Source organism: Trichosurus vulpecula, chromosome 1 (genome assembly GCF_011100635.1).
Source record: "Trichosurus vulpecula isolate mTriVul1 chromosome 1, mTriVul1.pri, whole genome shotgun sequence".
In the NCBI taxonomy this organism is placed as follows: Eukaryota; Metazoa; Chordata; class Mammalia; order Diprotodontia; family Phalangeridae; genus Trichosurus; species Trichosurus vulpecula.
Genome location: NC_050573.1, coordinates 152,557,232 through 152,701,410, shown reverse-complemented (window position 1 = coordinate 152,701,410; position 144,179 = coordinate 152,557,232). Strand labels below are relative to the sequence as shown.

Sequence of the window (144,179 nt, the reverse complement as noted above, 5' to 3'; positions counted from 1 at the left end):
GCAAACCATTCCAGTATCTCTGCCAAGAAAACCCCAAATGAGGTCATGGGGAGTCAGACACAATTCAACAGCAGTCTTTCTTTATATTAAAAAGTGGGGGGAGGGCACTGGAGGTTCCTGATCTAGACTTACAGAATGTTAGAACTGACAAGGACATAGAGATCATCTTGTCCAGTCTTCCATGGCTTCCCTGCAGAAGAGGACAATGAGGAGCATCCATTTCACCAGTCATATATAGAATAGAGATCACTGGCTCTGGAGTTAGAGGAACTGGGTTCAAATCTTACCTCTGCCATTTACTGCCTATGTCATCTTGGGCAAGACATTTAAACTCCATGGGCCTCAGTTTCCTTATCTGTAAAACGAGGAGGCTGGACTAGATGGCTGTTGAGGTCATTTTTAGCTCTAGATCTTATCATCCTATGACTATTCTTCATACTTCTCTGCTCCCACTCTCTAAATTAGTCATTTTTCATCTTGGTGAGCTGTGCTGATCTCAGTACAACCTGGAGGAGGTGGAGGAGGTTGTTCCCAGTGGTTATGGCCAGAGTGGGAGCTTGGGGATGGTTGTGGGCAGAAAGAGTGGTACGTATGCCTTTCATTGGCCGATGGGAAGATAAGGGATCAATATGGCAGCCTTGTACAAAACACTACCTCTGTGAGCCTCTGCTTGCTCATCTGTAACATGAGTGGGTGCCTGAAATGATCTCCGAGGCCCCTCCCAGCTCTGGCCTCTGTCATTCTGTGATAACTTGGAAAGATTAGATTCGGTGTGATTGTAGATAAGGGTGTACCAACCTCACAGCTCACTGTCGAAAGCAACAGCCAGAGCAGTTCATGTTATTTCCATTTTCAGGGTCCTGGATCCCACACTCTGTCCCTTGGCTTGACTCAGAGAAACCTTTGGGTTGAAGCTGACAGGATGAACTGAACTTACCACGATCATCCTTCTTCTGGAAGGAGAATTCTCCTGACCTGTGGAGTTTGGGGAAGGAGGGGGAGGAGATTTGGTGATTTAAAAAAAAAAATACTTGGCCATTACTCTAACTTGCTTCTACTGGAGATAGTGGGAAATATCTGTCCTCTCAGAAAATAGTCCTGGGAGATTTAAGGAGCTAGGAGGGCCAAGTTGGTTACTTTAGATGGTCCAGATTCCTCAAATAATCACTTCAAACTCTGCTTTGCTTTGGCTGTATAGATATGACCTCATGGAGGGATTTCTGCCTCTTTTAGAAATCTTAGATAAAGTGAAGGGCAGTTAGGTGGCACAGAGAATAGAGTTCAGGGCCTGGAGTCAGGAAGACTCATCTTCTTGAGTTCAAATCTGATCTTAGACACGTACTAGCTGTGTGACCCTGGGCAAGTCACTGAAGCCTGTTTGCCTCGGTTTCCTCATCTCCAAAGTGGACTGGAGAAGGAAATGGCAAACCCCTCCAGTCTCTTTACCAAGAAAACTTCAAATGGGATCACGAAGAATCACACACGACTGAAAATGACTCGACAACAGCAGATAACGTCAGGAGCTGACATAGGGTAGCCCATAATTCCAGTCCCTTCTGACTGTATCTTATTGTTAATCTTGCACAGAAATCCAGCCTGGGCCTCTAGCTGGAGCCTCTAGTCTCCACTTTCACTGTGGGGAACAAGGTCTTTTTAGCCATGCAGGGCCACATTCTTTATGGCGGCCTCAGAAATAGCAACTTTCCTGGATGAATAGCTATTTAGGTTGGGAGAGAAGGAATCATTTCATGTATTTACCTATCTGTGGACAACACCTCTACGGGAAAGGCAGAGAAAGGAGAGTGAAAAAAAAAATGTGAGTGGCTATCCCATGAAGCATGCATGGGGATAGGCCCCACTCTCTGGTCACTTTTGGATTGATGTGTGCATAGTCTAGATAGATAGATAGGTAGATAGATAGATAGATAGATAGATAGATAGATAGATGGATGGATGGTTGGATGGATGGATGGATGGTTGGATGGATAGTTAGAGACTTGGGTTCAAATCTAGTTTTGGCCACTTAAGAGTTATATGACTTAACCTGTCCGAGCTTGGGCTTCCTCTCAGATAGAAGAGTTATATAATAATGCCTTCCCAGCCTAACTCCCAGCATGGAATGAAATGATGGACATGAAAGCACTTTGTAAACTATAAAACCCTGAACAGATGTGAGTGATGTGTTATGAATACGGAAGGAGGGTGCTAAAGTAGGCCAATTTCATCTATTTCTTAGTCTGGAAAGGGTGAGGCTGGAGAGGAGTGAGTGGCTTGTGCATAGAGGGACTGGGGTGAGGATGGGGTTGCAGAAGTAAGGAGGAGGGGAAAAATCTCTGTTGGCATGTGCTGGGCCACAAGGACATGAGTTCTTAACAACACAAATAAATGGTGATGGAAAGAAATTTCTCTCTATATTGCTAATTCTGGTATGATTTCTCCTAGTTCTCCTTGTGGCCATATTGCTAACAGTGGGTATTTGGGTGGTGGTCTTGGAATCAGAAAACCTGTGTTTAAGTCAAGTCTTAGACGCTTTGGACTTAGTCATTTCATAACACAGTTACCGTACCTTAAGATTTGCTAAGCACTTCTCATTTAACTCTCACAAATGTCTCAGTGAAGTAGGGTTAGTGTGAGGACATTGAAGAAGAAATGGTTAAGTGACTTGTTTAGGGCTGCGCAGCAATTAAATATCTAAGTCAAGATTGAAACTCAAGTCTTCCTGACTTTAAGTCACCCCATCCATATCCACTATAGGGCACTAGCTGTGCCTCAGTCTTCTCATCTACAAAAAGGGGATAATCATAGTACAGAGGAAAGAACACTGACCCTAGAGTCAGAGCAACTGGGTTCAAATGTGAGGATTACTACTTATGCGAGCTTGGGCAAATAACTTAACCTCTCCGGGCCTCAGCTTCCTCACCTGTAAAATAAGGGGGTTGGACCTAAGAGGGCTCCAAGGTCCTTTCTACCCCTTGATCTATGATCCTAATACTTATATTGCATGCCTTCCTTGTGAATAAAGTGCCCTGTAAACCCTAAAGCTCTATAGAAATGACAAATTATTTACTACATTCAGTTTGTGGACAATAAGGGGTGAGAAGAGAGCTGTCCCATGCCTCTTTCTACTTCTTCCTTTCTTTCACGTACTCTGTTTGCCGTCAGGCCTGACTTCCTAATAGGGCTGGACAGCCCAGGCTGGCTTTACCTGTGGATTCCAAGGGGCAAAGGTGATGCCATAGGGACAGTTACATTCAGTGACAAGCTCAGCTTTAATGGATTATTCCAGGATTTTGGTTGGAAACAAGACGAAGATGGGATCTGTAACACTTATAGAGTCAGAAAAAGGAGGAACGGGCTTTTGAGATCATTTTGGCCAGGGGTTCCCAAAATTTTTTGTGCCCTGATCGGTATAAGGCCCACTAGATTTCAGTAAACCTTTCTGTACTCCCTATTCAATGCGGAATAAAAAAAATTCCAGTGTTTATCATGCATATGCATGTAGGAAATAAAATAAAGGCATTATTAGGATCATGGATGTAGAACTTAAATAGATTTTCAGGGAAGGAAACATTTATCAGATTCCTAGTATGTACCTGGCACCGTGCTAATTGCTTTGCAAATATTAACTAAACTTGCCCTCTGTATGCTAATAACAATAACTCACATCTACATAGCACTTCCTATGCACCAGGTACTTTACAGATATTATTTCATTTGATCCTCACTATGACCTTGGGAGGCAGGTGCTAATTACTATTTTATTTTATAGTTGAGGAAATTGAGGCAGAGATTAAGTGACTTGCCCCAGGTCGCATAGCTAGCCAATGTCTGAGGCTGGATTTGAACTCATGGTGGTGATGAGTCATTTTAGTCATGTCTGACTCTTGCCCCATTTGAGGTTTTCTTGGCAAAGGTAATGAAGTTGGTTGGCCATTTCCTTCTCTAACTCATTTTACAAGTGAGGAAGCTGAGGCAAACAGGGTTAAGTAACTTGTCCAGGGTCACACAGCTCGTGTCTGAGGCTAGATTTTAACTCAGGAAGGTGAATCTTCCTGACTCCAGGCCCAGCACCCCATCCACTTTGCCCTGTAGTCATCTCTAGAGGCCAAGTCTAATCCTTTCTTTTTATAGAAGAAAGAAAGGCTCAACGAGATTAAATGAACCAGCTCAGAAGTATGCGAAGTAGGATTTGAGTTCATACCTTCCTGATGCTATTGGTGCTGTGAATAGTGTACTGGCACCACACACAGCACCACATAGCTGCCTCAATTAATTTCAGTGGGATAATACAATTATTCACCAGATATTCCCCATAGCCACTTCACAAGCTTCTCATACCCCTCGATGGGTACTTGTATCCCAGACTGAGAACCCTTGATCCAAGCCAGCCATCTTCATTTGACAGATGGGGAAACTGAGGCTCCAGTTCACACAGTCAGTGACAATCAGGACCAGAGCCCTCAGCCCAAGGCCCTGTTCAAGTGGAAGATCCCATTTTTTGTCCACGCCTCCCCTCACCGACTAGAGTGTACTTGAAAATTACCCAAGTAGGTGGGGAGCAATTTCATCATCTTGAACTCTGGGTGAATAACGCCTCTCCGGGGCAGCCGGCAGGTGTGTCTGCTAGAGACCCAGAAGCCTGCACCATTGACATTCCATTGCTGTCAGCTGTCCAGGGGTTGGGACAGGCGGGGCCCTTCCTTCTCCAGGTAGAGGTAATGATGAGTGTCCTTCCTTATTTGCTCTACCTCACTGCTCTCTGATTCCTGACTGAATGGTGATAATTTATCTGTAAAATGGCTGTTGTGAAGAAAGAGCTTTTTGAAAACCTCAGCAGGCTATGTCAATGTGAGTAGATATTATTATTATTTTTTTTTGTTGTTAAGCCTCTTTAGGTAGCGCAGTGGTTAGAGCACAGGGCCTGGAGTCAGGAAGACTTATCTTTGTGAGTTCAGATCTGGCCCCAGACACTTACTAGCTGTGTGACCCTGGGCAGGTCACTTAACCCTGTTTGCCTCAGTTTCCTCATCTGTAAAATGAGCTGGAGAAGGAAATGGCAAACCACTCTAGTATCTCTGCCAAGAAAATCCCAGATGGGGTCACAGATAATAGGACATGACTGAACAACAACTATTATTAGCTTATTCTAGACGTAGCAAAACAACTAATCTTGTGATTTCATTGGTATAGGGAACTGTTAGCATAAAAACTCCCCTTATCCATGGGAGTCTGCAACTTAGAATTTTAGAATTCTCTTGGGGAATGGAGAGTATAAGTGACTTATCCAGAGACATACAGCTGGTATGGGTCAGTGGTAGAAAGTAAACTTGGTCTTTTGGCCTCCCTTACCCTTGATAGGGGTTTGCCACCGACAAAATATTTTGTAGACATTATGTCACTTGATCCTCATAGCTGCCCAGGGAGGGTCATGTTTGGGGACATTTCCACTTCAGAGGGAGTAAACCAAAGGGAGAGTGTGGCTTGGAACCTTGCCCGACCTGAAGCTACTGCCTGGAGGAAGTTCATGAGGTGAAAACACAGCTTGGGCCTGGCCCATGTGAAAGACCTCACGGTGGTGTCCCTATTGCTCTGAGGGCAGGAGAGAGCTGTGAAAAGTCCAATGTGAGGCCTTGAAATCCAGCTTAGCGAGACTGCAGGGCCCAGCAGCAGGGAGCTGGGTGATGAGGTGAAAATGTGAGTGGTTGAATAGAGCAGCTCTGTCTGCACATTTACACCCCTGGGAGGGGCCAAGTAGTACCTTCCCCCTAAGATAACTCCAATTTATCCTGTTTATAGCTTGTTTGTACACAGTTGTTTTTATGTTGACTCTTCCATTATAACTGAGTTCCTCAAAAGCAGGGACTGTGGGTTGTTTTTTGTTTTTGTTTTTTTGTTTTTAAAACCTTTCTTTTTATCCACAGTGCTTAGCTCAGTGCCTGGCACATAGTAGGTGCTTAATAAGTGCTTGGTAAGTGACTATTCTGCTTTTTTGGCTTAGTGGAGAAGAACTTTCTAGTTGTCCCAGAAGCCTAGAGGAATGGGCTTACCACCTATGAAGAAGGCCTTAGAGCCCAAGCTGAACCTGAACTGGATGAGAATCAGAAGATTGGACTCTCATTCCACCCTTGGTTGGGGAGCGAGACGACTTTGGATTTGTGACTTCTCTGTACTCCGGGTCTCTGGGGTGAATCTCTTTGCAATCTGAGAATGACATGGAGTTCTGGTTTACACACAGTCCCTAGAGGCATGGCCAGGGGATGGGGAGTGCTGGGGGAGGGGGCAGCTTTTATAAAGTACTCCAGTGTGAGATGATAAAATGCTAAACCTGCCTCTTTATCAGAAGGTCAGGAGATGCAGCAGTGTGGTCTAATGAGTAGGGCATGGGATGTGGAGCCAGGAAGACCTTAGTTCAAATTCCAACTCAGATGCTTATGAGTTACTTTAGCTTTTCTCTGCCCCTGTTAAAAAAGGGGAGTGCGGGGGAAGGGCATTGATCTCTAAGGGGCTTCCAATTCTAAATCCATGATCCCATGAATTTCCTAGCAGCCTGTTGAAAAATCAGGCAGAGGACTCTGGGAGAGAGCATCAGTATATAATAAAGGAAACTAGGTCTCTTGCTCTTCCTTGAAGGAGGCTTTCTCAGAGTAGAAAATGGCTGTCACATTAATTTTTCCCAAGAGATCTCTTGGTCTGGCCAACCTAGACAAATATGGCACCTTCTGCCATGCTTGTCTCTCTCATACACACTCTGGAAGTCTAGCTTTATTTCAGGAAAAGGGAGTTTCTCAAAGGAAGCACCTGTTGCGTTCTGACAATCATGTATTCATGTATTCAGTCTCTCTCCTTCTCTTCCTATTTCTGTCTCAGTCTTTGTCTCTCTGTCTCTCTGTTTCATCTCGTTCTCTTCCCCTCCACCCTTGTTGGGGCTGGGGCTGGCTGCAGCTGTTGAGGAGGGATGGCCAAGAAACAGGCCTCACTTGGCAGCCATTGAACGGCTTTTCTTACTTAGTTAACAAGAGAAACGTGGATTGATGGGGGAGGAGAGTCGGAATGGACTCATGTGGGAAATAGATGCTCCGAATGTTTCTGATGTTTATTTCATTCTTTTTCCCTTTTTTTGTTTCAATAAAATGCTTTCTATTAATTGTTGTTTGCCCAGTTTTTTTTTTTTGCTAGCACGGCAATAACTGAATAGCTGGACCCCTATTGACTTCAGAGGTCTCCATTTATATGCTAGGGCCTGAGACACTATTGCGATATACCCCCTTCCTTCTAGAATACTCCACATTAAACCCATCCATCCATGTGAATGCTGAAGTTGAATGGGAAATGGTATACATACTCACAAGTGCTGCGTACGGCAGACTCTGTATTTACTATTCTGCATACCTGTTGTATCCCCAATACAAGCTGCTCGAGGGGAGGGATTGTTTCATTTCCTTTGTATTCCTATTGCTCAGCACAGTGCCTGGCACATAGTAGGTATTTTGTAAAGCTGCAGGGCTCTTTCTGCACTGAGAGGGAGGCTACAAAGTCCCACTGAAGTTCAGGGATAAGAATACCCATCCGGAGTCTGCCCAAGTCTGGGTGACCCCTGGCTAGTCCTCAGTGATTTGGGATTTAACTAATAGGTTATATACAGGATTAATTACCCCTAAGAGTATTACCTTGGCACCTTATTGGGGCAGTCTCTATGACTTACAGTTTTCCAGGTTGGAGGATGGGGAGCATCTTCTTCCCTTTGCTTCTTTTCCCCCTACATTCACAAAACACATTCCAGAGTCATAGCATCCTGAGATCATGGCCTCCTCCAGCTAGGAGACTCCAGCCCCACCCAAGTAGGTGTCATCACCTAGTACTGAGAACAGGAGGTTATCTCCCTGCCTTATAAGAGGAGGTGAGAACACATGAAAAATAAGTGTCTGAGCAAAGGTTGTTTTAATACTTCATATTTCCCAATTCTGTTCATCCTTTCTTGAATAATTTATGGAATCACGGGATTCAGAGCTGAGATTTGAGGAGTATAAGATCGTAGACCTAAAGCTCCAAGGGACCTTAGGGGTCATCTAATTCCACCCCCCTCATTTTACAGATGAAAAAAATGAATCCCCTGACAAGTGGCAGAGCTAAGGCTAGGACTCAGGTCTCCTGATCTCTTAGCCCAGTTCTCTCCCCGTTTACCTTGTTGTTGTTGTTTCATGACCCCATTTAGGGTTTTCTTGGGAAAGATACTGGACTGTTTGCCATTTGCTTCTCCAGCTAATTTTACAGAAGAGGAAACTGAGGCAAACAGGGCTAAGTGACTTGTAATGGTAATGTAAATTTGAAGATCTTCTCCATCCATTAATAGGTCCACGTGACCTACTTATGTCATGGGAAGTCTAAATCACATGTGGTAGGAAGAGCTTGCTGAACTAGAGGGACTGGAAGGGAGGAACAGGATATGCTCAGAGCAGTTAGAGCTGAGGGAGAGAGTAGATGCAGGCAAGGAGTCAGCTAGGATTTGTGAGTGTTTGTGGGAAGGCCCCAGCAGGGGAGAGACTGTGGAATGGAGTGGCTCTCTGTTGTGATAATGTATATTGACCTCCATGCTGCTTGGATGGATTGGACTTACTGGTTTTGGGATTTGGTTCTCTGGTGTCTGAATAAATGTTTTGCTTCTTCTGTCTTCTATATGGAGAGTCTGTTATATTTTGCGATACAGAACCAAGTCAGCACATTCATAGTAATAGCAACTACTGTGAATATTGCCTTGGTGATACGCTTGTCCAGGGTCACACAGCTACTTAGTGTCCCATTTGCCTACATTGTCATATTTTGGAAGAATGGGTGTTTCCAGATTAGTATATCAGGTCTCTTTCTTCTCAGTTCTGTTCTTTATATTTTCTGCTAAAATGTACTCCATTTTGGTTTGTCCATTGATGGTTGTATTTTAATTCTCAAAGGAGAACACTCATTGGACATTTGCCAGATACTATATGTAAGGCACTGTTAGTTGTCTTATAACAAGAATGTTTAAAACTTAGTCCCTGCCTTGGAGAAACTTGTGCACTATTCAGGGAGATAAGACAGGGACACCCAAAACTGTCACTCAAACAGGACGTGATGAGTCCAGAGGAGTGCTACAAATGAGGAGCTATACATAAGAATTCAGAGAAGGGAGAGACCCCTTTGGGCATCACAGCAGGGAATAGTAGATGAAAAGACCACAGAGCTGTTCAACTCATTTTCTTTCTGTTTTCTCTGTCAAGGATGAGAATCTCTGGATTTGAAAGGACAGCGAGAAACTACTCATAGAGAATTCATGTCCCAGATAACTAGTAGGGAGACAGGACGTCACCAAGTTCAAGATCACCAGGACTGGATGAGATGGAAAGCTGGAAAGAATTGGTTGATGTGATTGTTAAGTCCTGGTCTGTGGGAGAGCAGGAGGAGAGCCACAGGACTGGAGAAAGACAAATGGTGAAAAAATGGAAGCCAATCAGGGTACTACAGACCTGTGAACGTGTCGTTGATTTAGTAGCAATGGCTACTGAAGACCAGGAAAAGGAAATTCTTGCCACCAATGTCTTTGGTGTTGTCAAAAGATTCAATATCAGAAACCTATGGTCTAATCGATGGAGGGGACATTAAGGAATATACATTACCTTATGCTTTGCCAATAGAGCATTCTAGTTGACTTGTAGTTAAAATCTCATACAGTCTTCCTTTATTAGAATGTGAGCTGCTTGAGAGTAGGGACTGTCTTATTTTTCCTCTTCATAATTTTAGCATTTAGTGTAGTACTTTAGATTAAATGCTTAATACAAGCCCCATTTTTCCCCTCAAAGACTGGATCTCCTCATCTTACCCAGGAGGGAATACAGGGGCTACTGAAGTTCTCAGTCCCAGTACAGATCAGCATGGGACCTTTGACCTGTTCTATTTCCAACTTGGATTGGTTGGCCTATTAATGGTCTCCTGCTCCCTGGGGCTTATCATTGATATCCACCTTAGAACAGACTATGGCAGCTCGGAACTTTTGAGCTCAAGAGATCCATCAAGCTTTGGCCTTCCAGGTAATGTGGGATCACAGATACAAGACACCACGCCCAGCAATAAATGCTTTTCTATCCATTCGTTTAGTTTAAGATTTGCAAAGCACTTTACCAAGGCATTCTGAAGGGGGTGGCATTTGAGCTGGGTCTGGATGGAGGGGTAGGATTTTGATAAGTGGACTTTGGGAATGAGTTGGGGCTTTCAAGGTAGAAGGAAAGATATGGGCAAATGTGGGAAGATGGATGCCACATTCAGGAAATGAAAGGCAAGTAGACTGATTTGACTAATGGGGAGAAGTTGTAAAGGAAGTTAGGAGAAAACTATACAGGAAGACTTGTACTTGATGGGAATCAGAGGGTGGGAGGAAGTTCTTGGAGAGTTTTTTCTCTTGTTCTGTGATCTCAGCTGTCCTTTTGCAAGACTTCCCAGTAGCCAAGAGCACGGAACTACCAATCTGATTACAAAAAACTGAAAGTAAATCTGGCCAGCAAATTATGAGTCATTTCTCTAGAATGAAATCTAACAACAAGAAAGACTTAATTCAATTCAACAAATAATTGCTTACTGTACTCAAAGCACTGCTGAGCTCGGAAGAATACAAAAATAACTTTGACATTGATTGTAAATTGAGGGTTGTCAATTACATACCTTATACTGTGATGGGGGAGAGAAAGGGCACATACATGTGATATTAAGGAGAGCAAAATAAGGGCAAAAGAGAGGTCCAGACCAAGTGTTATGAGAAATTTGCAAGGAGAATATAACTTTTCACATGGTTGGGGTAGGAGATGGATAGGAAGTCAAGGAGGCTTCATGGGAAAGATGGGACCTGGATTGGCTCTTGAAGCAAGGGAAGGACTTTAGCAGAAGATATAGAAGAGGCCATTCTAGGCAAAGGGATGGTGGGAGCACAGGTAAATGGGAGAGCTGAGGATGAAACTGGAGATGAAGAGAGTCTGGTTTGGCTGGAATAGAGAGTACACAAAGAAGAGCATGAGCCAAAGCCAGATTTTTTTTTGACGGGGAGAGGAGAGAAAACAAAGAAACAAGCATTTTTAAGTGCCTAAGATGTACCAAAGGGGCAGCCAGGTCATGAAGTGGGTAGAACACCAGACCTAGAGACAGGAAGACCTGAGTTCAAATCTAGTCTCAGAGATTTACTACCTGTGTGACCCTGGGCAAATCACTTAACCTTATTTGCCTCATCTGTAAAATGAGCTGGAGAAGGAAATGGCAAATCCCTTCAGTATCTTTGCCAAGAAAACCCCAAAAGGGGTCACAAAGAGTCTGACACGAATGATAAATGACTGAACAACAAAAATGTAGTACTTGGCGACATCCACCTCCACTCTTGGCATAGGTCTTCTTGAGGATGACTAACCCTGGTTCAAGGTATTCCGTGGATTCACAGTACCTGAAGATGTCACTCACAAGCTCTACCAACATGTATACCTATTAATAGTCAGCCAGAGCACAGTTATTTCAAAGAAAAGGACTTTAATGAAATGGCATTGGAAGAAAAATAACCATTTTTTTTTACTTTTAAAGCTGGGCCATGCTCTCCTACAAATACACACAGCATCAGTGGGAAGGGTGAATACTCATGGGGAAGTACATACTGTGTGAAAATGTGTGACTATATTGCCAATGTGATACCCACAGCAACTGCTATGAATATGCAGGCATATTTCCAGGTTTGAATCATAAAATATAACAGACCCTCTTCATTGAAGATGAAACCCAGACATTTATTCCAACACCAGAGAGCCAAATCCATCATTGTAATAAAGAAGTCTATAAACATTACCAATGCAGGGGGCACCATCATCCCCAAGCCTTCCCTCTGTCAGGCCTCCCCATAAACAAACTTCCTTAGGCAAAATACTTCGCTCTCACACTAGCTACTCTGCTTCAGCTTTGCCTCTCTCCCAGCTACACCCATTCTTGCTCCACCCTCCCCCTCCCCCATTCAGCAAGTTCCTCCCATCGTAGGCTCCATTTGACTCAGGCTCCAAGCAGGTTACATAGGCCTATTAATGGGCAAGAAAGATCTTCCCATTCCATTAACAGTACAGTGACCAAGGCACATTCGTGGAGGGGCAACACACTTCTCACAAGTCCATTGATGTCTTCTTTTGGAGGCAGTTGGGGCTAAATGACCTGCTCAGGGTCACACAGCTAGTAAGTGTCTGAGGCCGAATTTGAGCTCAGGTCCTCCTGATTCTAGGGTCTGTGCTCTATCTACTGTGCTGCCTGGCTGCCCTTGCACTGCTGTCTTCTCACGACTTTATTGTGCATCTCTTACAAGGGCTGCAAGTCTTGAGACCTCTCCCAGATGCTGCTGTTCCCATAGAGTGTTCATCTCTCTAGCTTTTGACTCACAGCAGTCTCTGGCTATCTCTGTCTCAAGGAGATTCTGCCATGCTCTCTTAAAGCCTATACATAGGACTTTTTCCAACTCTTTTAGAGTTGCCCTGGAACTAGAAGAAGCCTCCCCTGTCTTGTTCCTTCAGAGTTTCAGTTATTCCTGAGCCTTTCAGCTCCCAAAAAGATGTTCTTAGCCCCAGGTGCCAAGCTTTCTAGAACACAGAATTGGGCTACCTCAAATAGAAGATACCTTAGGCTCCCCTCCCTCCCCCTTTGGACCTTCCCTCCTTGTCCAGGGCTTGAGTCCCTTGGTCAGAGATTTCACTCTGGTTTCTGGTTAATATTCTATTTACTTCTTCCCATTTTCAAATTGTAAATGCTAGACTATAAGCTAGGTAATGCCTATTTGCTCAGGAAATACCAAACAAGGAAGGAAGGGGAAAGGGAATAGGAATGTATTAAGGCACTGTGCTGGGTGCCTTTACAAATATTATCTCACTTAGCCAAATGAGATATTTGTAAAAAAAAAAATTAAGTGCTTAGCATTGTGCCTGGCACATAGTAGGTGCTATATAAAAATGTTTGTTATCTTCCCATTTGATCCTCACAACAACCTGATGGATGAGGTAGGTGCTAAGGCAGACAAAGGTTAAGTGACTTGCCCAGGGTCACACAGCTAGTTAGTGTCTGAGACTAGATTTGAATTCAGGCTTTCTTGACTACAGGACTAGCACTCTATCCACAGAACCACCTAACTGCCAAACAGTTTTGGGGAGTTAGGGAGTTAGTCCCCAGTTTCAAAAATCCTCCAGTTCTTCTGTTTTCCTGCTTGGATGAATCAGTTGATGAAGGGCACAGACACAAGCTAAAGGCTGGGGATGGTTAAAGTCATTGTTTCTGCTACCTACCTAGCTACCCCGTCCCTGTCCCCCGCCCCCCATTCCTGGTTCCTTGGTAAGTAAATGCATACGGAGTCTTAAAGGTGGTGCAGTGGATAGAGCACCAGGCCTGGAGTCTGGGAGACTAATCCTCCTGAGTTCAAATCTAGCTGGATGACCCCGGACAAGTCATTTAACCTCTGCCTGACCCAGTTTCTTCAACTGTGAAATGAGAATAATAATAACACCTACTTCCTAGGGTTGTCATGAGGACAAAATGATACAATATTTGTAAAGCGCTTTGCAAACATTAAAGCGATATATAAATGCTAGCTATTGCCCATTTCCCTTACCTGTGAGAACAAATTGCAGTAATCTCTAGGGATCACAATCTCTAAATAATGAATAATAAAACTTTTTTGTAAAGTTTCATATCTTTATAAGAGATATGTTTTTTTTAAAAAAAAAAACCCATGTTCCTTTTTCCTGAACATCTGTTTTATTTTTAATCTTGCTTTTTGATATCTTTTGTTTTTATTTAACCTTTATTTCCAAATGCACCCCTTCACATTCCTCTACTCATCCATCCATTCCTTGTAACAAAGATTAAAAAAGAAAAAACCCCAACAGTTCTGAAAAACCAACCAACTCCTTGACCAAGTCTGACATTCTACCCCCACCTCGGTAAAGAGAGTAGGGAGGGACGTTTAGAACACCGAGTCAGACTGTCTCAGCTAGCTGGTGAAGAGTTCCAGATCTTCTTGGGAGCCAAGCTTGGTGATTATAATTCTATAAAACTTCATTTTGTTTTAAGGTTCCTTCTGTTGATATTTCTGAAGTCATTTTGTGCATTATTTTCCTGGGTCTTCTTTAAAGTCAGTATTCTGTAAACTGATCGACTAAAGTCCCAGATGCTCCAAATAAAGAAGGCAGGGACTTTTCTGACTCCAGTAGCTCTGCCTTTGCTTTTTTTCTCTTTTATGAATTCCCATTGTTACCTAAATGGGCCACTCCAGGGGCTGAAATATGCAGCTGAAGCTTAATGTAGACATCTCTGGATGATGTTGGCATTAGGTCTAGAAGAAGGCCCTCCATTCCGCAGGCCTCCCAAGGCATGTGTGGGGAATACTATGAGCATCACCAGGCTTTGGTTGCTGAGCCCATAGATTGGCCAGGACCCTGGATAACTAATGCTTGGTACTTCCCCCCTCTAGCCCAATAACAGCAGCTCTAATACAATCACTTCAAGTAATATTGGGGACCCGGTTTTTTTCCCTTCCTATTTCTTCTTTCTCTATTATGTCAAATTAGCCTTTGAAGAACAGGGCTGATGATGAAATTGGATCAACATTCTCCTCAATCTTGTTCAAGATCCCACCCAACTGGAGAAGTTTAGTTCTGATTAAAGAGTAAAAAGAATCTAATCTGGGAATCCCTAGACCCCTTATGGAGTTGAGACCTACTGTTTAAGAAGCACTGAAGGGGTGGACAGTAGAAAAAATTTAAGAAGCCCTGACCTAGGTAAAATCCAGCCTATTGTGTTCTATTGTGGCAAGCTTAGGTGGGGGTAGATCCTTTTGTCTAGATTGGGGGAGGGAGGAGGCTGGGTGTGATCTAAGTAGAGAGGAATAATAGAGATGCAATCAAAGTCATGCCCCCCACCCCCCACCAGCCTCTCATTCGAATAGGCCCATTTGTCATTACAATATTCATTATCTCATTGATTGTAAACTAATCAGAGTTGATTTCTACCTGTCTGCCACTCTTCCAAGGGCATTTGAGTGTTGAAAAGCTTCTATGATTCGGTCTTTGATTTATAAGAAAAAGTCAAATGACCATCCTTTTTATTAATTATTTGCTTACCATGATTAATTACCCAGAAACTAAGTCTTTCTAACTTTTCACTTGTCACACAGGTCAACTCCAAAGCATGAAGCCGAGTGATTTGTGGAATGGAGCCAACCTAATGATGAGCGATGAAGATAATGGATGGCAGAGTACTCTTCAAAGTTTGGAACACTCTACAAATGCTGGATACCACTAATTATCATCCTAGACACTGCACTTGAGAATTACAAAATTGAACCGGAGCTCTGTGTTTCCCAGTTTACCAGTTTTGACCCTTGGGTATGTCTAGAGAATGTGATGCCTTGTCTCAGAGCCTGGGAATTTACCCTGTGATAGTTTGGAGAATGGGCAGGATTCCCAAGCCAAAAATAGGATTTGTAGATAAGAAAAGTTTAGATGATAGGGCTTTGGCCCTGCACCAGAACCTGGTGGTAGGAGATTGAATGGATGGTTAGGAGAGAGAGAGAGAGAGAGAGAGAGAGAGAGAAAGAAAGAGCGAGAGAGTGAGAGAGAGCGAGAGAGCGAGAGAGAGAGAGAGAGAGCGAGAGAGAGAGAGAGAGAGAGAGAGAGAGAGAGGGAGAGAGCAAGAGAGAGAGCGAGAGAGAGGGAGAGAGCGAGAGAGAGGGAGAGAGCGAGAGAGAGAGAGAGAGAGAGAGAGAGAGAGAGAGAGAGAGGGAGGGAGGGAGAGGGAGAGAGAGAGAGAGAGGGAGAGGGAGATCCCTTTACGCAGACAAATCTTGTGGAATCCCCCCCGCCCTCCCCCCCCCCCTCCACACACACATACTCCTCCTCCAGGCTATCCGGTGGCTTCCTGGAGGGTCATTCTTTTTTGGGACACATTGAGTTAGTATAATTTGGAGTGAGTTAGGTGCTAGTATGGATAGAGTGCTGGACTTTGAGTTAGGATGATCTGAATTCAAATCCCGCCTCTTAATATTTATTAGCTATGTGATCCTTAATTTCTTCATCTTTAAAATGAGGATAATAACAACAGCCACCTCTTAGGGTGAGGGCGTGGCATCTCCTGTGGCTGAGGTCATTTGTGTCTTCTCTGTGTCTGTTTGGCTTCTGACTAAGCTTAGCTATTCATGGAAAAATCACTGACCTTGGGGTCAAAAGATCTGGTTTCAAATCTGATCTTGGATATTTACTTCTTGTGTGACCTTGGGCAAGGGGCCTCCCTGGATCTCTGTTTTTTTTCTGTAAAGGGACGAGTCTGGCCTAACTGGCCTGCCAGCTTCTTTCCAACTCTGGACGAATGATCCCCTCAGCTCCTGTTGACTTGCCAGGGCTTCCTTGTCCTGAGGGGAGGACTGCTCATTATAACCAGTGCTTTTCTTCTCCCCAGGGAAAGCAAGTCCTACTGACTTCCTTTCTGTTTAAAAATGTGCAGCCACTGAAAAATGGGTGAGATAACCAAGGGGTCTAGTGGTCTCCAGTAAAGATGAGCGCCGTGGCTTCTTTTTTCCTTCCTTCATGATTGCCCGAAAGCAGGGGTTCTGAACCTTTTTTTCTGGTATCATAGATGTCAGTGTGGCGAAGCCTACATACCCCTTCTTTGGGGCAGCTGGGTGGTGAAGTGGATAGAATGCTGGGTCTGCTCTGAGGAAGTACTGATTTCAAATTTAGCCTCAGACGGTGACCAGCTGGGTGACCCTGGGCAAGTCACTTACCATCTGTCCACCTCAGTTTCCTCAACTGTAAAATAGGGATAATAGCCCTACCTCCCAGGGTTGTTGTGAGCATCAAATGAGATCATATTTGTAAAGAGCTTAGCATACAGTAAATGCTTAACAAATACTTGTTCCTTTCTCTCTAACATAATGTTTTTAAATAAATAAAATATATGATATATAATAAAATAATATAAATAAATCATAGATAATATATTATATTTATATTATATATTTATATACAATATAATTATACAATTAATTTATTGTATATTTTATATGATATATAACGAAATATATATTTTGTTAAATTTTTATTGAAGCATCTCTGAACCAACTCCTCAACCAAGTCTGACAGTGTACATAATATTTCATATCTATTGACCCTCACCTCTGTAAGGAGAAGTACATTTTCCCAGTTATCAAAATATTTTTGAAAAATTCATAGATTCCAGGTTAAGAACCCCTACTAAAGGTACTAGATGAAAACTCATGACTAAATTGACTGATGTTTAATGAAAAATCTGAGTTTGAACTGGTACCTTTCCCTAGGGGCAGAAATTTCATTAACCTCTGTCCTGCCTGTGTTCATATGAGTTAATTACTCTGAAAGTAAAGGTCATTCTATTGCCGAGACTTCCCTGGGAAGCCTGGACCAGGTGATTTCGCTCTCAGAAAAGAATTGTATCACCAAATCATTTTTAAGTTGCAGTAGGTGGGCTCAACTAAACATACACTTTAAAGTCATTTTATTTTTGTTGGGAGGTGGGAGCAGTAGAATTTGATTGCTGCCAGGCAGGACTCGGATACAAGGGAAGGCTTTCTTAGAGAATGCTGGTCAGGAAGCCAGGAGTTTCCCCTCAGCCCTCAGACTGCTAAAAATGAAACACTCAATAAATACTTGTTGAATTGAATCAAATTGACTTCCTCACTAAAATCCTGGAGTTGGTTTTTTTTGGCCTCCTCTTCCCCTGCCTGACTGAAGAGAAATGGGAGGTAGAGAATGGAGTGGCTCTGACTTTACTTTTTGCCATGGGTGGCCTCTATTTTCCTGGTGGACTCTTTACAGAAACAAGAGAGCTCTAAAGTACTGCTTTTGAGCAGCCTCAAACTCAAATGGTGAAATTACCAGGAACCAGGCCACTGGAAGATGGCTAAAGTTTAAAGTTATTCAGCACCTTTCTCCCCATGGGCTCCCTGGTGAATGGAGTTAGCTTTATGGGAAGGCTCTTGAACACTTAAAATTCAGCAGTTGTAGTATGGCAGAGTATGGCACCTCTGATTCACTAAGATGCTAAAGACTTTCTGAAAGAAAGGAAAGTATTAAATGAAGAAGAATGAACAATTCTTGACAACCCCTTCCTTAACCTACCCTGTTTCTCCATGATACTGCTAACCTGTCTGACTACTCATTTTTGGCTTTTGCTGGTTCTGCTACTTCCTGTCTCATAAGGGTAGAATTCCTCCAAGGTTCCATCCTTCTCACTTCTCCATAGAGTCTTTTCTTCGATGGCCTCATCCACTCCTGTGGCTTCAATTATCGTCTCTCTGTGCTCGACTCCCATATTTCTGTCTCGAATCCTGAATTTCAGCCCTGCATGTTCAACTGTCTATTGGACATTTCCACCTGGATATCCCACTGGCAATTTAATTTCAACATATCCAAAACTTACCTCATCATCTTTCCCCCCAAATCTACCTCTCCTCCTAAATTTCCTGTTTCTGTTGATAATTATTAGCTTCCTCCCACATGCCCAGGTTTAAAACATTGGAGTAACTTTTTCCTCTTACCTCCTTCTCAGTCCCTGTGTCCAATTGACTGCCAAGTTTTATTATTACTACCTGTGAAATATCTCACCTTTCTCTTCTTTTCCACCTCCTTCACCACCAAGCTGGAGTCTATGGGGTGTTCAAGAGAACTAACACCTCTGGTGCAAAGGCTTGCCCAGCCCTTTTCAGAACTGCTCATCCACCTTTGGCATCTGTCACTTAAGTCTCAGCTGTGGCTCCAAGAAGCTGTGGCATGCACAACAACTACACCCTGATAAAACCATTGACATTTGCACATGATTGCAATAATCTAATAACTTTATACTCTCTCTTTTTTTTTTTGATGGGTGACTTGCCCAAGGTCACACAGCTAGTAAGTGTGTCAAGTGTCTGAGGCTACATTTGAACTCAGGTCCTCCTGACTCCAGGGCCTGTGCTCTACTCACTGTGCCACCTAGCTGCCTCACAACTTTGTACTCTCTCTGTCTCTAGTTTTTCCTCTTGTCAGTCCATTCTTCACATACTGCCAAAGGAACTTTGGCTTGGAAAAGGAGCCTTGGTGGGTGGGGATATAATAGATGTCCTTACTTATTTGAGGAACTGTCATTTGGAAGAGGGAGTAAACTTATTCTTCTTGAACCTGAGAGCAGAACTGGTAATAGTAGATAGAAGTTGCAGATTCAGTCAGTCAACAAGCAATTATTAAGTGCCTACTGTGTGCCAGACGTTGTGTTAAAAGCTGCAGATACAAAGGCAAAAGACACTCCCTGCTTTCAAAGAGCTTATAGAGACATATTTTGGTTTAATGAAAGAGAAAAAAATTCCTGATAATTAAAAGATGATCCAAAGTATGGAGGTAGCGAGTTCTCCCTCACTAGAGGTTTTCAAAAAGAGAGACGATAGCAACCTCTTGGAGATATTGTAGATGGCATTCTTCTTCAGGAATGGGTACTAAATGGACTTTGAGGTCTGTGGCGCAGTAGACAGAGCTCAGGGCTTGGAGTCAAGAAGAACTGAGTTCAAATCCAACCTCAGGCACTTACTAGTTGTGTGTCCCTGGGCAAATCACTTAACCCTGTTTGCCTCAGTTTCTTCACCTGTAAAATGAGCTGGAGAAGGAAATGGTAAACCACTGCAGTATCTCTGCCAAGAAAACCCCAAATGGGGTCATAAAGAGTCAGACATGACTGAAAAACAAACTCAATATCAACATTTGTTTCACTCCCTGCCCCCAAATCTGTAGTATCTCCCCATTGCCTACTTACTGAAGAAAATATAAACTTCTTAACTATCATTCAAGGCCTTCTACTATCAGGCTCCCCCTTGTCTTTCCAACCTTATCTTATACAACTCTTCTTCATATCCATTGCATTCATAGAAGGGTGAACTACTCAGTGTTTCCCAATCTTGTCCTGCCTTCTCTCCTTTCCACACATTATCCACATTATTCCTGGAACTCACTCTGCCCACATTTCCACTCATTGGAAATTCTTTTCTTTCTTCCTTAATCTCTCCTACTAGCAATGACTACTCTTTGCTGGACTTTCTTAGGCCATTCTCTGACAGCTCCTGTGCTTTTAATTGTGCTCTTAGATTAGATTTATTTCTATAGATGTCTCACTTCCTCAATTTATTAGTCCCTGTCCTCAGGATGTCATTTTAGCCACTATATTCCTAGCTCAGAACACAGGCACTTGTACATTGCATAGTAGTGAATAAGAGCTAACATTTATAAAGAGATTTAAGGTTTGCCAAGTGTTTAGATACATTATCTCATTCGATGCTCATAGCAACCATAGATTTCCTGAATGCTAGAGCTGGAAGATCATCTAGGATCATTTTACTTATTTTCCAGAGGTGTAATATAACCTTGAACATCACTGTCCCCTGCCTCAGGGAGTATACATTCTATGGACATCACTGGATTTGTCATCTCGATGCTGTAAGTTTAAAAGATATGAGTTTTAAGTAATTGAATGAATGAATAAAGATCCAGGTAGCTAGATAGTAGATAGAGTACTTGTCCTGGAGTCAGGAAGACTGGAGTTCAAATTCAGTTTCAGACACTTACTAGCCATGTGACCTTGGGCAAATCACTTAACCCTGTTTGCCTCAGTTTCCTTATCTATAAAATGAACTGGAGAAGGAAATGGCAAACCACTCCAGTATCTTTGCCAAGAAAATCCCAAATTGGGTCATGAAGAGCAGGACACAACTAAAACAACCAAACAACAACAACAAGACTGTATCTGTTGAAAGAAAGCAATGGGGTGATTTCTGATGTCCCTTTGAAAGTTTGAGTTTGTGAGTTTATTTGTCCTGAAGCACTATGTCTGTAATTTGAATAGCTGCTATTGATAAGCGGTGCTACTCATGGCATTTAAACTCCTTGAGACAAGGATTGTTTTGTTGTTTTTCTAGCTCTTAAGATTGCATGTTTTCCTCCCTCCCTCCCTCCATCCTTATTTCCTGTCTTCCTTCCTCCCCTCCTCCCTCTCTCTCCTTTCTTTGCCCTCCTTTTCTTTCTTTTTCCTTCTTTCTTTCTCTGTATCTATCTCTCTACTTACAAAGAAAAATATGCGGTTCATTAGTTTGTGACACTCTTTTGTGGCTCTTTCCCAAGAAGTGTTTGTGTACTTCATTTTCCTCCATATTCCCACCCCTCTCTAGTCTATTCTGAAGTCTGTCCTTTCATTTATTAACCCGATGCTTTTATATGCCTCATGAGAAGTAGAACTTCTAAAGGACCAGATTTGAGCTCCTTTCAGTGTGTCATTTCTGTGTTTGCACATTTGTAGTTCTCATTCCATCCCTCCTTAGCTTTATTTTCAAATTTGGATTTTGAATGTGCATAGAGTGGTGGTGGTAGCAGGGAAACATTTCCTCTTAGAAATATCAATTCACATGGGAAACAGTGAAATGTGTTAAGAATCACTATGGGGAGTCATGAAGACCCGGACCTATTCCTTGCTTTTACTGTGATGCCTTACCCTTCCTAAGGCTGGGATCTCCTACCTCTAGACCTTACTCTGCTACTGCTGTGAGAGTCCTATCCCTCCCTACTCTTGATGTGAGATGAAATGCTGAGACATACAACTCTTTCTCAGAGAAGATGATCTCTTATTATACCCATTCCCTCCACACAAAGTCCACGACAGACAAACCCTCCCCTTGCTTTACTTGCTTTAATGGTCTCTTCTTAATTGTCTTCTTGGGTGAGACCAGGCTGTCATTTCCCCTATCCCAGGCCTTTCCCTCCACTGTTCTTTCCCTATTTTCACTTCCCTCTCCTCCACCCCCTCAACCTCCCAACCTTGTTGAGAGATAGAAGAAATTATTATCCTTTCTCTGCTCAAGCCCTGGCCAAGTGGAGGTACATCTCCAGATTTCCTCTACTCTTGGCTCCTATCTTTCCACATGAGAGACATACTGCTATACCATCTCTACTACAAAATATATTAATTTATTCATAAGAGAGCACGGGGTTTTGTCCATGGAACATGAATTCAATTCTTCTTTCTCCGTTTCTCCTGACTCTTTAGGACCCCTTTAAATCTTATGCCTTTGAGGGCAGCTAGATAGCACAGAAGGTAGAGCGCTGGGCCTGGAGTCAGGTTAGACCTGAGTTCAAATGTGGCCTTTGACACTTTCTAACTGTGTGATCCTAGGCGAGTCACTTAATCCTGTTTTCTTCAGTTTCCTCATCTATAAAGTGAATTAGAGAAGTAAATGGCAAACCACTCTAATGTCATGCTATTTATCTATGCCATGATAGCTGCCTCTAGGTTGCTGGGTGGTACAGTAAATACAGAGCCAGGCCTGAAGTCAGGAAAACCTGAGTTTGAATCCAGCCTCAGATACTTATTTACTGTATGACTCTGGGCAAGTCACTTAACATCTATCTGTCTTAGTTTCCTCAATTATGGAACAGGGATAACAAATAATAGCACCTACTTCCCAGGGTTGTTATAAGGATCAAATGTGATAATATTTATAAAATACTTAGCATAGTGTCTGGCATATTAAAATAGATCTTAATAGATTTTTTTTGGCTTCTTTTTGTCCCTTGATTATCTCTTTTGGTTCTTCTCTTTTTTACTTCTATGTCTAATTTCATTTAAGAAAACCCACACAAAACATAGCCTAGAAACACAAGAATTGACGTCATTGCTCAGTCTTTTCTGGATGATCATTTATCTTTCTTGGGTTTCTTTTGTTTAGAGTTTTGGCAAGTCAAATATGCTGCTTATCTCTTATTCCTCTAGGAATGGTGAACCTTTATTATTAGCGATTTGGAATAACCTTTCGTATAGTTGTTAATAGTTTGCAGTTCTGTAGAACTTTGTTCATTTCCTTTGTGTTATGTAAAAAATTCAAGAGACAATTTCTGAGTATTTAATCATTTTATTAATTATTACTAATGAATAATTAATAAAAGGATGGGTCATTTGGCTGTCTCACGTAAATCAAAGATGAATCATGGAGGCTTCTTGACACTTGTATGCCTTTGGAAGAGTAGGTGTTCCTGAAAGGTGGCAATCAACTCTGATTGGTTAATGGTAAATGAGAAGAATGAATATTCTAATGAAAGGTGGATCTATTCTAATGAGGAGCTGATTCTGATCGCTCAGACCTGTCTGACTAGAACACAATGGGCCAGATTTCACCTAGACTAAAGTCTCTTTTCCTTTTGATTAGATCTACTCTTTCCGGGGTTGGATGGGGTCTAAACAAGATTGAGGAGAATGTTAAATTCTATCTCATTATCAGCCGTATTCTTCAGGAGCTGATTTGACCTATAGAAAATGAGGAAATAGGAAGGGAAAAATGCTGGATATCCCCAATAGTAAATGGTTATTAATATGAGAGAGAAGTAATAATTTCCCTCACCTTTGACCATAAATCCATTTGAGAATGGTTCTTAGTCTTTCTGCACACATTTCCATACATATCTTTCAAAATCTAAGTTCTTTGCTATATTCTTTTCTTTTTGTTGCATTATTTCTTTTTGTCTCTTCAGAATTTCAGTTTTTGAGAGTTTCTTATTCCCATCCCTCCTGGGTTGACTTCTACTACAGAACTGTAGTCCATTGGAGCCCACCAATCCTTCTTCTGAACTCTTTGAAATCTGCTTTCCCAAAATCTAAGTTGCACAACCGGTTTTCCTTTCCTCTATCATAATCTCTAGGAGAGAGTCCTTACTTCCCCACAGTATTCTCATCATTCCTAACCTAGCAACTGATCTCTCACTATTGGTAAGAATCAAATGCAGAATACAATTTTCCCCTCGCTGGTTCTTCCACCTTTCCAAGGATCACGTTATCGCTGTCAAATAACGAAGCTATTCTCTGATCTGCTTTTGGCAGCAAGAGAAAAAGTTCCAGCAGATGTCTGGTTAATTGGATTCTCTCATTACCACACTTTCATGCTTCTGTGGCAGGCTTATGATTGATTTCTTGCAGTCTTCACTTGTTTGCTCTCTCTGTCTAAGTGCGAGGTACTTCTGTAGTAGGTATTTTCCATGTTTTCCCACCAAGCTCTGACTGCAAAACTTGAAAGCATACCAAGTCCCAGCTGTACAGACAGAAAACATCTTAAGGGCTTCGGAACAGTAAAAATTTAACTATGTAGAGAATAAGAAGGGGCAAAGTCCCTAGGAAAAGTAAGTAACTTGCAAAGCTGGAACAACCTTTGAGACACATGGTCTGGTGCTTGCTTTTATGACTATGTTTGGACAACTGCCCAAGCAACCTCCTCTGTTTAGACCATTGCCAGGGATGTAGCACCCAGAATGCTGGAGTGAAGCATAAAAAGCAATAGCAGCCATGGAAATCATTGCTCTTCTGACCTCCTGCAGTTCTCATCATTATTGCTATTGGGGTCCAGGACAAGTCTCAGGAGGGATTAAGAGAGGCACAACCATGGGTCTGCCTTGCATCATGTACTTTTCATTTGCTAAGGTTCTCATATGTTTTGATGATCTTAATAAAGGGATAATTAGCATATTGAAGTCTGAGTGTTCATTAGAGCCAAATCCTAACCTGGAGCCCCTTAGGGTGGATTCGACTGTGCTGACATATTTTCATACTAAACATCTTTTAATAGTTGAATGCTTCCTTTGCGTCGCTTGGGACTTTTTGCTGTTGTTGCAGGATCAGCTGTGGAGAGGGATTGCAGTGGCTGCAAAGCAGCAGAGTTTGAAAGCTTCAACAGAGAGTCAAGGTGGGGTAGCAGTAGTAGAGTGGCAGGCCGAGTTTTTGGTTCCAAGCCAAGATCCTGGATTATGCCAAGAAATTGTTAGAGGTGAAGCTGAGCAGCAGAGATGTACAATCAATCAATGAACATTTTTAAAGCACCTACTATGTTCTAAACACTGTGCTAAATTCCAGTAATACAAAGACAAAAGGCAAACTGTTCCTGCCCTCAGGTAGTTTATATTCTAATTGCCACAGAGCCAATGTGGAGGGATGAATGTGGATTTTGCCCTTCACAAGGACTGAATCATTTGGACCGTATATGTCTTGAAGAAAGGTAGAAAGCTTGTACCTACCAGAGAGAAATGGTATTGCAAACATGGGTTCTTTCCCTGCTTGGAAGAGCCTCCACCCCAGAGTAACACTATTCATTTTTATTGAAGTCGTAGGGGAGGTCAAGAGGAAAGTTTTCCTGACTGGTCATGGTCATGGTCTTAGATATGAGTTGTTTTTTTTTTTTTTTGTATTCTCTTTCTGCATGTAATAAACCTGTTTTGTATATCAACCCTTCTTATCTTGGTGCTGGCAAGGGAACTGCCATAGATAGATAGATAGATAGATAGATAGATAGATAGATAAATAGATATAGATGTAAATATAGATATAGACATAGTAGAATCAGATGTTCCAAGAGGAATGCTGGGTGGGGGCAGAAATTCTAATGTTATTATTGATGTCTCCTAAGTTGACATCTGTCCTCTCTTGATGTTAGGGTTAAATCAACATTTAGTGAGCACCTACTATGTTGAGGACTCTGTGTAATACAGAGATATATGAGACAGAAGATACAGAAATGAAAAAATGATATAGTCCCTGACCACCAGGAGTTTGTAATATTACCTTTTTTACAGTTTATGCCTGTGATGACGTGTGAGTTAAGGGAGAGTTTAAAAGTGATCTTTGTTTTATGACCTTGTAGAACTATTCTGTAGAAGTCACATGAAAGCCTGGCCAAGTCAAGTATTAGAATTTAGTCTTGAAGAGGAACAATATGTTTTAAGAAAATTGCCCAATTCTTGGTAAGATTCTTGGAAATTTTTAGGCCACAGGAGCATTAAAGGTTTTAAGTATAGTTATTCAAGAAAAGAGCTGGAAATCCTAACTGATTTACTCCCTGAACTGATAAATGGTAGGATCTGAGTAGGCTTTCCCTTTCCTGAGAGGTCTGCGTTGGATTAATTTCAGAGCTACAGGCTCAGAGGTCTAGGTGGTAATAAGGCGATCAATTAATCAGTCAACAAGCATTTATTTGAAGCCAGGCACTGTGATAAGCACTGGGAATATAATGAGGAAAATGAGACAGTCCTTCAAAGAGCTTACATTCTGAGGCAATACATAGACACAAAATGAATCCAAAGTAATTTTTAGAGAGAGTGTGGAAGAAGCTAGTAGGCAGGGTCAGGAAAAGCTTAATGTACCATAGAGGACAATGCCTGAGCTGAGTTTTGAAGGAAACCAGGAATTCCCGTAGATGGGGGTGAGGAGGGAGAGCATTATTACATATAAAATGGGTGGTGTGTAGAGCATTGAGAAGACTGGTATGGCTAGATCAGAGTGTGAAAAGGAGAGTTTTGGGCAGAGTTGTGCTGGACCCAGTTTGGGAAGCTGATTGTTAAACCTTTAGTGTGAACATTACATCTTGGAAATGAGCAGACACTACAAATGATGGCTTGATTTGTTGATTGTCTAGACTTGGTTGGTTGTTGTCCTTCGTTCTTGAAGAGAACCAAAATGGCATCGCTGTGTTGGAGTCAAGTTACAGGGTGTCTGAGTGTGGCTGATCAGACCATTAGGAGATGGAATGCTCTACCACAGGTTGGCCACAAATATTCCGTATAAACATTTGGGGGGGAGATGCCTCTAAATTTGTGCATCATATGTTTCTTTTGGGCTACTGCAGTTCTGCTTTGCTCACAGAGCACAACACCTTCTTTGATGTAGACATCATGTTGGGCATTTCTTTGCCAGGGTCTTCCATGTTACACAATCAATTCCAAAGTTCTTTAGAGAGACCTTGAGAGTATCCTTGTATTGCTTTTTCTGACCACCATTCGAATGCCTTCCTGGTGTGAGTTCTCTGTAAAATAGTCTTTTAGGCAAACGTATATTTGACATTCAAACAACATGGCCAGCCCATTGGAGTCACACTCTCTGCAGTAGTATTTGAATGCTTGGCAATTTAGCTTGAGAAAGGACCTCAGTGTCGAGTACCTTATCTTGCCAGGTGACCTTCAGAATCTTCCTAAGACAATTCAAATTGTTTACACTTAAGAAAGTGATGGAGAACATATTAATAATGAAGATTAAACTTAAAAATGTGCTGTGAGTTTTTAGAGAGCTGATTGTTAAACATTTACGAGCATACCATGGCGTATATACAACAGCACTGAAAAGATAGGAAGGGATCAGATTGTGAAGATATCTAAACATCAGAGGAGTTTATATTTGATGATGGTGGTAATAGGGAGCTGCTGGATTTATTGGGTAGAGGAGTAACATGGTCATGTTTCAGGAAAATCACCTTGGTAGCTGTGTGAAAGACAGATTGGAATGGGGAGAGGCTTTTGGTAGGGGGACCAGTTAGAATATAGTACAGGTGAGAGATGATGAAGATCTGATCTGGGGGCATGGAATGTGTGAATGGAGAAGAGACCTATCCTAGAGATAGAAATGGTGAGATTTGTCTACTAATTAGATTTGTAGGGTGAGTGACAGTTAGAAGTTGATGATGAAATTGAGGATGACATTGAAGCTGTGTAACTGGCAGAAAGGTGATACCCTTGACAACAGTAGAGAAATTCTGAAGAGGGATGGATTTTTTGTTTTGGAAATGTAGAGTTTGAAATACCTATGGAAAGTCCAGTTTGAAATATCTAACAGGCATTTGATGATTCAAGACGAACCAGGGATGTGCTGGGGAATGTTTAACAACTGACTTTCTACTTTAAGTTTAGTGTAAATTACTTAAGTCTAGACCAGGGTTGTCCAAAATACCACCCACGGGCTGCGGGCAACCCACAGTGCGACTTTATGCGACTTGCCAGTGGGTTTTAATTTTCACGACTGAAAAAATAAAATAATAATTTGCATGGAATGTGTATTAGATTTTTTTAATTCCATCACTAATAAATATTCTCAATGATGTTAATTTTTGTTGGTGTTTTTAAGCAGTATTACAGACAGAACGTATCACATGGAATTTTCAATTGGTCTGTGGGTTGCGTTCCGTCTGTACGATGCAGACTGGTCAGTATGCACCTACTTTTATACTGTTGTGTTGTCACTTTGTTGTTTTGTATTTGCTTTTGTGCATTGCGCCTTGGCCTGTTGTATAGATGATGCGTGTTCCCCCACTTTCTATTAGTTTACTGTATTTTTTATTCTGGATGTGGCCCTCGAATAATTATTTTATTTTAATGCGGCCCTAAGATAACCTAAGGTTTGACAACCCGGGTCTAGACAATCAACAAAATGATAGATGAAGCTATGATTTATAGCATTTAGTGATTTCTGAGGTGTGAATGTTCATGCTAAAACTTTAATAATCAGCTTGCCTGAACCAATATTAGCTGATTCCAGCATACTCTTGACTGGCACTCGGTAGAGAAGCTAGGACTGGGCATATAGATCTGGGGGAGTAATTGAGTGGAGATGATAATTGAACTCATGGGAGCTCCTGAGATCATCAAATGAGAGAGAAGAGTGTGCAGGACAGAATCTTGGGGGAGCCCCCATGGTTAGTGGGTGTGGCATGAGTGACGAATGAGCAAAGGAGACTGAGAAGGTTGTAGCTAGACAGCTAGGAGGAGAACAAAGAGAGAAAACCCAGGAGGAGAGGGTTGTCAGTAGTGCCAAAAGCTGCAGAGAAGTCAAAGAGATTAAAAATGAGAAGAGGTTATTATGTTCGTGATTGAGAGATTATTGGAAACTCTAGAGAAAGAAGGATTGTGATGTCAAACTCTTTGAGGGCCCATTTGTCAGGCACTTCTCACAAAGTACAAAACTGAGACTGATTTTTATCTCTGATATCAGTTCCATGAGACCTTTAAGTGGAGCAGGGAAAGAGCCTGGGATCAGGAGTCAGGAAGACCTGATTTCTAGAGCTTTGTTTAAATCCCATCCCATCTCAGTTTCCCTTTCTGTTTGATGCAAAGATAGGATTAGATGCCCTCTATTCACTAGTTCTCTGTGTGGGCCTGGAGGAGGTGTCATTTTGTAACTTGGATTAAGCAAACGGAGATGAGGACAATCAGTTCACATAAACATGTTCAAAAGACTGTCGGGAGAGAGGACAGCATTTTATTCTGTCTTTAGCTTTCTGGATAGCAAAAGAAATGATTGGGATGGGCCTGGCTGTGCTATTAGCTACACACAGATGTCATTCTGCAGCTGTGGTTCCACTCACTCGGCTTTCAGAAGGAAATTGTACATTATGCATTAATGAGCAGCCGATTATACTAGAGGAAGCCTTTTGAAGTCGATAATCCATCACTTTAAGCTACATAAAATAGATGTAGATAAAGAAAATGCTGTCAAAGCATATGAAAGTCTGAAGTTGATATATACCAAACTCTTTTAACCCTGTGCTGACTGCACTGAGTTTTTTTTTTTTGTAAATCAGATTTGTGATTTCATTAGCATTGGGAGAACAAGGTGGTGGACTAGACATTTTCTTTTATCCGCACGACCTCTCAAAAAATGCCTACTATCAAGTGCACTGGCAACTGTTCCGAAGTTGTCTTGAGAGTCCCCTGGAGCAAGTAATTTTCCTATAGTCACACAGCTAGTATTTGTCAGAAGCTGGATTCCAACCTGGGGCTTCCTGAATCTGAGGGCAGCTCTCTAGCCATAATGCCAAGCAAGTCACTGCTCACACTGTGGTACACATGTACATATGCGTATATATTTATATATATGTGTGTGTATATGTGCGTACATGTATGAATATGTATGTGTAAATATATACATGTATGTATACATAGAGGCATGTGTATATATGTATATGTATACTTATAGGCCTATATACATATATTTGAAAAAATATTTATTTATTTTCAGTTTACAACATTCAGTTCCACAAACTTTTGAGTGTTAAATTTTCTGCCCCTCCTTCCTTTCCCCCTTCCCCAAGACAGTGTGCAATCTGATATAGGCTCTACATATACATTCATATTAAACATATTTTCACATTAGTCATGTTGTAAAGAAGAATTAGAACCAATGGAATGAACTATGAGAAATAAGAAACAAAACAAAACAAAATAAAAAAGAGAAAGAGAGCAAATAGTATGCTTTGATCTGCATTCATACTCTGTGATTCTTTCTCTGGATGTGGATAGCATTTTCCATCATGAGCCTTTTGGAGTATATATATATATATATATATATATATTGAAAAATAAGGTTTTTTTTGATGCCTTTTGCTTTTAAATCATAATGATTTCTTGAGATATTCCTATCTTACTTCCTCACAACCCCGCCCCCACCCAACTCCCACCCTGATCCTTCCCTTATGACACCTAAAAACAAATAAAAATTTCCAGAAGAGATAAAAGAAAGATTTGACAGCAATTGTATTATACCCAGAACTGAGTTTACGGACAATCTTGTTAAATGCCTTTGATATTACATTGCAGATTGTTTAATAATGACCCTGGGTGGAAAAATGTGACAGTTATTTTATCTGATACTAGTGCTTCTGGTGAAGAGGAACATAAAAATCATGGATTATATCAGAAGATAAAGAGTTCAACCTAACCATGACCCATCATTGTTTCTGTGGAGCGAATGCTGATCTCATTATGCTTGGACTTGTCACACGTAAGGCAAACTTGACAATTACATTAAGGAAGAATTCAGATCCAACAAGCCAAAGTCATGTGGTCTGTAATCAGCTTGGGCATGAGAACAAAGACTGCCAGGGTTTTCCAAGGGAAAAACATGGAGAACGTTACATGATCAGTTTGAAGACAGCCTTCTAGCTTCAGAAGGAGAGCTAATCCACGTTTGGCTAAATGCGCTTTGTGAGTATTTAGAAAGAGAATCAACTATGAACAGCCTGCCATTTGCCTTTTTTAAAAAATTAATTTATTTATTTTCAGTTTTCAATATTCACTTCCATAAGTTTTAAATTTTCTCCCTCTCCTTCCCCCTTCCCTCCCCAAGATGGCATGTAATCTGATATGGGCTCTACACATACATTCCTATTAAACACATTTTCACATTAGTCATGTTGCATAGAAGAATTATAACGAATGGGAGAAACCATGAGAAAGAAAACAAAACAAAACAAAAGAGAAAAGAGTCTGCTTAGCTCTGCATTCTGACTCCATAGTTCTTTCTCTGGATGTGGATGATATTTTCCATCATGAGTCCTTTGGAAAAGTTTTAGGTCCTTGCATTGCTGAAAAGGGCTAAGTCTATCAAAATCAGTCCTCCTGCCATTTGCTTTTGATACTGAAAAGAGCATTGATGACTGGGTTTTCATGTGTTTCTTTGTGGGAAATGACTTCCTTCCACATTTTCCATCTTTAGAGATTAAAGAAGGAGCAATTGACCATTTAGTTAAAATAAACAAAAAATGTTGTACGTGAAATGGAGGGTTACCATAAGGTATTGATTATGGTAGCCCTGTCTGACAGCATGAGCAATATTTTGCACCCATAGTTCCTTGCCTCTACAAGGAGAAGAGGGCAATGCATCTTATCTCTTCTCCGAGGCCAATTAGTCATTATAATTATAGAGCATACTGCTTTACGTGAGTGTTCTTTTTGTAACTGTATTATTGCAGTTATTGCATATGTTGTTTTCTTGGTTCTGCCCACTTCACTCTGCATCAATTCATATGACTCTTCACACAAGTCTCTGAATTCTTCATATTCCTTATTTATTACAGCACAATAATATTCTATTACATTTCTATACCACAGTTGTTCAGTTATTTCCCGGTTAATAGGCACCCACTTTGTTTCCAATTTTTTTTTCTGCTGCAAAATCCTGCCCCAGGTACTCAGACAGCTTTCGATGACCTCCTTTCTTGTTCGCCTGGCCACATTAACTAACTCTCCAGCTCCCTAGAAAGTGCATCCTCTCCAAACTTGACTTTTTTCTTCTTGCAGATGCTAAGGAAGGAGATATAACCATGGAGGGGTGCCCTGGCTCCTTCACAGCAGACTGGGTGTGTGATGACAGTTTGAAGGACGATGGGCTGCTCTGGCAAGATCAAAACTCTTGTTCTGTATTTATCCTTTAAGGTTCCCTTCATGTTGACCTAGAGAGACCCATGCATTGCTGCTTTCCTACAACATACCTTAATCTTGTTTTGTAAGCTGCTTTTCACTGTGGAGTTTAAAGATGGGCCAGAACTGACCAGAGTGACCTATGGTCCCCCAAAGTGAAGACTGTGGGCATGGCACAAGCTCTCCCCATCTCCTTGTGTCTTGCTTGTTAATCACTACCCCACTGTACTCTCCCAGGGTCAGGGAGGATCGTCAAACATCATACTTTATTTTATTTTAAAATATTTAGTGATACCTTTTGTTTTTATATTATCTTAATTTCCAAATATACAACTTTCCTTCCTTTCCTCAGAGTGGGAAGGAGAAGGGAATAAACATTTATTAAGCACCTACTGTGTGCCAGGCTCTGTGCTAAGCACCTTACAAAGATTATTTCATTTGATCCTCGAAATAGCCCTGGGAAGTAGTTGCTATTCTCATTCCCATTTTGCAGTTGAGGAAACTGAGGCAGATAACCAGGGTCACACAGCTATTAAGTGCCCGAGGCTGGATTTGAACTCAGGTCTTCCTGACTCCAGGCACTGCCCCACTTATTGCCTCTGGGGGAAAAAAACAGTTCAGTAAAACTGACCTTATGCCATGTTCAGTACCCTCTGCAAAGAGGATGGGGATTCATTTTCTTCTCTCTTCCTAGTGCCAAGTTTGATCATTACAATTGTGCTGTTCAGGGTGTGTGTGTGTATGTGTATGTGTATGTGTGTGTGTGTGTGTGTGTGTGTGATGTTTTCAGTTATACTGTTACAGTCATTGTTCCCCCGCCCTCCCATTCCACTTACTCCACTTTGCAAGAGTTCCATTAAGTCTTCTCATTTATTTGCATCTTTCTGGTGATACAGTATTATCCCCTTGTTACGTTCTTGAACCAGAGCTTGTTTAATCTTTTTTTTTTTTTGGAGGGGGGAGGTGAGGCAATCGGGTTTAAGTGACTTGCCCAAGGTCACACAGCTAGTAGGTGTCAAGTGTCTGAGACTGGCTTTGAAACCAGGTTCTCCTGACTCCAGGGCCGGTGCTCTACTCACTGTACCACCTACCACCCCCACCCCCTTCGTCCCTCCCCCCCCTCCCCCGCCCCAACCAAAGTTTGTTTAACCTTCTGCCATTAGAAGGCTAAAGAAGACTTTGTTTCTAATTCTTTGCCACTGTGAATATTGCTCCTATAAATATTTTGTTGTATATGGGGACCTTGTTTTTTCCTCCCCATTCTTTAATCTCCTTGAGATATACAACTAACACAGAGATCTCTGAATCACATGATCTGGGCAAGGCCAGAGGCATTAAGCACATGCAGCACTCAACACTCCTAAGTGCTTTGGAACGAGATTAAAATGTGATTGGGAAATATTTACCAAAATCAATAAAAATACAATAGAACATAGATGTTAATATGTTAATATTCTAAGTCAGTATGCAGTCAGCAGGGATCCTTATATAAGGTTTAGTGGCCTCAGTTCTAGTTAAGTATGATACCATTGTTCTAATCTAGGCAACACTCAAAGACTGTAACTTTCAGAGGAGGTACTCACCTGGGAGTTCCTGTGTCAGTGAAATCACAGGTCCAGGCCCTATCTCTTAAACTTTCTTAGCCTAATTCCAAAGTGCTTTCCAGAAGAGTTGGACTAATTCACTTCTCTACCAATAGTGTATTAGTGTGCAAGCATCCCATTTTAAAGGAAATTCTCTTTATCCTGTTTTCTAGCTTAGTACTGCTCACCATTTCCCTCCAATATTTTGTACCCATGTTCTCATTCCTCTGGTCTTTTTTTTTATGGTAGCTTCATGCCATTTATAAATAAATAAGCATAATATGTCCCCTCCCCACCAAAGCCCAGCTCAAGAGCACATATAGAAACTACTTACATATCATTGATACAAAATGGAAGACACAGGCATCAGCATATAGCAACATATGAAATGTTTCATACAAAGCATATGAAGTTATCCCTTCCACATTGCAGGGGCAATGGGAAGGGCTTGGTATCCCCATGATCTGGAAAATGAGTAAATTTTTTTGGTCCTCCCTTTGGACCAAGGAAGAAGTCTGAGTTATTATGGTATTAAAAGATAAAGTGTGTTATTATATAATAGTATACATATATTTTATGAATTTCTGAGTTTCCAAACTTTTTCTGTGTTGTCTGCTGGCTTTTGTGTGTCATCTGTGGCTTTTGCAAAACTCCCCCCAAATTTCCATTTAATTTCTTATGCCAACCCGCAATATATTGAAACCATGATGGAGAAAGTCGTGATGTGGAAGAGATGACTGTATTATACACACAAGCATTACTATTGTTTGGTGACAGGAGCAACTGCCTTTCCAATTTCTCTTGCAGATTCATTAATTAGTGCTTAGCATAGTTCCTGGAACACAGTAGGTGCTTACTAAATGTTTTATTGATTGATTGATGGTTCTAGCCAGTTCTGTATCCTCTGACCTTTCTCTACCTATACCTGAACTGGTTGATATTCTGGGACAATTGTCACCATCTTCAGACCTAATGTCCTCCATTCCCAGGCCTGAGCCTAGGATAGCCCAGAATGGCTGGCTACCAGTTATCTCAGACACTATGGATCATCTCTGGAGGTGGGGGGAGGGAGGATTTGTGGAGGAAGGGTAAGGGGAGTGCTTCACAGTTCAAGCATTAGGCAGGAAAGAGCCCACCTTTCTGTCTAGCCTTCTCCCATTTGGTCTGTGTCAGCCTCGGTGAAGAAACCTCTCTCCTGTTGTCCTTGACAGAGATATGATTAGAGAGAGGGGGACACAAAGTCTCTTAGGGGATCATGTCTTATGGAACCAGGCACCTGAGCCAAAGTTGGACAATGTTCTTTCTAATAACTGCTCTCTGCATGTCTCCTTTATGATGAGAAGAAAAAACCAAACAAACCTCAAACCCAGGCAGGAGACTTTCCTGTGTGCTTTAAATAGATTTTCAAACTCAGAAATGTTACCATTCTATGTCACAATGGCTCTAGGAGAAGAAAAAAAGAAATCTCAATTTGGGATGCTGGGAATGCAACTTGCTTCATGGCGGGTAGAGGTGTTAGTGGAGAGGTAGGGGCAGAGAGAAGTGTCACCCCGTCCAACCCCTGACCCCCATTTGCTGAGCAGTGAGAGCTGAGATTTCACTAGTTCTAAGAACCTGGGCTCCCAGCCAAGCAGCTGTAGGGACAGGATCTCCTGTGTGCTTGGGGACATTTCTTTCTTTCTCTTTCTGGGATAGGACCTCCGCCTATTTTTTCATCTCAGGAGGCCCAGGGATTAAACAGGCCTGTTTCCTTCTTCCCTGCAAGTGTTAAGAGGCTGGTTATGCCTTGTCCCACTTCCCTTCCTATTTAGATAGATCTTGTAACCCAGCAGCATGTGGGTGTTAGTAGGTTTACAAAGTTTTTAAATAAGATTCATAGGATCAAAGATCTGGAAGGGACTTAAGGGCATATGGTCATTCTCCCCCACCCCCTATTTTACAGATAGGGAAACTAAGGCCCAAAAAGGTTAAGTGATTTGCCCTAGATAGTGAGCAACAGAGTTGGAATTTGAGCCTAGGTCCTTTGACTTGAAATCCATGTGAAGCTATGAAATCTTTAAGGGAAGAGAAGATTTACATTATCCCTGACATCATTTTATTGCAGAGGATGCCTCTTCACAGGGATTTGGTGGGGTGAGAACTATATAATCTCTTTATCTATCTATCTATTTATTGATCTATCTAGTTCTAGAATCTATGTAAGATTTTATATGTCATATATATATATATATATATATATATATATATGCACACAAGAAACATATCTTACTTGTACATTGTTTGCATTCCATCTCTTCCATTAGACTGAGCTCCTTGAAGGCAGGGACTGTGTTTTTACCTATCTTTGTATCTCCAGCACACAGCTGGCATTTAATAAATGCTTGTTGTTGATGATGATGATGGTGTTGATGACAAATGTTGACTTCATAGACAGAGCATCATCTATAGTTTAGCTTGGCCTCGACCCTTTAAATTTTCCTTTCTTTTTCCTTCCCTTTTCTTCCCTCTTGAAGCCAAGTAGGAAGGATATTGAATCTAGGGGGAAAATTGCACCTCCTCTTATATTTTATTGTTTAGGTAGCAAGGGTTAGGTAAGGGCAACCGGGTTGTCACTTGGTTTCAAGATTACACCATAGGAGGATCAAAGGAACTGGAGATATTTAGCCAAGAGAAGAGGAGCCTAAACCCAGGGTTTGGTTTGTTTGGTTTGGGGCTCAGTAAGCATTTGTTACTGAATTATGGATTACATGGATTACTGAATGAGTGGCTTTACCTTGTCAAAACTTTCTGGAAAGCATTTGAACTATTCTAGATCATCAGGAGAGCTGACGTAGCCCCTGATGGTTTTCAAAGCCTATCGTGTGCGTTTTCTCATTCTGTCTTCACGATGGCCCTATGAGATAGGTGTTACCACTGTTATCATTAGCTTCCCATTTTACAGCAAAAAGAGAAGCTGAGGGCCTGTGGTGGCCCAGCTAGTGCCGGGGTCCACGTATTTGAAGTGCTATTGCCCGGAAAAGGGATTCTTAGGCTTGTTCTATGTGGCCCCAGGAGGCAGCTGAGGAACAATAGGTGGAAGTTACAAACAAACAAAAGTAGGCTTGCTGGGCTAGCCAAGTGTAGAGTGGACTGTTAGGAGGCAGGGAATTTCCCTAACTTTAATAAGCAAAGGCAAGATTGATATTTGAGGAATCTGGTGATCTAGTGGATAGAGCACTAGGCTTGCTGTCAAGAAGATCAGAGTTCAAATCCTGCATTGGATACTAGCTGTGTGACTCTGGTGAGTGACTTAATTTCAGCCATGGTTTCCTCAACTGTAAAACAAGAGGATTGGACTTGATGGCCTCCAAAGTGCTTTCAGCTCTAAATCTATGATCCTACAATCCTGAGAAGATATAGTGGGTTCAGGGAAGGGGAGAGATATTATTGATCAGGTGGAAACTGGACTAGATCAGGGGTGGGGAACTGGAGGCCTTGAGGCCGCATGTGGCCTTCTGGGTCCTTGGGTGCTGCCTTTTGACCAAGTTTTACAGAGCAAATCCTTTTATTAAGGGGGTTTGTTCTGTGAAGTTTGGATTCAGTCGAAGTGCCACACTTGAGGGCCTAGAACGCCACACGTGGCCTCAAGGACCCAGGTTCCCCACCCCTGGACTAAATGGATTCTGAAGTGCTTTCCAATCCTGAGATCCTGTGATTCTTGCTCTTGTCCTCCTAGAGGTCCTTCCAAAGAGGATCTACCCAGGATGCTGGAGGCCTTCCTTGGAACCTTTTACAATTTCCTGGGAACCATGGCAATTATCCTCCTTGTTTGTTTATATGTTTATTTAATGCCACTCCTTTTGCAGGGATCATATTGATAGTGTGCCTACTTACTCTCACCACAATTCTCTCCAGTGCTCTTTGAGTCACTGGCAGTTTTGACTGTAGTGTTCCATGATTCACAGCCATACATCACCACCATGACACCACAAGGTAGGTCCCCTATAGAAATAGATGAACACCAAGTTCCTTAATAGCTGCAGCTGATTCTCAGTATTAAATGAGACATTAAAAAAATATCATCAAAGACCATAGGGTCATAGACTTAGAGCTTCAAGGAACCTTAGAAAACATTGTATTCAATCCCCTTCATTTTACAGATGGGGAAACTGAGACCCAGGTTAGGTGAAATGCCTAGAGTTATGCAAGCATCTCCGATAAAAATTGAACTTAGGTCTTCCTGACTCTGCAAACAGAACTCTATCCATTACCCTACCTAGCTGCCTCTGATATGCTGGAGTATAAAAGCATAAACAAAGGCATTTGCTAACGGAAGACAAGGGGCCATTAGGTGATGCAGGGGGTAGAGTGCTGGGCCTGAGCTCTTCATTAATCTAAATCCAGCCTCTGACGCTTCCTAGCTGTGTGACTCTGAGCACATCGCTTAACCCTGTTTGCCTCGGTTTCCTCATCTATAAAATGAGAAGGAAATGGCAAATCACTCTGGCATCTATGCCAAGAAAACTCCAAATGGAGTCACAAAGAGTCAGACGCGACTGAACAACAACAATGGAAGAGCTCCTCCATATGCTCCTGTTTGCAAGTGACATTGGGTGGGAGTCAGTCAAACCCCAGAATACTCTAAGCCAGGTCTCCTCAGTTAGATCCACAGTCACTAAAAACTTATCACAAAATCATGCTGACTGAGTCCACTACAAATTTGTGCTAATTCCAGCTGGGCCTTCACTGCTTTACAGAGAACATGGCAGCTGGAGATGCGATGGCCTTGAACAAATGAAGAGGAAGGTCCATTCCAGGAACTGTGGTGTAATGTCAAGCAGGGTGGGACTTTTTTACTATTTTCTCTTTGAGAATGCTAAAACAATCAAGTGCCTTTGATTAAGTCTTACTAGGTGCAAAGCCCCAGGCCCACACCCTTTTGCTGATTAGGTGTGAAGTCTTAGGGTATATAAATTCAGAGGTTAGCATTTTGTTTGGGGCTCACTCATTGGAGGAGTGTTGGTGTGAAGACTCTGGGTAGGCGTTAAGGAGCACCCCCCCTTTGGAAAAAACCCAGATGTTGGTACTTCTCTGGTAACTATATATATTGTGATTTGGTTAGGCAGAAATGTTGATTTGTTTATATTGTCTCTGTTTGTAATTTCTTTGTAATTTCTGTTTGCTCTGAAGTTCAGGGTGCTGGCTCTCCCCCCTGAACTAAGTGAATGATATATGTATGCTTGATTAAAGTAAGATTGTTAATCTCTTAAAGTTGCTTTCCTTAGAAAAGCAGATCAAAGAACCTGTGTTGGCAGCCCTTCTGTGTGCTGGTGTTCTTGGTTTTTCACCCCCACAGCAGCTGCTAGATACATTGTGGACCGAAGGGGGAAAGGCACAGGGATAAAATGGGAGATAGAAAAAGGTCTCTCCATTTTGACTGGAATGAAGAGTACATGAAGGGGAATTGAATGAGATCCAACTCATTTGGGATTATATTAAGGAAAGCTTTGACTCTCAGAGTAGTCTGGAAGACAAGGGGAAGAGTATTCTAGCATACCAGCAACTTGAGGTCTGGGTTCCTTCTGAGGGCAGTCTAAACCATAGCATAGCGCTGAGTCTGGAAGAATTTAGGAATCCATGGGGAGCATGCTTAATCACACTATTCTCAGTAAAAAAAAAAAATTTAGCAAAAGCATAAAGATTTTTTTTTGGTACTATTACTAAATAAAATATTATAAAATTATTTATTTTACTTTTATCTCTGATATCTTTTTGTGTGTTTTATAATATAACACATTAGTAATACATACATATACTTTATAAATAAGCAATTTTTAAAAAGCAATAGTACAACAGTTTAAATAATTTGGAGAACATTGGCCTAGGACATCGAGAGTATAAGCCGCGTAGCTAGCCTGTGTCAGGGGCTCTCAACAGTTACTTTCATACTGAACTGAAATCTGCCTCGTTGCAGATTATAGTCACTATTTCTAGTTGTTGTCCTCTTCTCTCCTCGTCCTCCCTCCTCCCTTCACTGAAGCAAAAGAGAATGAAAAAGTGTGTTTCCAAATCCAACTGGACAATTTCTGAGATTTCAAACAGTGATTGAGATGTCTAGTCTAGGTTATGCAGTGGAGAGATTATTGGACCAGAATTTGAAAGTTGCCTTAGACGCTTAATGGCTATGTGACCCTAGGGAAGTCACTTAACTCGTTTTTATCCTTAGTTTCCTCCTCTGTAAAATGGGGATAATAACATAATAACATAATGCATTGCAAACCTTAAAGTGCTATGGAAATGCTTACTGTCATTGATGCTATTATGTCTCCACATGATCCCATCCCATGGAGTTTGGGGGTGAGAGAGAAAGAGGCACCTGCAGCATGAGCATGCCATTGGTAGGACATTCCTGTACTTTCCTACTTCATTCTGCTTCTGGAGGGAAGATTTGGGATGCCTTTACTTGAATTTTTTTGGTGGCAAATAGAGGACTTTGCAAATCCTGGGGAAGGCTACCTCCTGGGACGGGGCAATTCTAGCAGCCAAGGCAGCCCCCAGAAGTCTCAGAGGGCTTCTGAGAGGGCACCCAGACCTCAGCACATTGTCTGGCCCAGACTTGACCCCTTGTCTGGGTGCTGCACTGTGGACCATGCCCTGGTAGGGGAGTGGGGTGGGGCAGACACTCAATAACTAGCCCGAGTCCTGCCCAGTTTATCCTGAGGGTTCTCTAGAATTTCATTTCTTCTTCACTCTCCCTACCACCTCCTCGCCTCAAGCTTTGCTGGTGATGGTTTGGGGTGGGGTGGAGTGGGTGGGTTAATGGGGTGAATTAAACGCCCATGGACAAGCCTCAACTGCTCATCCTGACTAGGCTGAGAATGGAGACCTACCTGCCCCTGCTGAGTTGGGCTTGTAGAACTTCTCCACCTCATTACCTCCACCCCACAGAATCCAGGACCAGCTTAATTTAGTTTTTTTTCGGAATTTCCATATCCTGTACAATGCATTCCATACAAATCAGGCAACATTTCCTTGGTTGTACTGATCATTCATAATTATTTTGTTTTATCTTGTATATTTTATTTTTTATCTTAATAATTTTTTCTTGCCTATGATGAGCAGGGTCCTCCAAAGCTTGGCTCCCTCAAGTGATGTCTGGGTCTCAGGGAGGTGCTGTGGTCTGCTGAGGGGTTTGTTTGTTTGGATGTTGAAGTTTCTGAGAATGATGGCTAAGTGAGGAGGATGTGATGGGAAGCTTTTAGACCATTCAGAGTCACAGAGGTTGGTTAGTATTCCCTGAAGGTTATTAGATTACCAGTGCCAAGGAAAGAGAAAGAATGGTATGGTCAGATGGCATGAACTTCAAAGTACAGTTTGGTTTTGTCTAGCTCTAGCTCAAGAATTCTAGGATTTTAAGAATACGCTTTCTCTCTGCCTCTGTTCCAATACCAGGGTCAGAAAGAATTGTGGCTAATCAGGCAAACAAAAATCTCTCCTGCCAGAGCAAACCCTGTGCACTGAGATGTGTTTAAGAGCTGGTGTTTTCCCTTCTCTAATCTATTGAGCATATTCACAGTTTCTTCCTGTGTTGAACTATGGCTTGCTTATCAAGGTTAAGGATAAGGTCAGGGTATAAATGACCCGTGTGCAGCTGACGAATTTCCTGTTCTGTCTTGACCCTCCCTCTACTCTCTTCCCATCCCTCCTCCCCTCCAACTCCTTAGACTCCCGAAGTTTCTGCTAATTTGCTGGCCCAGCTATTTCATCTGACTACCTAGGGATAGGATCTCTCCTTTCGGAGTATTTCTGTCCACTCTGCTTTTTCTTTAGCAATACAATAGGACCTGTTTGTGTGTGTGACATTAGAGAGAAGTCACGGAGAATAACCCCAGGGGAGGGGACACTTGAAGATGAGGTGTCTCAGTGGAAAACCTGACCTTCGGCTGGCTTCAGGGATAGTGGAGATCTGCCCAAACCACCACAAAGGCCAGTGGGAGTCAAAGCATGTGCTATAGGATGAGAAGACAGCTCTGTGGTTTAGTAATATCGACCATCAGGAACATCTTTTCAAGAGTGAATGAACCTGGCAGAAATATTGCAGCACTGTTCAGTGCTAGCGGTGGGAATGGGGCCCAAGAGGAATAGTTATCTGGGATGTTAACCTATCAGGCAATTCATATAGCATTTGCAATGTTGAGGGAAGGGCACTGATCCTGAAAGTTCTTGGAGCAGTTAGGCACCGATGCGTGATTTCTCATTATTCCCCTTCTCCTTCCTGCCAGCTGCTGCCCCTGGCAACAGCCTCCCTGGTCACCTGTGCTTGGCCAGTGGCAAGGTGCCAATTGGCTGATTGGACAAAGGCATTTGAGCAGTGGAGGAAGGGGAAGGGGCAGGGCAAGGAATGGACCTGGTCTGTATATTCAATGACTAGCACTAGGTCTTCCTGTATTGTGACTGGAATCCGGGGGCCATGCCCCCCTGGGCACAGAAGGGCTCAAACTTTCCAGGTACAATGTTCAAATCCTGTGTATGTATTCTTGTTTGGAAAAGCATTCCTTTGTTCGGCATTCAGTGCCTACTGTGTGCAGAATATATTGTCTAGCAGGTAACAGCATTTCCCACACATTTTTCATCCTATGATAGGAAGGGAACAAACATTTATTAAGTGCCTACCGTATGTCAGGGACTGTGATCAGTGCTTTACATATATTATCTCATTTGATTCTGGGAGGTAGGTGGTATTGTTATCCCCATTTTACAGCGTGAGAAACTAAGGCAAAGGAAGGTTAAGTGACTTGCCCAGAGTCACACAGATATGAAGTGTCTGAAGCTGGATTTGAACTCAGGTCTTCCTGACCTCAGGCCTGTTATTCTATTCACTGCTCCCCATAGCTACCAATATACTTCCTTACCTCCTATTCAAGTAAAGGAGGGAGGGAGGGGAGACAGAAAAGCAGAGTGGGGATGGGTTGAAAGGGTGAGAGGGAGCAAGAGGTTCCAGAGAGCTTGATTGCTAAGGAGTGGGCTGATTTAATCCATGCTTGTTATTTCTGTTTTGTTGTCTGTGTTGCTGATAAAGGCCTCAGCTATTGTGATGGATTAAGTATACTGAAACTGAGATGCTAGATGCACTTCCTCGTTAGTACTGTCCTTCTACCTACCCCCACATTACTTTGTATTTGCATATATTTTGCCTCTTTTAATGTGTGTACATGTCTAGAATGTAATCATCTTGAGGGCAGGGATTGCTTCTTTTTTATCTTTCATTTCTGCCATTTAGGATATTATCTGGCACAAAGTAGGTGCCTAATAAACATTTAAATAATTGAATGAATCCAGTTCTATTTTTTTTTCCCCACTGGAGAGATTCTATAATTGCCAGTTTCATAACATGTAATCAGTGCCCATTGTGTGGAGAGGTACAAAAGGGATACAGATGAAAACAGATTTTTTTTCAAAGTGTTTTTAATCTCCCCTCCTATGGTGGGAGAAAAAAATACAACAAAATTCAAGTTTAACAAATAGAGTTTTCTCTTATTATTAAAAAAGTACTTTGGAGACTCTGGATATCTTTCCTGAATAACCTATTCAAACATGGAGATCTTGGTTTACTGGCCTCATAAATGTCAGCAGAAGATCATTCTCCCTTGAAATTTGTTTACTTGGCTATGCTAAACATTTACATTGGTTTTTAATCTCCACATGAGGGACGGAAAATCCTTTGCTTACGATCCACGTTTATGTCTTCCTACCAGAGCAATAACTAGCAATTTTGGTACCTGTGGCAACCAAAGTGGCAGGGGTGGGGAACAGCCCATGAAAGGAGGAAGCATGATCTTGGACACTGAAAGGTTTCTAAATTGCTAAAAGAGGAAGGGGATGAAGCCCTAAGGGCAACATGGAACAGAATCAGAAGTTTGATCTGGGATGATACTGCCTCATGCTCTATATCTGCCACCCTAGGGCAAAACTCCAAATACCTGGCCCTTGTTTGTAGGTGACACGAAGTTAGTAAGGAGAGGGAACATACTTTATGACAGAATCAGGAATCCAAAACGATCTTGATAGGCTAGAATGTTGGGTTGAATAAAATAAGATGAATTTTTAATTGAGATAAATATAAAGTTTTACATATTTTTTTCTTTCAAAAATCCATTTCACAAGTACAAGTTGGGGAATGATGACTAGAAAGTGGTTTGGCTGAAAATGGTCTGGAGACTTTAGCGCACTAGAAGCTTAACATGAATCAATTGTGTAATACAGTGGCCAACTCCCCCCACTCCCAAACAAGAACAACAACAAACCTAAGATGATATTAGGTTGATTTAAGAGAGTTTTGATGTTGGGTAGGTAACAGTCCCCCTGCAAGAATTCTTCTCCAGTCAGACCACACTTGAAATATTGTGTTCAGTTCTGGGTATCAAACCTTAGGAAGGATGTTGATGAGCTGGAGAGCATCTAAATTAAAGCAACAGCCTCCAGTCTGTATGATTAGGATTGGCTGAATGAAGGGAAGTCCTGATTTGTGGCATTTGCTGATTTCCAAGGTGTAAACGCTGCCACTGAAGACTGAACAATCAAGGCCTGCTAAGAGCTGGTTCCAGCACCCCCTGCAGTCTCAGAACCCAGATGTTGCCCCTTTACCTTGTTCCTGTATCCTCATACAGGTAAGCCATTCCTAAACCCTCCTCCCAACCCCCCTTTCAGGTCCCACTGATCGATTTTCTTCCTCTGCTGGAGTGTCAGCTTCTTAAGAGCAGGGACTTTCTCATTCATTTCTATTTGTATCTCCAGTCCTCAACACAATGCCTGGCACATCACAAGCAATTCATCATTTCTGTATTCAACGTCTAAGAAGTCAAATAGCTGTGCCTTCTCGTGTCTTCTGAAGGAGGCGAGGCATGCATATAGGCTTGGGTAGGCTGGACTAGATATGATTCGTTAGTACAATATTAGGTAAAGCCAGCTGTAGAGGACTGCAGATTGTCCTTTGGAAACAACAGCAGGCTTGTTCTGTATAGTGAAATTTATTTTTAAAATTTTATTTATTTTATTTTTAATTTATGGAATAAAACAAGCATTTCCATAACACAATATAATTTAAAAAAAGATGATTGCGCATGAAACTACAAATCTATTATGGACAAATTGCCATTCCTTTTAAACATACAACAAAGTTATCCTGTAAATTTCTTTTTCTCCCCCCTCTCTATGGCTATCATTAGACACAAATATATATATGTAAAATCATTCTATACATACTTCTATTTATCAGTTATTTCTCTGGGTGCAGATAGCAGCTTCCTACATATGTCCTTTGTAGTTAGTTTGGTTATTTATAATGGTCAAAATGACTTAGTTGTTCTTAAAACAATATTGCTGTTACTGTACACAACATTCTCTTGGTTCTGCTCATTTTGCTCTTTGTTATTTCATGCAATTTTTTTCTAAGGTCATCAAGCTTATTGTCTCTTACAGCACAGCAGTATTTCCAGCAATACCACTAGTAGGTATATTTCCAAAGATGATTATGGAAAAAGGAAAAAACAACCCTAGATGTTCTAAAATATTTATAGCAGCTTTCTTTGGGGAGGCAAAGAACTGGAAATTGCAGGGATGTATATTGAAATTAAAAAGAAATCCTGGAAAAGAGTTCAGAGAGGAAAAAAAGCCTAAAATGAAAAAGGACGCCTTTTATTCAATGCAGGTCTGCCCCCTATAGCTAAGATGATGAAATCAGCATTTTTCTCTCTAAGCAGGTGCGAAGCTCTATCATTTAAAATCCCAGGTTCCCAAATTCAATTCTGCAAAGTTTTTTTCCTTCTCTTATTTTGATTAGATTAGGTGACTCTAAGAAGCCTCTCCCAGGCACCCTAGTTTTTGCTAGCCTTTGGGGATCCCCTAGAGTGGCAGCTATGTCCGAGTTCAGATCTAATGACAGGCCACACTAGCTAGGGTGAGCTTTGGACCTGGAGTCAGCAGACTAGGGTTCAAAGTCTGGCACTGCCATTTCAGTCCCATTCGATAATCATTGGAGTGACTTTTATTCATGGGGAGCTCACTGGCTAGGTGATTCCTGAGGAGTAGCGGAACCTCTCAGAGCTTTTGGGTCCTTATCTGTGGAATGAGGAGGCTGGACTAGGTGACTTTTAAGGTCCCTCCCAACTCTAATCTATGATCGGTTGCTAAGTGCCCATTTAAAACTAGGCCAGTCTAGATCATTCTAAAAAGGAGTTGCCCAAGAAGGAAATTTATAAAGCTAATCACACATGCATTTCCTGTAATTCAGTCAGTTTCTTGCCCCAATGTATGAGGCAATATGGGGTTGGGCTAGGTGGCACAGTCAATAGAATGCAGGGCCTGAAGTCAGGAAGACCCATCTTCCTGAATTCAAATCTGGCCTCAGACACTCACTAGCTGTATGACCCTGGGCAAGTCACTTAACCTGTTTGCCTCAGTTTCTTCATCTGTAAAAAGAGCTGGAGAAGGAAATGACTAACCACTCTAGGATCTCCGCCAAGAAAAACTCACATGTGGTCACAGAGAATCAGACACGACTGAAAAATGATGCAACACTGTGAAATGAGTCTGTAATTCTGTGTGACTGGTGGTGCAATTCTGTGGTCTTGATTTTGTGACTAGTCTGCTGATTTGAAATTAGAGTCAGAATCTTACGGAGAATGGGGAAGCTTAGGCCAAAGGCTTTCCACTGGGTTTCATGTTACAGCATTTCTTTTTGGGAGCAGTGCTTATGTGTAGTATAGTTATTGATAAAAAGCTGAGTAATTTAATTTTGGTCACATTGGCATCAGTGATGATAGAAAGCGAGACATGGATGAATAAAATGCCTAGGACATCTGTTAGCTGCATAATCCTGGGAGAGTCACATATAATAATAGCTGGCATGTATAAAGTGCTTTACAGTTTGCAAAGGTCAAATCCCATTTGACCCTCACAACACTGGGAGGCAGGTAGTGTTACTAGCTTCATTTTACAGCTGAGGAAACTGAGGCAAACCGAGATTAGGTGACTTGCCCGGGGTCTAATGCCAGATTTGAACTCAGTTGGCCTCAGTTTCCTCGCCTGTAAAATGGAGGTAATCATAGCACCTCCCTTGCAGGGTTGCTGTTAGAATCAGATGAGACAAAAATTGTAAAGTGCTTTTACTTTTATTAATAATAATATACAAGTATGATTAAGGTGAGTTTTGCATGGGCCGATCTCCTTGGGAAAAACTCTTCTGCCTTTCTCCCTTGTATTGGGCTGGCTCAAGGTTAACCTCCAAGGAGCTTATTTTCTCCTTGTTCCAAGAGATTTTTTTATTTGCGTCAGTTGATTTGTTTCTCTGTTTATATTGTCTCCTGTAAATCATCTCCAACTTGGCTCATGTGAATTGTGTAGTGACGGACAAGGTTTTCGATCTCCCAGGAGAGCAGTAATTACACCTCTACCTTCCTGCAGGCCTCTTACTATAAGCTGGATGTTTTTTCAGATACCAATTTCCACAGCTTCTATAGGAGATACTAGTTTTGATTACTTGACAAGAGTCAGTGGGCACTAATTTCTTTTATGTAACAATGGGAATGTATAGTAGTGATAAAAGAAGGGACAGAAGATCAAAGGGAAGGGGAACAGTCACTGGGCCTGCAGAAGCTTCGAGGGATGCTGCCAACTGAGCCAGAATCTTGTCTCCTCTAAATTCCTTTTCACGAAGTAAAGTTGGGGCATCTGCTTCCTTCTCTGATTGGAAGTCAAGGGAGAACAATATATAATTTTTAAGAAGCAGCTGGGATAATTTCACCGAAAACTGGCCCAATCAGAATTCCGTGTACTAGTCACAATATTTCTTGGCCCATTTACTGACCAGATCATTAGACACAGCAGTAGCTTCAGCAGCATAAAAAAACAGAGCAGTGTGTGTCTGGAGCGCCTGCCCAAGTTCTAGAAAGTCCATATGGGGCCAAGATGGAAGGTGCCACACAGTCTCTGAACTTGCTTCCTCAACTCTGCTCTTTCTAGCAGATTTCTCCATGAAAGCTCTTCCAAGCGAGCCAGGTCCAACAGGTTGATGTTGGCTGATGGGAGCTGGGTGGCCACACAGGACTACAAATGGATGGATTTTTAATGTCAGATACTTCTGCCTTCCACGTCATGTATGTATCTATACTTTCACTTGGCAACAGCCCTCCTACTTGTTCTTTACTCAGTATTCAAAATCTTGCTTTTTTGCTTGTATCCAGTGCTTAGTGGGAAGGAAGGAATAAAAAAGATAAACACTTATTAAGCACCTACTATGCGCCTGGCACTATGCTAGACACTTTACAAATATCTCATCTGATGTTCACAACAACCCAGGGAAGTAGGTGCTATTGTTATCTTCATTTGACAGCTGAGGCCAACAGAGGTTAAGTGACTTGCCCAGGGTGACACAGCCACTAAGTGTCTGAGACTGGATTTGAACTTGGGTTGTCCTGACTCCAGGCCTATTGCTCTATTCTTTTCATCGCTTAGTTGCCTAGTATGGAGTAAGTGCTTAGTAAATGCTTTTTGATTCATTTGTATATCACACAAAGGGTACATTTTTATAATGTGGGCAGTGGGGGTGGGACCACATTTTTCAGACCTTGCCTAAAGTGCACGAATGCCTTGTCTGGGCCGTGGATACTGATTTTATTTCCTTTTTATTTTTTTTACAAGTCCTTAATCTCATCAGATCATGTGAGCCTTCTTATCAGAAACTTTCTGTGTTAATTCAATGTGAAGTTATACATGGTAGTTATATGAGATTCCATGCTGTCTTGGGGAGGGAGGGGGGAGGGAGGGGAGAAAATCTGGAACTCAAAATTATGTAGAACCGTGTGTGGTAAACTAAAAATAAATTTAAATTAAAAAAAATAAAAAAAAAGAAACTTACTGTGGTCTAGGAGTCCTAAATTTTTGCATATAACTGTTTTTATATTTTGGAAGTTTCCTTCAAGCATGTGGTTTGGTTAAGGGTTGATGGGAATATGGACTTTTTAATGTACTTCATGGCCTGCTATGGTACAGATAATGTGTTCTAAAAGTTCTGACGTGTCTGTTGTTTGGAAATCAGGAAGGCATTTTCCCCAGAGAAACAAACAATGGTGATTAACAGCTCACAATATTCAATTTTAACTCAGAAGCATTGTGCTACAGTATGATATGGTATGATACAACCTTACAAAAGCATCATTTTTTTATAATTTCTTTTTTTATGTTAACAATAACCTTTTTTTTACAGTATCTACATCTTTTATTTAATATTTTTAGTTTTCAGCATTGACATTATAAATTTTCTCCCCATTTCTACCCTCCCCCCCATTACAAGATGGCATATATTCTGATTGCCCCTTTCTCCAGTCAGCCCTCCCTTCTGTCACCCCACTCCCCCACCCATCCCCTTTTCCCTTACTTTCTTGTAGGGCAAGATAGATTTCTATGCCCCATTGCCTTTATATCTTATTTCCCAGTTCCATGCAAAAACACCTTTTTTTTTTTGAACATCTCCTTTTAAAACTTTGAGTTCCAAATTCTCTCCCCTCTTCCCTCCCCACCCACCCTCCCTAAGAAGGCAAGCAATTCAACATAGGCCACACATGTATCATTATGTAAAACCCTTCCAAAATACTCATGTTGTGAAAGACTAACTATATTTTGCTCTCTCCTATTCTGTCCCCCTTTATTCATTTTTTTCCCTTGACCCTGTCCCTTTTCAAAAGTGTTTGCTTTCGATTACCTCCTCCCCCTATCTGCCCTCCCTTCTATCATCCCCCCCTTTTTATCCCCTTCTTCCTTCTTTCCTGTGGGGGTAAGATACCCAATTGAGTGTGTATGTTATTCCCTCTTCAAGTCAAATCTGATGAGAACAAGATTCACTCATTCACTCTTCCTGTCTGACCAACTGCTTTTTCTTACCACTTTTATGTGAGATAATTTACCCCATTCTATCTCTTCCTTTCTCCCTCTCTCAATATATTCTTTTCTCATCCCTTAATTTGATTTTATCTTTTTAGATATCATCCCTTCATATTCAACTCACCCTGTGCCCTCTGTCTATATATGTGTGTGTGTACGTACACACACACACACACACACACACACACACACACATATACACACACACACACACACACACACACACATATATATATATGCATATTCCCTTCAGCTACCCTAATACTGAGGTCTCGTGAATTACACACATCATCTTCCCATGTAGGAATATAAACAAAACAGTTCAATTTTAGTGAGTCCCTTATGATTTCTCTTTCTTGTTTACCTTTTCATGCTTCCCTTGATTCTTGTGTTTGAAAGTCAAATTTTCTATTCAGCTCTGGTCTTTTCACTGAGAAAGCTTGAAAATCCTCTATTTTATTGAAAATCCATATTTTGCCTTGGAGCATGATACTCAGTTTTGCTGGGTAGGTGATTCCTGGTTTTAATCCTAGTTCCATTGACCTCTGGAATATCATATTCCAAGCCCTTTGATCCCTTAATGTAGAAGCTGCTAGATCTTGTGTTATCCTGACTGTGTTTCCACAATACTCAAATTGTTTCTTTCTGGCTGCTTGCAGTATTTTCTCCTTGATCTGGGAACTCTGGAATTTGGCGACAATATTCCTAGGAGTTTTCTTTTTGGGATCTTTTTCAAGAGGTGATCAGTGGATTCTTTCAATTTCTATTTTACCCTCTGGCTCTAGAATATCAGGACAGTTCTCCTTGACAATTTCTTGAAGGATGGTATCGAGGCTCTTTTTTTGATCATGGCTTTCAGGTAGTCTAATAATTTTTAAATTATCTCTCCTGGCTCTATTTTCCAGGTCAGTGGTTTTTCCAATGAGATATTTCACATTGTCTTCCATTTTTTCATACCTTTGGTTCTGTTTTATAATATCTTGATTTCTCATAAAGTCACTAGCTTCCATTTGCTCCAATCTAATTTTTAAGGTAGTATTTTCTTCAGTGGTCTTTTTGACCTCCTTTTCCATTTGACTAATTCTGCCTTTCAAGGCATTCTTCTCCTCATTGGCTTTTTGGAGCTCTTTTGCCATTTGAGTTAGTCAATTTTTTTAAGGTGTTATTTTCTTCAATATTTTTTTGGGTCTCCTTTAGCAAGTCATTGACTTGTTTTTCATGGTTTTCTCGCATCACTCTCATTTCTCTTCCCAATTTTTCCTCTACTTCTCTTACTTGCTTTTCCAAATCCTTTTTGAGCTCTTCCATGGCCTGAGAGCAATTCATATTTTTCTTGGAGGCTTTTGATGTAGGCTCTTTGACTTTGTTGACTTCTTCTGGCTGTATGTTTTGGTCTTCTTTGTTACCAAAGAAAGGTTCCAAGGTCTGAGTCTGAATCTGAGACTGTTTTTGCTGCCTGTTCATGTTCCCAGCCAACTACTTGACCCTTGAGTTTTTTGTGGGGGTAAGACGGCTTGTAGAGAGTACTTTGTCCCAGGTTTGAGGGGCTGCGCTGCTATTTTCAGAGCTACAGAAACACAGCAAGCTCTGCCACACCAGTGCTCCTTCTCCCCCAAGAGCCACCAACCAGGATTGCAGCCCAGATTCAGGCTGGGCAAAGCAGGTTTTGCACTCCCGCTATGATCTGCCACTTAATTCCTCCCACCAGGTGGGCCTGGGGCCAGAGGCAACTGCAGCTGTAACTCTGGAAGCAGCCTCAGAGCTTCACCACCTCTGCAGCCCCTGGGGCGGTGGCCAACTGTGCACTCCTTTCACTCTGTCCGAGCAGCTTTTCCCACTAACCTTCTCTGTTGTCTTTGGCGTTTGTGGGTTGAGAAGTCACAAAAGCATCATTCTTAACAATTTTGATATTGGTTTCACAGAAATACAACTTTAGCCACATTGGGAGTGTGGGTGTGGGTGTGGGTGATAGGGGTTGGAGAGCAGTTTCTTCCAGAGGAACAATATTAGGGACAGTTTGAAGGCTGTTTGTGGCTTACTCTTGGGCACAGCAGTTGGGATGGCCAAAAGTTGAGGGAAGCTCTGAGTCCAAGGCCAGTAGAGTTGGAAGGGACAATTCTGGGGACTCTGGCCTGGGCATGAGAGTAGGTGGAACTCCATAGGTCCTAGGGAAAGGGCAGGGTGCTCTGGTGTTGAAAAGAGAGGAGCAAGACCCAAGAAAATGTGAGTTAGCTCCGGAATCAGGGGTGGGAGTAGAAAATTCTAGGAATGTACCTCCAGAGGCAGGGATCCTTGGCTGGAATTTTTCTTTTAAGTTAACATTATATTCTATATTTTTTAATCAGCAAAAATCTGCATTCTCTCCCTCTCCCTTTGAGAATGAAAAGAAAAAGAAACTCCTTTTACAAATGTGTACAGTTAACAATCACAAAAAATTGTGTGTCTCATTTTGCACTCTGAGTCCTCCACTTCTCTATTGGGAGGTGGGTACCATGTCTCATTCCAATCCTCTGGAATTGTGGCTGGTCATTATGCTGGTCAGAAATCGCAAATCCTTCAAAATGGTTGGCTTTCCAATAGTGTTGTCACTTAAAAGATAACAAAAGGAAGCTTACTTAGCCATATCAAGGAAAGTTCATTCACGAGGATGCAATATTGATTTAGATGTATGTTTGCTTCTCTGCCTTTGTGATGGGTTATTCTGGTTAGCTGATCAGAAGACCTGAAGGAGAAGCCAGGTGACTCCTCCAGTCTTGACCTTCTTGGTACTTAGATCACCTGGAAGTGGTGTCGATAACCTGAGCCAATTAAATTTCTGGGATGATTTCACTGTCTTTTGAGGAAAAGCAATCCTAGTCTTCATGGGGGTTAGGGCCATAGGAAAAGCTGGCCAAGACCATAGGATGGAGTTGAAGGAGATATTGCTTCTACCACAACACTCCAAAGGACTTGTTCAGCACTATGTATATTTGGTATAGACAGCATGGCCTGATAATAAGCTGAGTCCAGAGCTGAAGATCTCAGTGTTGGCTGAATGGCTTCTGGGAAACTGCGAAGCTCTTTTACTTATTCTAGGCTACCTATGGAAACAAACCCATCTTTTCAATGCTAAGATTTTATCAGAGTTTCTTTCTCTTCTTTTCTTGTAAGCAGTTGGGGTTAACTGACTTGCCCAGGTTCACACAGCTAGTTAAGTGTCTGAGGCACAATTTGAATTCAGGTCCTCCTGATTCCAGGGCTGGTGCTCTCTCCATCAGTGTTTCTTTATGGAATGCCGCTGTCTCTGAAGAGCTAAAGATGAATTATCACTTAGGAATGGAGATGTACATGGTGGGTGATGGCAGTGACCAGTGAGGAGCCATGAAGAATATATGTGAAGGACATCATGGGGAGAGGGTTGAAGGGTGGCAATTTGACAACTGGAAGGGAAGGTGGGCTGGTTACGTGAGGGAGGACGTGGATAGATGTTTAGTGGGAAAGGTAGACATGAATGCAGACAGTAGAAGGAGATCCTGATCACAAGTCACAGATCCATTTGATATTGATTGAAAGTGGGTGATGAAAAGGGTTGGCTGCCAGATGAAATTCAGGGTTGGGTCTGGGAAATGAAGTGGGAGAATGGGGCCCCCTGGCATTTATTCTTCCTTCTGATTTCCTTGTAACTACCCTTCAGTCCCCACACCTCAGATTCCTGTGGGGGCAATGGAAAGGGCACTGGCTCTGGACTCAAAGGACCTGGGTTCGAATCTTGTCTCTGTCATAGTGTGACCTTGGGCCTTGGTTTCTCATTCATATAATGAGGGGGTTGGAGTAGATGGCTTCTGAGATGCTGGCTACATCTATGATCCTATGGTCTCTGTCCTGCCCTCTATCAACCCTGAGGCAAGGTGAGATGGGGAGAGACTTTTTAAGGGGCTTGAAGGTTAAGGAGAAAGGCAAGCCTCTAGCGACAGTTTTAGGTAAGAAAAGGAAGCTCTGTACCTCTTCTCTGTCCCCCTTCCCCTTCCCTAATTCTGAACTCAGAGTGAAACATAAGCATTTGAGAATGGTTGTCAAATCAAGGAATCTGATAAAGAACTTTAGAGCTAGAAATAAATCATCTAGGCCAATTCTTGGTTTACAGAAGAAACCGAGGACCAGAAAGAAAGCCTAATCTGATTCTGCCTCCTGGTGGCCAAAAGAGGGATCTTTCAGTTCATTGTCACAGGGATCATATACATACACTGTATTCCTCCCTTTTTAAAACTGTATTTTCATTTTTATACCTGATACAATTTCATATCTCTGCAATATTCATTTCCCTTTAGCCCTTTCCTCTTGCTTACAGCTATTATTTAGTTATTTTAGGAAAATCTCAACCCTTCATCTCCCCCATCTCCACCTTTTCATTTATGAGATTTTAAAAAATGACCTTAATCATGGCTGATAAGTGATAAATCTGTAGGAAGAAAAGGGAAATTTTAAAGGTTTTTTTTTCTTTGTATGAAACTAGGCCTGCTACAGAATCAGTATCATACATGTCCAAAGTCTTTGAAAAATCCTTGAAATCCTTTTGGAGACAGACCTCTCAACGATACTTTTGCTTCTTCAGAATCTGTGCAAAAGCTTTTCTGCTGTCTCCTCTTCCTCCAATTAAATTTGCTTTCCCTTGAACACCAGCATTTAACTTTAAAAAATCATTTAAAAATTTTTCATTTTTTTATTGTAACAGCATTACTTCTATTACTTTTCATGGCAAATGTACCCTATTTCAGCTGTGTGTACATTGGCTAAGTTCTGTGGGCTAATCTGGGAATTTAACCAGCCCTTACAACTTTATTTCTATAGGAAAATGTATTTTAAGCATTGGAAAGGGACTTCTCTGAGGTCACAGAGATAATTGATGGCAGAGCTGGCAATCCAAATATACTGATTACTAATCCAGCGATTACTCTTTCTATATAGTGTTTAGTGTCTTATAAATATTGGTGTAAAGGAAGAGTTCCTAAAATATCCTTATTTCTTTGATTCCTTAACTTTCATGTTGGCCTTGGACAAAACTGTGAAGTGGTCAGGGCTAGCTTTCCTCATAACCATAGATGCCTGTGCTCTCATGCTTTTGACTTTCCCTCCTGCCCTCCCACTTCCCTAATTTAAAAAAAAAATGTTGTTCCTTTGTTCCATCTCTGAACCCACATCAGTAGCTCTCCTTTCAGGTTTTCTGTTTACCCAAGTGACAGCTAAATTAATAAACTAATCCATGTTAATGTGGACTTATCAGAGTCCCCATGGCCTACGAGAGGGCTAAATACAAGTTTCCACTGTCCTCCTCCTTCTCCACTATGTATTTTTAAATGGCTTAATGAAGAAAATGTCATCATTTTGGTTGTCAAATCTTGTGGAATGACTGGATGAATTTTAGCCCAGATAGAAGAAAAAGGTAGAATAGAGAGGCAAGCCAATTGAGGATCAACTCTTGGGCAGGTGGGGTCTTATATTCAATATTATGTATTAATATTGAATAATAACAGAATAATACTATCTTCAACTTACATTCACCTCTGTATCTCTTACTGCCTAACACAGTTTACGTATCAAATGCTTATTCAATGTTTGTTAAAATGAACCCCCCCCCACCACCTCCTGTCCTTACATCTTGGGCTTTACTTCTCTGGTCAAGTTCTCCATTTGTAAAATGATGGGGCTGGATTTGGTCTCTCAGGGATCTTTTTTTTTTTGACTCTTTTTTGACTCCAAGGTCAACATTAAAGTGGACTCTTGTATTTGCAATTTTCCAAATCAATGAAGTAGGTACCATGCAAACCTTCTTATAAAGTATCTCACTAACTCTGTACTCAAGGAGATATAAAGTTACTAGACATTTTCTCTTTAATTTTTGCAGTTCCCAAAATATGAACCTGGATTTCTTGGGAAAGTTGCAAAGGAGTCCCTTCTGCTTGAAGTAGTGAAAAGCTGAGAAAATAGAGGTTTTTGATTTGTTTTTTCCCTTTAATCTAGAAACAGAATGAATAAAGGTTGGCTAAATGGTCAAGGTGCCAAGACTTTTGGACCCCAAGGGAGGTGGCCTCTTGGTCTGGGGTGTGAATCCTGTCCAACACTAGGAAGTCTGGGCAAACAAGGAAGAGCCATGGAGATACTGAGTGATGAGGAGGGGTTACAGGAGGGCCAGGACAAGGGATGATGGATGGGAAGCACTGGGTGCTGGCTTGGCAGTTCAGAAGCAGCCAAAAGCTGGTGCCCTGATAAATCTTCAGGTTGTCTCCAATTATTTCAAGGGATGCTGGGAAGTTCTTACAATTTAATTCACTTTAATTAAACATGCATGTTTATGCACCCTTTTTATAAAGGATGCTGAAGGACCAGACAGTTGTAAGTACACCAAAGAAATCATGACGGGGTGATGTCACTACTTGCATAATTTAAATCATAACACTTGGAAGCAAGGATTCTTATTTAAGAAGTGCCAGCTAATAAGTCAGCATTTGAAAGGTATTGCTAAGTGTTATGATGAGTTTCCTGACTAGAAATAACATGCAGACAACCTTTCCCCCCTTACTTTATAGATATCAAGGATTCTGTCATCCAGGCCACTAAAGAAGGGAAATGAATCTAAATTCATACTCTCTGTTACCTCTGGGTGAGGTCCACTGGAATCTGTGTTCAGAGCCTAGCCAATACTATCATTACAAGAGCTCCTTCTTTCATTAGTACTTGCCTCCTTTGTATAATTGAGTGCTTTGGTATACACATAAACGTGTTATGTACATGTATGTCTGTATGGCATGTGCATAGCCATGACTCCTTACTAGTGATTTTCCTAACCTGCTCTTGCTTAGGCCAGCAAACCAATGTGGCAGAGCCCACCAGACGCTTGAATAAGAAGCCCTGCAGTGGAGGTCCTGGCTTTGCCATTATTCTGTGACCAGTTCCTTGATTTCTCTGGGCTTCAGTTATCTCATTTGCAAAAAAGGGGAGCTGGAAGCTTTTTTTTTTAAAAGAACTTTTTTCTAAAAGAACTGATAAATACTTGAAATTTTCTAAGCCATTTAAGTAGATATTATTGTACACACTGCACACTCCTTCCCCATGCAAACAAACAAAAGGTGCAATTCAAATTAACTCTTACAGTACTCTCTTTATTGAATAATGTAGAAAATGTGCACAAACACAAACAATGAAATTTTTGATGTCTTATCGAGGCAGGATGAAGGTCTGAGTGCACAAATGAGGTGACTGGCTACTTTTTTTTTGGACAAGATACATATTGGGCAAAGATAGAAAAAATTCTAAAATTCAGTAAGCATTTTGGCAGGACATCTGGAAACAGTTTAAAATCTATTAGGTTTTTTTTCCTAAGACCTGGAGAAATTGTAATTTTCTTTTATACTGATACTAAAAGTCATACTTTAATTAGATTACAACCTATAATAAAATATCCATTTATACATAAACATAATACTTTATCCACACTTTAGATACAAAATAGTGCAGTACTAAAAAGCTTATAAATGAAAACTCAATTTTACTGACATTGGGATATTATTAATTCATTTGCTAAATGTCAATAATATGTTGGGTGCTAAAGGCACAGGGCAGGCATACTGGACTAGTGGAAACAGAAAAAAACCATAATGGCATCTATATACCATTACTGCATTTATGTATTACATGTATATGTTTTTGATGAATATAGTTTTGGTTTCCCGAAAATCCTCACACTGAAACAAGCATGTACAAGTAAAATGGCCCATCAAAAGATGTTTTTCTGATATATATGGACAGTGAGAAGGTGACCAGGATGAGGACAGTTGTGGCAAAAATGAGTAAACCTATTTGAGAATTCTGTAAAATGCCTCCAGAGGTGACGAGAGAACATCAACTGGATGAGAGATCACAGTCGATCTGTGGTTTCTGCTACATCTTCTTATGGTCTTTGGCAACACTAGATTGGACAGATGTGGAAGATACCAATACATATATGGCTTAGAATGTGTGTAATGGTCAGCATTTCAACAGTATTTACATTAGATGCCACTTCTTTATATTACTATGGAACTCAAAGCTTAAAAAAACCCAAATGTTAAAAATTGTTTTAACATGTAATTGGGGGAAATATTTATGTGTATGTATGTATGTATATATTATGTATGTGTGTATAGGTATACACATATATACACATACACACACATATATATGTATATGACTTTATAATACTCAATGGTGGAAGAAGAACATCATGTGGCCTAAAAAGAGACAGAGAGGAGGGCAAACATCAGAGGTTTGAGAAATAGGGAGAGTTTGACTTGTGACTTTGCTTATAATAGGCAATATTCACACATCTTAGTAAGGAGAAAAGAATGATTCTGAAGTATTAAAGCCTGATTATCTTTCCTAGCCCATTGGACTTTGGAAATTTGTAAAATTTACTCAAATAATTCCACCCTCTTTGGCTAAGAGGCACAAATGATAACAGTTGTCTTCCTTGCTTAATCCTAAAATCATCCCAGAGTAAGCTCCCATAGAAGCTGGCCTTTCCACGATAACTGGTTGGAAGGTGAGAAAACTTCACTCATTATGTTTACCACAAACCCATCGAAGTTGCTGATCAGTCCGGAGGTCAGTGAGTTCTTCTACATCTCTCCAACTACACTGGCAAGCATAGGCTCGTATACCTTTCTGCTTTGTCATCTTTGCTTTCAACTTGTTGAATTCAGGCATGTTGTTCCTATAAGTGGTAAAGTAAAATAGGCAGCTTTTAACATTATGGTCCTGTTTGGCACTTTCTATATTGGTAAAAATTAATGATTATTTAAAAATTAAAATGATTTAAAAAAAAAAGAAATTTTCACACTTGTAATTCTCCAACTTTAAAGGTGACTTAAGGAAAAACAAGACAAAACAAAGAAAAAGAAAAATTGCCCAAATGAAAGCTTCATTCCTGTTTCCAACAAAAGCAGATACAGTCTGTTGTTCTGCTTCCTGCTCTACACCTTCAATGGTCTTGAGAATGTGAGGCGGATCCTCTAGTTCTCTTTCCTACTCAAAGGCTGGATATTTTGACACAATGGACACATGAATAACTGATTTCGTTATCAGCGGGATCATAGGATGCAGAAGAGGGTGCCAATGCATCTCTGCCTCTAGAATGTGCGGATGTGCAGAAGGACCAATGTTGGTGCTGATGGATACTGGGGAGAAGTGTGGGTCCACAGACCTTCCTTTGGATGAACTCATCATGGGATTATTTCACAAGACAGGGCAGGTCTGGGGGTAACTTAGGGGAAGCAGATACTTCTACATATTAAGTTGTTATAGTATTTTTTCATGTGCATCAGGCATCTGCCTACTCCTTCTGCTTACACATACACGTACACGCGCGCACGCGCGCACACACACAGCATCCGTGATTTCAGCAGAATGGGGAACTTCTGGTGTAGAAATTCCCTCTACTAATGTAAACCCACAACTTCTCTGTAATTCAGTCTCAGAAAGTTGTCTGGTACACGGGAACATTAAGTGCTTGGCTTAATCACAAAGCTACAACGTATCAGAAGGTGGACTTTTAATATAGGTCTTCCCGACTCCAATACTGGCCTTCAATCCTTTCTGCCACAATGATTTTTATGTGACAACCTAACTGCAAGTTCTAGAATGCTTTTAATTAGGTTAAAATAATTAAATCAACAATAGTGACCACCCTAGAAAGTTACCACATGACCAACAGCATTAAAAAAGTTATTTTGTTTTAATCTAAACTCATCAATGATGATTTTCATAATAAACTGGAGATAATTACATAAATATCCTATGACAGAAAAAGTTAAGTTCCCAGTGATATCAAAAGGAAAAGTAAAACAGAACAAAACTATAAAAGGACATATAACATCATACACATCATTCACTACTTACATTGTAGCACACAAATATAATGTGCTCTCTGGTGGCCAAATGGTAACAATAATTAACAAATGTGTTTTTGCATAGCAAATGGCATTTTAAATCAGACTGAAGAAAAAGAAATTGGCTAATTTAAAGATAATATCCTCTAGTCAATTTACTATATACATGAATTAACATTTTTATAAGCATTAATATTTTAATATGTATTTGAAATAGTAGGGAGCTAAGAAATAGAAAGAATGAATATAAAGGCAATCCAAAAAAAATTTAAAAACACAAAATTTGCCAGTCTTCACTAAAAAGATTACCCAAATATTTCTTCCCAGGGAAACATCCTTTAGTTGAGCCTTTTTTAGGTGGGGTGGGGTGGGGTGGGGTGGAAGGTCTAGGTCTATGATTTCATCATCTGTTCTTCAGATTAAACACCCAATTTCTTCAACCAATCTGTACTGATTTCCCTGTACTGATACAAACTGGCAATGTCTATAACCGATAGTCTGCAAAGAGTTGCCTGGGACACTGAGAGGATGAGCAGTTTACTCATGGTCTTACAGCTAGAAGGTGTCAGAGACAGGACTCAAACCGAGGTGTTCTTGATCCCTGAGATGAACTCTAGGTACTAGGACATGAGGACTAGTACGTGGCCCCTTGCTTTGTCAAGTGTCGGTGTAGACAAGCACACAATTTAAAAACAAGCTGGGTGTCATTTATATGTTCCGTTCTTTCATGCCTTTTCATGAGGCAAACAAAATTAATTTCACAGTGCTTTAATGTAGCTGAAAACGAATGGTTACCAAGCATCTTGTCATGTATAAACGCCAATATGCCTGGAAACATGAAAAACATTTCTAAATTCTGTACACTAACCATACTAATTCTTTAGTTGCCTTGTGTATAGATATGTCAAATGAGTTACACACCTGGAGCACAAGAGTAGTATCTATTTCTTTTCAATACCCCCAAGGTGTCCAGCACAATGCTAGGTACATAGGAGGTGCTCAGTGGTAATGTAGCTATAATAAATCCTGTATCACTCAGCATTCTGTTAACCAGAACACCATATGGACCAGCCCTTCCACATGCCTGTGACAGTACAACACCTGATGTTCATCATGACTCTGGGGCACTACATGCCCTTTAAGTGCCCAATGGATCATCAAAAAAGATCAAATGACATTTACTTTTAGTCTTGGCAGTAAGTATATTTTATTGGATTTTAGGTTTTTAAAAAATAACTTATAATTACTAAAAATTGTATATGTTGCTTCTTATGTCAATACTTCAAAAGATTTCAGTGAGACTGCTACTCCCTCTGCTGGTATAGGTCACGTCCTTTCCTAACTTAGTAGATAGTATAAAGGCTTAAAAAAATTTAATGACTAGTTGCCAACTTGCTGGTAATAAGCCTCTCTGAGATGCATTTTGTGGCTGGACCTGTAGACTCTGATAGAGCTTACTCTTAACTGGCAGAGTTTTCAAGAACTTAGGTGACCTCCATGTCAAGTGGAGAGGTACAATTTACAAATACAGCTGAATATAGCTGACATATATGTGGCATTTTATACTTTGTAAAATACTTTCTCATATGTGTGTATGTATGTACATATAAATAAAAATATCATGTAAATATTAATATAAGATGCTGGATGAAAGAGTTTGGTATAGTAAGAAAGGTAAAAATGAACATAAAGCTTAACAAAAATCTCCATGAGCCAGGTTTCCTAACCTCTGGGTTGTGGGGTGAGCTTGTGTAAACCACAGTATCATAGGACTTTAAGGGCTGGAAGGGACCTCAGCATAAGATCTCTACCTAAATTATGAATCCCATCTATAACGTCTCCAGTAAGTGGCCATCCACCCTCTTGCTAAAGACTTTCTGTGATGGGGCACTTAGTACTCACACCAAGGCAGCTCATTCCACTTTTAGATAGTTCTAATAGTGCGAAAGTTTTTTCTTATGTTGAGCTGAAACCTGTTTCCCTATACTGTCTATCCATTGCTCTTACTTCTCTTCTCCAGAAGCAAGGACATGACATGTCTTTCTTCCAGATAACAATTCTTCAAATATCTGAACACCTCCCCCTCACTCTTGTTTGAAAATCAAGACAGTTGGCTATTTCCAGTCCTATTAACTTTCTCTTCTTTAGATTAAACATTCCCAGTTTCTTCTACTGATCTGCGTACGGCATGGATTCAAGTCTCCTTACCATTTTGATTACCTCACTTGGAATACACTTCAGTTTGTTTATATCCCTTCTAAAATATAGTGTCCAGAACTGGAAGCAATCCTTCACATGCACTCTGACCAGGGCAGAAATACTACCTCCTTTGCTGTATTCTATTAATGAAGCATCAGTTCTTTGGGCTACCGTATCACACAGGCGACTACTAAGACTGAAGTTTGTTAGAAGCTCCCATCTTTTTCATGTGAACTAATTTCTAGTCACATTCTGCAACTTGTGCAACTGATTAAGGTGAAGGACTTCAGATTTACCCTTATTAAATTTTTTTACTATTTTTTTTGATCCACTATTTCAGCCTCAAAATGTTTTAGGATTCCAATTCTATCATCCAATGTACTAACTATCCCTCCTAGCTTCATGCCATTCACATATTTGATAAGCACATTATCTTTGCTTTCATTCGAGTCATTGATAAAAACAATGAACAGAACACAACTAAGAACAGAGCAATGAGGCATTTTACTAGAAGCCTCTTTTCAAGCTGACATAAATCTATTAATTAAAACTTTTTAGGTCCAGCCAACCAGTCCCAGATGCACCCACCTAGTTCACATTAGCTCTGCTATGTCTACAAGAAACTCTGCCTAATATCTTGTTGAAATTCAGATATACTATATTCATGGTATATGTCTAATGTATCAACCTGGTAACACTTTGTATAAAAGGAAATAGAGGTATTTTGCTATCACTTGTTTTTAATGAGCTTATAATGGTTTTTAGAAATCATCTATTGCTTTTCCAGGTTCTTATAAATCATCCCTTTTACCAGGAATTTTAGTAAAAATCACCAGCCCATGGTCTGAAGTGTCTATTCCCCCACACTCCCACTTGAAAATCAAGACATTTGTCTGTTTCTAGTCCAACGACCCTCTCCCATTTGCCACATTTCCTCAAAGATCACTGACAGCAGTTCAATACCCACAGTTTTATGATACATTTCATGCAAGCATGGTGACTTGAGCTCAGCAAGGACAGTTAATACTCTCTTACTATCTCCTTATCTTGGCTTTCAATTTCCTGTTCCATTTTTCTGTCTTTCCAAGTCCAAAGATTATTTTCTATGATAATGAAAACAAAAGCAAAATAGCAATTGAATTCTATCTTCTCTGTCATCAATAATCATCTTATGCTGTAAGCAGGGGTCCTATTCCTTTTATTTGATCTCCCTTTTTGGTAAAAAAGTAATTTTTACTGTCTTTACTATTTATCACAAGCTCTAGCTCAAATTGGGTTTTATCTTTCCTGAAATTATTTGTATTCATACTGAATTACTTGACTTTGCTTCCATCTCTCTTGTACATGTTCTTTTAAAGTATGAGTTCATCAGAAAGATCCCTTTTAAGCCATTTCAGCCCTTTCTTCCTCATCAAAATTAGCAGCGATGGTGTCATCAAGATTGTCTTCTGGGAAGCTTTCCATCCCTCTTAAGCCAAGTTCCTTTTTATAGCCTCAGATCGTGGGACCCTCTCCCTATCCCTGAACTCTCTGAAATCTGTACTCCTTAAGTCTAGAGTTCACATCAGACTAAGACCAGTATTTCCCTCCTTATCTCTCACATACACTAAGAAAGCACCATCACTGCCTCCCAAGGTTCTTGTCATTCATCTCTAGGTCAGCAACCAGTTCTTCCTTAATGGTCAGAATCAGGTCAAGGATAGCAGTACACCATGTCACTTCCTCCAACTTCTGAAAGATGAAATTATCAGCAAGATAAGTCAAGAATGTGTCATTTGTTTTGCTTTTAGCTGGCAGAGAATTCCAGCAAATGTTTGTTCTGATGGCTAAACATCCTCCCCTGACTTCCTGCCTACTTTCACCATAATCACAATCATATTGATTCAGCCTCCATGCCAGCTTTGTGATCTGTCCCATAACTCTGTCATCTAATTGCTCCAGATGGTTTGATGGCTTATTGTACATTTCCACCACCAATTTGCTCTGTTTCTTCCTTTTTTTGATCCTCACCCAAATACTCTATCATGCCTCCCTCCTCCCTTACTTAATTCTAGGAACTTCCACATTTGTGAATATTTTCTTGATGTGCAATATTCATATATTACCTTTCTTCTATTTAATGTTTCTCTTGAACAAAGCATATCCTTCCACTGCCCTATTACAGTCAAGAGTTGTATCTCACCAAGTTTCAGGGATACTATCGGAGAGCAACTCTCTGTAGATTTATGTGAGGATGACCTAAAGATAGTGATGACGGTGAGTCTTGGAAGAGACAATGTTTTCCTTCTTTATTCTCATGATAATGGTGCTACATAGTAGGATTGCACAAATGTGCAAAACTGGCCTTATGTTTGGAATTTACATAACTGAGTACTATTGTCCAGTGTAATAACAATTTAGATTTGAAGATCTTTCCCACCCATTAGGAGGCCATGTGACCTGCTTACGTCACAGGAAGCCTAAGTCACATGTGGTGAGAGGAGCTTACTGAGAGAAAAAGGAAGTTATGTCACAGGAAATGCTGAGAGAGAGCAGTTAGAGCTAAGGGAGAGAGCAGGTGTGTGGTGGCTGTGAGTTTGTTTGTGGGAAGGCCCCAGCAGGGGGCTGAAAGGCTATGGGATGGAGAGGTTCTCTGCTGTGGTATTGTGCACTGAATTCTTTGCTGCTGTGATGGATTGGGCTTATTGGTTTCAGGATCTGGTCCTCTGGTGTTTGAATAAATGGTTTACTTCTTATACCTTCCATGTGGAGAGTTGCTTATATTTTGTGATACGGAACCACATAGGCATACTGACAACTATCTTCGATGTTATGTTTATTGCCTTGCTAATACGCTCAGATACAAAAGCTCCTACATGCTTGCCTTTTTCTGAATGTTTTCTAGGTGAGTCTACTATTGTGCATAGTGCCTGGCACATAGCAGGCACTTAATAAATGTTTACTGATCGACTGATTAAAAACCCAAAAGGCCAATGGCTACAACCTAGCAATTCATTATTAGAATAAAAAAACCTTGTACAAACTTTACAAACGTTAGTTTAAAGAATTATATTAAAAAGCTAAGGGAAGAAGTCATATGGTGGGAAAAGTTTTTAATCCTCTATAATTCTGGAAAGTTTATTGTATTAAGCTGAACAGGTAGCTGGAGGGAATTCAAAGGTATGGTATACTGAATTCTTGCTATAAAGTTATTTTTAGGGTCATATGGCTGATAGATAAGACCTACTTATTTTACAATTTACTTGGTACTTCAGTAACTATACTCCCTAGGGTGAGGACCAAGATAATGTGTCATATAGTACATACCACTCTATAGTAAACAGTATTATAGCAAGATTACCATGAAGAGACAAAAAGGGACTTGAATATGTCTTATGTCCAGATAGACACTAAATGCAGAATTTGTTCACTTTATTACTGAAAAGAGATTGTAAAGCAGAACAAGAAATATTAAACTAGTCTGTACAAATTTTTCAAAGAGAGTATTAATTTGAGACTTTTTGGAACATACCTGAAAAATAGATAATCACAGGATTTATCCCACATGTAGTCATCAAAGCTTAATACACGGAAATCACAGGCTGTACATCGCAACTGGTCACATGTTCTAGTCAAAGAGATCACAGATTCATTAAAATGCTAAGAGTTGGTAGGATGTGGCTCATATAGTTACATAAGGATACTTATTTAGTAGCAATAATATATATTTTAATTTAATTGAAATGTACTTTAAAGCTTACTTATTTACTTACTTAATTTGATCCTCAAAACCATTTTGTAATGTAGATACTATTACACATTTTTAGCTCCATTTTTTCAGATGAGTAAAATAAGGTTAAGTAATATGCCCATAGTCGTAACTACTGGAAGCTGGCTTTAATCACAGACGTTTTCAGACTTCAAGTCTTACTCTGATATTTGAATTAACACAATGGGGAGGCATAGCAGAATATAGTTTATTATTATTTTTTAAATTGGGGAGATCTTACTGGACTGCAGTCTCTATACAAGTAATCAATGTGGAATGGTTGGCAAAAGAAAAAGCAACTGACCTTAGGCACCAAGCCCCAATCAGGGCCCTTAAGAGTAAGAAATAAGGTGGGAGATTAAGATGGCAAAGAGACCGAGGCCAGACTATATGAGAGCTGGATGAAAGAACTGGAGATGTTTAAAAGCCTGAAAAAGCGCTGGCTTGTCCTGAAGTGTTTGAAGGGCAACATGTGTAAAATGAACTAGAAATATACTGATTGGTCCCAATAAAATGTCAATTTTTGACAATTTTTCTGATAATTAGAATTATCTCAATGTGGAATGGGCTACTTTAAATGGTTGTGAGTTCTCCATTATTTGGGATTATTAAAAAGAGATTAAGTGACCAAATATTTATCAGGGATATTTTAGAGGAATTTCCCATTCAGCTATGGGTTATATTAAATAAAATCTGAAATCCCCTTAAATTCTGAAACTTTGTTGATTTTTTAGCATTTATAAATAATGCTCTTTCATTTTCCAATTTGGAACTCAAATTAAGTTTCAAGAATTTGCTGCCCAAATGTCTTCTTTAGGAAAATGAAAAGAAACATAACAGATGAAAAATGAAATCATAAGCTTGACCTGTGTGTGTGTGGTTCCTCATGGGAATACATAGGCTATTTCTAAAGGATCTTGATTATCCTGTTAAATTTCACTGCAAGGTACCTTCAATTAAACTGCATTCAAGTGCTTAAATTTTTTTCTTAAAAAAAATTCCTTTTCCTGTGGAAATTCTCATATTTACTCTAAAACCCAGATATTTCTAGCTCTGGTTTTGCAATATCTCAAGGGGATGTCAAGAAATTCTCAAAACAAAATTAGTGTTAATTAATTTAAGAAAAAGAAATACTGTTATTAACTACATAGTACTTTTAGGGGAGGATGCTTTGTGGCAAAAAAATCAATCAAATTATAGTGTATTGCAAGTACAGAAAGTTTGGACTCCCTGCTGTGAACATTTAATTTAAATGCTTTCTGAGAAAAACGTGATTTATCCAATCATTTTAAATTATAGAGGGAAAGAACATCTTAGCAATCCTATTCTTTTTTTAAAAAAAATGTTTAAAACCTTAAACAAAATTTTAAAATCATTTGTTTACACTTGAAAAACTCAGAGGTGGGTTAAACTTCAAATCTTCATACTTTTTATAGTCTGAAAATTTATTTAAGATTAAGTACTTCATATCTAAAAATATTCACTTAGACATAGCAAAAACTATTTTAAATTTACATGCTGTTCATGCAGAGTTCTCTATCTCTTATCGGACTGTTAGCAATTTACCAAGATGTATTCATGCATAAAAAATTCAACACAATTATATCAGCGCAAAGTTAAATTGAAATTCTGAGTACACAAGTCAAGAAATGCAAAATTATGGTTCCCAAAGCTACCGTAACTTGTCTTCTTTCACATATGTAGTTTATTACATGGCTGCACAGAGTGTTAACTTTAATGCCTTAATACATATGTGCAATTTGGCTGAATTATAGCTGTTGTGGGAACCATAACTCTGAATTTCCTGACATTTTGTATGTGTAAAATCTCAACCATAATGTTGAATACAGCTTTTGAATTTAATTTAAAATATAGTAGTTTATTCAAATCTATTCACACTACCACATTTTCCTACATACACTATCCTCAGAGAAAAATAAAACCAACTTGCAGTTAAGAAATCATTCTGGTGCTGTGATTTCTATGATTCACTCTATTAGATCATAATTAATACCAGTCCATGGAATAATCCAGCCTTGCAAGTAGTTTTAAAAATCATTAGCCTCACTGAAATTCTACTTGGCTTGAAGTCTCTGCATTAGTTTCATGTACACTAATACCATCTCTTCCCCTTTTAACCATCTCCTTCTACTGCTCCCCATATCAACCATCTAAAAATAACATAACATGGTATACTATGGCTATGTATGTTAGTATTCTATACCCTGAGAAGATGGAAAATCCATGAGAATATAACTTTGCAAGAACTGTCTTCTCTAACCTTTGTGTTAGCACCTAGCAGAATTCTTTGAATATAGCAAGTGCTTAATAAATTTGTTAAATGAATATTATGGAGACGTGACTAACACATAAGACAAAGAACAGATCCAATGAAGACATGGAAGTAAAAACTAATAGAAGTGAATGGAAATATGACTGTAAGTGTAAAGGAGATGCCAGAGTGACTGAGTCAGGGAGGAAGAAGTTCTCAGCAGGAGAAGGGTGACTATGTCTAGGCAAGAAGCCTAATTTCCTATTCAGAACTAGCTACATGCTGCTAACTACTAATGAGTAAAAAAAGAACAACATAAATGTCGGTGACGGCAAATATGTTCCTGGAGAATCCAAATTAGATTAGAAGATGAGATAATAGGAGAAATGGTAGGACAACCTGATAGTAGTCACCTCCGGATAAATTTAGTGTTCATGTATATTATTGATTTCTACTTTAAGGACATTATCCTTACTGCTATGAGTAGGCTGGATTAGAACAAATAAATGTTGTCGCTTTATGATGTCTCTAAATCCATTAAGATGACTAGTAAAAGGATCTAATGAGTCACAACAAAACCCCTCTTTTTAAAAAATAAGTGTTTATTGTTATCTTCTGTTTCTTACACCACCATAGTTATCAATCGATCAACATTTATTAAATGTGTATGTACCAGGTACTCTGCTAAGTGCTGGGGATACAAAAAAGAAGCAAAGACAGTCCCTGCCCTCAAGGAGCTTGAAATCTAATTGGGGAAACAATATGCAAACACACACACACACACACACACACACACACACACACACCCCAAGCTATAAATAGGAAATATAAAAGGGAATAGTTATCCCAAGTATCTCTCCCTTCTCCTCCTTCCAGAGAGTCATTTCATATTACAAACAGTATTTTTAGAGAGGGAAAAAAATTAGTATAATTGATCAATACATTGAGTCTGAAAATATGTGCAATATATAACACCTGTGGACCTCCCACTTCCACGAAGGGATGCTTTGAGGTTGTCTTCTCATATCTCTTCAGTTGAGTTCTGCTTTATCTGGATACTTTTGTTACAGTTACTTTATTACTTTTTGGTGTGTCATTGTTCTTTCCATTTACATTGTTTAGTTACTGTGTATGTCATTTTCTTGGCTCCGCTTACTTCAGTCTGCATCAGATCACGTAGATCTTTCCAAGCTTCTCTTATTCATCACACACATAACTTCTTAAAGAATGGTAATGATCCATTACATCCCTGTAACACAATTTGTTTATCTGTTCCCCAATTGATGGGCATCTAATTTGTTCCCAATTTTTAGCTGTCACAAAAAGTGCTGCTATAAATATTTTGGTGTAGATGGACTTTCTTCTTATTGATGGCTGCCTTGAGGTATAAATTGGAGTCTCTGGTTCAAAGGGTATGGACATTTTAGTCACTTTATTTGTGTAATTCTAAATTGCTTTCCAAAATGGTTGTACCATTTCACAGCTCCACCAATGATATATTAGTATGCCCATTTTCATTCTACAACCTCTCCAACATTTACTATTGTCTTTTTTGGGGGTTCATTTTTGCCAAATTACATGGCGTGAGGTGAAACTTCAGCGTTATTTTGATTTGCATTTCTCCTATTAATTAGCTATTTGGAAGATTTTTTCATGTGAGTGTGAACACTTTGTAATTCTTTTGAGAACTGTTGGTTTATGCTCTTTGACCACTTACCTATTGGGGAATGGCTATTACTCAATATAGATTTATTTAGTGTTTATATAGCTTGGATATCAAACCCTTATCAGAGAAATGTCATATGAAGATTTTTTTTCCCCATTCACCACTTTCCTTCCTATCCTATACACATTAATGTTGTCGGTACAGAACCTTTTCAGTTTAAAGTAATCAAAGTTGTCTATTGTTACCTTTTGTAATTAATTACCTTTATCTCTGTTTGGTTAAGAATATTACTGCCCAAAATTGTGAGAGATATATGATGCTTCTCTTCTAATTTTTTTTTTTGTAGTATGATCTCTCTTTAAGATTAAGGTCATGTATCCGTTTAGAATGAATTGTGGAATATGGGGTAATATGTGGAATATGCTGGCCTAAGATTAATTTCTGCCAGACTGCTTTTCCAGTTTTCTCAGAAGGATTTTTTAAAAAAAACTGTATCAACTAAGGAGTTCCCCACCACCACCATGCCCCCTCCCAGAGGGAGGGAACCTGTGGCTTCAAGGCCACATGAGATCCTCTAGGTTCTCAAATACAGCCAATCCAAACAGATTTTGTCAAAGGGCTGTCCTTGAGGACCTAGAGGGCCACATGTGGCCCCAAGGCTGTAAGTTCTCTACCCCTGCCCTAGGTAATTTGTTTTCTACTTTATAAAAAACTGGGTTTTTGAGTTCTTTCCTTTGTTTCTGATTTTCCTTCTCGTCTAGTCTATTGCATTGATCTATTTTTTAACCATGAGCAGTTGGTTTTGATGACTATAATGTAATATAATATAATATAATATAATATAATATAATATAATATAATATAATATAATATAATATAATTTGAGGTCTGAAAGTGCTATTCCCTCTGTCCCTTCTTTTCACCATATCCCTTGGCATTCTAGATCTTTTGTTTTTCCAAATGGATTTTTATTATTTTATCAGGTTCTATAAAGTATTTCCTTGGTAATTTCATTGCTATAGCATTAAAACATAAATTAATTTTGGTAATATTGTCATTTTTATTATATTGGCATGGCCTAGCCATTAGCACTATTTAAGCTATTTAAGTTGTTCTTTATCTTTAAGGAGCACTTTTTAATTTAATCTATACAAGTCTGTGGTGTGCTTTGGTAGATTGATTACCCAGATATTTTATGCATTTTGTGGTTTTAAGGATTTAGATGCTTCTTTCTATTGTTGCTTCTTGTGTCTTATTATTATATAGAAATGCTATTGATTTTTGAGGATTTTGTAGCCTGTAATTATGCTGAAGCAATTAGTTGTCCCAATTAGCATCTGTGATGATTCACTAGGATTTTGCAAGTAAGTCACCATATCACCAGCAAACAAGGATAGTTTTATTTCCTTTTCACCTATCTTTATGTCTTTAATTTCTTTCTTTTGCCTTATAGTTGTTGCTAGAATTTTCAGAATTATATTATCAAATAACAGTGGGGAGAATGGGCATTCTTGCTTTATTCCTATATTTACTGGAAAAGGTTCTGGTGTATCTCCATTGGATACGATGCTTGTTTTTGGTTTTAAATAAATTTTTAAAATTATATTTAAACAAGTTCTTTCTATACTTACACTTATACTACAAACTTATATACGTTGTAGGATTCTTAGCATAAAAGTGTTGTACTTTGTCAAAGACTTTTCTGCATCTATTGAGATGATCTTGTGGTTTTGGCTTTTAACATGATTATGTTGATTGTTTTCTCAATATTGAACTGACAGGGTATGCCCAAGCTGAGACCTTTGCCCTTACCCCAAAGGAATTTGGGTCCCATTTGTCTATGGGCCCTAGAAAACCTTGAACTCTCCTACTTGATCAGGCCTGAGGCTATAAGCCTTTCATTATCTCTATGACCAATTCTCTGTTATCCTTAACCTAGCCTAGTCCTCCAGTCAGTTTCTGTTATCTCCGGATCACCTTTGGCTACTTTGGCTATCACCCTTGAGCCTATCTAAAACCCCATTCTCCAGGTTCCTAGCTTCCAAACTCTAGTTACCCCAGCCTACTGGCCACTCCCATCATGATCCTCCATAGACCTCTCCCCCCGCATCACCCTAGACTACTTGGCCAAACCTAGATCCCTCCCACAGTCTTTCCTTATATAAGATTCATCTCAGCCTCCATCAAGGAGCTCAGATTCAATCTGGCCTGCTTACATTAGTGTTACAAATGCTGAGATTCCTTAAGAGTCTAGCCAATGCTGAGATTCCTTAAGAATCTGGCCAATATGGAGGATTTTTAATAAACTTTGTTTTTCTTTGGCTGAAAGAAGGCTTGGGTTGAATTCATTCAGGCAGGACCTGTGCGTTGCTATTTTGGGGTCCCAGCACCCCTAAATGGCAATATATTGGCTGGAGAAGAACTTGAGAGAGGCCCACAGAACTATCCTTGAATCTCTTGTATAAATTCCATTTGATCATAATGAATGATTGCCTGGATAAACTGCTATGACTGTTTGACAGAATTTTGTTTAAAGTTATTGAGTCAATGTACATTAATGATGTTGACCTATAGTTTTCTTTCTTTTAGTTTTTCCTAGTTTAAGTGTTAGGATTATAATTGTTTCATAAAAGTATTTTGGAAAGGTGCCTTCTTTCTTTTGAGAAAAATTTGTTAAGTATGGGTACTAACTGTTCTCTAAAAGTTTGATAGAATCATCCTGTGACTCTATCACGACCAGGAAGTTTTTTCTTTGGTGTTCCTTTATAGCTAAATCCATTTCCTTTCCTATAACTGGGTTATTTAAAATATTACTGGTTTTCTGAGAATTTAGGTATTTTATATGTTTGAAATTATTCCTCTATTTCTTTTATGTTCTCAGTTTTGTTAGTATATAAATGCATAATGTTTTGAATATTCTTTTTGTATTGGTTTTGTTGTGATTTCACTTTGCTCAATTTCTATTTTGATTTTTCTGCTCTCTTCTTTTTAATCAGATTAACTAAATGTTTATCAATTTATAGGCCTTTTCAAGGAAGCAGTTATCATTATTTTAATTTTTTCCCCAATTTATCTATTTCCCTTATAATTTTAAATCTCTCTCCTTTCGGGCTTATTTTAGATTTATTTCTTGGCTAATTTAAAAAAATGCATATTCAGTTCATTAATCTTCATTATCTATTTTGCTAATATATGTTTTTAAGAATATGATTTTTGAAATTTTGGTATGATATTTCAACATTATAATTTTCTTTACATAGTAATTGTTTCTTTGATTTGTGTGACCCAGTCATTATTTGGGATTTCATTGTTAAGTCTCCATTTGGGTCTGTATCCTTTATTTGTGGTGCCTACACTAACTGCTATCTTTACTGCATTATGGTTTGTAAAGGATATAATAACTATTTCTGCCTTTTTACATTTGTTTGAGATATCTCTGTGCCCTAGCACAGTTTGTTCAAGTTCCATATTGTACGGAGAAACATGTATGTTCTTTTGTTGTCCCATTTAGAAGATACCATAAGTTTTAATTTTTAATTGTAAAATTTTATTTTTTCCAATTACATATAAAAACAATTTTTAACATTCATTTTTTAAAATTCTGAGTTCCAAATTCTCTCTCCCTCCTTGAGAAGGCAAGCAATTTGATATAGATTATACATGTGTAGTCATGCAAAACATATTTCCATTATTAGCCATGTTGTGAAAGAAAACACAGACCCCACCTCAAATCAAGAAAAATAAAGTAAAAAAAATATGCTTCAGTCTGTGTCCAGATTCCACTAGATTCTCTGGAGGTCAATAGTCTTTTTTATCATAAGTCCTTTGGAATTGTTTTGGATCACTGTATTGCTGAGAATAGCTGAGAATAGCTAGTTAATTCACAGTTGATCACAGTACAATATTGTTGTTACTGTGTACAATGTTTTCCCAGTTCTGCTCAGTTCACTATAAGTTCTTAAACTCTAGTTTCTCCAATAATTTGTTCAGTTCCATGTTTTCCCTTTTGTTTATTTGTTACTTATCTAAATCTGAGAGAGAAATATTGAGTATTCTGCCACTTTTGCATTAGTGTCTATGTCTTCTTGTAGCTCAGATATTTTCCTTTATGGATTTGGAGGCTAAGGCATTTGGAGCATATTGGCTCGTTGTTTCTGGTTTCTTTCAGCATAATATAATTTCCTTATCCTTTTTATTTTTTGAATATTTTATTTGTTTTGTCAAACAGTAGTGCCCGACTGCAATGCCTGCTTTTTTTCCATCCCTTCAGTTTTACTTTGTATGTCTTTGTTTTCTAAATGTACTTCTTCTAAGCAAGAGATTGTAGGATTTTATTTTTCTCATCTAACCTGTCATTTCTTATTAGATTAATAAATTCACATTTAAAATTACAAATTAGGGTATTTCCCTCCATCTGTGTCTAATATTGTTTTTTTTTCCCAAGTTGTGATTTTTTTTCCTTCCTCTGCTATAAACATAGTACTATGTTTGTTCAATTACTTTATCTTAATATTTTTAAGGTGGTCCTGTTATGGCTGCCTCTCTTCTCACCCCGATCTCTTTCTCTCATTTGTTACCCATTTCCCTTTGGGATTTTGCTTATTAATTCTTTTTTTTCCCTTTCTCTCAGTCAAGAAGACTCCTCCATTTCATCTTCAATTATTCTTGTTTATTAGTTTTTTCAATTTAATTTTTTTGCACCCTTTCCAAAAAAGGAGTTCTCTTATTCTATTCATTATCCACCCTCTTTCTGGATACTCTAAACTCTCATCCTCTGATTTCTTTCTTTTCTCTGTATTCCTTATGCAATCAAAACTTCCAAAGCATCCATTCTAAGCTTTTTACTCTAGGAGGTTTCTGCCATTGCCTTGTAGATCTTGCCCCATACATTCCCCCTTTTCATTGTGTCTCACCCCCAGAACAATACCAGTTATTGTCAGAGAAGACACTAGTTCTCCTCCACTGTGTTCCTGATTATGTAGTCCACCACTGATCTATACCCCTTTCCCTGGTTACCTTTCTCCCCCCATTTGCCTCAAAATCCATGCTCTTCAATGCCCCTGGTGCCAACTGCCGTTCCAAGTTCCAACTTCCTTTCTCTTGAGGTAGGACAAGTTACACACCAAATCCCCCAGGCTGCACAGACCATCTCTCTTTAATCATTCATCAGTGGAACCTTTTCTCATCATCAAAGCAAGGCTTCCTTTTCCTTCCTTTTCCCCTCCTCCTCCTCACCCATTCCTTTGTATGATCTTCTCTTTCTGAGACCACAGGGGTCACCTTCCCCTCACTGCTAGCCCTAGATTTGACCCTGGGACATCACACATTTGTTTATATCTTTCTGCTTCCCCTTCCCCACTTTCATGTACTCTCCCACATAGTAAGGCAGTGCCACAAAACAAAACAAACAATTCACTGTGATTCACCATAGAGGATATTACCAAGTTCTGTCTATAATGCCCTATGCCCCACCTTTTCAGTGTTAACTTCCACTGGAATTTCACCTTCATCCTTGTCTCCTTGTGTACATTTAAAAACAAATTCTTACTGTTTTGTCTGCAGACATCAGTTGTCACTACTATTCTTGGCTGCTGAATATATTCACTCCTCCTCTATTCCTGTTGTTTGGGGTATTTCAGAACTAAATAATCTCTTCAGGTCTTCCCCCCCCCCCAAAGTATTTCTAACACCTCTTTAGTATTGAATGTCCATCTTCTTTTCATTTTTGTTTAAGGTCAGATTTGCAGGGTAGGTCACCCTAGGCTGTATCCTGAGCTGTATCTACAGTTCTTTGGAACACATTATTCCATTTTCTCCTACATTTCCTGGTGGAACACAAAAGACTTGAGTTATTTGAATTTCCCTTCTTTTGTATCTCAAGATGTTTCTCCTGATCACTTGTAGAATTTGTTTCTGAACTGAACTGTTAAATTTAACCACTATGTGTCCAGGAGTTTGCAGCCTGGGGTATTTTCTTGGAGGTGAACTGTGAATTCTTTCAATTGTTATTTCATTTCCTATATCCAGAAATTCCACTGTTTCACATTATGGTGTTAAGGGTATTTTTGTCCTGTTATGTTCTTCTGGCAGACCTAAGATTCTCGGGTTGTCTCTATGCATTCTGTCTTTAAGATTTGTATGTTTTGCTTGAATAGTGAGCACATTTTCTTTTAATTTTTTTTTTGCTTCTCTTCTTCTAGATTTTCACTTTTGTATATTTGCATTCCCAATCTATTGTTTTCTTTTTTGTTTCTTTGGTGAGACTTGCCAGTGCAGATTCTAGTTCTTCTATACTGCCAATTATTTTTGCTGTGCAGGCCAAAAATTCTGCTCTCATAATTCTCATTTCTCTTTTTGAATCACTCAGGAACAGTGTGTTGTGGTTCTATGTTCTCCTCACATTCTACAGGGTCCTCTTTTCATCAAGTGTCGGATTATTTCCCTTTTTCAGTATTTATTCACAGACACCTGAACTCATTTACTACATCTAGAGGCTACATTGCCTTTTGTTGTTAATTTCCTTCTGCTGTTTTCTTATTGATCTATCTGCTTATGTTCGGAATCTTTGAGTTTTCTTCTTCCTGAGATCTTTGGTGGTTTCAATTTTTTCCCCTGATTTTCTCCTATTCACTCTCTGTTCTCTCCAATAATGGTTTCCTTAGGGGCTGGATCTCATAGTGTCTCAGAAAACTCCCAATTTGGCATGGTTCATCAACCTAGGTCTCTGTACCAAGTGACTTCTGGGTGGTAAAAACTGGCCCTAGCTGGATGCTGCGCTCCTTCTCTCAAGGTTAATTTAGTGCTGCGATACACTCCCCCCACCACTAATAATAACCTAGTCTGACGTACTACCCCACTTCCTTGGTTCCTCAGTTGTTTGGCCTGGCTCAGAGAGCAGCCATGCTGGCACTAGGGGGTTGTCCACCCTGACACCAGCAATTTAGAGCTTTGTAGTGCTGGTGCTACCAGGTTGTGGTCCCCAGAAGGCGTTTGCTCCTGGTGGGCTGTTGTCTTCTGGGCTTGCTGTTTGAAACTGTACTAGCAAATTTCCACAGTCTGAAAAACAGGATTTCCATGGTATTGGAAAGAGGGTGTGGGGACTAGGGTCTGGGGCAGGGTTTTGTTGCAGGCCTCAGCCATGTGCTGGGTCTTTGGCTAGTGTAGCCTTGTAGCTGGTAGCATGGGAAGTGGGGGAGGGATGCTGAGTGAGTTCTGCGTCAGTGAGCATCAATTCATGTTTTTTCTTAACCTTCTTATAGATTTTGGGTGTCCTAGACCATAAAGACAGTTGATGTTGCTTCATCTTTGCTACATAATTTCTGTTTGAGAGGTCATGGGGATTGGAGAAAATGTTTAGCCCTCTATCTTGTTGCTAACATGATGTGGAAGTCCACGATATGCTTTTATTAGGCAAAACTGCAAGATTTTGCATTGAGAAGAATGAAAAGAGTATTGGCTCTGGGGTTAAAAAAAACCTGGATTCAATTCCTGCCTCTGACACTTACTACTTATATGACCTTGGGAAAGTTATTTAACTGTCCCGGGCTTCAGTTTCCTTATTAACAAAATGAGGGGGAATCTTATCTCTAATCTTATGACTTGTGGCTGGGATGAAAAGACTTGTAATTTTATGAAGCTAAGACCAAATTTAGAATGAATTTGTGGTTTGTTGGGGTTTTTTTTGGACACTGCGAAGTAATAACAATGATCAAAGAATGGAAAATTCAGTGAAGTATATATTAGTTTATGAATTTTAAAATCAGGGTGTAAGGCAAGGCTTTTATCATTGGTAAATTAACAGCTCAAGAAAGCAAGATGTCTTTCAAACATAGACTAAAAACTTGATCTCTATAAAACTCTGACATGTTCTTGGTCCAATCTGTACCTAACAAAAATCCCTTCAACATTCCTAAAGAGTAATCATCCAGCCTTCAAGTCTTGAAAACTTACAGTGAAGGAAAATGTACTACCTTCTATATATTAACTCATTCCACTTCTAGACAGCTCTGTTAGGAGGTGATGTTCAAAAAGATAACATAAAAAAGGTAGCATAAGACTTTGCCCGATGCTCTGCTGAAATTTAGGCAAAGTTTATCTAGTTCTACTACATATAGGCAAACTAAATAGCATATTCTTGGTCTACCAGTAACACTGTCAAACAAGAAATGAAGTTAGCCTGATGATGACCTATTCCTATTTTTTTTTGGAAGGGGGAAGACGGGGCAATTGGGGTTAAGTAACTTGTCCAAGGTCACAGCTAAGTTAAGTGACTTGTCCAAGGACACAGTGTGTCAAATGTCTGAGTCCAAATTTGAACTCAGGTCCTCCTGACTCCAGGGCCAGTGCTCTACCCACTGTGCCACCTGGCTGCCCCTGATGTATTCCTATTCTTGATGAATCCACTCTGACCCTTTAAGATCACATCTCCCTTTGTTAGATACTCATTAGCCATCTTTTTAATATGTTTTGAATTTTGCCAGGGATCAAACTCCAAAGACTAAGGCTGCTATGAGAAAAGGGCCATAAAATAAATGTTTAAAAAGGGGCACTAAGTACTAAAATCTTGTCAAAGATATTCACTCAAACTGACTCATAGGTGCCCACTCTCTAATTCCACAACTCTGGTGAAAATGTTTCATCATCATATGTAATGATTTGTTGCATTAAAAATAAGGCAGGAATTAAGAAGAATTTGATAATGATACTATATAATATTTTTGTACAGTTTTCTGTGACTGGTTTCTATGATGCTCTGATTAATTGGTATAGAAAACTTTATACTTCACAAATATATTTTTACTGTTGACTAAATATGATGTTTGCAGTCATTTCTAGAAAAAAGTTGAATAGTAAGCCTTCGATCAGGAATGTAACCTTCTTATTGTAATACTGTTTCCATGAGAAAGTGAGATTCGAGATTCAATTTACAGCACCTTTTCCAGGACCTGAAAATTCTCTAAGTTTGAAGTTTGTCAATGCCCATTGCTTTTAAGTGCTATTATGACTCTATTCTTTGGCTTTTGAATTATATCAGAAAAAAATCAACAGTAGCAACTACAGATAAGGTATGTGTACTACCTGCTAAAATTTAAATTCAGTATGGGAAAAAGATTCATAGATGCTCAGACTTCTTTATTTTTTCAAGTAGTTTTTAAGGCAATTACTAAAAAAACAGAAACTATTTTCAAAGGAGAAATGGTAGTTACAACAATGAGATAAGATGGCATTTAGGGAAACAAGCTAAGAGAAAGAAATCATGCTGAAGACCTAACCCTCTGGGATCCTAGTCTTTTTACCCTTCAAACAAACAAACGAACAAAAAATAGCATCAAAGCTCCAACAAACAAACAAAAATAGCTCCAACTATCTAATAGAAGTGCTAAAAATTTATATGAAGTATATTGAGGTTAGCTACAGAAAATGTGCAAGGCATTGTAAAACAAAATTATTTGTCACATTTATTACACTGTCATGCAAATGATGCTAGACACTAAAAACTTTAAAAGCTGCATATCACTTTTGGAATGAATGATAGTAAAATACTGTTTATTTCAAGTTTCCTACCTCTGGGAAGTATTTGTTCCTATACCACATGGAGCAGAGCTTCCTCCAATGTATACTGGACTGCATCTAAATGTGATTAACAAGTGTGAGAAATATGAATTACAATTAAAAGACTATGTTTTAGTAATCAAAATGCTATTTTCCATAAGCTGATTGTTTCAGGAAAGGAGATACTTATTCATGAGCATAAGCTCTGCTTTACTGGATATAACCTGCACATTCTAGAACACTCAAGGAGTTAAAATGAGTCACAGAAGAATAGTGTTTGCCAAAATAATATGAGGGGAAAAAAAGCAAACTCTGGAGAATATAACAGAACATTCATTCTGAGCAAATGTTCACACTCTTTTTCATGTGGCAGATTATTTACAATAGCAATAATCTCCAATATGGAAACTTCCTTTACACCATGGGGTCACAAGCCATCAGCCTATTATAAGATATTGCTCTGGGTCCTTCTCCTGAAAAGTAATGCTTTGTTATTTCATGTCAATGTGGTCTAAATGGTAACAAAAAATGACTAGACCACATTCTTAGCTTTTGCTCACTAGTGGGTTTAATTCACTAAAATCTCAACTTACCTTTTGCCAAGCACTGGAATGGAAGTTCTGACAGATGTGTGATTTGAAGATTTAGATTTTAATTTCTGTTAAAAAAAAAACCCCAAAACAATAAAAGAGAAAGGACAGCTTTAGAGAAATATAACAGCAAAACTCAGGTTCTGCTTTATTTTATAAGAAAAATATTATTTTTTAAAATATAGCTTCAACAAAAATTTGAATGTAATCACTTTAAAGTTTCTGGAATAAAAACAACAACCCAATCCTTGAGAAGCAGCAAACATAGAGAAGCAGAACTCCCTGAGGAATTTGTAAATCGCTCTGCTGACTTTCAGTTTAGGGAAATGATATACTGCTATTATTAACATGTGAAGATTTAGAATCACTTTCTAACTCTTCTGTTAATACTTCACTTCAATGATTTAATATGAAGAACCTGCTATTTAAAAACCATTCTGGAAAAATTCAGTAGAGGAGGAAAAAAAATCAGACTCATTTGTAAGGCATGTGAGCAGTACTTACCTAAACCAAAAATAAAGCAGCCAACTCCTGGTTAATTTCAGTAGTATTAATTTTAATCAAATGAAATGGTCTCAGGCAATAGAAATTCCGGGAAAATGTACAGATACTTAGTTACAACTCTACGGTAGTTCTTATATGGTTACATAACATCCTCATCATTAACTAGCATTTATTAAGTGTTAACTCTACATGTGATACTATATAACACATACCAACCAGGAAGCAGGCTCTCTGCCAAAAAGAGATGAACAGAAAGAGAAATGGCAGGATTAATTCTGCAGAGATAGGCCTTTATTTTGCCTGACTTCTGAGTAAGACAAAAAGATCTCTTTGCTTTCTCTTTCCCTCCTTCCAGAGGTAAACTTCCTATTTTAAGTGAAAAGAATTTTTCCCCCAGTGTGAGTGTCTCAGTCCCCTCTTTTGTTTGGGGAGCTTGCTCTATGTGAATGGGTGGTAGGGTCACCACTTCTGTCTAGGACCACATTTTCTCCAACATCTGGGCTCATGTTTATGCTGCTGGTTGCATGACTCTAAGAAGGGAAAGAGGAAGGAATAAGCATTTATAGAGCACCATTTTGTGCCAGGTGTTGTGTTAAGTAAGCACTTTACAAAAATTATCTCATTTGAGCTGAAATACAGAAATGTATCATCAGGCATTTAGGAATTATGTCTCCTTTTCTCAGGAATATTTGTGGCCCCTATGTACAGCTGTCTCCTCACCAGCCCTGTCCCTTTGGCTACTCCCAATCACAATCTGTAACCACAACACCATCCCACTGAGATAATTTCTGTATTGTAGTCAGATAGAGGCACTAAGGTCACACACAACAGAAACCAGGAGGTCAGGGCTGAGTGATGGGGTGCCTCATAGGTAGTGTGGGATTACCTGTCATGAGAGCTCTTTAAGGGAGTTGGGATTTTTAACCTGAGAGTCCATGAATTAGTTTACATTTTTTTTTGATAAGTGCGTTTCAGCATAATTTTAAAGACATTATTCTGAGAAGGGGTCCAAGTCTTCTACCAGACTGCCAAGAAACACCAGCATGAAACTTCTTGCTCCCTCCAGCTGCTAGTGCCTTCCCCTTCCACAATCATTTACCTTGAATTTATTTTGCATCCATTTATTTATGTACATGTTGTATTTCCTAAATGAATGAAAGCTTCTTGAGGGCATTGCACTTTTGTTTTTGTTTCCCAAAACCTTTGGTCAAAGCTTCTTGTTTCAATTCTTTCTCAGGCTGGCTGACAAAAGACAACCGAAATGGCATTACAATGCTCTAACAGCACAGTCTGCATGTGGCTTCTGTGCACTATCTTGTTTAACCTCCTTTTTAACTTTGTTATTTTGTTCTTTGGTTTGATTTTGCTTAATTTTCTTGTTTTAGTTCCGACACATAAATATTAGATAAATTTGTGTGAGGTAAATAAATCAAATGTGAAGACTTCACAGGGAAGGATGTGTATAATATTCATATCTATTCACATCTATATACAGGAGTGTTTAAAAATCAAGATATAGGGAAGGGGAAGATTCTGAGGCCGTGAGAATCTGATGGCTCAGCCTCTGGGAAAATTTACCCTGAAACTTTTTGTTCCTTCTTCTGGTTCTGGTTTAAAGATTTTGCTCAGTAAGAACAGGGTCACACTGACCTGTTTTCCTCTACTGTAAAGAATGGAGAGGGTCTCCCCCTCCCTTTATCCTATTCTCCTTCTTTAGATTTATAGATGTCACCTCAGTTGTAATCATTAACTAATGGAACAGGAATTGGAGTTTCTGTGCCTCAATTTCCCAGTTCTTTCTCTAGCTTTCATGCTCAGATTGTAAGCCCACCTCCCAGCCAATGGTGAGAAGGGTCAGAGGTGGGTGGGAATTCTCTTGTGTTAAGTATAACTATGGGTTCCTTGTTCCTTGTAAAGCACCTCCCTTGCTGGATTCGTTCTAGCGGGGGATGCCCAATTCTTGAGAATTGAATAAAATTTATTTCTGTTCCCATCCTGAGATGGCTCCTTATTAACTTTTAATTAGTGAGGGTCTTTCATCCCACACAGTTTGGGGGCTCCTCCCGGGATCTGCCCATTTTGTAAGCGAGACTCCTGATTGGCTCCGAGACTGGTGCACACTCGGGAGATTTCTCCAATAGTCTCTGGAACTGTTCGGGTGTTCTCCCTTCGGCTGGGCAAAGTCCCCAAGAAGGAGAGACTCGGGGGAACAGAAACCAAAGAGCTCCGATTCTAAAATTAAAATCCTCCAAGTGAAACTCTGGCCGGCCGATGGAGAGAGAAATCAGTCAGGCAAGTTAAATGCATATAACCCAGTGGGGGAGGACAAGAGCTTGTGGGTCCAAGGGTCTTAATTAGATTGGGCACCTCCAAGTGACCCCCCCTGGGTGACTGGGAGAAGCTGGGTGACCAGCTTCTGTGGTTTCTAGAGTCACTGACTCGGAGGCTCCGGCGATGGACCTCGTCCAAATTGAAATGGGAAAAAATTAATCAAAGTCTATTATTTCGGAGGGAGGATTTCCAGGTATACCAGTAGATACTCTTTTAGGGAAAAAGCTTTTGGATTTCTGTACCTACCTGTCTGTGTTTTTGTGTGTCTGTGTGAATGAGTATAGCCTGTCAGAAGCAGCGGCAGCGGCAGTGGCAACGCAATTGTAAGAAATGGGAGGAGGAGTTTTGTCTCCACAGAACTAAAGGTGTTCTTCCCTGCCCTCCCCCACCCCAGCTTTAGCAGAGACCAGGCCTCAAGGTCTGTCAGGTGAGAGGTCAGAGGCTTGTACGCATGTGCATACTTTTTGAGAAGGCAGTCAGGGGAATTAGAGAGATCAAACCCACTTGAACCTGTTCAAGCTTATCTAGGGTCTGGTCTTGGTCAAGAATCCAGGACTACTGATTTGCATCATTTGCATATGTTAAAGAGGGAAAGTAGAGGAAGTAAAAGAATATAGTTTAATCCTAAACTAAGACAAGGAAAATCTAATTAACTTCATTTTTGCTTCTGTATCCTTATTATTCTATTTATATAAACTGTATAACCTAGGAAAACTATGTAAAAAAACAAAGACTGTAAACTAACCATGACTCTAGCAGGAGTGGAGGGAATGGTTACCTCTGCTCCTGCAGCTGTATCAGTGTAAGTGTTCCCTCGAGCACTACACCTGCTCTCTCGGGAAGCGTAATAAAATGTTTTCCTCTGCCCACTCTGGTCCTGAGTTCTTTGGGTGTGAATGGGCAAATCACATGGATTTTCCTAAGGTCAAGTGAAGGGAAGCAACAGGCAGCGGAAGCTCGCCAGGCTTACTCCTGGATCTTGTCTTGGGGTGTCCTACGATCCCCACTGCGGTGTTAAGAGGGCTACCACTCTGGATTCCCTTGGGGAACCCTGTGGTCTGCACGGCCTTCTTAAGGAGACATCACATGGGACTTCCGGTCCTGTCTCGGGAGCCTTGTGATCTTACTGCCATCCTAAGGGCCCATCACTTGGGTCTTCCTTAGGGTCTGACCCGTAGGAGGCCCTGTGATCCCCACAGATTAAGGGATGGCTACCACTTGGTCTTCCTCTGGGAGTCCTGTGGTCTGTACAGCCTTCCCTAGGGATTATCACAGGGTTCTTCTTCAGGACTTTGGCCCTGCCTAGGAAGTCCAGTGATCCCCAAAACCACATTTCTCACAGAATGGTCAGTAAACTCCCCCTTGCCCCTCCCTATCCCACTGGCATTCCAGAAGAAGGGGGAGCAACGCAGGCAATTCTATGTGTCCGTGGTCTGGTTAAAGTTTACCAATGTAAGGAGAAATACCCACAAGTTAAAGTCTAGTTGTGGGGGGAGGGGGAGGGGGAGGGGGAGGAGAGATTGATTTATGTTGAAAACGGAGAGAAAACAAGGTATGTGTTTTTGAACTTTTTTTTTCACTAAAAAGTTTCAAGATAAGAAAGGGTTCCTATAAAAAAAAAAAAGAAGAAAGAAGAGGGGGGGAACTTTTCCCTCAGATTAAAGGCAGGCTAGACAAGTATTTTAACCCTTTTTCCTGCTTACCTAAAAGGAGAAAAGTTTTTGTGTAATGGGACCCAATCAGAAATGAAATAAATGTGAAAAGTGAAGATGTGTCATTCTTAATTTAATGCTTAAGATAAATTAGAGTTCATTTTACTGTTTGTCACTGTTTATGGGAAAAGGCAAGGAGAGACTGTGATAAAAAAAAATTTGGCGCAGGTGGCTTAGAGTAAAAGGCTTGATAAACTGAGTTAAAAACCCAATAGATGAAGTTACAGAGAGATGGAAGGGATTATGTCCACCCACCCTTTGGAGTATCTGAGTGGGTTCCATTAAATTTCAAAATTGTTTGTAAAATTTTCTCAAGAAAATGTGTACATGAATGGGGAACTGAAAAATTAAGGAAATATATGAAATTGTGGATAATAATGTTTTTAAGGGCCAGGGGTATTAGAATTGTGTGGCCCTAAGAAAGTTAATTCGCTGTTCAGAGAGGGGATGAAGGTAGAATTCACTCCTAGAAATAATATGGGAAATGTAAAAGTATTTGGTATACTGATTGGCAAAAACAAACGTTCAAGTTAAATATAATTGCTTTATATGTGGATTTTCTCAGATGTGAAGTTTATGTCAATGGTTATAAGATGAAGGTGGAAACACATCCAGCCAGATTGGTAATTAATTAATTATGGTTTTAAAAGGTTTAAATACATGATAACTGTTTATGGTATTGTATTTCTGAAAATTTTGTTATACTGTTTGGTAAACAACTGAACTGTATCATCTGTGTTGTTAGAGAGGCAATTTCTCTAAGTGTTGTTAGGTTGACAATTGTACTGTTAAAATAATGAAGGGATTAGGAAACTGTTAAGTTATTTTATTTGACCATGTCTTTTAAAGAAGTTTAATTTAAGAAATTATAAACTTCCAGGTTTTGTAGCAGCAGTTACTGGGATCCCTATTTGTACAATAAGTTGGGAAAGCCTGGAAGTTTTACTGAAAGAGAGAGAACAGTGGGGTTAGAAACTAGTTGACCTCTGAACCTGGCTTTTAAAGTCAGTAGGACCAGTTTTTAGTAATTGGCTTTTAGGACATTCTTTTAAAAATTAAAATTTGATTGTGAGGTTCTGGTAAAGCTTTAGAAAGGAAAGGTATTTGTCAGAAAATGCTATTATTGTGAAGTTGTGATGCCCAAAGACCTAGAAGGTTTTATGGGGGGGAATGGAAAAATTTGATTAATTGGTAGTCTTGTATAGTCATGTGAAGGATAATGGGACCAGCTAGATAAAAGGAGAGGGATATGAATGTAATGCTGAAGCATTATCCCATAGATTAAGGCTAGGATTTTATGTTATATTGTATCCATGTAGGATAAGGTTAAGTGTTTTAAAGTGGTATAAGAGCAATTACGAGTTACTACAAATGGTAATTAATTACCAGTAATTGATCACTGGAACTAAATCAGAGCAATGCAGTTTAAGAAAAAGAATTTCAAAGTAAGTCTCTCTAAGAGAGATAAGTTGTGGATTATTTTTGAATTGATAGGAAAAGTTAAAATGTGGATTTGAATTCATTAGAAAAATAGAGGAGAAACTGATACAAATGTGTTAGAGCAATAACTTATGATCTCAATGGGAAGATTTTAGGAACAAGGGAGGAAATGCATGCAAGCTATTTAGAGCTAGCTTTAAGGATGTTCCTTAAGCAATGTGAGATCATAATTATATTCTAAACCAACTATTGGAACTTGCTATTCAAAGACTTAACGGGACTGTTAACTGACTGGTTTTTTTTTTTTTTTGAGTCTAACTCCAGGTATGAGTATAAAGGAAGGCTGACCCAGGATGCCAGCAGCCCTGTGGAAGGGCAGGCATGAGCTAGAAGTATGATTTCTTGGCAAAGTTGAGAGGGCAACTGTTCAGCATGTACTGAGGTGGGACCCTCTTGACTTGATCCCCTTAACTGAAACCTGGCAGACTAGGCCTGGCTCAACGCAGCTTGCAGTTTGACACGACCTCTGCCTGGAGTTGATAGGAAGCTGGGGAAAATATGGTCCCCTTATTCTAAGTCCCTACTCTCTTGGTGGCAAATTTCTATAATCAGAAGGTTTTGTAAGTACAGTAACAAATCTATTAAAATAATTGATTATGGAACATCTTAGGTTACCATAGGCCTGGGACTAGTGTTCCTGTGTGTGGCCCTATATAAGTGCTAGTTTCTATTTTTGGTAGTGGTATGGAAACAATTATTAGGCCAAGGGCTTGTGAGAATATTATTTTGTTATTTGGTTAATATCAAGCTTGTCTAAGGTTTTGTTACAAATAATAATATTAAAAGAACAATGGTTTGTGGCTTATTTTATAATGCCATCAAAGAAACGTGGCAGGACTAAAGGGTTGAGATTTATATGTACTGTTTTTAAAAAAAATAGTTATTTAATGTATTTATGTATGTACTGGAGTCTCATCCTCCTGGTGGGGAAATTAATAATGAGTCAATGTAAAGTATGAGAATTTGGGATGTGATGTGAATTTCTTAAATATGGCAATTGGCTAAGGTTTCGATTTTGAATTTGTAAAAATGATCAGGGCATAATTATTAGAAATGGTAACTTAAAATTGTGTTAAGGTAACTTTTGTAGGAGAATGGACACAAAGCTGGTTCCTACAAGAAGAAGCTGTGGAAGTAGCTGAAACAACCAAGGACCAGAAAACTTCATTGATGCTCTCTGCCAGACAGCTGTACAGAAGAGACTTTTGAAATTTAAAGGGACAACTGTATTATAGTTTTCTTTTGGGTCTCTGTATTTGTACTTATAAAGGGGACTGCCCCCCTTTGATTTGTCAATATGTTGATCAATCCTTCCCATATTTATTAAAAGGGTAATGGGGATACCAGCATGATGGGAAAGATAAAGGTGTGATGAATGAAGAAGATAGGTGGGTGGATAATACATACCAAAAATGGTGTGTGAAGTCTTCAAAATAGTGTCAAGGAGAGGGGGAATTGTGTGAGGTAAATAAATGAAATTGAAGACTTCACAGGGGAGGATGTGTATAATATTCATATCTATATACAGGAGTGTTTAAAAATCAAGATATAGGGAAGGGGAAGATTCTGAGGCCGTGAGAGTCTGATGGCTCAGCCTCTGGGAAAATTTACCCTGAAACTTTTTGTTCCCTCTTCTGGTTCTGGTTTAAAGATTTTGCTCAGTAAGAACAGGGTCACACTGACCTGTTTTCCTCTACTGTAAAGAATGGAGAGGGTCTCCCCCTCCCTTTATCCTATTCTCCTTCTTTAGATTTATAGATGTCACCTCAGTTGTAATCATTAACTAATGGAATGGGAATTGGAATTTCTGTGCCTCAATTTCCCAGTTCTTTGTCTAACTTTCATGCTCAGATTGTAAGCCCACCTCCCAGCCAATGGTGAGAAGGGTCAGAGGTGGGTGGGAATTCTCTTAAGTATAATTATGGGTTCCTTGCTCCTTGTAAAGCGCCTCCCTTGCTGGATTCGTTCTAGCGGGGGATGCCCAATTCTTGAGAATTGAATAAAATTTATTTCTGTTCCCATCCTGAGATGGCTCCTTATTAACTTTTAATTAGTGAGGGTCTTTTATCCCACACAAATTCTTAGAATAATAAGCACAGGCATACAGGTGGTGGTTTTTGAGCTCAAACAATTTCTGCAAATAGGTGTAGATTCAATTCCACTATTTATACTGCTTATTATTGAGTACTTCCTACTAACTATTAAGTACACAATAAGGTATAAGGTACTGTGCTAGGCACCAATGATACAAAGGCAAAAAGTGAAACAGCCCTGTCCTGAAGAAGCTTACATTTTATTAGCTCAAGGGCTTTGATGACCTGTGAGATCATTATTGGCACTGAAAGCACTCCTAATTTCTAATTATTGCTGCCAACACCTAATGAACAGCAAATCACCAAGTTTCTAAATTCCTTTTGTCACTTACAGCCAAAATAACAATGCTATTTTTTATAATTAAATTCAAGGTCACGGGGTTTAAAAGAGAGTTGTAATAGACTTTAGAAGTCATCTGAACCAAATTCTTCATTTTTCATATGAAAAAACTGAGGGTCAGAGAGATTAATTAGCTTGTCCTCAGTTACATGGGTAATATGTAACAAAGCCAGGGTATGAACTGAGGTCCTTTGATTCTAAAGTCTGTGCTCTTTATTCAAATGAATGTGTATAGTTAGTTACTTGTGTCTTCAAATTTTCTGAATGTTCTAAACATATCTTGAAATACAGAAGGAAACAATCACTATGTTCATGGGACTCTACTTACAACAGGCTTTTTGTCAAAACAGGGCTCTTCAAAGATTTCATTAATTAGGCCATCAAGATCATCATCAGCTTTCAATAATATTTTAGTTGATCTGAAAATAAAAAAAAGCTTCAGAGTATAGAAATCAACCAGTATCAGAAGATAAAAATGTTATTTAAAAAACTCAATAATCTGAAGTGATAGTATAAAGAGAAACAGGACATCAATCAACAGGTTTTCTAATTGTTCTCTGTTATGAGCATTAATACCATGTGCTTTGGAATACAGGGCAAATTTTATATACTCAACACATATTACTGTTCCTACATTTATAACAGAATATGTTAAAGTTATAATGTATAGTTTCAGAAAAGCTGAGGTTTTTTTTTTGCTAAACTATATTAGCAATGTGGGATATAGGCAATACTAAAATGAGAAAACAAAATATTTTGCAAATCTTAAATTCTTATATAAAATACTATTTTTAAGAATCATTATTAGTAAAAAGTCAATATTAGAAGTAGGGCTACCTCATAAAAAATGAGGGTTTCATTAACAGAGAAATAATTACCTCTTTAGTGTTTAATAATAGCTAGATTTATATAGCGATTTAAGGTTTGCAAAGCACTTTACAAATATTATCTCATTTTATTCATAAAATAACTCTATCCTTAAACATACCCTGCGAGGTTAAGTGCTATTATTATCATTGTCATTTTACAGATGAAGATGCCAAGGCACAGAGAGGTCAAGTGACTTGCCCAGGGTTACATGACTAGTATCTGAGGCTGGATTTGAGCTCCTGTCTTCCTGACTCCACCTTACTGGGTTGTTGTGAGGCTCAAATAAGATTATGTGTATGTGCATACACACACACACATGCATGCACATGCATGCACACACACACACACACATACACATACACACCACACTGCAAATTTTAAAGGGCTATGTTTCAGTTATTATTATAGAGGTAAAAAAAATTGTATCGTTACTGGACAAGGGTGAAAAAAACTGACTATAGCAGAAATCAGTTGTGTTAGTTTCCAATGAAAGATAAGGTATGTAGATAACCTGAGCCTCATTAGCCCTCCTCACACCATCCTTATATGACAGACCTTTGTCTGGCTATAGCTCCCATTCCTCTGGTTTTAGTTCTGTCTCTTTGATTTTCTCAGATACAAGCCATTAACCTCACTGTGTCTATAATGCTGACACTACCACCCCTCCCCCTGGAATTCCTCCCTGAAAAAATTAAGTGGCTGTCTAGAGACTAGATTCCAGACCACTCTTATAGTAGTATATAAACAAAGCTTCTGGTTTTCAAAAACTATTTACTATTGACCCTCTATAAAGAGTGTAATTCACTACTGCTATCTTACCACTTTTAAAGGACATAAAGTTGCTTTTTGATTATAGACTAATTTCATTAAGTCAAAATGTTTATTAAAAACACATTTTAATTTTTATTAATTTGATTTTAATTTTTCTGGATGTTCTCATTGTTTCTGTATCATTTAACACTTGCCTTTAGCCAAGGAAATTAAAAGCCAATCTAAGCTAGAGATGCTTAATTACTCAGGTTATTGAAAATGGTTTCTAGAGAACATGAGGTCAATTACAAACTTCGAATTTCCAAATGATGTTCTTTGTGTTTAAAATTTAAAAGTGTACAAATCCAGTATCTAGCACAATACCTAGCACGTAGCATTACAACAATAATAAATGCTTATTGGCTGGAATGAATGACAGATCTCAAGTTATAGAGTTGATTTACTATATTATACTTGGATTAGGCAATTTTGTTTGGGCAGCTAGGTGGTGAAGTGGACAGAGCCTGGGGCCTGGAGTCAGGAAGATCTGAGTTCAAGTTTCTCCTAAAGTATTTACTAGCTCTATGGCTCTGGTTAAGTCACTTAAACACTGTCAGCCTCGGTTTTATCATCTGTAAAATAGGAATAACAGACCACTTACCTCCCATGACTGTTGTAAAGATGAAATGGGATATTTGCAAAGAACTATGCAACTATTAAGGAGTGATATAAATTCTAGCTATTATTAAAGAAATATTAAATTAAACACTTGGTTTAAGCAGAGCTACAAAATACCAGGATTGTAGATTTAAAACTGGAAGGGACTTTGGAGATTGTTATATTACAAACTTCTCATTTTATAGATGAAGAAACCAGGCCTGCAGAAGTAAAATGACTTGTCTAAAGTGATGAGAGGTAGTGCCCAACAGAGCCAGAACTGAGCCCAGGTACTTAATGTCCTGGAGTTGGATACCTGTAAATAGTACTACTGAATAGATTATTTCCAGGGCTCAAAATGATCATTTACATAAAATTCTGGTTTGGGTACTGGGTCAGAGAACTAAGTAAGATAAGACCTAAGTGGAATTAGTCAATAAACATTTATTTAGTGTCTACTAAATAGGGGCAGCTAGGTGGCACAGTGGATAGAGTACTGGGCCTAGAGTCAGGAAGTCTTCTTCCTGAAGAAGACTCTTCTTGAGTTCAAATCTGGCCTCTAACACTTAACTAGCTGTGTGATCCTGGGCAAGTCATTTAATCCTATCTGCCTCAGTTTCCTCATCTGTAAGATGAGCTGGACAAGGAAATGGCAAACCACTCCAGTATTTCTGGCAAGAAAACCCCAAATAGGGTCACAAAGAGTCAGATACAACTGAACAAGTGCTTACTATGTACTAGGCACCATGTTAAGCCCTGGGGATACAAAGAGAAGCAAAAGACAGCCTCTGCCTTCAAGGAGCTTCAAAATCTAATGGGAGAAGACAACAAGCAAACAAATATGTACAAATTATGTATAAAGGAAAAATAAATAATTAAAAGAATCGCAGAATTTCAGAGCTCAAAAGGACCTTGGAGATCACCTATTTTAACTTTATCATTTCCTATTTCACATATGAAGAAACTCAGATCTAGAGCAGTGACTTGACTTGCTTAATCATCACACTATCAATCATGTAACTTGCTGCAGGGCTGGCCCTGGACCTCCACTCCCCTGAGCACGGCAGTGTACTCTCCACTACACCAAACGCTCTGGTTATACAGAAACATGCTGTAGATAAATGGATCCCCCATTAGAATATGAAGCCTTCATAGGCAGGGATCATGTTCTGCCTTTGCATCCCCAGGACATAGCACAGTGCTAGGCACATGGTAGATGACTGATAAATGTTGACTAACTGTCTGACTAACTGTATGGCTTCAAAGGAGACTTCTTTCCCCTTGGGTAACTTTAAACATGACTTTGAAAGCAAAGGCAAACCAGGAGTTGCAAAGGACCTCGGTTCAAATCCTACCACAAAGTACTTTACAAATATTCTTAGTATTTTCTCATTTTATCCTCATAATAACCTGGAAGGTGGGCTGGGTTAAGTGCTACTACTACCTCCACTTTACAGATGAGGAAACTGAGGCTGACATAGGCTAAGTGACTTACTCAGCATACTGATTTCCCTAGCTTCCTTTAAGTCCCAACTAAAATGTTTTACAGGAAGCCTTTCCTAACCCCTCTTAATTCTAGTGCCTTGTCTCTGTTAATTATTTCCTATTTATCCTGTATAAGCTTACTTTGCATACATTTGTCTGCCTGTTGTTTCCTCTATTGTACACAGGAAACTGTGAGCATAGGGGTTGTCTTTTACCTCTCTTTTTTTTTTAATCTCCAAGACTTATTAGCACAGTGTCTGGAACATGCTAGGCACTTAATAAATATTTACTGATTGATTCCCTAGGGGCACAGAGCTAGTAAGTTATCTGAGGTAAGATGCAAGCTTCTTGGGGGCCAAGGCTGTCTTTTACCTTTCCTTGAATCCCCAGTATCTTAACACAGTGCCTGGCACATAGCAGCCTCTTAACTAAATACTAGTTGATGTGACTGTAGGTTCCAATACAGCATCCATTGTTCCTTCTAGCACTTCAAACCTGTGGCAAATTTGGGCAAATCGCTTAACCTCTTAAAGCCCTGTTTTCAAATCTGTAAAACAAGCAGTGCTGGAAAAGCTAATACCCAAGATCCCTTGTGGTTTTGTGATTGTACTTGGAAGGAGACTGGTCTCACTCGATTTTGGTATAGTTCCAAAACACCGACACCAATTAGGACTTTAGAATCACAGCTTGCAACATTTTTGGAGTAAAGCTTTTACTAAAACTGGAAGAGGAAAAAAAAAGGTGGTCTGTTCTGCTTTTCAGGTGGGGGCACTTCGTATGGGCATGGTGCATGTACCCCCTTCATGCTGGAACTGGTGACACACACACACAACTTTGGATTGAAGAGGCTGACCATCAACACACACACATTTCTGATTGAGGAGTCAGTTCAATTAACATCCCTGAGTGGGGGAGTCAGAGCCACCTATGACACAGTACACATATATACTTCTGAGTGGACGAGTCAGCCCCAACAACACACACACACACACACACTCAATTCCACGGAGGAATCAGCCCCATCAATACACACACAAGCCCCCCATCCTCCAAATGAAGTCAGCCCCATCAATAAAACACAAACACACACACACACACACACCCCCTCTCTCTCTCAATTCTGGGTGGGGAGTCATACCCATTCACTTCCCCCTTCCAACATTCCGACCCCTTTGGGCGCCGCCGGCCGCTAGGGCTGTGCAGGCAGAGTGCGGCCCTCCGCCTCCCTCCGGTCAGTTTCAGGCCCAAACTCCTGAAGCCAGGGCGGGACTGGGACACGAGGGCCGGATGCGGACCCGTGAGAGCACAGCCCGGAGGCGGGAGACGGGGCGAGGGGCGGGGCAGGCTCCGGCCCCGCCCCCGCCGCAGGGGGTGGGGGTGTGCGGGTGCTAGTGCGCCCAGGTCACGCTTTTCTGAGCGGCCGAGGGGGGCCTTGGGGGTCTACCTCAGGCTGCACCAGAGCCCCTCCCATCCCTTCCTATATCACCTGAGGTCGTCGTCGTCGTCATCGTCATCGTCATCGTCTTCGTCGTAGTCGTCGTAGTCATAGTCCTCCGTCTCCCGGTCGGCGCTGTTCCTGCTGCAGGCCAGCGTGCTGCCCCTGCCGGGCGGCCGCTCCAGAGGTCCCGGACTCAAGGATTTGGGTCGGCAGAACTTGGACTCCACCTCATCTAACAGTTCATCCAGGTCCTCCGCCATGTTGGCCGGCCCTTCCCCTTCCTTCCACCGCCGCCTTCTCCCTTCCCACTCCGCTAGACAGTCACCCCATAGTCCCGGTTGGTTGCCTAGGGCAACGCGTGGCCTGGAGGCGCGCGCCGTCTGCTGCTCTCGCGCGCCCCCTGCCGGCCAGTCCGCTTCCCTCCGGTGGCGCGGGCGCGCGGCTGGGGGCCTTGGAACGCGCGGCCTCTCGTCTTCCTCCCCTCTTCCCCTCCTGGGTGCGCTCACGGCCAAACGCGAAAAGCACTTGGGGGGCTCGGGGCGCGCGTTGAACTCCACAGTTTCGGTGCGTGCCCGTCTGCGTGGGGAAGGAGGCCTGGGTCCTGGCTGCCACTTGGCCACCGGCTTGCCTCGGTCGGTCTTCTCTCCCACCTCCGGCCCAACGTACACCACACCCTCAGCACCCGGCCCGGGGCCTCCTCGCGCTTTCGCTTGGACGGACCCGCTCTTCCCCTCTGCGGCCCTTTGCTGTAATTCTGTGGGGGGTGGGGAGAGAAAAAGAAAGTGACAGCTGCGATGTACGTTTAAGAAAAGCTAAGCTCTCTCTTCCCGTAGTCGGCAGGATTCGAACCTGCGCGGGGAGACCCCAATGGATTTCTAGTCCATCGCCTTAACCACTCGGCCACGACTACTGGCGGTGTAAGTTTGGGCAGCTAGCCTATAAGTGTCTTTCGTCACAGTGCTCTCTTCCCGCAGGGCAAGGTTCTTCCTGGGAAGCTGTCATTGGCTCTTCGTTTTTCTCCTCTTCGGTGGTTGCAGATTCTCTCTCAGTTGCTCGGGCTGCAAAGTTTAAGGGCCCCCAAATCTCTAAAGTTTTTCTCTCCATTCCTACTGGGGTTCGATCCCCTACCCCCTTCTCTAGTCGGGTGCCTGTAGGGGAGGCGGGTCACCCCCGGGGCTTTGTTCTTTACCTGTTTTGTCCCGGGGGATGAAGGGCGGAATTTCATCCCTCCGCCCTCTCAACGCTTCGCCTCCCTGGGTCACATCCTTTGGTGCTCGTCTTCGAAACCTCCTGACCACGGCATCCCACGGCCGCTTCTTGCCCCCACCCCGCTCCACATCCATCCACTCCCCCTCCCCCCCCCCACTAGACACCTACGGTTCAAGATCAAAATGTTGGCCCCCCGGGGCCCCCCCAGTGCTTTGTAAAAGCAGCATTGTTTTTAGCGGGGTGATGATTGCCATCATTATTCGGCCTCTGAGTCAGTGGTGGTAGCTGGCATTTTTTTCCCCTTTTTCAATATTGGGGAAGCAGAAGGGTCTCCTATTACGCCATAAAACTGCCTAGTGATCGTCCTGCCCTATGGAGGGAGTCTGAGCACAGAACATCGCCAGACCTGACGTTCCCCCAGCCCGGGAAGGCTGGCCCAGGGCTTTCTGTAGGACTTCATGGCCCACAACACGCTCAGGTCCGGCTAGGTCAGCCTTTTTACAGAGGACCACTCTGAGGCCAGATTCCTTTGGTCAGAGACTCAGCCAACCTGGGCCTCAGTTTCCTCATTTATAAAATGAGGGGGTTGGACTAGGTGGCCCTTGGGGCTCCTTTCCAGCTCCAGATCTCCGATCCTATATTAAAAGATTTTGGTAAGCTAATAAAATTCTATCTTTCCTCTATGTGTGATCACACACCTACTTTCTGTTCAGGAGGCTATCAACTTCCTTGAAGGTCAAGGGTATTTGTTTTTGTATTCTCAACTCCAAGGACACTTTTTCTTATAATAAACACTTAATAAATGTTTGTGGAATTGGGTACTTTATTAAAGTGTTAGCTTGTATTTGATTTGTATATACCGTATAACGCTGCCCCCCATATCCTCTCTATGTATCTTTACAGATAGATGTCTGTGTCCTCTCTTTCGGATATGTGTGTGTATACACACTAATACACACACATACAGAGGATATATGTGTACATGAGTATATCTATATCTATATAGATAGATATGTCCATGTTGTTTTCCTCATTAGAATGTAAAATCTTTGAAGGCAGGGCCTATTTTGTTATTGTCTTTGTATTCTCAATGGTAAGTGGTTAATAAATACTTGTGGATTGATTAAAGCATCTTTATCTCATCCTGGATTCTACTTAATTTTCCCAGGGTGGGCAGCGATGAAAATATATACTTAATAAGTGGTTTTGATAGTGATGGGGTTCCTTGAACCTTAAAAAAATTCAAGGGACTAGATCAACCTGATGACTAATTCTAAATGTAGGTAGTAAGGTCAGCATTTCAGTTAGGCGGTGTAGTGGCTTGAGAGGCTTTTGCTGTTCCAAATTCTCTCTGCCACTTCTCACTACTAGTTCTGCAATGCCATCTGTAGAAATTAATTTTTGGTTTATTGTATCCCCTCTTCAAATGGAAATGCTCTGTTTCTCTCCCCTCCCCGCCACTGTTCGAGTACAGAGCTTTAGAATTAAGACATCCCAGAAATCTTCCAGTACAACTCAAACCTGAAAAGACAGTTCCTATGATATTCCCAGTAAGTGGTCATCTAGTTTATGCTTGAAGACCTGCGGTGAGGGGAAACCCAATATCCTTTGAGGCAACCTTTTCACTTTTGGGTAGTGCTCATGGTGTAGAAGGTTTTTCTTTTTATCAAGTGAAAATCCGCTTTTCTGTAAACATTGCTGCTAGTTCTGCCCACTGAGGCTAAGCACAGGCCTAATCCTCTTCCACATGAAGATCCCTGAAGATGGCTATTATGTTCCATACACACTATCTCCTCTTCCTGAGGCTTAATTTCCTCATTGTTCTGATTTTCAGACCTCTCACTATTCTTCTCCTCCTCTGGATGCACTTGAGTTTGTAAGCTTCCCGACTAAAGAATGGTACCCAGAACTGAACGCTAGATTCTAGAGCAATCTGACCAGTACTGTTTATTATTCCCTTTTTATCCTGTATATAGCTTCTTTACACATATTCATTTGCTTCTCGTCTCTTCCATTAATTGTGAACCTCCTTGAGGGCAGGGACTCTCTTTTGCTTTTCTTTGTATCCCTAGGGTTCATAGCACAGTGCCTGGCACATAGTAACCACTTCATCCTGAACTTATATAGTTGATTTTTAAAAACCCAGTATAGGGCTTTACAGTTATCTTTGTTCTATTCTATCTTAGATATAGTTCGTTGTTCTAGTATGTTGAAATCTTTTTGGATTCAGATTCTGACCTCCAACTTGATTATTGTTATTATAATCAGGAGACCTTGGCAAGTAATCTGTAGAGCAGCTAAGCAGTATTTGTTTCGGGTAATCCTGAGGGAAAGAGCGAGCCTCTCCTCTTAGGCTGCCTGTAATCAGCCTATAAAAGATGAGCTCACCCAGGCTAGGAAGCTGAAAGACAGGGAAGGGGTAAGAGAATAAATCAATAAGCATTTATTAAGCACTTACTATGTGCCCAGCACTGTGCTAAGCACTGAGGCTACAAAAAGAGGCAAAAGACACTCTCTGTTCTGAGGAGCTCACAATTTAATGGGGGAGAAAACAAGTTTTATATATATAAAACTATATACAAGATAAACAGGAAATAATTAACAGAGGGAAGGTGTTCAAATTCAGAGAGGCTGAGAAAGGCTTCCTGTAAAAGATGGGATTTTAACTGGAACTTATAGGAAGCCAGGGAAGGCAGCAGTCAGAATGGAGGAGGGAGAACATGCCAGGCATGGGGGACAACCAGAGAAAATGGCCAGAGCTGAAAGATGGAGGGTTTTGTTCACAGATCTTTGTCACTGGATTAAAGAACTCGAGCTTGAGTAACCAGAGAATACAGGAAGGCAGGAGAGTCAGGGTAGCCTGGAGGTGAATGAAGGATATTATCCCCATTCTGCAGATGTGGAAATTGAGGCTGATAGAAATTAAGTGATTGGCCCAAGGTTAAAGCTAGTAAGGGTCCTATGTGACATTTAAACTTAGGTCTTCCTTATCTCAGGCCCAAAACTCTATCTACTCAAGGAGAAATGGATCCCTACCACCTACATACTGACTTAGAAAACTGTAAATTAACATTATCTATGTTGTATTGTATTTTTTGGGGTGGGGCATTAAACATTTCCTAATCACATTTTAATCAGAGTTGGGCCATGCCTGGGAGTTTTGAACTTGCAGCCGTGGGCCACAAGTTTGATACCTTTGTCCACAACATCTACCTTTCTTCTACCCAAACCCCCTTTTCATCCTAAACTCTGTTTACCCCATTCTACACGTGTGATGAAGATGTCTTAAATACCTTTATCCATGCCTTTGTCAAAATGTTGAGCAGAGAAAGGCCAAGGATAGATTTTTGGGACACTTCACTAGAGACCTTTCTCCAGTCCAGGTTGACATAGATCCATTAATCACTACGCTTTGCTTGTCATTCAGATAGTTCAGAGTCTCATTTTCTTTAATGCTATCTAACCCATATATCTCCATCTTTTCCATGAGGCTATCAGGACAGATTTTGCCAGATGCTTTGCTGAATTCAGGAATTCCATATCTATCACATTTCCCTAATCTGACAACCTAGTAACCCTGTCAAAAAAAGGAAATGAAATTCACCTGGCATAAAGTTAATCTTCCTTGGCTTCACTTTATAAATTCTCACAAACCATTCCTTTGATTACACAGTCTATAATTTTGCTTGGAATTGAAGTTAAACAATGGCCTGGAATTCGAAAATTCCAGTCTCTTCCTTTTTTTGAAAACTGGAATAACATCTGCTTTTTTCCAGTCCTGTTGATAGTGGTTCAGAGATCCACTGAAATCTTGAACTCACTGAGGGCAATTCCTTGCTCTCTGACCATCTCCTTATTCATCTTAAATTTCAACCCCTGTTAATAATTTTTATTCTCTCCTTCGAAATCTGAAAATCATTCTCTTTGGGAGAAAAAGTAGGAATAAAATAAGAATTGAATAATTTTGACTTCTCCGCTAACTGCTGTCATCACCCCATCTCCCACCCCCTCACCCACCAGCAGTACTATACTATATTCCTTTTTGATTTTTTTCTTGCTGCTTACCACCATTGCTCAAAAAGTCGTCTTCAATCTGAGTATGGTGATGCTTGCCCAAATTTGTCACTGATTTGGGGAAGGCAGAGACTGGCAAAGCACTTCAGCTCAGGAGCTCAGAGCTGCAGAAGGGCTAAAGTCCATCAGGTGTGTACACTAGGTTTGGCATTAACATGGTGAGATCCTGACACCAGAGAGCCAATGGACAATCTGAGGAGGATTGAACTGACCCAGGTCAGAACTGGAGCAGGTCAAAGCTTCTTTGCCAGTCAGTACTGTGATTGGCTCATGAGCAGCCACATCTAGCTGGGGTGAGATAGAGAGACCCAATCTAAAATAAAATAAAATAAAAGGCAGCTCTGTTTTTAGTATCCATCACAGGCCTCAGTTTTTTCCTGAATTTTAGTTCTCATGAAACAATTTTCACAAAACAATATGTATGTGTATTTTAACAACCTAAGTTGGTTGATAAGTTTCCTGTATAGTCTCATCACACAACTTAGCCCCTACCTCATGTCCCCACTCCCCTTCGTTGTTCAAGTGTGTCCAACTCTAAATGCCCCCGTTTGGAGTTTTCTTGGCGGCAAAGATACTGGAGTGGTTTGCCATTTTCTAGCTCATTTTACATTTGAGGAAACTGAGGCAAACGGTCACACAGCTAGTTAGTGTCTGAGGTCAGATTTGAACTCTGGAAAGATAAGTCTTCCTGACTCCAGGCCTGGTACTCTATCCACTTTGCCACCTAGCTGCTCTTAAGTCTCAACTAAATTAAGTCTTTTTCAACCTCTCTTAACTCTGGTGCCTCCCTTCTTTTCTTTTCTTTTTCCCTATTTATCATGTGCATATAGCTTGTTTGTACATAATTGTTTGCTTGTTGTTTCCTTCATTAGACTGTGAGCTTTTTGAGGGCAAGGAGTGTCTTTTGCTTCTTTTTTTGTTCCCGGGGCTTAGTACAATGACTAGCATGTAACTGTGCTTATAAATGCTTGTTGACTGACTGATTTTTAGTAGAGAGGGACCTCTAACAGATGTCTGGGATAGTGGAAGTCTCTTACCACACCATATCATGCCTCTAAGTCAAGTGATTCATTCCTTAGATTTGTTGTGTGGGAATAAAACTTGTGAAGCCCCTCAGTGGCCTTGGGAAAATGGGCCCTGGGCTCGTTGGAACTTACTCCCTTATAAAAGAGCACCTGCAGCTAGCTAACCTTGAGAAAACATGCTTTGCAGCTACACCAAAGCCCCCCAGACCCTGTTTTTGAGCAAGTGGCAGAAACACTTCCTTGTTCTTTGTCTCTGGGCAAGACTCTGTAATTTTCCACTCTCCTGCCTTTTGTTGTGGGAGAAGTTTCCCCGAACATACTGTGCACTCTGGGCCCAGCCAATGGGACGAGGAGACAAGGGTTAGGGAGAGGAAATGTTGTGTTAGGGATAAAAGGCAGGGGCGCAGCTCCCAGAGCCACGAGGGGTTGTACCCTTTCTTGAGAGAAAGTAATAAACTCCTTTCTGCTTTCAAGGTATCCAAGTCTTTGTCTTGATTTTTTGAGTAGTGGTCTTTTGTCCCATACATCATTCATTTCTTCCTGCTGACAAGGTGTCTTTAGTATATTCTTACTACAGTACTACTTGAGTTTCTTCTTCCATTGATCCTGTTCCAAATAAGCTCCATCTTGCCTCGCCACTTGCTTCATGGATTTCTTCATATGAGCCCATATTCCAATGTACAGTGTTGCTTTACTACTCCTTTTTTTGTAATCTTTTCCTTTTAAATAAAGTATAGTATTTCACAGCAATTTCCCAGGTTATGAGTTATGTCCTATCAAGTCTTAGCAAGACCTATGAAGTCAGATTTGCTTCTTTGCATTATGGTTTCTACTTTAAATTGTTTATTGTTGTCCTTTATGCTTGAGCAGATATCAATCCATCAGATTAACTAGTTCTCATAGGAATTTGAGTTGGATGAGACCTTAGGGATCAGTTGATCTCACCTATTAATTTTACAGATGAGGGAACTGAAAAAGAGGAAGGAGTTTGCCCAAGACCATAAAGGCAGTAAGTGGCAGAGCCAGGTTTTATACTCACATCTTATGACCCCAAATCCAATACTCTTTTTACTAGACCACAATGCCAGAGAACAGTGACTTGAGTAAGTGGGATGCGGCAGAGTCAGTCTATAAATATTTGTTAAGTCCCTACTGTGTGTTTGGCACTATGCTAAGCCCAGGGGATACAAAGAAAGGCATTCTCTGCCCAAAATGAGTTCACAATCTAATAGGGGAGACTACATCTAAACAGCTATGTATAAACAAGCTATATATAGGATAAATAGGAAGTAATAATCAGAGGGAAGAATTAGGAGGGGTTGGGAAAGGCTTTCTGTCCTGATTTCTAAGGTGAAGAGGAAGGAAGGTGTCATGTGGAACCCAGGACTTGGTTGGGTGTAATATAACCTGAGGAGTCAGTGGGCCATATTACAGTACTTGGCACAGTTCTGGGCATTTAGTAAGTGCTTAATAAATGCTTGTTGCTTGACTGGGGGCCAGGCTTGGGATGTGTTTGAGGGGACTACAGGTGGAAGGTTGCTTTCACCAGCTTCACACTTTTCTCTGGATAAGGTACTCTACACTTCTTGCTATATTCCTTAATGAATCTGGTTTCAGACAAAACTATTAGGGTTATATCCGATTTCCCCAGGGGTTCTGCTCTTATTTAAAGAGTCTCTATGTGGGGGTTGTATGGATCGTCCCTGGATTATCTTTTGGCCTAGGGATTGATGGTTCTGAAGATCCTGAGGGAAGAAAAATTCAGATTGTTTCATACTGGTAATTTATCTTTACCACAGTCAATATTAGAAGTGCAGTCAGCTCTGCTTGTTTTGAAAACTCAAATTTGTTCCACTCGATTGATATGTTAGGGAATGAATTGAGCATAAAGCAAATTTTTTTGCTTGTTTATGGGCAATTTCATCCACAGGAAACTTGGAGAGTACACAGACGACTGTACCACTTTATAATACGTCACAATCTGCAACCCTTCTAAGGCCAATTTCCATGAGTAAAGTTCAGGCCTTTGGCAAGTATTATATATCTTTTGGTGTAGTGGGAGCTGTGGACAGAGAAGGGCTGGTGTGCCTCCAGATCCTCTTCCACCTCCCACCCTGGCCAAGGCCAGCCTCTTACCCCAAATGAAATGATTTCACCAACCCAGCCCTGGTCCTGTGGGAACTACGCATTGGGCTACACAGCATCCCAAGGTCCCAGGCAACCACTATATATTGTAGCATTTGTGTATTTCTTAACCACGTAACAAATAAAACTGTGCTACCATTTTTAATTATGTTCCTATCTTTTTCTTTTTTTGAGTTGCTGATGAAGTTTTTGAGTGTTGTGTTCGTAACCCCATTTTTCCCATAGGTCCTATGGTTTTTAGTGCATAATTTTGCATAGTCAGGTGATTTTCAGGAATACGCATGTTGTCATAGCAGAACTGTCTGTAGTTATTGCCAGAAATACATGGTGCCATAATACCAGTAGTGAATGATATACAGATCTTTGAAAATGTGTGGTCCTAGGATCATAGATTTATAAATATAGGGGACCTTAGAAGACATTTCATTTTACAGACGAGGAAACTGAGGTCAGAAAGGCTACGACTTGCCCCAGACCACACAGGTGGCAGAGCTGGAATCAAATCCAGGTCTTTGCACTCCAAATTCACTCTTTTTTCCCCCACTGGGCTTTCAAGTGGCCTGTCAGAAGTTATAGAAATGTACCAAGCATTTGCATAAATAATATAAAAAGAAAATATAATTAAGAAGAGTTTTTTTTTTTTCGCTGTATGCCCTTTTTTCCCCATGGGAGGTAAAGCACCATCCCCTTCCTGATTTTTACAAAATAATACATAGAATCAAACTGTAAATCAGTGGTGCTCAAACTTCTTTTGCTCATGGCACACTACTCTTTGCCATGAAGATTCGTGGTGCAGGAACATTTAAAAGTCAGTGACAGTATGGGAGAATTGGGAGAATCCTACACACAAGTTTGCCTTCTATCAGAACAGCTGTTTTTGCTGTGTTCTTTTCCAGTTCAAGGTCTGATGTGTTTTTAGGTTAGTGTGTTAAGCCTAACAGGCAAGCTCTATTTACTTTGTGAATACTTACTGAGCTTTATTTGCCAGGTAAAATTTATATTAAACAAAATCGTTTGTACATTACCTTTTCTCAGCAATAATGCTGCACCTCAAATTTTGCAGCATACCTAGTGAAACTTTTGGCATGTCCTTGAAGAACCACTTGCTATCATTACCTCAGATTTGGGGATTTTGAGAACTCATTTTAAAGCTCATTCAGATTTTCAGTAGGTCTCTTGACTTTCTCCATTTCCTTTTTCCACTTTGCCTAGGAAAGACTACAGTTGGGCTCGGAATCCTCAGAAGGAAGGCCACACATTATATATGTTCTGTAAGGCCATATTACAAACTGTAAGATGATAGATAATAGCCTATTAAAAATCCAGATGTAGGCATGGACTTGCGGCGGACAGTTATTCAGCAGGTAGTTCAATGTGTGAATTAAAATGGCTTTACAGTCTCCCCCTTCAGTTCACACAAATAACTTGGTAAGGATGATTTGTTCCTTGTTTTTCTTCAGAGAACATTTTATATTGGACTTTTCCCATTTTCCTTTGATTTTCCAGAGTGCAAAACATAATTTATTATCTTTATATTTGTAAGTGTGTATAAACAAAGATATGAGTTTCATGTCTTCTCACACATCCCTTTCCTAGTCTTTAAAGACTCACAGAAGGTCAGATGGGCTGTGCGGGCCCATAGCCAAACACCTTTGGTGGATAACACATTAATAAAAATGATGAAGGGGCAGGCTGTATATTATTATGTTTGCTTAGTAACCCAAGGACACATTTTTAGGGAGGAGGTGGGCTAAATTAAGAAAATAAAATCTGGCTGGCTTTTCCAGGTAACTGACAGAAAGCTTCGGGCCTGCTTTTTCTTTCTAGCATGAATTGCTGATGAGTCAGAGGCTAGCTAGCATGAAGCTGGAGCCATAGGCTGACCTGCATGAGTGGCCCCAGGTGAAGCCCCTTCTGTTACAAGGTGTTTTATCGTCCTCCTGGTTCTACAAATAACGAACTGCAAGCCCTCTTTGAATTCCCGAGCATAACAGTTGTATTTGCACGATTGGGCTCTGCTTCCTCCCCCCACCCCCAAATCCAGGCCTTCTAACCATCCATCCCCCTGGCTCTTTGCAGTGACATTGGTGTGTGCTACGCTGGAGGCGCCCAGCAGAAGAGCTCCAGGTCTCCCAACAGTTAATGTGATGGAAGAAACGGAATAGCATTGATGCTGGTCCAGCTCTTTTAAGTGGTCCCTCTGCTCCTCCTTGGTGTCATGTAGGTAAATTCAGTCCAGAAGAGGCCGAATCTTGAGTGGAATTTGTGCCTTCATCTCTCACAGCTGTGGAGAGTTTAGACTAATCACAGCCTTCTCTGGGATGCTATCATCTTGGTAATTTGAAAAAGGAGCAGGGGCCTGAAGGCTTGGAAAACCTTGAGGAAACTCTGGTCCTGAAAATACATCATCACATGTGGAAAGACCACTTGCTGTATCATCACCAAGTGTTTAAGAATGCCGAAATCAAGTTCTTCTCTGGCAGGATTTCAAATGGCCTAAGAAATCTGAGCGCTTGTTTTTTCTTAACTGTAAAACAGATTCTTTCCACTTTCCTCAACCTCGTTGCTATCAATGTGTCTGATATTCGGTGGCAGAAACAACAAACAGTCTCTTAATGATAGCAATGTCAAGGTTAGCATTGCCATAGCAGTTTGTCTCAAGGATCTAATAGGGTGTTTAAACAATCCTCCCTTTTTCTCTCTCTGTATCTACATACAGATATATCTTAATATGTATATTAAGCTTTGTATATATAATTATATATAACCACATATAAACATAAATAAATACATAATACATAATAAAAATCTTTAAATATATAAATCTATGATCCTATGATATTTACATGTGTGTGGGTATATAAATGTACCCCCCAAATATGTATGTACATATGTACAAATTTATATATGTATGTATATATATAAATTTATATATGCACATGTATTTATACATACACAAATCTATGATTCTATGATATATAGGATCATAGATTTAGAGCTACAAGGTACCTCAGAGGCCATTTAGTCTAACCTTTTCATTTTATAGATGAGAAAACTGAGGCTCGGAGAGGTTGTTTTGTTCTCTGACCACAAATGCATTGAACTTTCTTTTGCTTCTCTCCTTCATTTCTGATGACATCCCTCCCCTTCTTCTCCCCTTCCCCAGTAAGCTATCCTATGTAACAAAGAATAAAAAAAATCAAGGAAAAAAAGCAGTTTAGCAAAACCAACCAATGCATCAACCCAGTATGATAGGACAGGGTGTCCCAAAAGTTTCAGTGCAGTTTTTATGACTTTTGGAACACCCTGTATATACAATATTCCACACCACTGGCATCCCACTTCTGTAAAAAGAAGAGAAGGAGGTATATTTTCTCAACTCATAGTCAAGTCCAGTTTATTGGTCATTAGAATGACCAATTTTCAGTTTTCTTTTTTTTCCTTTTTATTTACCTAGTCAGTGTGTACCTTTCTTTTCTAGGACTGCTTACACATCAGTTCATACATATTTCTCCTTGCTTCACTGACTTCTTCACCTTCGTCATTTTTGTGGTCTAGTAATAGCCTATTACATTCATATGGACCATTAGAATGCGAGTTCCTGGAGAGCAAGGACTGTCTTGCTTTCCTGTTTGTAGCCTGTGAGACTCTTAGGTCACTGAACCCTGGGCCATCTCCAGTCATCTTGAGCTTTGTCTTGCCACTGGACTAGGATGACTGTGGAGGAGAGAGCAAGGCTGAGGACTTTGTACAACTCTGCTTCACTTAAATCCAATTAAGACATCACTCTTGTGATGTCTTTGGGCCTCTTCGGAATGGAGGATGAACAACAGCAACAGCTCTTCCTACCTGATTGATTTCATTAGTAGAAGGTACTCTTAGTGAGGAACTCCTATCAATGCAGATCAGCAAGGGCTTTGCAACTTTTTTTTTAATAAAGAATTGCCCCAGGGCACAGAGAGGTTAAGAGACTTATATGTCCAGTATGTGTCAGAGGCAGATCATGAACTTCAAGTCGTCCTCTCTTAAATCCATGGCTGGTCTCTATCATGACATTACACTGCCTCTTATTACACGAATGCTGATGTTAAAATGATGGCCTCTAGTTTCATGGAGAAGCTTGGGATCACTGAAAGAACCATGCAAATTCCCTAAAGCAATCCGACATAATCTCTTCCTATTCAGTTCTGGGTTTAGTTCATTGTCTAGCTGTAATGTCAGTCAGATATTCAATCAATCAGTCAACAAGCATTTATTAAGTACCCACTATACCTGCTGTGTGCCAGGTACTATGCTAGGTTCTGGGCACATAAAGACAAAACAAAACAAAACAAAAGGCCATGCCCTCAAGCAGCTTAGAATCTAGATTGGGGAGATAAACGTGTGTGTGTGTGTGTGTGTGTGTGTGTGTGTGTGTCTGAGCCTTTGTGACTCCTTTTGGGGTTTTCTTGGGAAAGATACTGGAGGGGTTTGCCATTTCCTTCTCCAGCTCATTTTACAGATGAGGAACTGAGGCAAACAGGGTTAAGTGACTTTCCCAGGATCACACAGCTAATAAGTATTGAGGTCTGATTTGAACTCAGAAAGATGAATCTTCCTGACTTCAGGCCTGGCACTCTATCCACTATACCACCTAGCTTCCTACATATAAAATAGATATACAATAAATATGAAGTGATTATGAGGGGAAGTCTCAGTACTTGGGGTGGGGGAGGGTAATCAGGAAAGGCCTCTGCAGAAGGTGGCAGTTGTTCTGTGCCTGGAAGGAAACTAGGGATTTTGTGAGCTGGAGGTGAGGATGTGGAACATTTCAAGCATGTGGAACAGCCAGTGTGATAATGCAGGCCATATATGAGAAACAGCAAGAAGTTTAATTTGGTGTGACTTTTAAATGCCAACCACCATGCTACATGCTGGGAATGTACAGACAAAAACTAAATGGTCCCTACTCTCAAAGATAGGGGCAGCTCTCTGTTAAGCTCCTGGGGAAACAAGTAGAAAAGTGGAGCCAGGCATGGCTCTTAAGGAGCTCACTTTTTAATGAGGGAGACAGCATGCATAGGAGGTTTCAGCTGTAAGTCAGAAGAAAAAATCCTTGGGGAAATTCTGGTACATTGGCTTCTGTGGAAGCTGCTGCTGAAAGGCCATTGCCTGATGGTGGGGTAGTGGAGAAACAAGATGGTGCTGGTATGGGAGGATTTCACCTGGGGAATGGCCAATTTGGGGAGGAAGTATGTGATCTGGAAGCTTCTTGTTTTTGCTAATGATTCTTGCTAGCTAGGCACTAGGTTCAGTTGCTTTTGTCTGATGAAAGACTGAAAGTGTTATTAGCACCTTCCAAATTTCAGTTCTTTGGGGGAGTGTCCTGGTGCCCCAACCCTAGTTAAAGCTCTGGTAATAGGTACAAACCAGGCCCCTTCTCCCTGCATCAAAAGAATTCTCCATGCTAATTGTTTGAGGTTTAAAAAAGCAGGCTTCCTTATCTATTAATGTTCTCTACCATGTTACCATAACCATGTAAGACAAGCATTTGGAAGTCCCCATTGTAATACTCAGAAACAGGATACTATATGTCAATAGTCCTATCACTATGAGTGCCGTTAGTCTGTACCTGTAGTCTTAGAGCTGGAAGAGGCCTTAGAGATAATCTGGTCTGAACTTTTCCTTTTACAATTCAGGAAACAGAGGAGCAGTGAGGAGAAATGACTTGGAAATCTTTTGGCCATGCAGAGGTTTTCGTTGTCACAGTATTTACTGTGATAGGCTTTGACCCACATTTCAATCAGAGCCCCCTGTGGGAAATCAAACACTTTAAGCCTAATAAGATAGTATAGAGTACAGCGATTATTCCTTTTCCTTGTGAAAATTTATCTTATTTCTTCATCCTGTTTGTTGTTTCAGCTGTGAGGATTTCTAGTGGTCACAAAATCACCTATCTTTAATACCCTGTCACAAAGTTTGGGGAGTGCTCATTTTGTGCCTGAGCTCTCCATAGCTTGATGCTAATAAAGCGAGCTCTCTTTTCTCTCTTCTCTGAACTATTGTAGAATTTATTATATTTTATTCTCTGAGTCTTATCACAGACCACACTGACTTGTATTGTGGTTATTTGCATAAACATCTTTTCTCTCTTAGTAGAACATAAGCTTAGAGCATCAGGATAATACTGTTTATATATTTCTATCATTTGAAAACATCTAAGGTACATGATAGACATTCAGTATAGTTTGTTGAATGAAGGAATAAATGGATTCTAAACTCTTTAAATTCCTAATTTTCTTGCATAGGACACCAGCATTACATTTTAAAGAGAAGCCGGATCTCTGACCTCTGAGATGGAAACTAAGCCTCTGTAATCTGTAGGTTATATATTCTCCCTCTTCCTTTTTTTTATTCTTCCTAAAACAGCAGTAGAGCCCTCTTGCCTGAAGTCTCCATTGTGTTGGATTGCAAAAGAAAAATGCAATTTCTGCACAGTTTATCTAGAGTACAGCAGCAGCCCCACATAATATGCTGTACAGAGCTGTTCCAACACTCTAACCCCCCCAGCCCCAAACTTCTTCAAATCTAGAAGAAAAGTGTCAGAGCCAATGGCCACATATACTGTTACTGTTGGAAGAATGATTCCTCCTTAACAGTTAATCATAGGCTTAATTCCAGGAGAGATGGGAGGAACTGGGGGTCTGAGTGTGAGTGAAGGAAGGGGGCAAGGGGAATGTGTATTCCCTGGAAGAGGGGAAAGTTTCAATCAACAGGCCCAATAATGGTGTTTTTTTTTTTTTTTTACTGGGCTTCTTTCCACCCTTTCTTTTTCTCTGAAGTTGATATGATCCTGGATCATGGTCTTGAAGACGATGTAAGGTTCATTGGCATAACAATATTGTACTTTTAAAACATTTTAACTTCATATGTTGTTATTTATCTTAATGTGATTACACTCATCCCCCTCCCCCACATATACAGAAAACATCCCTTTAAAATGTGGCCAGTTATTCTAACTACTGATGAGTCCTTGGCAGCTGATAGTACTCAACCAGACACCTTTATTCCTAAATTCTTTTCCTTAGGGAATCTTTCCAGGTCAGAGTTCATCACTGTATGTTTATAATACTTTTGCCAGTTTTTAGCATTTCACATTTATCAAAATTCCCATGTGTGTTAAAAATCAGTCCATTCTTTCTTAACAATTTCCAGCAATCAACCTAAAAGCATAGATAGAACCAGATACGCAAGTGAAAGAAAACTCCAATATGTTCATTCAGCCAAGTGGTCTGGAAGTGGGGAAAAAAACAACCCACCACAACCTTGTCACAGTGAATCAATGATGCAATACATTTACTTAAGAACTTCTCATCAAAACATGGGTGAAATACCATGCTATATTCTAAAAATCTCTGAAAGATCAAATTTTCAAGTCACTTAACTTGTATCTACTTATTTTTCTGATAAATGAAGTCATATAAAATCAAGTGAGGTAGGTATGTGAAAACACTGTAGAAAGTGTTATAAGATACAGTAATTCCCACTTGTGGCAACCTCACCCATCAAGATCATGAATATGCTCTTGACTGATGACCTAAATGAAAAAAACATGCATTTAACTCTGGAGAGCTGAACTGCTGCTAGAAGGTCCTCCACGGGAAATTTTGTTTAAAATTAGGCAGAAGAGAGTCAGTATGGAAAAATGGAAAGAGCTTGCTTTAGAAACAAGAAAACCTGAATTCAAGACCTGTCTCTGACACATACTGACTGGGAGACCCTGAGCAAATCATTTAACATTGTGGTGCCCCAGTAAATTGCCTAAGACTAGGTGAGGTGCAAAATGGGTGCTTAACCACATTGGTAAAGAGGTTTTTTTTCCCCCACTAAGAGTTCCATTTGCCAATTCAAAATTCTGGCCAAAATAGCATAAAATAAGGCAGCAGATTTGAATTAGGAGTACACAAGGACGGTATCAAGACACGGAAGGTGACAGCCTCCTGATGAGAGAGAAGCCAAAAATCTCTTAAGGGCAAAGCAGTTTGGGGTCACATTTGGGTTTAAATAATGGGGTCAGGGCAACAATGGTGTACTCAAGCCAGCTCAAACCAGTTCTCTCTCATGATCAGATTGTTAAATTTTCAGTGTGAGCATTTACAATTGTTGTATTGATTGTCTAGACTTAGGAGAGCAATGTATAAAATGTTAATAATGCAGATTAAACTTTAAAATGAATCATGAGTACTTTTTTTCTCTCTGGTTAGCCAGTTAAACATTTAATAATAATAATAGCATTTATATAGCTAATAATGATAATGTAAATATTTAATAATAATAATATAATTAAGCATTTAATAATTATAGCATTTAGATAGCACCCACTATGTGCCAGGCACTGTGCTGAGTGCTTTACGAATATTATCTCATTTCATCCTCACAACAATTCTGGGAGGTGGGTGCTATTATTAACCCCATTTTACAATTGAGGAAACTGAGGCAAACAAAGCTTTTAGTGACTTGTCCAAGGTCACACAGCTTGTAAATGTCTGAGGCTAGATTTGAACTCAAGTCCTTCTGACTAAGGCACAGCACTCAATTGTGGCGAGAAATTTTCTGGCTCAGGCCTCTCGTGGCCACTTTATTAAGAGAAAGACTGTGATGGAAAAGAAACTCTGGCTTAGAGTTCTTGCCATTACCATGGTAAAAAGAGTACTCTGTTCCAGTCTGTATTTTGAGCTTCCAGAAATTATTCCTGGAAACTCGAAGGTCACAACACCTGCAAAATAAAAGCTGGGAAAAGAAGCCACAGCTCTGCTTTGACTAGCTGGCAGATGTCCATATCTTGCTCCTTCTGTTACTCGTTCTCAGACATGTATATACCCTTATCTTCCCCTCCTGTTTTTTGTGATATCCCTTTTTTCCCTGCAGCTTATGCATTCACTTTCTTTATAAGTTTGCTGAAGCTGATGCTCTGTGCTTTCTGCTTTTTTATACAGATGAGCCTGTGTTCCAAGGGTAAATAAAACGTGCAGATAACTATCTCTGTGTGTTGGTTCACTGACTGGCAGCAGTATCTACTCAGTGGACCCTTGGATAATTTTTAATCACACAAATCACTGTGCCACCTAGCGGCCAATGCCTTACCAGCATGCCCATGGATCAGAGCAAGAATACTCTTGTTAGTGGGGCTATGAAGTGGCCCAAACGTTTTGGAAACCGTTTGAATTATGCCCCCAAAAGTCACTAAATGGTACCTACCCTTTGACTCAGTGATAGCATTATTAGGTGTATACTCCAAGGAGGTCATGGATAGAGGGAAAGGCCCCATGTATAGGAAAATGTATCAGTACTTTATTGGTAGCAAAGAATGGGAAACCAATTGGGTGCTCATAACCTGTGGAATGACAAAAAACTGTGGTATGTGGATATAATGGAATATTACTATACTGTAGGAAATGATGAATATGAAGAATTCAGAGAAACCTGGGAAGATTTTTTTGAATTCATGTGGAATAAAAGAAATAGAACCAGAAGAACAATGTCTGAAATAATGTAAAGAAAGTCTTTGAACAATATTGAAAGACTTCAGAACTCTGATCAATGATAATTTTAGAAGACTGATGATGAAGCATACCTTCTAATTTTTGGGAGTAAAGTAGATGTATGGAAGGAGGCATACATTTTTAGGTGTAATGTATTGATTTGTTTTTATTGACAGTACCTACTTGTTACGAAGGAGAATTATAGATGAAAAGTTTGGGGAAAGTGACAGTGTTGTAAAAAAGAAAAAGAGCATCAGCAAAACATAAAAAAGAAGTAAAAAAAAAAGACAATAAGTAAGAACATAACACACACTTGTGGAGTCTGTTGCCATACGCGGTTAGGGGGAGTATGATATCCTTCCAGAGTCAGATAACTGAACTGTGATAGACAAGTTACTAAGACAAAAGGGGGGTTATTTCCATTAACTTATATTTTTTTAGTTCTTCAGTAGTTCTGTGACCTCATGCAATGAATCCACAACCTGTTATCTTGTGTGATTTTTGTTTATTCCTGTCCATAAATCCTCTGTAAAAGACCAATCTAGTGTATGGGAGAATCAGTGTGATGTGGTGGGGAGAACACGACTCGGATTCAGGAGAACTGACATACCACCTTATGACTATGAGCAAATCATTTCTTTGAGCTTTAGTTTCCTCAGAAGTAAAATGGAGATAGTACGTGTACTCTTTCCTTCATAAGTTTATTGTACGGGACATCTAAGTGCTATATGGATATATTGGTTTAAAGCATTAAAAAAGAATATGAACATTAGAATACTATGAAGGTGCCATGTTACCTGTTTCATGAATGATAAGGGGCCGACGTGGCAAGTGAGTGATGTGGTTTTTGAGAGTTGGCCTGAGACCACGTGAGGGGGATAAACGGGTGCTAAGTTGTGAATTATGAAGAAAAGTAATGCCTTTTGGATCCATTTAATTCATTCTGTTCCCATGGCCACTACTTTAGTTCAGGCCTTTAATGATCCATGGCTGGACTGCTCCCCAAAACTTCTTTATTGGTCTTTCAGTGCTTGCTTTCTTCTATCCTGTAATCTAGTCTCTAGGCTGCTGCCATATCAGTCTTGTTAAGGCACTGTTATTCTTTTCTGTTTAATTCTTAAAACTTTTCAGTGGCTCCCCAGTGCTGGCTTAATAAAGTCAAAATTCTTTAGGCCAAAATTCAAGACCTTTAGCAATCTGGGTCACATATCTTTTCAATTTAATGTCCTCAACCGTATCTCTACTAGTCTTAGAACTTACAATTGAATCAGGGATCTCAGAGGTTATCTAGTTTAACTCCTACCAAATCATGAATTTTATCTTGAGGAGCCCTATAAGTGATCATCCAATGTCTGCTTGAAAAACTCCAATTGTGGTGAAGTCACTATTCCCTTTGCTTTCCCTCTTTCCTCCTTTCACTTTCCCCAGCACCATCTTTCCTATTTTTGGGGATAGTTCTAGTGGTTAGGAAGTTTTTCCTTCTATTGTCTTCCTATTACTTCTACCCACTGATGCTAGTTCTGTTCTGGGGCCAATTCTAAATCCTCTCCTACATGACAACCCTTCAAATATTTGAATACTTCTTTGTCCCCCTAAGTTTTCTTTTCTCCAGGCTAAACATTTCTAGTTTGCTCAATCTATTTTCATATGGCATAATTTCGAGTCCCTCAATGCTCCTCTGGGTGTGCTCCTCTAGCTTGTTAAATGTTTTCTAAAATATGCTTCTCAGAATGAGACACAATATGCCAGATGTGGTCCTATTAGGTTAGAGAATCCTAGTCAAAGCTAATTCTCTGCTCCTCACCCCTTTCCTTCCCCCTCCCTCCCTTTATACTGGACAATACTCTATAAAATTCACTTTGGCCAGCTACATCAGATTGCCAACTCATTGAGTTTTCAGGATAGTAAAACTCTTGGGTTATTGTTGTTGGTGGGATTGGTTTTTTTTTTTTCATCAACTGCTTCCTAAATCTTTTTTCATATCTTGTAGTTGATTGTTTGATCCAATGTGCCAGACTTTACATTTAGTGTAAACTAAATTTCAGTGATTGAATCCACTTCTTATAATAGCTTCAATCCACTGTTGACCAACTAGCCTCCTTACTCTGAATTCTCTCTGTTTGAAGTACTAACTTTTAAGGCTTAATTCAATTATAACCATTTCTGTGATGACTTCTTTCATTTCCCAAATGAGAAATGACCTCTCTTTTATGAAATCTTATAACTTTGTATGAGTCTTGTGATGTGTTATTTTAATATAGTCATTTGTGTACATGTTTTATCTCTGCTAGTAGATTATAAATTCCTTGAGGGCATCTAATTTATGATTGTCTCCCCCATACCATCACAGCACACAGCAGGCAATCAACAAATGTGTTAAATGACTGAATATGTTTTTAAAGTTGTAATTTGAGAAGGAAAATTGAGATTGCTCCAGGTCCTTAGTTTTAAAGTTAGAAACATTAATTTTATTTTGAATATACACAGAAATAAAATGAACAAGACCATACTTTGGAGACCCCTGGGTTATTTCAAGTTTGCTTTTTTTTTTTACACACGAAGAAACTGCCAGTTGTTTGAGGCAGAACCAATGTGGTACAGAGGAAGGCATACTGACTCTGGTGTTAGAGAACTTGAGTTCAAATCCTGCTTTTGACCCTGATTACATGTGTGACTTTGTGCAAATCACTTAACATCCTGGGCCTCAGTTTCCTCATCTGCAAAATGGTGAAGTTGGACTGGATGGCTTCTGAGGTGTGTTCTCTAGATCTATGACCCTAAGATGTCACAAAAAGAGTATTAGATATGGAGTCAGAGGACCTGGATTTCCATTTTGGGTCTGCTATTTAAAGCTGTGTCAAGTCAGTCAACAAGCATTTATTAAGTACCTGCTGTGTGCCACTGGTCAGTGTGAAGGATTCAAAGAAAGGCCAAGTCATGGTGCTCTAATTCTAATGGGGGAGACAACATGCAAACAACTATATGTACATATAAGATATACACAGAATAGAAGCCAGATAATTTCAGGCAAAAGTGAGATAAAGTGAGAGCAAGATAGCTTCAGAGGGAGTAAGGGGGGGGGGGGGACTAGCTTACCTAACTCTCCATAACTCAGTTTCTTCATCCATAAAATGAAGGAATTGGATTAAATGACCTCAAAAATCCATTCGAACTCTAAAATCCCATTTTTATCATAATGGTAATTATATTTATAATCGTTTCCCAGAACCATTGCTTTTTGTCCAATTCTTTTGGTGCCATTTCTTGGTAATATTAAGCCTGAACCTGTACCATGTGGTGGGAGAAGAGAGCAGGCTAGCATAAACATACTGTAGAATCCATTTATGGAGCAAGAAGCATTCTCAGGCAAGAAACCTAAGAAATGATTTCCAAACCAGGCTGGATAGTCCTTGGTGGTCATAGTCCTTGGCAGCAGGTTGGGGGACTGAGGCAAAGCTGGTTGCTATATGATTCTCCTAGTTGTGGCTGTCAGGCCACTGGTGGCCTCAATCCTTTCTCTCTTATTTCTTTGATTTGTGTTTCTCCTTCACTGCACTTTTCTTCCTAAGCTAGTCATAGCCTCCATGCAATCATAATTTGGCTTTACTGCCTCTAGTCTGCAAAAATCCAGTAAGGAACTAAAGGATTCCTTCCCCTCTCCAAATATGGAATGTTAACATTTTTACACATGCACAGGAGTGAGTTGGGCTAATTACCTTTAATTTTGCTGGGCAGCCAGGCCAGTGCATCTTTGGAGCCATTCTGACTTAGCTGCCTTTCTGCAGCTGCCATGGATGTTTGTCTCATTCTTAAGCTTCATTTCAGCTGGAGGCCACTATTTTTCTTGCTTGACATTTTACATCTTCTTCAGGGGGTTTGCATACTAGAGTTCACCTTTGAACAAAACAATTCAAGATGGTCATGGGAAGCTGATTGTTGGCTTTCCTCAATACTGGCCCTCAGGGACTTTGCCTTGAACATTTACTCATACGCTACAGCAACAAGTCGAACGTAAGTCTTCAGCCCCAAGACAGGCAGACGCTCTCCATTACTGAGATGTATGACGTAATAATTAAACTACTATTTTGTGCAGGCAGTTTCATCTGAATATCCCAAAACCATGCAAACATCTGGTGGCAATTTATTGCTTAACACAACATTAGTTAGCATTTATTGAGTGTCAATAATACGCTAGGTGTTGTGCAGTACAAAACACAAAATTGGACACAGTCTCTGCCCAGTGGGTGTAGAAAATGGGCCTACACAATAAGGAAAGAAGGCAAATGCTAGTTTTATAGCAGAATAATTGAGTAAGGGTTTTTCTAAAGTTATCATCTCCAAGTTAGTGACAGAGTTAGGATTCAGGCAGGAGATTATTTCTGTTTCCCGTTTTGATGATTCCCATTCATGTCTCCTTTCCCTTCTCCTCCCCCAATCTGTTAATCTCATCATGCGCTCTCCCTACCTCCCCAAATTACTTTTCTTTTAAACTTACATGTCCTTTATTTTGTTCTCTTCCAACGTGACAACTAGCCAATCGGATAAAACATCTGATAACAAGTATGCTATTGGGGGAGTGAAAAGAGTACTCTATTTTGAACCATAAGACTTGACTCTGAATCCTTGCTCTTCTGCTTATTAATTGTGCAACCATGGGTAAGTCACTTCCTTTCTTAGGATACCATGCTACCCTGTAAGACTATAATTCACAGAAGAGTTGTTGACCTGCATCAGCAGAGGGAGAGTTTCCAAACTGCTAAATCCTCTCTAAAACAAACTAAAACTGATTTAAAAAATAAACTGTAACTCCTTGAGGTCAGACTGTTCAGTTTTTGTCTTTGTATCCATAGCAGCTAGAAAAATGCCTGGTATGTCCGAGGCGTCTAATAAATGCTTGTTGATTGATTGATCGATCAGCCCCTGAAGGTAGCCCTGTAAATGGCTCACAGAATTCTTAAAGGAAAGTTAGATTCGTGCAGGTTCACACTCCACCTTTACTTCCAGGAATGAAGTCCAGCTTCACCATTCAGAAGTACATAAATCACTTTAGGGTAGGTGAAAGTTCGACTAGCCCAACATTTCTCCTCTGTTTTGCTTTATCCTAATCCTGGTTTGCTATTTTTTCACCACACCCTCAATCTCCTCTGTCTCTAAAAGAAGCATAACTACCCCCTTCAGCTCTTATAAACTCTCAGTTACAGCTACTTTTCTCAGTAACTTATTCCATATGTTTCAGCATGCATGAGTTCTGTCAGGATTCCTCACTCATTCCTGGCTTCCTCATTTTTATGTGGCATTCCCCAGTTTCTGAACCAGTGAAGGAGGAAAATAGCAAACTTTTCTCTTCATTTTATTGGTCTCTTTTCTTCATTTGAGAAAAGCTCTATGAGGCTATATCTCAGTTTCTCCAGTTTTTGTGAGAATTTGCCCTCTCTTTCATTTCTTGAAGCCCCAGGCTAGTTTGGTGGCTCTCCCCTTCACCCTAATCAAGGCAGGGTGCTTCCTGTGATAGGTCTTGGGGACAGAATAGAGTTTTCCAGAGAGCAGTCTAGTAAGAACTCTGAAAAGTAGTAGGATCTCATCTCTGACTTTCCATTCAATTCCCTTTGCCAGGACTGCCTCAGAATGTGTTTGTCTTCTTCGACTACAGCTGTGTACCCAGCTGATGGCTTTCAAAGACTTTTTTTTTCTTTTCCACTATGACCTCCACACCTTCCATCCATCCAGTGCCTTCCCCAGATTGGTGCCCAGATCTGATTGTTCCATTAGACACATATTCCATCCATAGCTTGGCTCTCTGTTCCCAGACTAATTATCTCATTCTTTGCTAATAATAATTATTTCTATCTTTCAGACGGAAACATTTTTTCCCCATGATGAGATGTTTTCTTTCCTGGGCACCAACCAACCGGCTTTATCACCGTTTCCCTTCTTCTACTCTTCTTGGTTAGGGGGACAGGTTCCTCCAGTCCCCATCTGTCCCTGAGGCCAGGGAATGCAGGTGCACAGACCTCACAAATAGCACACAATACCTGGCAATGTCCTGGTGATGTGGAGTTGTGCTTAATTATTGTCGATTTGTATGTCTGACCTTGTAGATACACAGCAGGACGGGACGAGGCCTTGCCAGAAAGCTGCTTTACAATGTTTATTATACCTCACAGCAGTCCCATTGTGGGTATAGTCACCGCTTGGAGGGCTATGCCAAGGTTCATGAAAGGGAGAGTGACCCCTTGGTAGTTATTTTTCACTGTATGTGTTTTTTAAAACAAACATTTCTTCCCCTCCCCCCACCCTGCCAAAAAAAGAAAAAGAAAAAAGACAAAAAATTCACCGTATTTTATCTCACCAGCTTAAATTCCTGACCCTTTGGAAAGAAATGGTCTTGGGTCCTTGGACCCATGTGAGGGGATAGGAAAATAAGCATTTATTAAACACCTATGACATGCCAGGAACTATATACTAAGTGCTTTACAAATGTTACTTCATTTGATCCTCACAACAACCTTGGGAGGTAGGTGCTATTATTATCTTCATTTTACAGATGAAGAAACTGAGGCATATGGAGGTTAAGTGACTTGCTCAGGGTCACACAGCTAGTAAGTGGCTGAGGTAAGATTTGAATTCAGGTCTTCCTGATGGCAGCTTCATAGCTCTCTCCACTGTGTTGTTCAGTTGTTTCAGACTCTTCATGACTTCATTTGGGGTTTTCTTGGCAGAGATACTGGAATGGTTTGCCATTTCCTTCTCATTTTATAGATGAAGAAACTGAAGAAAATAGGGTTAAGTGACTTGCCCAGGGTCTGAGTAAGTGTCTGAGGCCAGATTAGAAGTCAGGAAGAGGAGTCTTCTGACTGCAGACCTGCACTCTATTCACTGAGCTACCTAGCTGCTTTTCTATCCATTATACCATCTACCAAGTCATGTTTTACACAGCTATTAGTTTTCTCTTTCCTCCTACTAATTCTTACTGGGCTAAGTAAACTTCAAGTTCAGGCCCTCCTTGGACTCCAATGTCCCATTGTTGGGGACAGGTCAATCTATGGGCATTGCGTAATTTAAAAAGCACAAGAATCAGTCAGTTGGTCGACAAGTGTTTTTAAAAAATATACATTTTGTTAAATATTTCCTAATCACATGTAAAAATGAACATTTTTGAAAATTTTGGATTCTAAATCCTTTTCATCTCTCCCATCCCTGTCCTACCCATTGAGAAAGCAAGCAATGCATTGATTATATGTGTGAAGTAATGTAAAACATATTTCTACGTTAGCTGTGTTGCAAAAGAAAACATAGACACACGTAAAAAAGAAAAATAACTTAAAAAGGTATGCTTCAATCTGCAGTTAGAGTTCATTAGTTCTCTCTGTGGATATGGATAGCATTTTTCATTGTGGATCTTTTGGAATGTAAGAAGCATTTCTTAAGCACTTACTATGTGCTAGCTGTGCTAAGCACCTGGGAATACAAAGAGAGGCAAAAACAAGCCCTCCAGGAGCTCACATTCTAACAGAGAAGACGACGTGAGAACAGGTAGGTACATACAAGATCTGTACAGAGTAGATGAAAGTAATCTCAGAAGGAAGGCAGTATCAGCTGGTGGGGTAGGAGAAGGAGATTTGACCACCTAACTCACTAAACTTCAGTTTGCTCATCCATGTAATGATGGTCCTAGTCTCAAGAAGGATATATTTTAACCCTGTGATTCCTCAGCTGCTGAATTAATCAACGGTTTCCCTTCCTTGATTGAAATCTGGGTCTCTGTTTCTTCATCTGTAAAATGTGTGGGGATAGGAGGTAAATTCCCTTTCAGCTTTTCTTTTGAAAATTAAAAAACATCTTTTATTGAGTCTTTCACTGTCTTGTATACTTTTTATTAATTGAAAATGTCTATTTACTTCCAGTGAATGATTTAAGCAATAAAAGGCAAGAATAGTCTCTGTACTATTTTTTGATTGGGTCCGTACAAGTCCTTAATTAGTATAATAAGTCACACTAGAGAAAATTTATAAGCCAGAGTCTTCTGTCTCTTCACCCAGCCCAAGATCATATTTTGTATCCTATTGGGGTTTTACTTTATCTTTGAGAGCAATTTTAGATGATTTTTCCTGGTCCTTTTCGTAATCCTTGAAATCATTCTTGGTATATTTTCCACTTTTCCCTCTCCCTTTAACTTTTGCAACAGACTGGCTAAAATCTACTCTTATTCTTCTGTCGTCTATAAGCACATTATCCATTCTTAAAAAGGCTTTTTCACAATCTTCTTGTTTTTCAAATTCAATAAATGCATAACAGAGAGCCTCTTCCATCTCCCAGTCAGGAATAACTTCACAGCTTTTTATGGGCCCAAATCTTGAGAATATTATTTCCAGATCTTCATCTGTGGTCACTGGATTCAATTTGCACACAAATAGGACATTTTCTGGAAGTTTGATATCTGCATTAGGTAAATCTTCCACCATTTCTAAAAGAATAACCTGAGGTTTTGCTTCTTCTCAACCATTTTCTTCAATTTCATCAGCTGATCTCCCCTTTAAATCATGGACTTCTTCATCTGCTACTATTTGGCCACTATCTAGTTGTTCCTTGGTTGGTTGAGGTGATGGATCAAGAATTATAAGCCAGTTGGGTCATCAAATGAATCTTAAGGTACAAAGTCTTTGTCAACAAAAGTCTCATTAATTTTCTGGATTACATCCAGTCCTTCTTCTACTTCACCAAACACTGTATGCATACCATCATGGTAATTTAGATTTTCTTCTGTGGCAATAAGAAATTGAGATACATTTTAATCACTGCCATTGTTCACCAGAAATACTAAGCCCTTTTCTTGTGTTCAGTTCTTGGCATTTTTTCCTGCCTTATAAAACCTTGCTTGATTACTGTACAGTTGCACAAGGACTCATTCTCCTCCATGGCCAGTACCTATAGGATAACCAGTTTGGGTGTCTGTACATGGTGAATGAGACAATAATAATAGTACTTTATTTTGCACAGCTTCAGAAAATTCAAGCAAGTCCACAGCCACTCCTCCCTGTACAGACAGATAACGACATCGCCCAGAATGGCACCTCCATGGCGGACTCCAGGGAACCACAAAGTCCCACAGGTCTTCCACTCTGGCGCTTCTTGAGGTTGGTGCCTCGGTTTGACGTCATCGCCAGAGGGATGCCGTGGCTAAGCGTCATCCCTACGCCCCTTTCAATTCTAAACTCTAACTCGAATGACTGTGTAGGTTAGCCAACATCATTGTGAACCCATTACTTCTCTATAACAGTATTCAGGGCAATATTTCCAAGGCAGTAGCCAGTCCTGGACAGAGGCATATTTTGACTAGGGAAATCCATGAGGAATATGTGGATTTCTTTTGAAGGCTGATTCAGTCCAGGCTTATTTTTTTTCCCTTCTTTATTCTTTTAATGATTCCCCTGAAGAACTTACAGATTGAGTTCATTTCGATGACTACATTTTTCAAAATAGCATTCAAAAATCATGAAGCCTTTGAGAATTTTATTTAGCAAATACAACATGTGTGGCTCAGTGCTCCCTCCTAGTCGCCCTTTGAGCCTGCTTTTTTCTCACTATTTTTTAAAATATTGTAAACAAAAGATGCACAAGTGCTTGACTACACAAGATGCCCTCTCCTTCCCAGCTACCCAAGCACAGGTTCTCATGAAACAAAACAAGAGGACAATAAAGGGAAGGTCAAGCACACTGCATTTATTAGAGTGCTGCAATTTCGTCAGTTCCTCCTCAGGACCTCATTAAGTTCATTAATTTCTTTTAGTCATTGAGTCATAAAATGGTATAGTTGAAAGGGACCATAGAACTCATCTAGTCTAACTCCCTGCCTGAGGCAAGAATAATCTTTACATCATTGTCCACAAGGGGTCATCCAATTTCACCTTGAACATTTCCACTGATGGAAGCCTTAATGAGGCAGCCAATTCCACCTTCCTTTGTTTACTTATCATTGTTAGAAAGCTCTTCCTTATAATGTGACAGCCTCTACACCCCTATAACTCCCATTCGTTGGTACTAGTTCTGCTCTTTGAAGTCATACATAGCAATCTCTCTTCCAGATGACAGTGCATCAAACATTCAAATGTTGAATGGAACATTGGCCAGAAATTGAATTGGAATCAGAATCATTAAATCCAGGAAGAGAGATGATAGTCTTACTTTATTTCAGTCATTTTTCCTTTCTAATTTTTCCTGTTTCTGTCAATGGCACTTCCATTTCCTTAGTTAAACATACTGAAACCAGGGAGTCATCTTCATTTTCTCACTCTGTCATTCCCTATATATAGGTCCATCACCAAATTTTATTGAATCTTTTAAATATTTCATGAATTTGTCTCTTACTTTGCATAGCTAATGTCACCATCCTATTATAGGCCTTCATCTCCTCCTTGGACTCCTCCTAGTTTATCTTCCTTCAGAATCTAATTTTTCCTCCACTTCATTTTTCTCATCACTACCAGAATCAGGTTCCTAAACATGGATTTTATAATGTTATTTCCCTGGTCAAGAATTTTCATTAACTCCATCTTTCCCATGACGTGAAGTCAAACTTCCTCACCATTGCATTAATAATCTTTCTTTTCTACAACTTCTTCTCTCTTCCCTACCTGCCTCAAACCTATCCAAACATCTCCTTTCACTCACCAACCCCTGCTCTCCATTAGGCTCAGCCAGTTTCCTAGCCTCCCTCTGCATACGCTGTGTTTATTCCTGGCTTTGTACTTTACGTGTTGCTTCCTTTAACCTAAATTGGACAAAGTCTCTTATGACACTCTTGTGTGTGAGGCAGATGTGGCATAGATGATAGTATAGTTTGGTATATTTGCAAATGGATGAATGACTGGTCCCAAAGAATTCATTAATGAGTTGGTGTCAGCTTAGAGGTAGCTGTATATTGGAATGTCTGTCCTTTTGCCCAATTCTGTTTAACAAGTAGCTTAGTTTAGTGGCTACAGTGATGGACTAGAATTTGGGAGACGTGGGTTAAAATCAGGTATTTAGTGGCTATAGAGTCAGTGTCTTAACTTCTCAGAGCCTTATTTACCTGTTAAATGGGTATAATAATTCCTATGCTACCTACCCTTTGAGTAGGGTTAGTGCCTTCTTAATTAGTTAAAATGGCTACCCTATCACAAATTAAAGTACATGGAACAAATGAAGCTACCTTGTTTAGAGGGCTCCTGGAAATGATTGTCCGGGAAGCTAGAAAATGACTGGTGAGAAAGACTCTTCTCTCACTGAGTCACAGAAGGTATACCTGCGTCTGTCCCATGCATGTATGAAATGAGGTGCAGAAGAGGAAAGCTACTTTCTTAGATTCTTACTTCTTGGATGTGAGGGAATGGATCACGGCTAATATAAGCATATACCTATTTTGCAATAGTGTTGCATGGGACTGTTTCCACTTTTCTGGCACTGTGTTTTTGTTGGGGGATTGTTGGGGAAGGGAGAGCAAAGCCATAACCTGGTGTAATGAGATCTACCATGCTGTTAAGGAAAAAGTGCAAGCTATGCCTCTTGACTTAAATAATTAACAATATTGGATAACATTAAATTAGTAAAGCGGTCCTATTATAGAAACAACTCTCCCTGGGATTTGTTAGAATGAAAATACCATATTATCCTGGCTTTGAGGAAAAACCACAGCTTACTGTAACTTTGTGGATTCAGGATAACCACAACATACTAGAGTTCTGTGCATTGGGAATTGTGAGCAAGGCAACAAAATGATTAAGGGACTGTAGGGACTAGCTTATGAGAAAGGATTAAAAGAATTAGGTGTGTAGAGCTAGATGAAGCAAAGGAGGCCTTATAATTGTCTCTAAGTATTCAAAGCACGCAGATCTTCAAGGAGGAGAGGAGTCTTCAAGACAATCTAAAGGAATGGAGGAATGGAGAAAAGGGAGGGAAAGCTCTGCACAGTGTAGAACAAAGAAAAGTACGATTTAGGCTGAAAATCAAGAAAGATTTCCCAAAAGGAACATTTATTAAACTCTGGGTTAGTCTTCCAAAGCAAGCAGCAGAGTCTAAAATGGTGCCTTAAAAATATGAGGCATTAAAAAAAATACCCAATTCTTTGTGAGCTGCCCCACAGTGGTGAATTAGTAATAGGGGCTTAAAAAAAATACCCTTTGCACCTCTTTAACTCTTTTCATCCAGGATCTCTAAGCACTCTATAAACTTTAATGAAGTAAAGTTCAGCATATTGGTGGTTACACTGTGAGGCTGCCAATTTTGCTTTCCATCTGGCATTCAAATGACATCTACTGCTTAACTGGTAAGTTTCCATTGGTGGGTAGGAAAAATGAAGTACCAAGTTTCCTACTTTTCTTCCTAGGTTATCTTTAGGTTTATGCATTTTCCAAGTTGTATTTTTTTTTTTAAATCAAAACCTCTCACCTAGACCTAGCATTCCGTGTTCTCCACCACCCACCTAAGTATTTATCATTAAGGTGCTGGCTTCTGTATATGTCAGCTTATTCCCAGAGTCTTTCTTTCCCTTCAAGGACCTGAAGAGAAGCTGGAATCAATTCTCTGCTCTCTCATACATGGAATTCTGAAGACCAGGATTTCTTTTCTTCTAACTTCTTGCCAATTTTGTCCCTCACGCAGGCACAGAGCATTGAATAATCAATCTCCACCAACGAAGAGCCTTATGCAAATGAACTCTGAGCCATGGGTTACACTCATAATCATATAAGATTGATTCATATCTTTTCTTCATCTTGTACGCTCTCTAGCTTATTGATATCCTTCCCAAACTGTGGTGCCCAGAACTGAACAGAGAGCAGAGTACAGAGGGTCTATCGGTTACTTATTCCAGAAAATTTTGCTTAATGAAGCCCAAGTTTACATTAGCTTTTTTGATTGCCTTATCACTCTGCTAATTCATATTGAATGTGCAGTCCATTAAAACCTCTAGGCATTTTATCAGAAATATTGCTTTCTAATAATTCCCTCCATCGTCTTGTACTTTTATGATTGATTTCTTTTGAAATCCGAGTAGAAAGCTCTACAAGTCCTTGTTGAATTTCATCTTATTAGATGCAGTACAATGCTTTAGAAAACTATCAGGATAACTTTGGATCCTGACCCTGCCTCCCTACTTTGAATCACCTACAAACTTAGAAAATATTTCATCATAATATCGAATACATTATACAGTTACTCCGAGACTGGCCATTCAACCAGGTCCAAATCCATCTAATTGTATTATCAACCAATCCACAGCTCTCCATACTTTGATAAAGTACTTTATTAAATGTGTTGCTAGAATAGGGGTAAACTCTACTTACAAAACTTCTTTGATATACCAGTTCAGTAAACCCTGTCCAAAAAAGGAAATAAGGTTAGTCTAGAATGACCTTCTCTGGTTGAAGCCATGCTGGCCCTTTGTAATCACTACGTCCCTTTCCAGGTGTTTATGAGCCATATCTTTAATGATCTGTTCTAGAAATTTGCCAAGAATTGACGTTAAGTTCATTGGTCTATAGTTTGTAGGCTATTTTTCCCCCTTTTTAAAAATTGGGACAACATTTTAAAAATCCTGCAGTGCCCTCCAGCACCCCACCTCACAGTCTTTCAACTATCACTGATAATATTTCAGCAATTACGTTTGTCAGTTCTTTTGAATCCTGCCTCTGCTACTTATAACCTATATGACCTTGGGTGAATCACTTACCTCTTTTGGAACTCAGTTTTTTTCCTTTGTAAATGGGGCTGGATTTGATGACTATTATTGTCCTTTTCAGGTTTTAATCTGAGATCTTGTGATGAATATGGGACCTGTGTAAGGACCCACAAATCAGAAAACTGAGACTCACAGAGTTTAATGGCTTATCAGAATTTTATAAGATCATAAATATAGAGCTGGCAGGTATCTCAGAGGCCAAAAAGTCCAACTCCCTCATTTGACACATGAGAGAACTGAGTAACAGAGAGGGTAAGTGACTTGCTCAAAGTCACACAGCTAATAAGTGTTACAGGGAACACTTAATCCCAAATCTTCCTCATTCCAGGTCCATATTAGTTACATAGCTAATAAATAGATTAACCATGATTTGAACCCAGGTTTTCTGAGTTCAAGGTCCATGACTTCCCTGTGGTATGCTTAATTCTGACACATCTTCTTTTGATCATTTCTGTACACTCTGTTTCTCCTTTGACTTGGCCACTATCCTGGTTTGGGGCCTCATTGCCTCATGCCTGGACTATTGCAATAGCCTTCTGGTCTTCCTGCCTCACGTCGCTTTTCACTCCAGTCCACCCTTCATTCAGCTGTCAAATTGATCTTTCAAAAGCACACGTCTGACATGTCCCTTGAACAATTCAACAAACTCCAGTGGCTCCTTCTTATTTCCAGGATCAAATGTAACATTTTCTATCATTCAAGGTCCTTTATGGTTCCATTTCACGTTTCCAGTTTTCTTATGCTTTACTCACTCTCTGCAATCCAGTGCAATCCTTGTATTCCTTCACATAAAACATTCCGCCTCTCAACACCTTGTATTTTCATTTGGTGTTCCTTGCCTGGAACTCTCTCCCTCCTTATCTCTGCCTCCTGCTTTCCCTGGCTTCCTTCAAGTCCCAGCTAAAATCCCACCTTTTACAAGATGACTTTCCCAATCCCCCTTAATGCTAGTGCCTTTCCTCTGTTGATTATCTCTAATTTATTTTGTATTTATCTTGTTTTACATAGCTGTTTGCATGTTATCCTCCCATTAGACTGTTAGTTCCTTGAGAAGGAGGACTGTCTTTTGCATTTCTTTGCATCCCCAGTACTTAGCATAATGCCTGGCACTTAATAGGTGCTTAATAAATGCTTATTGACTGGACTTGATGGAAGGGAAAACGAAGTGTGAAGATTGTAAGTAGTAGACCAAACAGCTTCCTATTGAGATGATTTAGGATATGGCATGCTACTTAGGGAAGGTAGTAGGTGGTAGGCCTTTGGCAGCTGGAAGGACCTGCTGAGAAAGATGGGGTTGTTAACCTTTTATTGGCTCATTATCACCTAGGAGAAACTTCTGATGTTGGATAGAGATTAAATTCTTGATGTCTCAGTTAGAGGAATGAAGAGAATGCAAAATGGAAAACGTCAGGTGAGAAGTAGTAGAAAACAAGATAAAAAAGAGGCCACTACAAGGTACTTATCATCCCAGGTCAAATGTGGAACAAAGGGTTGGCTTGCAGAATGTCATTTGGAACAATTAACTAGGAGCAATACATTTGGTTATTAAATACAGTCTTAATGGATTAATAAATTAAAATTAATAAAAATATTTAAAATAATAAAATTAATAAATAATATTAAAATAATAAATGACTTCAGTTATCTTAAGGATGATGCATGATGATGATGATGATGATGATGGTAACAGTGTTATACTGGCACAGCCAAAACACCTACATTTACCATGGTCATTCTTTTTTATTACTTCCTTTTTTTGGTAACATGACCACTGAAGTAGGTGGTTTGGGGCAAATATATTGCTTGGACCAGTAGTCTATAAGCTCCTTGAGAGTGGGGGTTATTTATTGTTTGGGCTTTTGTTTCCCTGCTAAGTGCTTTTCAAATGTATCTCATTTGATTCCCACAACTCTGGGAGATAGATGTGATCCCACAGCTAATAAGTCTCTGAGGCATAATTTGAACTCAAGCCTTCCTGACTTTGGGGCCAGTGTTGTAGCCACTGTGCTCCCTAGCCACCTTCACTTGTGGAGTCTCTTATGGAAGGTGCTGTGTTAATGGATTCCATTAGACTCTGAATTCTTTGAGCTTAGGGACTCTGCCCCCCCCCCCCCCCCACCGTCCCCCCTTGTATCCTCAACACTTAGCACAGTACTTGGCACTTAGGAAATGCTTCTTGACTTGTCTTGACTTGAGGAGTGCCTGCTTATAGGTTTTTGCTTTCTCATGGTAGGTTTTAGGGGTGGGCATCTCTTCAGGAGCCTGTTCCTGTCCAAGCTTGGTTCACTTTTGCCTCAAGGGCTCACCTCTCTGCCTGTAGGCTCCTCTAGGTGTGAAAACTTGTGTTTGCTTAGGGGTAGGATATCAGCATTCCTCTCCTGCTTCTGACACTTTCAAATGGGATCATAGGCTGCTCCTCCCTACCCTTGCAAGAATGTCTCCTATCTTTTTGAAATCAAACATCTCATCTTGAAATTGTACCCCCTGCTAGCACAAGCAAGGATTTACGATCACCAAATTTTTATTTTGTTAAGAAGATTAAGGTGACAGCAATGAAAGTATAGTGAATAACGATGGGAAATAGTTCATTTTAATAGGAAAAAGCTGGCAGCTCATGTCGATCAGTCAACAGACATTTTTAAAGTGCCTATTATGTACATTATTAGGGGCAGCTAGGTGACACAGTGGATAGAGCGCTGCCTGGGAGTCAGGAGGACCTGAAACACTTACTAGCTGTGTGACCCTGGGCCAGTCACTTCACCTTGTTTGCCTCAGTTTCCTCAGCTGTAAAATGACCTAGAGAAGGAAATGGCAAACTACTTCAGTATTATTTGCCAACAAAGTCCCAAATGGGATCATGGAGAGTCAGACATGACTGAAACAACTCAACAATATTATGTGCCAGTCATTGGAAAAGACCTGATGTTGGGAAAGGTTGAAGGCAAAAGGAGAAGGGGACAGCAGAAAATAGTGTTATGGAAACAACAAACATGGATAATTAATTGATATGCCAGTGTATCCCAAAGAGATCATAAAAATGGGAAGAGGACACACACGCACAAAAATATTCATAGCAGCTCTTTTTGTGGTGTCCAAGAACTAGAAATTGAGGGGATGCCCATCAGTTGGGGAGTGGCTGAACAAGTTGTGGTATATGGATGTAATGGAATACTATTGTGCTATAGGAAATGATGAACAGGCAGACTTTAGAAAAACCTGGAAAGACTTCTATGAACTGATGCTGAGTGAAGTGAGCAGAACCAGGAGAACGCTGTACATAGTAATAACCACAATGTAAGAGGATTGATTTTGATAGACTTGACACTTCTCAGCAATGCAAGGACCTAAAACATTTCCAAAGGACTCATGATGGAAAATGCCATCCACATCCAGAGAAAGAACTATGGAGTCAGAATGCAGAGCGAAGCAAACTATTTTCTTTTTTGTTTTGCTTTTTCTTTCTCATGGTTTCTCCCGTTCGTTGTAATTCTTCCATGCAACATGACTAATGTGAAAATGTGTTTATTAGGAATGTATGTGTAGAGCCCATATCAGATGGCATGCCATCTTGGGGAGGGACGAGGGAGGGAAGGGGAAAAAAATTGAAAACTTAGGGAAATGAATGTTGAAAACAAAAAAAACCCCAAGCCCCCCCCAAAACACCAAAAACATTATATGACAGGTACTGTGTTAGGTGCTAAAGATACAAATACTAACAAAAGCAGACAATCTCTGCTTTCAGGGAGCCTAGGATCACAAAGACACAAGACAACAAACAGAAGGGGGAGAGAGTTAATCGACAAACATTTATTAAGTGCCTACTCTGTACCAGGGATTGTGGTAAATTGCAGAGGCAGAATTAGCTTCTTCCTTCTTTAACTTCTCCTGGCCACAAAGGATGAGAGACAGAATTTGAATTGGGCAGTAGATGGGAGTGAGGGCGGGGGGGCGGGGCCGGTGAGGGTGCTACTCTCTCACCTGGAATTGAGACTTAGGGAGAGGGAGGTGATAGATTTAATTACTTGCATTATTTCACCTACCATCATTCTTCACTTTCAGCCCTCTCTTTCTTGGACACTCCACAAGTTGGACCATTCCATACTGCCACAAGAATCTCAGGGCACAGGGGACTGCAGGTAGGGAGAAGGGTGCCCAGTGCCACATGTGTTTTTCTAATAACCCAAACTGGCCCATGCTTTTGTATGGGTAAACAAGATAGATGACCTAACTCTCCTTTTCTGACTTTGCTTTCCCAGACGCCTCTAAAAACAATTCCTGAAAATCGGTTCAGAGATGTCATCAACCTGATGAATTCTGGTTGAATTCTGGGATAGGTGTTGGCTTGAGTCTGCCATTCTATAGAAGCACTTGTGGACACAGGTATTACAAGCTCCTACATAAATGGTGAGGTGAGGGGAAAGGTAAGCTTTTGAATCCTGACCTCTAAGTCCTTTGTGCCTCTCCTTAATTTTTCAAAATTTTTTTTATTTTCATGGTACTATAAAGCAAAGAAAGGAATTATCCCGGAAAAAACCTGGTGACTAATGGATTAAGTCAGAGGACACAAATTTTCTTCCTTAGTTTGCCATTAAATAGCCGTGTAACTGGGAAAGTCAGTTAACTTCTCTGTTCTTTAGTTTCTTCAGGTGTAAAAAGGAAGACCGACAGCTATCCTCTCTGCCTCACACGGCTGTTGATTGTTGTGAAGACTGAATGAATGTACCTGAAAGTGATTTGAAAGGCAAAAAGTGCCTGCAGCTGTATATAGTAAGGTATTCTAAAAAGACCGGAGCAGGCCCTGAGCAAAACTGTGATGTTGAGGATGTTTGTCTCTAGCTCTGTGCCCTTCCTTTTGTGACTAGTTCTGGGTGCTATGTATTAGAAACAGCATGGATAAGCTGGAAAGGGTCCTGGGGAATGTAGCCAGCATGGTTAAAGGCCTAAGATCGTGCTCTCTGAGGACTGGTTGAAAGAGCTGGGGATGTTTAACCTGGAGAAGAGGTGACTTATTAGAGCAACATGATAGTTGTCTTCAACCATTTGAAAGACTATCCTGCTGAAGAGGGATTAGCCTTAATTCTGTTTTACTCTAGAAGGTAGAACTAGAAGTAATGAGTGGAATTGCAAAGATGCTGTGTATCTTCCTGACCTGTCGTGCATCTCTGGCCTAGGCCTCCTGCTTTCACATCTGAATCTCTCACTCCTGCCCGAGGACTGAGTTTATTGATGAAGGCTCTCTACAACTGGTGGTGGTATCATGTAATCCAATCAAGATTATTGTTGTTGTTTGTTCTTCCATTTTTGTAGAAGACCATGACATCAGGGAGATGATGCCATGACATACAAGTGAATTGGATTGAAGTGAGGCAGGGCTGTGCAAAGTCACCAGCCTCACTTTCTCCTCCGGAGACATTTGGGTCCAGTGGCAGGACTACTAGAGATGGTGCTGGATGCAGTGGGAGACCTTGGTCTTTTTAAATGAAGAGCTTTAACAGGTCTCAGTTTGTCTGAGGCAATACCCTCTCAGTGATCAGGGCTAGGTAAGAATTGAAATGGGGAATGGCCTTTTTTACTTAATAAAAAAAAAAAAATCAATCTGGGAGGGTTACACCCTCAGGGTTTCTGGCCAAAACGAAACAATTGCTATGTACATACGCTGAGCCAATCAGGACCCCAACAATGACCAAGTAGGGCGTGGGCTGGGACCTATAGATGGTCAATCAATGAAATCCGGAGTGATTTGGGTTTAAGGCTTGGTCCTTAAGAAAGAAATCTAGCCTGTAAATCCCAAGATATCTTGTGAGTTTACAGTAATCAAAATTTACATTCCTTTGGACCGAGCATCCGAAGGAAAGGGTCTGATACCCTATGTGGACTGAGGGAAGGGAAAGAAGAAAAGAAAGAAAGAGTGAGCTGTGTTGCCCAGCTGGCCAGTTCCAGTACTCACAGAAGCTGTTGTTGTTCATAATCCAATTAAAATTACTATTGCTTCTGGAAAGGGTAAGTCAGTAATCAATTGCCCAGTGGCTCCTTTAGCCATCCCAATGACTTCATCCTTCCCTGGCCTGTCTACATATACCCTCCTCTGCAGACTATATGTTGTGTCTTCTCATTAGAATGTGAGTTTCCTTGTCAGGGACAGTCTTTCGTATTTGTATCCTGATCTTAGCAGGGCACTCGGTGCACAGTAAAAACTTAACAAATGCTTGTTCATTGTTTCCTTCTGGTGTGGTGGAAGGAAATACTTCCTATCAATTAGATAAACAGGATACATTGGAGGTCAACAGCAGAGGGAAGGCACTAGCATTCAGTGGGATAGGGAAAAGATTTTTATAGAAGGACTCAAAGGAAGCCAGGGAAACTTGATAGAAGAGGCTGCCTCAGTCATTATTGGGTTCTTCCTCATTGGAGGCCTTCAAAGTAAGTTGAAATGACCACTTGTGAGGTATATCTTAGGGTAGATTCTTGCTTATTGGAAGAGGTGGCCTCCTATTCAAAAAGATCTAGTGACTTCCTAAAACCTCTAGGATCAAATGATTATACAGGGAGAGCCAAGTGCATGAAGACTTTTAGGACACTGTATAAAACCTGGCTCGCTCCTTACTCTTCCAATCTTCTTATAATTTCATCCCTCCACCTCCCTCCCCACCTCTGTCTTTTGTGATCCGGTGACTCTGGCCCCCTTGCTTGTCACAAAAGACACCACAACTCTTGACCCTTGAATATTTCCTCGATTGTGGTCTCCTATGCCTCTAGTTTTTTCCCTCTTTATCTCCATCTCTTGGCTTTCCTGGCTTCCTTCAAGTCCTAGATAAAATCCCACCCTCTATAAGAAGCCTTTCCTCATCCCTCTTAATGCTAATGTCTTCCCTTTGTTGCTATTCTCCAATTTATCCTGTTTATAGCTTGTTTATACATAGTCGTTTGCATGTTGTCTCCTCCTTTAGTCTGTGGGCTTCCTGAGAGCAGGGACTGATTTTGCCTTTCTTTGTATCCCAGGCATTTTAGCACAGGGCTAATGGCACATAGTAATATTAAAAGGGCAGCTAGGTGGCACAGCGCATAGAGTGCCAGTCTTTCTGCAGTCAGGAAGACTATCTTCATGAGTACAAAATCTGACCTCAGACATCTACTAGCTGTGTGACTCTGGGGAAGTCACTTAACCCCATTTGCCTCAGTTTCCTCATCAGTCAAATGAGCTGGAGAAGGAGATTACAAATTACTCCAGTGTCTCTGCCAAGAAAACCCCAATGGGGTCAGGAAGGGTCAGACATGACTGAAACCACTCAACAAAAGATTCTTAACACGTACTTCTTCAGACTGTTTGACTGAAGTCTCTTCTAATTGGAGAATCTATGATTGTGGGTACTCCCTTTTCCCTGCTCTGACCACTGAGTGTTCTCATGCAGTGTGCCCTCGGAGGCTGTAGAACTTGTTCTTGAAGGTTCTACTATTAGTCCTACATCATCCACCTCCCTTCTCTTCCCCAGTAGCTTAACCTTGTTCATTAGTTTACCTAGGCCTGCATTTTCAAAAAGTAGTTCATTAGCCCAAAGGTATGACTCTCTGATGGTAGCATTTTAGTAAAGACAATTTGGGGCAGGTGAGCCTCTCCAATTATTCTGTATGAATGACTCTCCTGCACAGGAATCACAAGAAAGGAATAGGTTGTCTTTTACTTCCCTGCTTAAAGTATACCCTGCAACCTCTCCCTGGATATTATAGTTCCAGCAGAATCTAGAATCTCATCCCTTTGCTTGGCTCTGCAATGGTGCAAAATCCCATCTACGTGAGACCCTAAATCAATAGCTTCAATTTGAAAAATTATGTAGCCAGGGAAGGAGAGCTGGGAGAGAGGAAACAGAAGGAAACCTTCATATGCAACCTAAAATTGTTTTTCAGCTAGAGAGCTCTCATTTAAATTTCTTTTGTCCAGCACTAAAATGATCTACTGGGTCACTTTGGGATTTCAATTTCATCATACACAGATTTGAGTTCTCTCGAATCCTCTCCTAGGGTTGGTCGGCAGGGGGCACTGCAGGGCGAGTTTTTCCCCCCCAGCCCAAGCAAAAAAAGACTTGGTTTATGTATGACATAAAGCAACTTTCAGGTGTTGTTTATTTTTAGCTATGGTATTTACTGGTGCAAGTGAGTAATTATAAGTTTAAAGTCAAAAGTTGTTCTTGGGATGTGAATAGTGGAGGAGAAAGAAAACTTCAGGCTTAAGGAAGGCTGCCAGGTTTGAGTTTAGAGATTCCAGGTGTGGTGTGGCTGGGTGGAGGGAAAGAGGGAGCCATTGGGAGAGGGAACCAGGGACTTGTGTGCATGTTTATGTCCCTGTTAACAATTGTCCCTAGGTTCCTTTAAAGAACCAACATTTTCCCCAAAATGAAGGCACTGAAACAGGGGGCAATCAAATGTACCTGAGGATGCTTAGAAACTCTCAATGTAAGAGAATTTGGTGGTGCAAAATAGCCCTGAAAGCATGGTCTTCCTCTTAGGTCACAGCATACACACATCCTGCATTGCTTTTACAGGATGCTGGGAACTCAGGGGTTGTGGCTTCCAGCCAAAAGTAAACTTGTTGCATAATAACCAAAGGAAGAAGGGATAAGCAAGTATTTTCTCAAAGGAGGGAAAAGAACTTGAAATGCCAGGAAGGAAATAGGATGAAAGCAATCATAAGGCTGATTAAAAAAAAAGATTCAAAGATATTAATGACTAAAAAGATTTTAATACAGATACTGCTTTTGTATGCTGCCTCCCCAGAAAGGAATTCGGGAATAAACTCACTTCCTTTTAGCCTCATCCAAAAAGGTATATTATTGGGAGTTACCAGGCAGACACAATTTTAACCCTAGTTCATCCATACTAAGGTTTTACAGCCTGAATCCTGAGGTGACAACTTACTGCTTCTCACTTGTTACTGTGGTAATGAGCATTTTTGGAGAACTAGAAACAGTTATAGATTTGTAATCTATAAATATTTATAGCTTCTTTATAGATGATGGAAATTGCCCAGAAAAAAAACAATCAAGAGTAGAAAAGAGTGAGTCACCAAGCATTTATTAAGTGCCTACCATGTGAGAGGTACTGTATTACACACTCTCTGTGACTCCTTTCGGGATTTTCTTGGCAGAGACACTGGAGTAGTTGGCCATTTTCTTCTCCAGTCCATTTTACAGATGAGGAATTGAGGGAAACAGGGTTAAGTGACTTGCCCAGGGTCACACAGCTAGTAAATCTGAGGCTGGATTTGAATTTGGGAAGATGAGTCTTCCTGCCTGGAGGCCTGGAACTCCATCTAGCTGCCCTATCAAATGAGTTACCAAATGTAAAGTACTTCTAGGCCAAGGGGACTAAGAGGGGGTAGTACAAAGGAAATAGGCATTTTAAATCCTGTACCTTCCTTGGGGAAAATACTTGCTTCTCCCTTCTTCTTTTGGTTATTGTGCAAGAAGTCCTATTGCCTGATAGTAATTTACAATGTAGGTAGGATGAGGAAATCATGAAAATTTTAAAGATTTTAAATTATGGGATAGAAGAAAAGTGGCCTAGCGGATAAAAATGTCTTTGGAACTGGGAAGATCTGAGTGCAAATCTTGACTCAGTGACAAGAAATGACCATGCTTTCAGGGCTATTTTGCACCACCAAATTCTCTTACATTGAGAGTTTCTTAACTTTGAAGTGCCCCTGTGAAAACTTCTGTGTGCAGAACAATGGATGGTCTATTTTGGAGGAAGAAGCAGAGTGGCTTAGCAGACAAACCAAGTCAGAAAGACTTGAGTCACTCTCTAGTAGGGTGACTCTGGATAAATCTTTTAACTTCTCTCTGTGTTAGTTTCCCCATCTGTAAATGGGGAAAAAATAGTACCTACCTCATGGGGTTGATTCCAGGATCAAATGAGTTAACTTATGTACAATACTTTGTAAACTTTAAATTGCTACATAAATGCTGTTATTATTAATCATTAATAGTTTCTTCACTGGGAGTTCCCTATATCAATGAAATCACAGGCTCAGCTCCCTCCCACCTCTCAAATCCACCATAAAAAGTTGCACAAGAAAATTTGGTGATCAGGAGGACCTGGGTTCAAATCCTGTCCCTGAAACTAGCTGTGTGATTATGGTCAAGCTACTGAACCTCAGTTCCCTCACCTATAAAATGAAGAATTTGGATTAAATGATCTCTAAGGTCCCTTCCAGCCTATATAGCCCTATTTGCTTCTGAGTTTCTGAGCCTATATCACTATGATCATAGCATGATCCTGCTGTTCTGGCTAACCACAGTGAAGTTAAGTCAATCAGATGTAGCAAGAGCTAGGGTTTTTTTCCTCTATTCTCTACTCCCTCCCAGAAGCTTTAGGAGAATGTGTGGTATTCCTAGTGGCATTCCTGCCCAGAACTTAGAAAAACACTCTTCTTGAGGAGAGCTGGTCACTAGTAGAGACCCTTAATGGTTTGGAATGATTTGAATAATTCTGTGCAGTTTTTTGAAGAGAAAAAAACTGAAGAGCCATTGGGGTCCTTGGTGGAGTGAGGAGTGTCTCCTTGGGTGGAAGGCACTCTTCAGCATGTCAGAGGCAAAGAAGGATATCAAGATTTTGAGTCACCATATCTAAACACTCCTGAAGCTACTACAATTTTACTTAACTGTCCTTATGCAAAAACATCACTTACTATAAGGGTAGCAGAATAGCAATTGGCCCACCAAGATGAAATATGACTTAACCTCTATCATGTAATGGAGAATAACTCCATTATTTTTGTAACCAGCAGGTGGCACTGTCTGGCAAGGTTTGAAGATCTAAGGTGAAGGTCAGGTCCCTCATAAAGATTTGGGCAAGTTCACTTTTTCCTCAGCTCCTTGTTGGGAGGAGTTGAAGAGATGGAGAGATATGATTTTCCTTAAGTTAGTGCTGAAACTATTTGGGGCAAAGAACATGATAACCTTAAAAGAAAAGAAAAAACGAAGAGTGTAAACTCTGCCTGTGGATATCTGCTACTGAGGAAGTCTCTTGCCTTTGCCAAGTCTTCTATAGGTCCTAAATATATTTATTCTGCAAAGGTTAAGGTAAATGATCTTAAATTACATGGTCAATCTACTTTGCTATTTAGTAGCTTGTGTTACTAATGTAACTAAAACCATAAGATTCTCCTGATAATAGCTCAGAGCCCCCAAGCCATGATAAAATCCTAGCTAATTTAGAAATAAATTCAAACCTCTGTACTATTTAGTTTTGTGTACTACAAACCATTTCAGATCTCCTCCATGGTAGTCCCCCTGTATTCAACTAATAATAGACATGAATCTCTTAGCAGTTATGACTAGTCATAGTTCTACGTGAAAAACATTAAAAATTAGGGAGCAATTTAAAGAAACAGAAACTTGGAAGTAAAATCTTTGCCATATGAATGTGGGGTTGAAGGAGAGACAGAATTTAAAGCACTTCAGCTTTTTGTAGAACTCAGAGTGATAACAATTCAGGAAATTTCATTCCTTTTCAATAATACTTAGTTTTTTTTCCTAATAAGCAGAGGCTATTTTTGCTAGATACAGGCCTACAATACTTAGACTCTTGTTTCTGAACTATTCTCTCTCTCTTTTTCTCTTTTTTTCTTTCTCAGAATGCTAACATTCTACCAGTGTCACTGTATAACTCCAAGATATGGAACACCATTGCTTCAGCAGAACTAAAAATTAATATACAGAGGGCAATTGAGAGTTGCTTCAAAATGTGACCAATGAAGAACAGTGAAGAAAAACAGGACTAATACATATCAAGGAGTTGTATGATAAGAAAAGATGGGCATCCCTCATGTGACAAAAAAAAATGAGGGATGACAGGTAGAGTACCCTATTGATGTCCTGACAATCAGGAGAAAGTGAGGAAGGCCTCCAGGACATTGGGTAGACCTTCTGTGACACACTTCTGAGGGGATATAGCCAAGTGTTGTACAGGATGTCAGACATGAATGGGTTTGACCTCAAATTGATGAGCTCACAGATCCATTTGAGTTTTGAAATGGGTCAAATGATAACTGTGCAGTTCAGTAAGAGACAATTATGCCTGGAGCCATCTTCTGGGAGCAATATGGAACTAGAGCATGAGGCAATATGCTCAACTACAGTGGTTCTCAGTGGTTTTTTTTTTTTTTGTTCCGAGTACTCCTTTCAAGAACAACAACAAAATGTTGTGAACCTCCAGGGGAATTTAATATACTACTCATTATATGCTTTTATGTTCATTAAATGCTTGCAATAACCACAATGATAACTTTTGCTTCCAAAAGCTTCAAATTAAATTTTGCACCATATAATTACAAAATGTAAAATTTATTCTGCCTATAATCATGAAACTGAAAAATATAAGCCTATAAAACTCTAATTATATAATAAATATGAAGATTTTATGTGAGATTCTGTAAGAATTAAAAAAAAAACCATCCAGCAAGACCTCATATCTTTGTTATTATTTGCAAAACTTCATATTAAATTACCTTATTTATAAGATTTATTGGATACAAATAACATTTTTTAATGAAATAACTTACAACTTAGAAGGGATGTTTAACATAATGTAACGATCACATGTAAACGATGTTGGAATTTTATATTTGAACAAAATCTGGGGTAACACTAGATGAGCCTTAAGTCTGGTTCCCTGATGAGTTCGTAGTACACATACTCAGTGATCATTGTTTTCAAAGAGCCTGTTTGCACTTTAAGAACACAAACTTTGGCAATCTTGATTGTGTGATTATGCATGATATGTATGTGGTTACAAGCTAACAGAAGTTACTTTGGTGCAGGAAATGAGGGTATGTGCATGTAGGTGCCTGACCACTTGTCCTTGAATGTCAAATCCTTGTGGCAATTTGGAAACAATTTGATGATGGATTGAGAAATTACAGGACATGTTGTGCATTGTTGGGAGTGGTCAGATTTTGATGTAATCTCTGTATGAACACCAAAATCATTGCGCACGTGATCACGATGGTTTGTAGTTTCTGTAGGTGTTGATGTAATTGCTGCAGAAACAAACTTAAACTGCCTTAAACATGCAAATGCTTGTTTTCACAGAAGAAAAATATTTGTAATATAATTGGGCAATTATTTAGTGCTTAAGCCACCATTAAATAATTTTTAGTATGAATCTTTTGGAACACTTTGAGCCCCTTTGGGGCTCAAGAACCGCTAAATGGGAACCATTGGTACAGTGGAGAGAGCACAAGCATTAGAGATTCGAAGAGTTAGATTCAAATGACAGCTGTCACTTATTAGTGGTGTGACCTTGGAGCAAGTGTCGTTTGCTCTTTGGCCTTCAATTTCCTCATCTGTAAAATGTGGGAATTGAATTACATAATATCTAAGGTCTCTTCCCACTTTAAGATTCTGTGAGTCTGAGTCTCAGCCAGAACAGGAGAGAGAGGGAGTGTGAGCACACAAGGCTTGATGTCACCTGCTGGGAACATAATGGATCTGTAGAAGGAGCCAAGACAGAGTATAAAAGCTTGGTAACACCTGCTGGGAGCTACTGGGGACCACAGAGTGAACTTTACCACTGGAACCACTCCATCAGCAGAGGGCATGAGGCAGGCTATAGAAACCATCTGAGAACAGCATGGAAACTCATCTGCAGGGGAACTACAGTGTGAGAGAGGTCTCTGAGTGACTAGAAATTTACATGGATCTTTGGGAGACAGTTGCTTATTGGAGGGTTTCTGTGTGTTTTCTTGGTCTTTCAATAAAACTTTCTTTATGGTAAACTGTATTCTTTCAAGGGACCTGGTTTTAGTACACCTGGTTTTTCAGGTAGTGTGATTTTTGCCAGTATTTTTGGTGGGGTGAAGTTGAGGGGCATAAGTCAGAGAAATGAAAAAATCCCCCAAAGTGTAAGTGGCCCTTCAGGTCATGAGTCTCTCACATGAAGGCTGTACTTACAATACCATCTTTTAGTCTTCTCTGGTTCTGCTGTGATTGCATATGATGTGTCTAGGGTGTGATAGAAGGAGGCTTCATTAACATTTTACAATAAACCTGATTCTTCAACTGACAGACTAGAGATGGGAGTGTTATAAACTTGCTTTAGAAAGTCCTCTGTAGGTTTGCAGGGGGTGTGGGTATTTAGTTACAAGAGGGACAGACAGAGGCCTTTCCTTTCTATATGACAAAGCACTTTGTCCCATGCTTGTCCCCTGTGGAGCTGTAACAGGAGAATCAGACTGAATGCATTGGGTTTCATGCAATAGGGATTCTGATTTGTGAGACCCATCCAAAAGGTTCTAATCTCCTCCTCCTCCCCTACAGTGATTTAACAGCTAATTCTCTCATAAATCCAACTTCAGAAAAATTCTCAGCATTCCCAAGCTAAGCACTTAGCAGCCTTTTTAAACTTATGAAATACCAATATAGTTTATAACCATAAAATTAGGGTTATGTGGGTTTATAACTTTTTACTTTAGATTGGAGCCTCTGTGCACCTCTAGGAAAACTCTAAGGCTTTCTGGTCTCAGGGTTTACATGTGAGCTCTAATATAAGGCAAAAAAAGGGGCAAAGAGGAGGGAACCCTTGGGGATTGTGAAGGGGGTGGGAAGAGAGCCATAGACTTTATTTAGAGCTTCCTGAGTGCACAAAGGTATCAGAAACAAAGCTTGAAATTTCTTGGTTTTTAAAAAGGTGGCTGTCAAACTGCCTGGAAGGAATTTCTTCTGTTACAGCTAAAGGTTGCTCAGTAGCTCAGTGCGGTCACTCAGGCACTTGGAGAAAACGAAAATGAATCAAGAGTCCAAAGTGTGCTCTATGGTCCACATACTCTAATTTTTTCAAACATTTAATATGGTGTGGGATGATGGGCTATACTTGTGACTGGGGATATTTAGAGCCCTTGAAAGTTGATACTTCTTTGGGGTTCCATTTTCAGGCCAAAGGTAGAGAAATGCTGTGGGACTTCAAAGTATAAGGCAGAGAACTTGTCATCTGCCCTGAGTTGCCTTCAATTGGAAGCTATCCTACTCAAGAAGTGCCTCACTGTGGTTCAGGGAATACTCTAATTCTCTTGACTCAGATGTGTTGGAATAGACCAAAAAGTAGGAAAAGAAAGGACAAAGATAATTCAGTGTGAAATATTAGTCTAGGAATAAAGTTCCCCTGTCTGGAGCATGGTACTGAGGCCAATGGGTCATGACTTGGATTTCTTCCAGGCCAGTAAACTTTGGCATCCCAACCTTAGCTAGCCTTGTAAATACATGATGTTGGTCACAAGTGGGGATAAGCTCAATGTGGATCTGTCATCACTACTGAAAAAAACAAATCAAAGTTGCTAATGATGCCGGGTTGAGATGATCATCTTTGTATGTGAAACAAAGGCCATGTCTCTATGAGTAGGAGCCAATTGGAAGGGACTGATACAATGAACTCATGCAAATAGATGGGCCTCATTTATAGGGCCATTCAGACCCAGTAAGACAACCCTGTGCAGATAAAATCACCAAATGTTTTAGTCCTTATTCAACTATAGTCTTGTAGACTAGGGCAGAGCGATGGCAGGATATCCAACGTTGGCAGACAAAGTATTATTTTGAAAAAAAAATGGGCAGCAGTTACTTCTTTTATACCTTAGGAGGATCTAAAGCTTATTAAATTAATTTTAAAATAGTGTCTGATGAAGTCATTAGCTCCACAAGAACAGGAACAATTCTGTTTCTTTTAATACAGACCCAACTTCCTAACATCTAGTTGATCCTTTCTTGGATTTGGTCTCTTGTGAGTTTTTGGGTGTCTCTACTGCTATTCTTCCTCTTCTCTTGCAAGACTACAGTCAAATACATTTTTACTAGTCCTTGTTAAGAGCACTTCATCCAAAGTCTGTTGTCAAACACCATTTTCTTAACTGTTTATTTTTTTAATTGCCAAATCTGGCTCATTCTTCTGAAGCTCTTTTATTCAGTCAGTGACTGGTAGAAACATCGGCCTTGTTCCTGACATCTTCATTTTCTTCCCCTGAACTGCATAACCCTTAGTGATGCTTTATAGATTCCTTTTTGGCAGTATCATTTTTGCCTGTGTGAATCATCGGAAAGACATAAAAGTCATTAGATTTGACAAGTTTCAGGAAGTTCTATGTTGTGTCCTGGATATATGCCCCAGGAAGGCAGCAAATCTTTCTATCACGGTTATTTTTGAATAAGTTAACGAGTTTTGTCTTTCCATGAATCATAATTGATTTTTTTCCTGGTAAGATTATGACCAATAATTTCAGCATGTAAGGCTGAATTGCGGTCCATATTATATTTCAGGTAACATACATCCACGTTACAATTAACATGTTAATGATCAAACTATCTCCCCACCCTGGAAATAGTGGATGTAGCATCCATGCTGATATCTCTTTCCTGACTTATATTGGACTAGTAGACTAGGTTTCCCACAGGGCAATGACTACTGTTGTCCTAGAGGTTGTAGGGGTAGCACTGAGAAGTTAAAGTTTCTAACATCGTTACTCCTAAGTCCCAATTTGGCATGCTTTACAATATCAATCAAGCTCCATTAGCTTTTGCAAAAAATATTGATTGAGAAAGGAGAACAAGAGTAGTGGCTACAAAACCATCTCCCCAAATTAGGGGCTTATTCTCTCACACATACCCAAAGTCCCCAGGAAGAGAAGACTCAAAGAAAAGAGGTTACCAAGAGCACATGGAGCTGAGGAGGTTCCTTCAGGCTCCTGCTTTTTTTTTCATGTGCTCTCCACCAAGTTTGATTCTGGCTTGTTCAGTTGGACTGGTTCTTTGCAAGGCACGGTGTCTTAGAAGCCTGGGTAATACACTCGTGGGCTGGGTTAAGCAGATGGCTTGGTTGCTTTGCTGGCCTTTTGTTGGTCTTAACTATCACTGCTATTAGCTCTGTTTGCCAGTGAGAATGAGGGCTTAGATGGATCTCCTGGTCTTACTCATTACCTGGGCACTGCTCTCTCTGAATCCTTGTTTATTGAAGATCAAGAAGGAATACACACAAAAGACACAGACGTGCCATGTTTTTTGGATGAATGGCCCCCTTTCCTCACCTGGCAACTCAAAACAATTCAAAAATTGACTTTGAGCCTCAGTGGCCACCAGGAAAGAAAAGTGTAAAAAAGGCTTGGTGATACTTTTGTATGCACATAGCTCTTCCTCCATGCCTCCTGAATCCTCAGTCCTTCTGGCTCCAATGTCAATTAGAAGGCCTTTTGTCACCACATAATATGAATCCCTGAATCATCTTGCCTGAAACTAGCTTCCAAAGTTCCACATGTTGAAATGGCAGCAGGCAGAAAATGTCCATGATTGCTTCAACAAGGATCAGACCTTTATTGTCTCCTGCCCCCCCCCCGTCCCCCCCGTCCCCTGACTCCTATTATAGGGGGAACTACATCAGAAAGTCAGTGACTAAGCTGGGTTTGGGACCCAGGACTTTTCAGTCTCTATTTGATAAGAGCACTTACTATATGTATCATGGAAACATGGTTTCATTGTGAGTTTATGATAATACTTGTAGGGAGATAGCACAATTTTTTTTTGCTGGCCAAAATATAGTACTCAAACTGGAGAGGTTTACTCTTTACAAATGCCTAATAAGAGCTGGAATTTAAGCCAAGAGAATGGAAAGAAATGACCTTGTCTTCTTTGATTAGATTTGTACTGGCTCAAATTAATTTGCATGGCAAGCTGAAGAAGAGTTTGGGTATTTCTAAACTTAAGTCAGATAATTGTCTGGGTCAAAGGAATGGACTTTATCCTTAGACTCAGGGAGTTAAAAAACATACAAATTTTATTCAGACTGTACTTTTCCTGGCTTCTTGTCTCCTTCCCTCTTAGTTATGTGTTGGCTCATTACTCTGGCTATGACTAAACATCTATCAGATTGCCTTTATCCAGAGGAGGCTTTCTAGTGATTGCATTAGGGCTGAGATGACCAATTGATGGTCCTGAATAGATAGAAGCTGGTAGTAGAGAGTAACACCCAGCAGTAACCATTAGAGCAGCACAGTGATATGTCTAGTAGTGAATAGCAGAGAGTAAAATGATGATGTCACTAGAGGATGCTAGTCACGCTGTAGCTTCAGTGGTATGGATTACCCTGGCCATGTCTGTGCTTTGTTCTCATGCCCTCTATGTATATTCTCCTCTGCTTGTGTGCTAATCAGTTAGTCAACAAGCATTTATTAATTTCTCACCCTTCTCAGTCCATCTTCTTAATTTTCCCAGCCATTAGCATCCATCTGCAGACTTAGCATTTCTCCCCTGGATACAGATTCTGGGACTTCTCTGACTTCTTGACCATGCCCTAGGAAGCTCATCATTAGGAAAGTCTCATCATTAAATCAGCTTTGGAACTCACACCTTATCACTACCCTCTGCCTCTCTGATTGGAGAGTGGAGCTATGAACTCTTTCAAAGCCTCCCTTTAGGGAGGAGCCGCACATCTCATTTCCTACCTGGCTGTGACTTCTCCACCATGCCCCTATATTGCATACTTTCTCTCCCTCCTTTTCAGCTCTTTCTTGTGTGTCATTTTCTCCATTAGATCACAAGGTCCTTGAGGTCAGCTCTTTCTCTTTTTCTTCTCCATATTTGTATCTCCAATGCTTAGCACAGTGCCTGGCACATAGTAGACACTTACTAAATGTTTATTGCTTATAGACTGACTACTTACTGTGTGCCAGGCACTGTGCTAAATCTTGGGCATACAAAGACAAAAATGAAACAATCATTGTTCCCAAAGAGCTTACATTCTAACGGAGAGACAACATGCACACATATGATCAGGTGCAGAATAAAAAATGAATGCCAAGGTAATTTTGGGAGGGGGAGCCCTATAAGCTAGAGGAACAGTAGGAAGAATATGGTGCTTGAGTGGAGTGTTAAAGGAAACCAGGGGTTCTAGGAGGTGGAGGAGAGGAAGCATTGCATTCTTAGTATGGCCCTTAGTATGCCATTGCAAAAAAATGGAAACTGGAGACCCAGGACTTCTCAGTTCCAATGTGGCTGGGATACAGAGTGCAAGGAATACAGAGTACTGTGTAAGACAACTGGAGAGGAAAGGAAGGGTTCAGGTCATAAAGGGCTTTAGATGCCAAAGGGAGGGAGGACTTTTTATTTTATCCTTGAGGCAGTAGGGATCCCATGGAGTTTGTTGAATAGTTGGCTGACGTGATCAAACTTATGCTCTAGGAAATCAATTGGCAATTGTAGGGGAGAGGCTTAAGGCAAGGAAACCAAATGGGAAGTTGCCTCAGTAGCCTAGGTAAGAAGTTATGAAGACCTAAACTTGGGGGTGGTGA

At 40.1% G+C, this 144,179-nt stretch overlaps 1 protein-coding gene, 1 non-coding gene and 1 pseudogene across 2 annotated transcripts; all 3 read right to left on the bottom strand.

The window, feature by feature from the left end:
* Positions 1 to 56,679: 56,679 nt before the first annotated feature.
* Positions 56,680 to 93,995, bottom strand: C1H8orf37 (chromosome 1 C8orf37 homolog). Its single transcript, XM_036740786.1, has 6 exons — positions 93,219 to 93,995; positions 88,299 to 88,389; positions 79,494 to 79,558; positions 78,913 to 78,978; positions 65,174 to 65,269; positions 56,680 to 58,289 (listed from the first exon to the last, which is right to left on the bottom strand). Exons 1-6 carry the CDS (start codon positions 93,428 to 93,430, stop codon positions 58,130 to 58,132), a joined length of 690 nt encoding a protein of 229 aa, XP_036596681.1. The 5' UTR covers positions 93,431 to 93,995; the 3' UTR covers positions 56,680 to 58,129.
* Positions 93,996 to 93,998: 3 nt separating this feature from the next.
* Positions 93,999 to 94,080, bottom strand: TRNAS-AGA. Its single transcript has one exon. It is a non-coding gene; the product is annotated as a tRNA-Ser (tRNA).
* A 25,124-nt stretch (positions 94,081 to 119,204) lies between these two features.
* LOC118834954 lies at positions 119,205 to 125,655 on the bottom strand (annotated as a pseudogene).
* Between the last annotated feature and the right edge of the window lie 18,524 nt (positions 125,656 to 144,179).

Excerpts from the sequence above, each read along its gene's own strand:
- C1H8orf37 (XM_036740786.1), bottom strand. The coding sequence starts at position 93,430 with ATGGCGGAGGACCTGGATGAACTGTTAGATGAGGTGGAGTCCAAGTTC. Across the intron at positions 65,270-78,912 it reads GGAACAAATACTTCCCAGAG|AACATGTGACCAGTTGCGAT; the intron begins GTAGGAAACTTG and ends CTCTTTGACTAG. Across the intron at positions 58,290-65,173 it reads TGTGATTATCTATTTTTCAG|GAACAACATGCCTGAATTCA; the intron begins GTATGTTCCAAA and ends TACCACTTATAG.